The sequence below is a fragment of the Protopterus annectens genome, chromosome 2.part2, assembly GCF_019279795.1.
Source record: "Protopterus annectens isolate FY-2018-M chromosome 2.part2, PAN1.0, whole genome shotgun sequence".
Classification (NCBI taxonomy): Eukaryota; Metazoa; Chordata; order Ceratodontiformes; family Protopteridae; genus Protopterus; species Protopterus annectens.
This window is the reverse complement of record NC_056730.1, coordinates 463,411,950-463,556,128: the sequence shown is the minus strand read 5'-3', so window position 1 is coordinate 463,556,128 and position 144,179 is coordinate 463,411,950.

Sequence of the window (144,179 nt, the reverse complement as noted above, 5' to 3'; positions counted from 1 at the left end):
CCCTCTCCTCCTCCCACAAAACACAAATACATGCGAGAGATGCAACTATACGGCCAAACTGGAGGCTGAGCTCTCTCAACATAGGACTGGCAAGACCAGTCAGGAGGAGAAGGTTACCACACACACTATAGACTCAGTCTCACATAGTACCATCACAACCTCAAATCATACACATAAACACACAAAGACATACTCGGGGGCTCTGATCAAAAATCTACCAAAACAGCAGAGGCCACCAAAGCAGACACCCAAACAACCACCACCTCAGAACACAACACCTGCAACACATAGACCTCACAGTCAGAGTGTCAAACAGTCACAGCCCTTAAGGCCAAACACAATGCCAGACACACTAGTCATTGGTGACTCCATAGTCAGACACACTGACGTCCCGCACACCAGACTGAGTAAGGAGAAGGTCACAGTAAGCTGCCTGTCGGGCGCTAGAATCCGCCACATAACGCAAGCACTCAGGTCTCTCAACAGCAGGTACAAATATGACTCAGTCATTGTCCACGCTGGTGTAAACGACCTGAGACGTACCTCCTTGGACTACATGAAAAGAGACATTGAGGAGCTCTCTGATTATGTAGCCCAGGCAGGTATGACCCTGACCTTGAGCAGTATCCTACCTTCACCAAGAATGATGCCACAATACAGAGATAAGATGATCAGCTTTAACAATTGGCTTAAACTCTGGTGTCATTCAAAGGGGATCCAATGTCTGTCTGCCTGGGATGACATGCTGGACAAGCCACGCTGCTTCAAGAAGGGACGGCTTGCACCTGTCACCCTGGGATTCCGGATATTGGCAAAGGCTCTTGCCACCCCCATAGTGCCTTTTTAGGCAAGGCTCAAATTCTAAACCTACCACCATAGAACACAAAAAAGAAAAACTAAGGGTAATGCTGCTCAATGCCAGAAGTCTAAATCTCAAAATGCACGCACTCGAGGCCCTTCTCAGTATGGAGAACATCGATGTCTGTGCAGTGACAGAAACCTGGTTCAAGGCTCCTGAGAGCACCCCAGCACTATCAGGTTTTACCTCTTATCATGCTCCGCCCCAAAATCCGGACAATACCAAGAAAGGAGGGGGTATCCATATTCATCAAAGACACCCACACCTCAAGACTGGTGGCAACGCACGATGCATCGGAGACCATCCAGGTGCAATTAACCATAGGCAAGACTGCTCTGCAAATTGTAGCATGTTACAGGCCACCCTCACAAACTCAGGAACCTCACATGGCCTTCCTGAAAACACTAGAGGGGATAAATGTATCACCAAACACCATCATACTAGGTGACTTCAATTACCCTAATATAGACTGGGAACACTACTCAAGCCCAAACACCCTAGCCCAAAAGTTCCTGGAATTCATAAACTCAAATGCCATGGAACAACTAGTCACCATCCCCACAAGAGGAGAAAACATACTTGATCTCATCATCACGAACATGGGAGCACAATGTTCAACACCGGAAGTATACCCCTCACTGGTGAGATCAGATCACAAACTAATCTCGCTGGAGGTCCTCATCCCAACCCCACCTGAAATAAAAAAGACCACAGTAAAGAACTTCTCGAAGGCCGACGCCACACTACTAAAGACTAGTGTGGTCTCCTTTAAGGCCCCGAGCTGACGGAAAACAGTACTCAAGCCGCTGAATCACTTACAAATGCCTTCTACCAGCACCTGCAGGACTGCATGGATAAGGCAATCCCAAGCAAAACAAAGACTCTTTGTACCAAAGGCAAGCGTCCAGTCTGGTGGACCCCAGCCATAAACAAACTCTACAACAAAAGGAGGAAGCTACTACAAGATAGAGCAAAATCCTTAAAAGGTAAGACACCCTTGATCACTATAAGTAAAAACTAAGAGCTCTCATAAAATCATCCAAAGCAAATTTTGAGAGAAAAATAGCTAAAGACTCAAAAGACAATCATAAGGCCTTCTTTAGCTATGTTAGAAACCTGGGAGGAAACTCCCAGATATGCTCAGAACTAGTTCAAAATGATGTGAAGATTACTGATCCTACAGACATTGCCAACATACTGGCTGACAGGTTCAGTGCAAACTTCTCCCCTCCCCAAAAGGAGAGATATCTATACCAAGCGATTGCAGCCCCCAAACATCTCCAACGCCCAAGTGAGAACTGCTCTCTCCAAAGCAAAAACATAGCATCCATGGGACCTGATGGTGTCCCTGGCTGTGTGCTCCACGAACTCAACGAGGAATTAAACCCACAGCTAGGACAGCTGTTTAATCATAGTCTTACCTCTGGATACGCACTCCAGGAGTGGCACTGCAACTGTGGTCCCACTTCACAAAGGCGGTGCCTCCACCGACCCTGGAAATTACCGCCCATTAGCTTGACAAGCCTTATCTGCAAAGCCATGGAGAGGATCATAATGGACCTCATAAATAAAGACATAGGGAATTTTCAGACTTTGGATCCATCCCAGTTTGGCTTTGTCAAAGGCAGATCATGCCTTCTAAACTTGGTTGACTTTTTGAAACAGTCACCAAAGCCATTGATGAGGGAAAGGCAGTCCATACAGCCTACCTCGATCTGGCGAAGGCCTTTGATACAATACCCCACTTGGGTATCATTGAAAAACTCATCAGCTTAAATGTTAACCCATACATCACAAGATGGGTTGCAAACTGGCTGAGTGACAGAACCCACAGGGTCAGAGTTGCTGGCGCCATGTCAGACTCAAAGCCTGTCACAAGTGGTGTACCACAGGGCTCAGTCCTGGGCCCACTCTTGTTTGGCATCTACTTTTCCAAGTACAAGCAAACACAGGAGGGTTATGGCTGACAAAGTTTGCAGATGACTGCAAACTGGGCCATAGTAGAAAACACAGCTGACACAGATATCCTTCAGAAGGGTCTCACAGAAATGGATAACTGGTGCCAGAGCCATGGCCTAAAGTTAAATGCCGAAAAATGCATAGTCATACCCTTCGGGAAAAACAAGGTTACCCCTAGCTACCAAATAGGTGGCAATCCACTGAGTACAGAAGAAGTTATCAGGGACCTGGGGACCCAGGTTGATAGTAGTCTGTCATTCGACACCCATGTAGCTAAAGTAGTTAGGAAGACCTTCTACATTGCCCACCTTATCATGAAGGGATTCTCATCTAGATCAAGGGAGGTCATAGTCTCCCTATACTCATCACTCATCAGACCAATGATTGAGTACAATGCCCCATTCGGAATGTATCTGACCTGACACTTGCAGCAGCTGGAGAGGCCACAAAAGTTCCTCACCAAAAGGATAAAGGGTCTCAAACATCTGTCCTATGCTGCCCGACTGAAAGAACTCCAGCTCTATTCAGTCACCGCTTGCTCAGAGGTGACCTTTGCCTAACATACAAGGCCATGTCAAACCCAGATTTGATGAATATGCTTCACCTCAAAAATCTAGATCCGTCAGAGCCACAAGGGCGGAGACTTAAACCTCGACACGGCTATTAATAGGACGTGCTGGAGGGATAGATTCATCACCCAAAGACTCCCTATGCTGTGGAATAAAATCCCGGTATATGTGAGGCAGAGCACCTCGCTGGCCTTGTTCAAGAGAAATCTTGACCAATGGATGGGAGATCGCAGATATACCCCAGGGATTACCTCAGTGTCACTGCTCAACAGAGGCACAGCAAAATAATGGGTATAGTTCCCCATACTAAAGGGGTGGCGTAAGCCACAAAACTATGGGCTAGGCTTGTAAATGCCCTCGGGCAGATAGCCTAGTATGAACCTATGAACCTATGAACCTATATATATATATATATATATATATATATATATATATATATATATATATATATATATATGTATATATATATATATATATATAGGGAATATCACAGCAAAGAACAGGAACATCCAGAACTCCACAATGCAGAAGTTAGGAATAAAGAGTTATGTTCTGAAAATATACTCTAGAGCCATCCCAAGGATTAGGTAACAAACCAGTTTAAAACAACTTTCAAGAGTCTGCAGTACTTGCATAGCCAATACTGTAAATTTTCAAGAGTAGATGTGCAAAATCTTGATATGACATCAAGGAGAACAAAAACAGAGTATTTGTACTTTGGTGAACACCCTGGTAAAAACTGCCACAGTATTATACAAAGTCTGAAATCTGGCCTGAAATAGATTGTGGATATAGTCCATGGTTGGGAGGGTGGCCTAATGGTTAAGGTGTTTGCATTATAAACACAAAGTGCAGGGTTTGAGTCTCACAAAGGATAATTGGCTAGGCTTAAAATGGCTTGCAAGGGCAGTTAGCCTAGTACTACTCTATGAACCTATGAACCTATGAACTTTTTGTGGCCTTTGCTGATAACAGGAAAGGAGTAGCGGTTACCAAAAGAACTCTTTCTAAGTGGTTAACGGATTGTATAATCTATGTATATGATTCTTCAAATCAAACTCTTTTGTACAAACCCAAAGGACATTCCACAAGGTCAGTGTCTACATCCCTGGCTCATGCAGCCCGCCTACCATTAGACGCTGTTTGTGCGGCTGCTACTTGGTCTAAGCCACATACATTCATTTCTCATTATAAGGTAGACAAGGTTTCTAGGGACAGGGCAACCTTTGGTTCCACTGTGCTCAAGAACGTCCTTCCGTGAGTTCCTCAGGAACAAGGAGCTAGGGACGCTACCCATGTGTAGAACAACGGCGAGATTGAACACTATCACATATAGAAGTTATGTCCTTACCATAACGTTCCATGTGGAGTGTTCATCTCGCCTTTGTTCTTACATTCCCACCCTCCCGCCCTTAGGAAGAACGTTCAGTTTTGGTGCCTGGCCTGGGGCATTCTGCTTCTGCATTGCAGTTGTTGTGTATATAGTTGACATGTATAGATATGTGTATATGTGTATATATATATATATATAGACTCTTAGTTCTGTGCATATGTGATGTAAGCATGAGTGTGCTCTTTCTGGCTACTGGTTTGCTTGCAAACTAGATCTGAGGTAAAGGCAGAGGGGGATTGTGGGTATTAGATTGTCTCGAGCTTCTTCTCGATGCAGAGCTTGCAAGCGGCCGACACGGAGCCGAGGATCGGCTCCGAACCCATGTGTAAGAACAAAGGCGAGATGAACACTCCACATGGAACGTTATGGTAAGGACATAACTTCTATTTAGAGTAGTTTCAGCCTTGCTGAAGTGTTTCCTTTTTCATTTTAGATAATTATTTTTGAGAACTGGTTGGCCGTTGGCCTTGTTGTTCTCATTGGTATCCTGTGTGCCAGTTTGTTCTGTTTAATGGGCTTTTTGCCCCTTGTTGTTGCTTCCTGTGCTTATTAGCTTAGTGAGTTTGGTAGTTCATTAGTTTAATAGTTATTGCTTAAATAATTAGTGCTTGTTGTTAAGGTGCGTGTTTGCGCTCAATGTAACTGTTCCATGTACAGTGTTCTTTAGTGTGCGGTGTTTGTTAGTTTTAGCTAGTTAGCATTAGATTATTTCCTCCTAGTTTTTAGGCGAATATTTTGTTCTAGTTGACAAGGGTTCTTGAGATTTCCAACCCTTTTTGGTTCTATGTCTTAGAATTTGAGCAAAGTTCCTCTCAGATAGTTGGACAATTTCTGGCTCATTCTTGGCGTGTTTGTGTGTGCGCAGTATATTTGGTAGTTTCTGACCTTTAGTCTTCTTCTTTCTAGGTCAGTTTGAGTTAGAGGACCTAGTTTTCTCCCTCTTTTTCTCTTCCCAGGGCTAGGCCCGTTTGAGTTAGAGGACCTAGTCCTTGTGGTGGTGTGACTGTCTGTGCGGTAAGGGCTAGGCCCGTTTAAGTTAGAGGACCTAGTCCTCGTTGTGTTTGGCTTGTGTCTTTTTGCTGAATCTCCGTACAATGTCTAAAGAGGCAAAGGATCATAAACCCTCGGGGTTTAAGAAATGCGTGAAATGCTCTCAGAAGATGTCTATTAACGATGGCCACAGTAACTGTGTGTATTGCCTCGGAGCCATCCATCTGCAAGAAACATGTTTGTTTTCCCATTCTTTCAGTGCCAGGTCTTACAGGAGCAAAAGAACAAATTAATGTTAAAAGCTCTCCTTAAGCCTTCTTTCGAGGAGGACTTGTCCAGTTCGTCTTCTTCCTCTGGATCTCAGGCATCTAAAAAAGAAAAGGCTAAGCCTTCCAAGAGGCATTCTCCGGCTCCATCCGGTGCTTCAGAACCACATCCTAAACTGTCGAAACCAGACAAGACTTCTCACTCCTCGGCTCCACTGATTTCGGAACCGATCAAGGTCGTTGCTACCATGACTCCAGTGTTGGCCCCATGCACTTCGGAGCCGACTACTGATAGCAGACATCGGAGCCGGTCCAGAGATCCATTGCCGGTCTCCCCAACTTTAAGGTCCCCTATCTTAGAGGTCTAGATCTTCCACACTGTCTTCCAGATCTTCCAGGAGCCTATCAGAAGAAGATGTGGAGAGAGTAGTGCTGAGACTTCTGAAGTTGTCTGCCTTGCCAGAAATACTGTTGGCTCTGACCCAGTCAGTCCCGGAGCCACTTGAGTGCATTTCCCCTTCTGTAGTTCCTCCTCCGAGCCGTGGAGGGCTTTCGGAGCCGGAGTGCTCAGTACCGCTGGTTGTGGAACCCTCATTTCCAGCTCCCCCCGAGGCTGTCTTGGAGCCGAGTTCCACTCCGACACCTTCGGTGCCGTCCGGGGTGTCTAGCAGCCGAAGCTCTCCAGTTGGCCCTGACAGGGATGCTTGGACCTGGACCTCTTCGGTTCAGTCTCTCCCTCTCGGTGTGTCGGCTAGGGTGAGCTCAGACCCTACATCTATCTCAGAGCCAATGGCTCTGGAACCGATGACTTCCTCCATCTCCTCGGAGCCGGGGAGGTCTTCGGAGCCGGAGAGGTCGGCCTTCGAGATGATGCGGAGTGTGCTGTCCCAATCATCAGCTCTACCGACACTTTTCCCCCTCAGGCACCGACCTCCGTCTCAGCACCTACTCCCTCTGTAGACAGCAGAGACCCACAGCCTCAGGAGCCCCTGGCTGGTGGCCTCTACTCTTCCGAGACCTCCCCAGAATATCCTTCTGATTAGCCCCCTCTGAAGAGGACATGCAAGAGGAAACATGTAGACTCCCAGGATGAGTCTCTTACTCCGACACCGACCTCGAGGAGTCAGAAGGATCCCCCAAGTCGTCCTCTGATGATGTCTCCTTTGTTGACATCTTAGAGATCCTTAAGCAGAGGTGCGGTTGCCCCACTGTTACCCCTTCTGATGAGAAGTCGGTGTACCTGAAGGCTTTTGGGTCTCAGCCTTCAGCCTCTTGGGTGGCTCCACCTTTTGACGAACGTTTAGACCTTGTTAGTCGAAAGGTGTGGGAGACTCCTGATGCTGTGGAGCCAGACCCCGGGAGACCCAATAAATTTTTGTCAGCCCCCAAGGAGAAGGAATTTTTGTCTAAGGGCGTTCCTGTAGATGCCATGGTGGTGGCGCCGGCCACTAAGAAGGAACTAGAGGAGATTTCTTCATTTGTTCATCTGCCGAACAAGGATTCTCGAACAATGGACAGGTACGGGAAGCATATCTTTTCGTCAGTGACATTCACTCTCAGAATGCTGAACTACCTAACACATTTTACAAGGCTTCAGAGAGATCTCCTTAAGGAGTTGGGAGAGACTCTATAAGGTACATATACTGAAGGAGTCCCTGGTAAGGAATCTGCTCAGTTGTCCACCTTGAATTCCATTGTTAACTCCTCCATGAGGCTGATTTCTTATGCAGCCGATGGAATGAGCAGGGGTGGGTTCAGGAGTTTCCCTTAGGAGGCACTCCTGGGTGTGCTTGTGTAATTTTGTGGAGCCATTCAAGCCTACCTTTACCAACACCCCCTTTGACGGTTCTTCCTTGTTTGGACCTAAGGTAAAAGACACACTCACCAGGTGAGAGCAAGAAGGGAAAACGGTCTCTGCCATGGGAGTACATTTTACCATCCTCTCTAGACCATGCCCCAAGGGTCAGAGAGGTGGTAAAATTTGGTTCAAGAAGTCCCAGAGTTTTTTCCAGGATGCACAGGGTGACTCCTCTTTCAGAGGTAGAGGAGGAAGAGCAAATGGTAGACGTCGCCCTAGAGGCAGGAGCAGACCACAAACCAGGGAGGTTGTGATTCGTTTAGAGGCTGGCCCTATCAGCACTTCTGATGTGGGGCCCGGCTGTGCTTTTCTGGAGCCAGTTGGGGGTCACATTTCCTTGTATCCAGAAGCCTGGCTAAGCATCACCCGAGACAAATGGGTACAAAGAATTATCGCCAGAGTTTATTCCATACCCATTTCTCTTCCACGCCATGTTCCCAAGAGGATCCCGGATGTTCCACCCAATCACATGGATCAAGCTACTGTAAAAGTGAACAAGTTGCTCGCAAACAGAGTCATCCAAACCATCCTCGCAGACCAGGTAGGATTTGGAACTTACTCCAGGTTCTTTTTAGTGCCAAAACATACAGGGGACTGGAGGCCCATCTTGGACCTCAGCAAATTAAACGAATCCATAAAGAAGGACAAGTTCCGGATGGTGACACTGCAGTCTATACTCCCTCTATTAGGGAAAGACACTTGGATGTGCTCGATAGATCTCCAAGATGTGTACTACTACATAAAAATGGACAGAGTGTCAAGGAGCCATCTACACCCGGCTGGGAGCCAGTCACTACCAGATGTTAAGTTGTCAATCTCGCCTTCATTCTTGCTGGATGGGTTCAGAGCCGATCCTCGGCTCCGACTCGGCCACTTACTAAAGCTCGAGAGCTTATTTTACTGGCTCGAGGCAACCCTATATCCCCTGATGCTAGGCAATAACTCCCCAGATCTCGTTTGCCACTTTCGCTTGCAAGGTGCGTTTTTTTATCGGCTCCTGGTAAGTCTTAGATATAGAGTGTTCAGTCACCCTTTTTGAGTTAATTTTTCTACCTAGTTATTTCTTTCAATTGTTAAGTAACTACCCTTAACTTTGTTACTTTTTTATACCTTCCCTTTTTTATCCCTTATATCCCCCCCCCCCCACTTTTAGGTTAGGCCTTAAGCCTGCCCCTTTCCTGTTTTTTCTTAGGGATCCTGTGGAGTGTTTGGGTGTGTCAGTATCCCTATTAACATTCTATTGTTAATTTATATTTTTTCGAGAGCGTGTGTGTGCGTGTGTTTTCTGTTACTTTTGTGAACCCTCGACACTGTTATGTCGAAGGAACCTAAAGAAGCTAAGGTCTCAGACTTTAAGAAGTGTGACTCGTGCTGTCAGAAAATGTCTCTGACAGACGGTCACACTTCTTGTGTTTACTGCCTGGGACCCCTGCACCTGCAGGACTCTTGTTCAGTATGTCATGCATTCAGTCCAAGAGTCCTGCAGGAGCGCAGGAATAAACTGATACTTAGGGGCTTGTTAAAGCCCGAGGGCTCCCCGACTAAGTCTGCGTCGGGGAGGCCCTCGAAACCTGCAAAACTGTCGGCTCCAAGTACTAAGCCTTCGGCTGCTGGCTCCTTGTCTGTGCCTAGATCGGCTCTGGCTGGAGCCGATCCCTTTGAGTCACAAGTTCCGGTCTCGGCACCACTCGGTGCCGATACCTCTGAGCCCATGCTTGAGCTGTCGGCTCCGGCTGGAGCCGATGTGTCTTCGGCTCCGTTGGCTACATCTAAGAAGAGGTCAAGATCCCCTTCATTGGAGTCCATCCATTTGGCACCGAGGTCTCCCCTGCTCTCGGAGCGGAGCCATCGGAGCCGATCTTCTCGTCGTCCAGACTTTCAGATCATGACCTTGAGAGAGTGGTAAGTAGGCTGTTAAAGTCTCAGGCATTGGCCCAGATGATCTCTAGCCCGTCTCATCAGACGGTGGCTATTTCGACTACACCTATTTTTCCTCCTTCGACTCTTCCTCAGAGTTCGGAGCCGTGACCGTTGTGGCGTCAGAGCCGATACCTCCCCCTTCGGCTCCTTCGTCTTCCGCTCCGATCTCCTCTTTGATACCTTCATTGGAGGGATCCGGGCACCTGATCTCTCTCGTCGGCTCTGAGGGGGCGAGTGGCATCGGACCATTGTCCAACCCCGTTCTCCCTCTCGGAGCGTCGGCTCTGGTGAGCTCGGCCCCGACATCGGCCTCGGAGCCTTCCCTGTCGGTACGGCCTGGGGTTTCTACCTCTTCGGAGTGGGGGCCCTCTGGCCTTTCTGATAGGGGAGCCTTCGAGGGGATGAGGAGCATACTAGCCCCAGGGCTTAGTCAACGGTCAGCTCCATCAGCTCCTCCCACTACAGTGCCTGCTGATGTCTCTTCTCACTCTCTTGCTTCCGGACCCAGAGATCCAATGCCTCAGGTTTCCCCACTGGGAATTTCTTCCTCTTCCGAGGCTTCTCCTGACTTGTCAGTGGAGCCTCCACTTAAGAGGACATGTAAGAGGAAGCATGTGGACTCCCCTGAGTCTATTACATCTGACACCAACTTGGATGAGTCGGAGGGATCCCCAAAGTCCCCCTCTGAGGATGTCTCTTTCTCAGATATCCTGGAAATCCTGAAGCAGAGGGGGAACTGGTCTTCCCTTAATCCTTCCGAGGATGAGTCGGTGTACCTGGAAGCGTTCGGTTCTCGACCCTCCACCTCCTGGGTGTCTCCTCCTTTCTACCCCCTTATGGAAGTAGTGGCTTGGAAGGCGTGGTCAGCCCCAGATTCAGTGGAACCCACCCTTCGGAGGCCATCTAAATTCATTACAGCACCAGTCGACAAGCAATTCTTGACAAAAGGTGTACCGGCGGATGCCATGGTGGTGGCTGCAGCCACCAAGAAGGAACTAGCTGATCCTTCAGTACCTGTCCATCCTCCTATTAAGCCATACTCATGCCACACGAGTGGTCTCTCAAACAATCGGTAGCGGAAGAGATTTTTCAGAAGTGGGGTCTTCCTTGCTGCGATCTTTTTGCTACATCCCAAAACAGCAAATGCCCCGACTTCTTCACCCTCTTCCCCCTTCCAGGCCATCCCCTCAGAGACGCTCTAGTCCAAGATTGGCCTCGGGGACTTCTTTATGCCTTTCCACCCTTTCCTCTAATTCCACAAGTAATTCAGAAAGCAACCGCCTTGAGAGCCAAGTTGATTCTCATTGCCCCTTATTGTCCTCGACAGATATGGTTTCCGTTCCTACATCATTATCTTTTGGTACAGCCTTGGCATCTGGACCCAGCTCCAGATCTGTTGACCCATCAGTCGGGGCAGCTGCACCAATCCCTACATTCTCTCAACCTCACTGCTTGGTTGCTCCACTTCCATCCTTAGCCAGGCTTCCTATGATTTCTAATCCCGCCCGGGATATCATAGTAACTTCCCTTAAATCTTCCACCAGAAAGATTTACACTAGTAAATGGAAACGTTTCTCTTTCTGGGCAAAGGCAAGGAATATAGATCCTTTTACTGCCCCAATTCATTCGGTCTTAGACTTCCTAGCCGAAATTTTTCATTCAGGGTCTTCTGCCTCTACAGTAAAGGTTCAGTTGGCAGCCATATCGAATTTTCATACAGGCTTATCGGACCACAATATCATGTCCAATAAGCTTTGCAAAGCCTTCCTTAAAGGTGTATATTTACTTAGGCCTCCGATCAAAGATCCTCCACCTCAGTGGGATCTTAATTTAGTCTTAACATCCTTAATTCTCCCCCCTTTGAACCTGCGGTCTCCTGTTCATTGAAATTTCTTTCATGGAAGACACTTTTCCTAGTCGCCATTACTTCTGCTAGGAGAGTATCAGAGCTTCACGCCCTCTGCATTCGTCCTCCCTACTTAATCTTCCATAAAGACAGAGTTTCTCTAAGGACTAATCCATCCTTCTTACCCAAGGTGGCTTCGCAGACAAATTTGAATCAATCAATTGAGCTCCCAGTTTTTTTTCCCAAACTATACTAATAGAGCAGAGCAAAAGCTACATTATCTAGATGTTCACCGCCAGCTCCGGTACTATCTGGGTAGAAACAAACAAATAAGGAAATCTGATCAACTGTTTTTATCGTATGCAGAAAATAAGAAAGGCCTTCCTCTTTCCAAGGTAACCCTATCTAGATGGCTGTCTTCTGTGATTACATCTATTTATCAACTCAGAGGCAGGGAATTATCTTCTAAGCCAAAAGCCCATTCAACTAGAGCACTAGCTACATGTACAGCTTTTCAAGCTAGACTACTAATAGACACTATCTGTGTGGCAGCCACATGGGCCTCTCCTCATACCTTTGTTTCGCATTACAAATTGGACATGGCCTCCAGGGACAGAGCAACATTTGGTTCCACCATTCTTAAGAGTCTGTTCCAGTAAGCCACCCAGGATGAAGGTGCTAGGGACGCAGTCCCATCCAGCAAGAATGAAGGCGAGATTAACAACTTAACATTGAGAAGTTATGTACCTACCATAACGTTCCATGTTAGTTGTCTTCTCTCGCCTTCTTTCTTGCATCCCACCCACCATCCCCCTAGCCTGGACAGACCGAGAAGATCTTCCCTTTTTTGAAGGGTCCTTTTATTCCTTTGTTCACTATCTAGGTGTCCTAGGATATATATATAGTGTAAATAATTATCTTTGGAGGTTTTTATCCCTCTTCCTCCTCCTTCCAGTTGGAGGATTTTGTTTTATTGGCCTATGCTAGGTTTTTCAGCTTCCAAATGAGATCTGGGGAGTTATTGCCTAGCATCATGGCATATAGGGTTGCCTCGAGCCGGTAAAATAAGCTCTCGAGCTTTAGTAAGTGGCCGAGTCGGAGTCGAGGATCGGCTCCGAACCCATCCAGCAAGAAAGAAGGCGAGAGAAGACAACTAACATAGAACGTTATGGTAGGTACATAACTTCTCATTTCGTGCTCTGCCATTTGGTCTCACCACAGCCCCCAGGGTGTTCACCAAGTGTATGGCAGTATTGACAGCTCACCTGAGACGTCTAGGATTCCAAGTGTTTCCGTACTTGGACGACTGGCTCCTGACTGCCTCCACCAGGCATCTACTTCTTCAAACCAGAGACTCCACTATCCAACTTTGTGTCCAGTTGGGGATTACTATAAACTGGGAAAAGTCTGCCTTATCATCCTCTCAATTTGTAACTTTTATAGGCGTAGAAATAGACACAGTCACCATATTGGCTCGTCTTCCAGCAGAAAGAGCACACAACCTCATACAACAAGTCTTTCGTCTACTCACCCTTCGGAAAGTCAAGGCAGAGACAGTGCTGAAACTCATAAGGACCATGTCCTCCACCATATTGTTAGCGCCTCTTGCCAGATTACACATGCAGTGGTCATTCCAACAACTGCCTCTATCCCACCACATCTTCTTAACAGAGTCTTGCAAGAAGGATCTCCTTGGTGGATCCAACCCAACCAACTAACAACAGGCACTCCATTCCTTCCTCGCCAATCCACTGCTACTGTGACCACGGATGCCTCCCAGGTGGGGGGGGGGCATTATCTAGGCAGGACTGTCGAAGGCACATGGCAACATCACGAGGCTCACCTGCATATCAATGTCCTAGAGATGAGGGCAGTGCTTCTGGCGTTGCAAGTACTTCACAACCTTCTTTCCCTTGGGACGATACCAATATAGTCAGACAACATGTCGGTAGTATGGTATCTCAACAAACAAGGTGGAACCAGATCTTACCCCCTTTGTCGAGAGGCTATTCGTGTTTGGAAATGGGCGATATCTTCCCAGCGCTTTCTAGTGGCAACGCACATCCCGGGGACAACCAACGTGATAGCCGACAAACTCAGCCGGGCAATTTTGATGCCTCACGAGTGGTCTCTGAAGCAGGAAATAGCGGAACAGATTTTCCGCAGATAGGGATAGCCTTGCTGCGATCTTTTCGCCAGTCCGATCAACTCCAAATGCAGCAGCTACTTTTCTCTTATCCCCCCTCCAGGGGAGTCCCAAAGAGATGCACTTGTTCACGCTTGGCCCCTAGGTCTCCTTTATGCATTCCTGCCTTTTCCTCTCATATCCAAGATTCAGAAAGCAAAACTGTTGGGAAGCAAATTGATTCTCATCACTCCTTACTGGCCTTGTCAGGTTTGGTTCCCCTTTCTCGGGCCTCATCTTCTAGACGACCCATAGACTCTGGACCCAGTGCCAGATCTATTGACACACATGTCAGGCTCTCTTCATCCTAGCCTTCACACCCTCAATTTGACAGCTTGGCTGCTCCAGTTCCATCCCTAGTCAAGCTTCATGATTTTTCACCTGCTGTGACCCACATTCTCACATCTTCAACAAACCCACCACTAGAAAGTTATACACCAACAAATGGAGAAGATTTTCTATCTGGGCTGAGAAAAGGAATGTTGACCCTTGCACTGCATCCATTCCAGTGGTATTGGAGTTATTGTCTGAACTTTTTCACCAGGGTTCTGCTGTTGCCACAATTAGGGTGCAGTTGGCAGCAATATCAAATTTTCATTTGGGTCAACATGAGTCCAATCTGATGTCACACAGATTGTGTAAAACCTTCCTTTAAGGTGCTACTTTGTTGAGACCTCCCTTTCAGGAACCGGTAGCTTCATGGAATCTAAACTTTGTCCTGTCCTAATTAACGTATCCACCCTTTGAACCAGCTCATTCGTGTTCATTGAAGTTTCTGTCTTGGAAGACTTTGTTTCTGGTGGCAATCACATCTGCTAGACAAGTATCAGAGTTACAAGCACTCTGTTTATCAAGCCCCCTTATTTGATTTTCTACAAAGATAGAGTATCTCTTCATACAAATCCATCCTTTGTCCCCAAAGTGTGCTCTCATAATAACTTGAACCAAACTATAGAGCTTCCGGTGTTCTTCCCTAATCATTCCAATGCAGCAGAATACAGATTTCTTCAGTTGGACGTTCACAGACAATTAACGGTTCTAGCTACATAGTTTCATAGGTTCATAGATTAGTACTAGGCTAACTGCCCCTTTTTGGGCCATTTGAAGCCTAGCCAGTTACCCCATGTGAGAACCAAACCCTGCACCTTGTGTCTTTTAAGGTAAACACCTTAACCATTCTGTCATCCTCCCACCCTACACCGGACCAAGGAATTCAGGAAGTCAGACCAATTATTTGTTTTCTTCTCCGACTCCAGATTAGGTCTCCCGGTTTCCAAAGTGACCCTTTCAAATTGGATTTCCAGTTGTATATCCTACATTTACTCTTCCAATGGAAAGCCTTTACCTTTTAAAATTAAGGCTCATTCTACAAGGTCCCAGTCTACTTCTGTAGCCTTTCAAGCCAGGGTTCCAATTGATAATATTTGTGCAGCAGCAACCTGGGCTACCCCAAACACCTTTATTACTCATTACAAATTGGATTTGACCTCTAGAGGTAAAGCCTCCTTTGGTTCCATGGTACTCAGGAGGATTTTTCCATGAGCCACCCAAGAATAAGGTGCTAGGGACGCAGTCCCATGTGTAAGAATGAAGGTGAGATAGGACTACAGAACATAAAGAAGTTATGTACTCACCATAACGTTCCATGTTTGTAGTCCATCTCGCCCTTTATTCTTACGAACCCACCCCCTTCCTGGAAGGATCTGGAGACAGAAAAATGTTTCTTAACAGGAGGCGACCTTTTATTATTGTTGTTCTTTCTGGATAATTTTTGTTCTTTCTTTCTATAGTTTAGCAGCAAACAAGATTGGGGATTATACTGGTGCACCATGGGATACCTACCTAGTCACGAGCCAACTAGAAGACTTTGAGCTTGCTAATAGGCTGAGTCGGAGCCGAGGATCGGCTCCAAACCCATGTGTAAGAATGAAGGGCGAGATGGACTACAAACATGGAACGTTATGGTGAGTACATAACTTCTTTTTATTTAATAGCTTGTTGTGTTTTCTAGTTAGTGTAGCTTAGTCTTAGATCCGCTTTTATTGGGGCTATTTTTTGATTGTATATATTACTGTTGTTATTATACACTGTGTGCTGTGTGTTACACATTTATATTTGTTGTAGAGCTAAAAATTTTCTTCTTTGGATTTAACATGTTTGAAAAGGCTAAGTCTGGGTTTAAGAAATGTCCAAAATATGGACAGAAGATGTCGGTCACAGATGGGCACGCAAACTGTGTTTATTGTTTAGGTGAGCTTCACCTTCAGGAAAATTGTGCCATCTGTCACTCTTTTAGCTCTCGCATTTTTCATGAACGCAAGAGTAAATTAATGGCAAGAGGCCTCTTGAAATCTTCCTTCCAAGAAGCCTTAGAAAAGGACAAGTCCACTAAGTCTTCCAAAACCTTATCTACCAGCTCATCATCGGAGTCAGAGCCGAAAAAAGGCTCATTGACTTCTAAATCTATATCTAGCAAGACTGCCGCCTCTGCTCCTAAGCCTACAGAGCCGGAGGTAATTGTCAGGATAGCCGGTCCCCAGCATTGGAGCTGGTATCTCCCACTTAAAATCTCCGATTTTGCAGTTAGAGACCTCATTGATTGCTTCCCGGTCTTCAAGACTATCGGATAAGGATGTGGATCAAGTGGTGCAGAGGTTTCTGTAGTCACAGGTGCTAGCAAATATTCTGTCAGGTTCGACCCTTAGGGCTTCGGAACTGACTCATACCCAACCCGTTTCTTCAGTTGCTCCTCCGATTTGACCCGAAGTTTCAGAGCCAGAGTATTCGGAACCGATGACTGTGGACCATCACCCATAGGGCTTTTGGTTCCGACTACTCTGATCTCTTTTGGTACCTGCCTTAGAGTCTAGGAGCCGACACTCACCAGTCAGGTCCAGAGAAGATAGTCATACCGATCTTTCGGTGCAGACTCTGCCTCTTGGGGCCTCAGCTCAGGTGAGCTCAGCAAGTACCTCAAGCTTGGAGCCCGCAGCTTCGGTGCCGCAGAGACTGCCTGTTTCTATGGCTCCAGGTGTCTCTTCGGATCGGAGTCATGGGGCTTTCGATGCTCTGAGGAGAGTGCTGTCCCCTCAGGCACCCACGTCATTGGTATCAGCAATCTCCTCCCCTGAAGTTCCTGTGTTTGCCTCTGCTTCACAGATCCCTAAAAAGCGTAGAGACCCAGAGTCTCAGGTTCCCCCCATCGGGTGAGCCCTGTTCTTTCGGGACCTCCCCAGAAGCTTCCTTTGAGGAGGTTCCCAGGAAGAGAATTTGCAAGAGGAAGCATCTGGATTCCCCACAGGAATTCTTCAAGTCAGATACTGACTTTGATGAATCAGAAGGTTCCCCACGGTCCCCCTCTGAAGATATCTCTTTTAGTGATATCTTAGAAATCATAAAACAGAGGGGTGTCTGGAATCCCCTTAACCCTTCTGATGATGAGTCAGTACTCCTGAAGGCTTTCGGGTCTTAACCCTCCACCTCTTGGGTGACTCCGCCTTTTGATGAGTTGATGGACCTTCTCTCTCGAAAGGCATGGGAGTCCCCGGATACTATAGAACCAGTCTCTCAGAGGCCTAATAAATTTATAACGTCACCTCAGGACAAGGCTTTCCTTACCAAAGGAGTACCCGTTGATGCTATGGTGGTGGCGATGGCCACCAAAAAGGAGTTTTCGGAGACCTCCACATCTGTTCATCCTCCTAATAGAGATTCTAGGATCATGGACAGATACGGAAAGTGCATGTTTACTTCAGTGGCTTTTACTCTCCGATCCCTGAACTATCTCACACATTTTACCAGACTACACAGAGATCTCCTTAAGGAGTTACTCTACAGGGTGCAGTAGCTGCTGGGGTCTCAGATAAGGTAACCTCCCAGCTTACTATGCTGAAATCCTTTATAAACTCTTCCATGCATCTAATTTCATATGCAGCTGATGGAATGAGTAGGGCAGCGGGTACAGGAATTGCTCTTAGGAGACACTCCTGGATCCGCTTATGTTCCTTTGTGGAGCCCTACATGTCATCCTTTGTAAACACCCCCTTTGATGGTTCATCACTTTTAGGACCGAAAGTGAAGGAAACGCTTACCAGGTGTGAGCAAGATGGAAAGACTCTGTCTGCTGTAGGAGTCCATTTTTCCACCCCTACCAGACCTTATCCTAAATGTCGGAAGAGTGGGATAATGTGGTTCCACAAAGCCCAAGGAGCTTTCTTTGACACATGTGGTGAAACCCCCTCTAGAGGCAGAGGAGGGGGCAATAATGGGAGACACCATCCACGCGGTAGAGGGGTCCCACAAAATCAGGATGACAGATTTCACTCCAGATTTTTCATTTTAAAAAATTTTTATTTTTTATTTTTTATTTGTACCTTGTATATTGTCCTTTGTTGAATTCATTTTCTCATTTACTCATGCTTTAAAGTTCTTCTCAGTACCTCAACAATTGTGTTTAGTAGCTTTATCCACTTATTTATTTACATTCAATATTCCAGTTTCATTATATTGCATCGTGTTTACTTTGTTTATTCATTCATTTACCACATTTATAAAACTTGTTTCATTCATCCCTCATCAGTCTACATCCAACAATCTATTATTCATCTATTTATTTATCCACGAATGTTGAATCACATATATATATACTATTTTGATGATATACATTGCTTGGCTATATAATATATACAACTTACACTATTTTTAGTAACAGTTTTTGTACATATTATTTTATATGCCAAATTAATTTATTTCATAAATATTGAGTTTATATATATTTATATGTAATTTATATACACATTTTTACTACATTTTTACTACATTTGTACTGTAATTACATGTATATATGGGTATTTAAACCCACATATTCAACATGTAATATTTAATATTCAATTTTTAATAGTTAATATTATCAATATCTGTTCAGATATACAATACTGTTCCTCTATTACTTTATCTATTAACTACAACCTTTTTATATATACTATATTTTAAAAAATATGCTTTACAATAGATTAGACTCATCTATTTTCAATAAAGTTTTAAATATTGAACTTGTACTTTAAATATTTATGAATAATAACAAGTCTATGATCTGAATATATTAATTGAGTCTATTACTATATTTATGACTGTAAAACATCAGCAATACAAAATTTTATTGGTGCTATTAATATCATAGTTACACTTTGTTAAAGCTGATAGTTATTTATTTATTTACTTATTTATTTACTTACCTACTTATTTATTTAATCACTTATATACATATTTACATAAAAGAACAATTCCCATAGAGCAATGCTTGATATATATGCCATATATTGTTCTTGTATTAAATGTATTTTAAATGTGCTTTTCCACATTGAGATCAGGTTCTTTTAATCTAGTTACTATTTTTGAAATACTTATCGTCAGCATTGTCTTTTAGTGTCTATTTTAATACTGTTAACCAGCTGTGTGTGATATATTAACATTTTAGCCCTTTCAAAAACGTGGGCTCTCTTTAAATGAAATGTAGTAACCAGAAACTTTTTAATTATTTCTTAATTAGTTTCACTAGTTTTTATTAGCTTTTATTAACTTGTTAATTGAAAAATTGTATGATTAGTTTGTTTTAATTTAGCGCCTTTTCTTAGAGTTATCTGTATAAATAGATGGTTTGAATTTTACATGTATTGTCTGATGAAGCGTGGTGGTGACCACGCGAAAGCGCTTACAATAAACGTTTTTCGTGTTCGTATACTGGATTATTTACTTCTTACTGCAAGAAACTGAAGTCATTGCTCCTGATTCATTGATTTGTTGTTGCATTCTACATGCATTCTATATGCCTATCGCCTACTGACTAAGTGAGGCTCCTGCTCTTGACTTATTGATTTGCCGCTGCATTATATTTGGGCTTTTTGTCTGGCTTGGATACATCAGGACTTCATAGAATCTCGTGGTGAGAGAGCCTGGTTGTTTTCTTCATCAGGATGACAGGGATCAGTTCTTTGGCAAGCCCTACCAGCACTCCTGAAAGGAGGCCTGTCTGTCCATCTCTGGAGGTAGTCGAGGGACGCTTATCTGAGTACCAGACACCTGGCTAAAAATCACAAAAGATCAGTGGGTACAAAGCATAATATCCAGAGGCTACACCATTCCTTTTACTACCCCTCCATCCCCTGTGAAAAAAAATCCCAGACGTACCACCCACTCACAGGGAACAGGCAACCATAGAGCTTGCAAGGTTGCTAGAAAAAAAGAGTCATCCAATCAGTCCCAGCAGATCAGAAAGGATCCAGAACTTACTCAAGGTACTTTTTAGTTCCAAAGAAATCAGGGGACTGGAGACCAATTTTGGATCTCAGCAGATTGAACAAATCTGTCAAAAAAACAAAGTTTCGGATGGTCAGGCTACAGTCTACACTTCCTTTTCTTGGAAAAGGTGATAGGATGTGCTCAATAGAACTCAAGGATGCGTACTACCATATAAAAAATGGCCAGCCCATCCAGGGATCATCTGCGTTTTCGGCTGAGAGCCAGTCACTTTCAGTTTCGAGCTCTGCCCTTTGGTCTCACTACCGCCCCCAGAGTGTTCACCAAATGCATGGCAGTAGTCACGGCTCACCTGAAACGGTTAGGATACCAGGTGTTTCCATATTTAGACAACTGGCTCCTCACCGCCACCACCAAGCATCAACTCATAGACACAAGGGAGACAACCTTAGATCTTTGCAGTCGATTGGGGATTACTGTAAACTGAGACAAATCTGCTTTACAGCCATCCAGACGTACGGTCTTTTTAGGAGCAGATCTCGACACAGTTTCCACGACCATAAAACTTCCAGTGGAAAGAGTGGTGAGCCTTCGATAACAAGTTCTGGATCTTATCCCCAAGCAGAGAGCCCCAGTTTTAGTAGTGCTCAAATTAATAGGGACCATGACGGCAGCCATCATTACAATTCCATTAGGCCGAATGCACATGCAGATACTGCAATGGCTGGTTTTCACACACTGGTCTTATCAGGAACTTCCAATGTCTCTCCACATTATAACAACAAAGTCATGCAAGAGGGCTCTTCTTTGGTGGCTGACCTCTCCTGAAGTGACAATATGACGTCCCTTTGTTCTTCCAACCCTGGTTGCCACTGTGACCATGGACTCCTCCCTGATAAGGTGGGGGGGGTCATTTTCAGGGAAGGACAGCCCAAGGCACATGGGAGAATCACGAGGCTCATCTGCATATCAGTGTCCTAGAGATGAGAGGAGTACTTCTAGTGTTGCAGTCCTTTCAAAACTTTCTACCTCTAGGGACTATTGCAGTACAGATGAACATCATGTCAGTGGTGTGGTACATAAACAGGGAGGAACCAGATCATACCCCTTATGTTGAGAGGCCTTGAGAGTATGGCAGTTGGCAATATTCACCCAGCGCTTTCTGATAGCAACGCACATTCTGAGGAGATCCAATGTGATAGCGGGCAAGTTGAGCAGAGCAATACTGTCTCCTCATGAGTGGTCCCTGAAAGAAGTAGCAGTAGAAAGGATATTCTGCAGATGGGGCTATCCTTGCTGCAGTCTCTTTACAACCCCACCAACACCAAATGCTGCAACTATTTTGCCCTGATCCCCAACTCGAGAAATGTCCCAAGGGATACATTTGTACACAGTTGGCCCCTGGGACTTCTTTATGCTTTTCCCCCATTTCCTCTGATACCCAAATTCTTACAGAAAGCCAGGAAGGACCATTATTTTAATAGCCCCTTAGTGGCCTTGTCAAATTTGGTTCCCCATTTCTGCAGCCTCATCTACTGGAAGAACCATGAATTCTGGACCCAGTTCCAAATCTTCTGATGCATTCATCAGGGGTTCTTCACCCTGCAATTCATACCTTAAAATTGAAGGCTTGGCTGCTCCAGTTCCATGAATAGCCAGGTTCCACAATTTATCACCTGCAGCACTGAACATCCTAATTTCCTCTCATAAATCTTCTACAAGGAAACTATACCTTAGCAAGTGGAAACGATTTTCCGTATGGGTGTCAAATAATAATGTTGATCCATATATGGCTTTAATTTCTTCCATCCTATAGTTTCTGACTAAACTGTTTCATGAAGGAGCAGCTGCAGCAACCCTTAGAGTTCATTTGGCAGCAATCTCTAATTTTCATATTGGTGATCAACAGACTCCCATCATGTCACATAGACTTTCTAAAGCATTTCTTAAGGGAACTATTCACTTGAGACCACCTGTTAGAACCCCAGCTGCTCCATGGAATCTCAATTTTGTGCTTTCATGGATCATGTTACCCCCCCCCCCCCTTTGAGCCTGCATCATCCTGTGATTTGAAATACCTATCATGGAAGACCATTTTCCCAGTAGCTATTACTTCCCCTCAAAGAATTTCGGAACTACATGTCTTGTCCATCAAAACCCCATACTTGATTTTTCATAATAATAGAGTAACACTGAGAGCAAATCCTTCATTCCTACCTAAGGTTTGTTGCTGAAACCAATCTCAACCAGACTATAGAATTACCTGTGTTTTTTCCCAAATATACAAACAAAATCGAACATGTTGCACAAACTCGATGTCCATAGGCAACTTTGATTCTATTTAGACAGGAGTAAAGACTTCAGAAAGTCGGATCAACTTTTTGTCTCCTTTTCAGATTCAAAGAAGGGTACTGTGGTGGTCTTTTCTATGGTATTCTTATTTCAATGCCTATATTCTTTAGTTACCAGTATGATTGGGCAAACAAGATCTGAGGGAAGCTCTGTTGCATCATGGGATAGGGAGTAGGCCACGAGCTGTTTGAAGACCTCGAGCTTTATCATCTGGCCGAGTTGGAGCTGATGATCGTCTCTGAACCCATCAGTGAGAATGAAGGCGAGATGAACAACTCACATGGAACGTTATGGTAACTACATAACTTCTTTTTAGAGACACTAATGACTATATTAACAAGTCTGTTTACCCAGCACCTAGAGATGCAGCTTTTGTAAATGAAAATGACAATTTTGCTGGCAGTACTACTACTACTAGAAGTAGTAACAACAATAATAGCAACAGTAGAAGTAGTAATAATTTTTTAGTGACAGAGCCACCACTGAGGAGGTTGCAGACTATTCTGAACAGGAATCAGAATCAACTGGAACACCAGAATCAGGCCTACCAGTGGAACCTACCATAATATTCTCGGAGGAAGAACAATGCAGTACCTCCGAGGCAGGTCAGCTAATGTGCACATTGCCTAATGTATTTGATGAGATACAAACTGTCACTATGATAGACAAGAACAGCTTTTTTATATACAGTTTTTCTGACTCAAGTGTGGATGATGCTTTATTTACACTGTTGAAAAGGGGCTTTACTTTTTTTCCAAATTACAGATTGGATGTAGCAAAAGCACTAATAAATTTTAGGCTATACACAAGGCAGCTTAATCTGGCAGTGTATTTTCATAATAAAAACACTGAAGACATGACAGGTGAAATTCGAATTAAAAGGAAAAGCACTTTTTTGCCACCTATGAACAATATGGTGGACCAATTTGAAAAATTATCTGAGAGAGAAATATGTAAAGCTGTAAAGAACAATTTGGGTAGTGAGGACAATATATCTGTAAATGAAAGAGAATGTTTGAGGAAACTAAATGAATTAAAAGACTGTAGGTTTATGAAACCAGACAAAGGTGGGGGGTGGTGGTAATCATGAGCCAGGTGGACTATATGGGTAGAATGTTTGAACTGTTAAACGATAGCAGTACATATGAGGCAGCAACGCTAAATGAGATCAATAGGGCCTATGCGAAAATAGACTGGCTCTTATATGACTTAACACAAAGAGTCATTGATGAAATAGACTATGTGTTCTTGATAAATGAAAACCCGGTTATATTTGGTATACCTGAAGTCCACAAAAATTTACCCCCCCCCCCCACTACGTCCTATAGTAGCTGCAATGAATTCAAAAACTGAGCCTACAGCAGCATACATTGATGGTCAGTGTAAAAAAGTGCTACAGAGTAAGAAGCAAATTTTAAGAGACTCTTGGCACTGCTTAGAAGCTTTGAGAGACTTGACTCTTTACATAGATTTTTCATTTGTTACCATAGAAGTAATCACTCTATTCTCAGTAATCAGTAATAAGGAGGGAATATAATTATTTGGAGGAGCTCTCATAAGTGTAGAAAGTATGCACACTGTGAAACTTAACTTTCTCACAGAACTTATTGAATTGGTGTTAGATAATAACTTTCTTTACTTTGAGGGTGACTACTTTCATCAAATTACAGGAGTAGCAATAAGAGCCAAGTGTGCTCCTATTTATGCAAACCTAATCCTTGCTGAATGGGAGAGTAAATATGTATTCAGGTCAGCATTTATGGACAAGGTAATAGTATGGTACAAATGTTTGGATGATATACTACTTTTATGGAAGGGAAGTCAGGAAGAGATGAGTTTGTTCATCCAGTTTTTGAATAGTACTACAGGGTTTTCATGCAGGTAGGTGCGTGCGTGAGTGGGTGTGCCTTCTTTGAAGGTTGGGCGTCAGGCTGGCAACTCGGCACCGTAAAAAATCCACTGCCAATCATTAGCGGACCGGAGTTCTGCTGTGGCGACCCCTAACTGGGAAAAGTCGAAAGACTACAGGGTTTTTAAAATTTATCTGGACAATGAACCAATCAACTTTTTGGACATTATATAAAAATGATGTGACTGGTAGAATAGAATCAATATTATATAGAAATAATACCTACTCAAACTCTCTTTTGGATTATAATAGCAGGTCTATATTAGCTAGTCGAAGTGTCAAAAGAGTGAACGCTCTTTCATCGACTGCTAATATGCGAAAACACACAATGTCGACTGGCTGGAACAGCGATTTTTTTTTCCCAGGGAAAAAAATTGCTGGGCCATTGTCAGGACTTTGCCATTTCCTCCACTGTGATGCAATCTCTGGGTTGGTATATTTAAGTAGGGAGAGTGTTGGGACACAGCCCCCCACGTCGGGGTGTGTATGTGGGGGGCAAAGCCCCCCCCACTATATTTTGTTTGTGGATTTATTTGTTTGTTGTTTTTTTGGAGCAGCGATTTGTTTTCCCTGCAGAAAAGAATCACTGTTCCGTATGTCTGACTTTGTGCATTTTCGAATATTAGCAGTCGATGAAAGACTGTTCGCTTTTTTGACACTTTGACTAGCTAATATAGACCCATAATAATTGTCACCCACCACACCAAAAAAAGAGTGTGGTCAAAGGACAAATGGTGAGGGCTTCCAGGTTAGTGAGTGAGAACCTGAAATCGGAAAATGAACTATACAAATTGATTGGGATGTTTAGAGAAAGAGGATATCCCTTTAGACTGTTGTTAAAAGTTAGAAAGGAAGTCTTGGAAAAACGAAAAGATAGGTTTATGTCAATACTTAACACCTCATTGAGATCAGTTACAACCCAGAAAGCAGAAAATGAATATGAGAGGAATTTAGTGTTGTCCTTCAAGGATGCATCTGCAGTCCTTACAAATGGGTTGTCCTGTCGTCAGGCAGCCCTTCGGTCGGCCGGATTCCAAAGTCTGGGTCTGGCCTCGGCTGGTGTCGCACTTCACCCGACGTCATAGCGGCAGTTCTTCGGGTATAAAGGCATCAGCCGACGCCATTTTCCTCAGTCTTTCTTGCCGCGTGGCAAGTATAACCAGGCGACAGAGTGCATGAGGGAAATTTGGAGCAAGAACTGGGAACTATTTTTTGATAAAGACATAAAAAAGGTAGTGGGCCAAGGGCCTAAAATAACATATAGTAAAAGCCGAAATATTAAAAATTATTTGGAAAGCAACATGGAAGGAAATAGGAAAAGACATTATTCAAGGATGTCAAAATGTAACATGTGCAGGTATTGCAAATACATTAATGATGGCCCATATGTGGCCACGGAAAGCTACAGTCGTAGTATGTCATGTCTAGGCAATTGCAATTGTAACATGGCAATGGAGGTTTACATAGCTACATGCACTTCGTGCTCAGCTTTCTATATGGGTACAACCACTAGGAAGATGAAAGAAAGAATAGCTGAGCATGTAAGAGGCATCAAAAATAGAAAGAGCAATTATTTGTACACAGTCTGGCTTGTGAGAACTTTAAGAAGTTTATGTTTTTTTGATTGATTATATAGTTCCATCACATAGAGGAGGTGACATAAAAACACACCTAGAAAAACTAGAGCTGGAATGACAGCTGATGTTAAATGCCGCTGAAAAACCAGGGCTTAATGAGAATTGTTCCCTCAAGAAGGGGTGGCTAACTTCACAGCACCCATGCAAATGGAGAATAGTTGCATGACCACCGAACCATACACCAATGCACTGTACAAACACGTACACAAATGCATGGATCTCGTCATACCCAATAGAACCAAGACGCTCTCCTCCAAAAAAAGGAAAACAATCTGGTGGTCCCCTGCCATAAAACTCTACAACAGAAGGAGGAAACTGATGCAGAATAAGGTGAAATCCCAAGACTGGAAAAACTTCCTTATCGGCCTCAACAAAAAGTTGAGATCCCTCATCAAATCCTCTAAAGCTAGCTATGAAAACAGAATTGCAGCAGATAGTAAAGACAACCACAAGGCCTTCTACAGTGATGTAAAGAATCTCCATGGCAATACCCAGATTTGCTCTGAGCTACTGCACAAGGGTACCTCCTATACTGAGCCAGCAGATATTGCCAATATACTGGCTGACAGATTCAGTGCAAACTTTACCCCCCCCCCCAAAGGACCAATCACAATACCAGTAGATTGCCAGGCACCCAGTATTACTGTGCTGCACAGGTTAAAACAGCACTGTCCAAAGCCAAGAATACAGCTTTTATGGGACCTGACAACATCCCTGACTGTGTTCTACATGAACTACAGAGTGTGTGCCCTGTTCAGTCACAGCCTCACCTCAGGCTTTGTCCCTACCGAATGGCACACTGCTGCAGTCATCCCTCTCCATAAAGGAGGAGCGACTACAGATCCTGGGAACTATCGCCCCATTAGCCTGACAAGTCTGATATGCAAAGCTGTGGAACGCATCATCATGGACCTAATAAACAAGGATATAGGGAATCACCAAACTCTGGATCCCACACAGTTTGTTTTGTAAAGGGTAGATCATGCCTGCTCAACTTGGTCGACTTCTTTGAGTCAGTCACCAGAGTTGTGGATGAAGGCAAGGTGGTTCATACAGCCTACCTTGATCTGGCCAAGGCCTTTGATACTATTCCCCACTCAGGAATCATAGAAAAACTCACTAAGCTAGGCATCAACCCCTATATCACTCTGTGGGTTGCAAACTGGCTCACAGATAGAACCCACAGTGTGAAAGTAGCTGACTCCAAGTCAGACTGCTGACCAGTCATGAGTGGAGTCCCACAGGGTTCGGTCCTGGGTCCTCTCCTGTTTGGTATCTGCTTCTCTGAAGTCCAGGCCAACACAAAGGAACTTTGGCTGACAAAGTTCGCAGACAATTGCAAGTTGGGAGCTATTATAAACTCCCCAAGCGATGTTGACATCCTACAAAAAGGCCTCACTGAGACCAACGACTGGTGTCAGAACCATGGCCTTAAGCTTAATGCCAAAAATGTCATCATCCCCTTTGGGAAAACCCTGGTTCCCATGAATTACCACACCGATGGTAGTCCACTGAACACAGAAGGCATTATAAGAGATCTGGGAACACAAGTTGACAGCAGCCTCTCTTTTGACCACCACATTGCCACTGTGGTCAGAAAGTTCTTCTATGTGGCACATCTCATTACTAATGGTTTTTGCATCCAGGAAGAAAGAGGTCATTGTCTCCCTCTACTCTTCCCTAATTAGGCCAGTCATCGAGTACAATGCCCCATTTGGCATGTACCTCACTAGACATCTGCAACAATTGGAGAAGTACCTCACAAAGAGGATTCTAGGCCTTAAACACTTGTCCTATATGGACAGACTCAAAAAACTCCAAATATTCTGTCTCATATCACCTACTTAGAGACGATCTCTGCTTGACTTACAAAACCATGTCTGACCCAGCTCTGTTAGAAATGCTACAGCTAAAGAAATCCCAATCAACAGAACATGCTGGAGGGACAGGTTCATAACCCAGAGACTTCCCATGCTATGGACTAAACTTCCCATACATGTCAAACAGAGCACCTCACTGGTCGTCTTCAAGAGAAATCTTGAAGAGTGGATGGGAAATAGAAAATTCACCCCGGGGATCACTCCAGTGGCACTACTCGACAGAGGCACTGGGACTTTATAATTAGTTCACTCCCAATAGTAATTGCTGGAGAAGGGAGTTGTTTGTTTCATTTTATTTTGTTTTTGTGTTTAAATATGTTTTAATTTGTGATGAACTGTATATTATATTTTTAAATGTCTTTTTAAATGTCTGATTACAGGATATGATGTCATGGTTTTATATCACACTATATAAAAAGGCTTTGTAATTTGTTCATGTTTTTAAGGTCTGATGAAGCCACTTGGGTGAAAGCGCTAACCGTTGTTGTTTATACCAATAAATAGATCTTGAAATTTTACGTTTCAGCTCTCTGAACATTTATATTTGAATGTTTCACATTAAGTACTTTTAATAGAGCCAGCCTTGGTTACTTCCGTGCTGTGACTGATTGATTGGTGACTTATATATTATTTATCCATCACGGAAGAATTTGCCTCGTGGGAGAGCGGACTCATTTTTGCTATTTTTTGGATATTGCAGAACACTGTTTTACTCTGATGAAGCCCAGTGCAAAGTTGAATGAAAGCGCTTAGTTTTAATAAATACTTTCTTACTTGTACTTTCGGCGGTGGTCGTTTTTTCTTTTTTATTTTCTGAGTTTGTTTATACCCTTTAGGTGTTTTTTAAGTGTTTTAAGTGCATGGTTTCTCCAATTCCAATGATGGCCATTGACCCCGTCTTGTCTTCTAGAGTATTTCTTTTTTTATCTGCTTCTCAGAAACTTTCCAGTCAGACAGTCTAAAAAATTAAGTGGAAAAATGTTCAGTGTGGGCCATGGATAAAGGCCTGAATTTCTTTTCAGCTTCTCATTCATCTGTTCTGGATTTTTTAGGCTGGTCTTTTCCATTCCAGTGCAAGTTATTGTAGTACTAAGGTGAAGCTGGCTATAATTTCAGCCTTTCACCTTAATTCAAATACTTGTATTGCTTCCCTAAAGATTTAAAAGGCGCTCTTCAGAAGCACTTTTCTGTTGAGTCCACTGATTAAAAAACTGTTTCTCCTTGGGATTTTTCTCTGATGTTGCAAGCCCTCTTGCAAGCACCCTTTGAGCCAGCTTCCACTGTCAGTCCAAAATACCTTTCATGATAAACATTGTTCCTATTACAATACATTCTGCCAGACAAATATCTGAATTACTGGTATTATCTCACAAACAATTTTCATAAAGACGGTGTTACCCTGAAAGTTAATCCGGCCTTAGTGCCTAAAGTTACTACAGAGTCAGTTTTGTCAATGTATTCATCTGCCTGTATTCTTTCCTCCTCACTTTAAGTGGGGTGAATATGTTCTGCATCGTCGGCTGAGATTTTATTTGCAACACACAAAGTCTTCAGGTAAGGATGATCAACTGCTTGTATCTTTGTCCAAGGCTAAACTGTTCAAAATTTTCTGAAGTCACTTTGCCCAGATGGTTCTTAGATTGCATATACTTGTTTACATTTTAAAGGTTTTGTCACTTCCAAGTCAAACCAACAGCACATTCCACTAGAGCTGTTTCTACATCCACTGCCTTTTTCATAAGTTCATTATTAGACAATATTTGTAAAGCAGCTTCATGGTCTACATGCACATGTTTGTCAAACTTTACAAGCTAGATCTCATCTCCAGATGCAGAGCAGCTTTTAGTCCCACCATTCTCAGGGGGATTCTGCCATGAAGCCACTCTGTATTCATGGTAGCTGTAGACTCTGTCCCATAAGTCAAGGTGGACAGAGGGGACAACACAGGATATAAATGTTATGTACGTAACATTAGATCCTTGTTGTCCCTCTCCGGCCGTCTCGACAGCTCCCCCTCCAAATTGTCACATGTTCTTCAGCCCTAGAGGATTTTGATAGACCTGAACTGAAACCTTTCCAGTTCCCTAGTCTCTAATAGGTTTTTCTTTGAGGGAATCTTCTGTCTGATGCTGGGGTCGAAGTCCAAATAAGGAGGAGATTATGTGCTATGCATTATGGGAGAGGGAGAGCTCTGGAGAAGGTCTAAACATTTTTGCTTAGTAGGATTCACCTGTAAGTAGAAAACCTATAAGTTAAGACAAGATGGAGAGGGACAACAATAATCTGTCATTATGGGAAGCAGATAATTTTCATTTTTTAGTAAAACTATCTCTAAGTTTAGTCACTATCCTGTCAGAATTCTTCTGAGTCTCATAGCTAAGTGTATTATATTTAGTTAACTAGAATAATTTAAACATTTCTCAATAATTTAGAAAGTTATTATTTTTTCAAGTTCATGAATTAGTTGCTGTGACTTAGGAAGTGCATTGGTATTATACAACTGTATAATTGTTTAAAATTGAAGCTAAACCTTCCCACAACTTTTGATTAAAATGTCTTATCCAGTTTCATTAATCTTTGCTAATTCTTAAGAAAGTTCCCCAACTTTTCATCAACATTTACAAAATGAAGTCTCAAATATCTCTCAGGGGTCCAAATCCATTTGAAATTTGAGCAGTAATAAGGCATGATCTGATTTATGTATTGGATGGGTGAGTTGTGTACCAAGTAGTCATTCTGCTTTGCTTTTAACATTTTATTAGTATGGAAAGAGACCTGAAATCTGTATGAAAAACAGTTAAAACTTCTGTTAGGTAAAGATAGCATCTTTTGCACATCTATTATCCCTAGAGTGGGTAGGTATCTGTTAACACATGCTCTTGCAGATGGAACATTGTATGTTCAAGGCCAGTATTGACCTTTCATAAAGTGAATACCTATCCCAGTCCCTTCCTCATACACCAGTTCTTTCTTGACATACTGTCCAATTTCTTAACAGTTTTCTAAATGTGACAGAATGTATGCAGATTTACTATAGATAATGTTTTCCCTTCTAGGCACACCTTATAAACTTATATTATCTTTTTTTTTGTTCTTGTATTTTCACACCTCTCCACCTGCTTTCAGAATATGTAGAAAAGACTTCCCACATATAACCAAGTCATAACAACAGCTTCCATGTTTGGAATGTGTCAGATGAGTCTCCTTTTGTAATGCAAAATGAGTTTTCTATTTTAAGGTAAGTACTTTCTTCTTATTCTGGCAGTGGTGATCAAAATGATAATAAAGACCTCCATCATACGGTAGTAATTAAAACAAATGGGAGTATCTAGAAAATAATAACATTATAGTGGAGTGGTAAGTATCACAGAATGATACTCAGCTTGATACCTATTAGTTATTGCACAAGTACTGGCATTTCACCATCATGCCTGAGACAGGGCTGCTTAGTAAAACTTTGCAAGTCATGGTAAGAGCAATAACTGCACTGTTGAAATGGCTGTGCTGTCAGTAGCCATGAGACCTAAGGGAAGATATCAGACAGCTGTCATGGATGATGCAGTGCATTTTCACATGGGCAACAAACCACCCTGAGCTGCAACATGGCACTGACAGCAGTCCATATAAGGCCACCACAGCAAAGTGCCAAGTCATTTTTACCATATAAATGGGGAGGAAAGGGGGAAGATAATACAGGCAGAAATGTGGACGAGCAAGTAGAGTAACACATGGAAGGACAGCAGGAAAGGTAAATAGGTGGGAGAAGAGGGCTTTTTAAGGGACATGTGCCCGTTTCCTTTTATTTTTTTTAAGAAGGGGAGAGGTAGCAAAATTTGTGTGGGGAGGAAGGAGAGTATTGGGAATGAAGGTGGGGCAAATAAGCAAGCCTACAGTGGAGGCAAATAATGACAAAAGTTGTATGGACAAAGTAGGGGGCAACAGTGAATAGATGTAGAAGAGGGTGCTAGAGAGCTCAGTCAAGATGGCTGCCTAAGTCCAAAGCACTGGAGAGGGTCTGCAATAATTTGGTTAAAATGTGTTCCCAGGGAGAAAATGCAGTGCAGAAGGGGAAAAAATTACTGAACAGAAATAAAGGGAGGAATAGCTGGCTGCCTATAAAGCTGCAAATAAGGAGGAACAACTGTGAATTTGGTTTGAAAAGGTAACCACAGTAGGCTAATATGTGAGTTCCTTGAAACAAACACTAGAACAGCAACATACAGAAGTGGAAAGGCTTTTAAGGAGGGTTGCAGGATTTGGAGGAAGATAACATAGAAATTAAAATTGAGCTGCAGGAGTAGATCCACAGAGTACATGGACTAAAAGACATAATAAAAGGGCAAGCTGAAAGGATAGATAATATTGAAAATCACTCAAGAAGGAGTAGCATCAAAATAATTGTAATAAAGGACAGAGTGAGCAGCAGTGAACCAGAGCAGTTTATAATGCAGTATTTACATGAGAAGTTATTGACACCAGGAAATGAAGAAACACTAATAAGGAGGATACCTAGCCTAGTACCCTTGGGCCGATAGCCTAGTACCTACCTATGAACCTATAGGAAATACACCCCAGGGATCACTTCTGTGTCTCTGCTTGACAGTGGCACAGGAAAATAACTTTCTTGGGTGGCGTAAGCCAGGGAACCTTGTTGGCTAGGCTTACATAGGCCCTTGGGCCAATAGCTTAGTACCTACCTATGAACCTATGAATACACAGACTGGGGTGGCAATAAGTAGCCGCAAAAAGCAGATTCAGGTATGTTGTGGTATGTTTCCATTCCTTTGCTGTAAAAAAATAAATAAATAAAGTAATAAGGCAAGCAAAAAGACTTAATCCCATTTGCAGGAATATTCAAAAAGCTGTTTGAGGATTACTTGGAAACCCTCTGTAAGAGAAGGAAAGCTATGCTGGATATATTAAATTAACTAAGAATGAATAGAACAGCTGCATGGTTGAAATACCCTGCAGTTCTGGAAGTACAGCAAGAAGTAGAATAGTTCTGACTACACAATATGGAGAATGTTCAAAAGTTTAAACATAGTTATTACAGATAGCTAAACAACCCATGCAGTAAAAATATAAGAATTGTCTGGTAGACATTGTCTGGGAGAGCAACCTTGTATGTAGGAGCAGTGATGCAGAGACTCTGAAAGGACTTGCAATATCAGAAGTACAGATGGGTCAAATGCTGCTAAAACATGAATAGGAAATAAACAAATTACAAAGCCGAGAAGGATATGAGAAAGGAGACAAGGCAGTGCAAGGGAAACAAGTGGAAGAGACATATAAAAGGGACAGAAGAATGAGATGCCCCTTCCAAGGGAGATTTAGGCACAAAGCATGAGAAAGAAGCAGTAGAAGAGACACACAATGGAAAGCTAAATGGGAGGATGATGTGTTGGATGGTTTGGGAGACTCAGAAGTCAACTGCTAGACAAATGAGGGACTAAAAAAGATGGATAGAAGAATTTATGATGGATGACAGAGTTGAACATATAGAAGGCAGGACTACAGAAGGACTGAAAAGAGACCACTGAAAGAAAGAAAGAAATGGATGGAAGGGACACTGAAAGGCAGGTGACTGTACAGTGCAAGAAGAATGTATTAAGTGAAACAGATGCATACCTGCCCCAGAAATTACAGCATCAGAACTTTACAGTGAGATGAACTGAATTGATTCCTGCAACAATGATGGATAATGCAGTCAGTGGGGGTAAAGGGACAAGCTTCCAAGGTAAGTGATATATTTTCTTAACTATGTATTGATACATAATAAACTACAGTAAGTTTAAGTTTAATGAGTAAATCTTAGAAAAAAAAAGTTCTAATAGCTGATCTAACAACTGGAGGGCATGAAAAGGAATGTATGGGAATAAACAAAGTAAAAGCAAACAACAATCCAGAGATAAATAAGAAATAAAGGAACAGTGGCGTTTAAGCAGCATAATAACCTGCTGTAAAAAAACATGTTTCTCTGTCACTCAAATAAAGCTAGTGCACCAGATTGCTGAGCCACAAAAAATTGTGACATCAGTAGTGGCTTGGCATGTGATGTATTAGTGCAAGAGACACTGGAAGGGAACAAAAGGAAATCTTAAAAGGACCACGTCCAAGGCATTCCAATGCACATGGAATAATCAAAATGCAGCAATCCAGAGGCTGGGGATGGGGGGGCGGGATCTGAGTGTAGACAGCTGCTAAAGAACACAATGTTCAGCTTGGGGGGCAGGAAAAGGTTTATGGTGGATGTCAGCAACGAGGTAATAAGGGAGGGGTAAGCAAATAAAAGGAAAATGCAGTTAATAAGATGAAACACTGGGGGATTCATCATATCCTATCAAAGAAGGAGAATAGAGTAAAAGTTAAAATAGAAGATGGGGAGACATTATTCTAATAGAAGAAATAATATTGAAATTCAGAGCTAGGGAGAAAATAACTATGTTATGACTACCCAAAGGGAGAAATGGACAGCAATGCAGAGGGAGGAAAGAGGAGAGCAATTGTATTTCATAGAGGGCTTCAGACAGCCACAGGAAAAAAGTGATAAAAACTGAGACAGGTAGATGGATCACCTGCCAGGGAACAGTAGAGGGTGGATATAGGAAACACATATGCACCAAACAAAGAATGAAAAATTATTCTGCAAGAACATTTTTCTAACTGGATGGAATAGAGATAATGGGTGGACTGCTGTGTTGTCATGGAACCAGAAAAAGACGGGTTGTATAGAAGGAGGGAGTGTAACAGAAAGATGAAACATGAACTAGTCTAAGAACGAAAGAGGGGGAGGGTGACATATGGAGGAAAAAATATCTAAATGAGAGAGAATACACCTTCACAAGAAGCACTATGTTGCAGTCCTGTTGGTTAGGGGGGGGGGGGGGGAATGAAAGAAAATAGTGGAAGAGAGCCAAATACAGAAGAGTCGCATTTCAGTCATGTAGCAGTGAGACGTGTGCAGGGACAGAAAGCAATGAGGAAGGGGGTGGATTAGTTGTAAATGGAAGGAGATAGATGATAAAGAAACACTGCAAGGACTAGTAAATGAGACTGAACAGGAGAAAATGAAAGGTAGGGACAAACTGGAAGAACACCGATGGGATAGGATCAAGGTCACTTCAGGTTGGTCATACATTATGATATGCTTGAGCATCTCACATCCAGATTACTGTAGGCAAAGTCACATACCATATTCTTGTAAGCTGTAGGTCCCCGCAATGACCCAGGAAACCCATAACATACTTAAATGTACAGGAGCCACTCCCCTTTCACCCCAACACCATATTCATGGACAACTTGGAATCATTCATGATCCCAAAGATGCAGGCCCAGAGATTCCTAGACTTTGTAAAGACAAATACCCTAGAAAGGCTAGCCCTTGCACCCTTTTTCGGTGCTAATATCCTTGGCCTAGTCCACACAAACATGGGAGAACATTGCACCCCTCCTAGTATAATGTCTTCAGTGGTCAGTTTGGACCATAGAACTGTCTCCTTTGAAATAAAAATAAAACCCAGGACCCCAGCAGACTTCCTACTTTTAAATAGCACACTGGCAAAATGTCAAGCCCAAATAACTCTGCACTCAATGCAGTAATACAAACAATAGCTCAAAAGAGCTAACTTTGTTTCAGTCAAACAGGCTGACAAATATACTAGTTTTAGATGAAAGCCTTCTTTAGTATAATTAATATACTCTGGTCTGGACTAGTGTTTCCCTTTCAGGATCCAGGAATTGGATAAGCCACTGCACCAACCCACTAAACTCTCCTGTATGGTTTCCTGTAGGTCTTCAGGGTCCACGTGAAGCCTTAGGGAAGTCTACTTGGACAAGATGATGTGAACACTCTTGAAGGCACATATTGGCCTGGGGATCAGTCCCTCTCCCTTGGTTTCGAGGGTGGAGAGAGTTGGACCTTCCATCCCTTATCTGGTTACTCCTTCTCTGGTCCATCCTTTGGCACCAACTACTCTGGATCCAATGCCCATCTGTGTGGTTCCTCCATTGACACCTACAGTCTGGCTACCTTTGACACTGACTCCAGCCTTGATGTACTTGACTCAGGCTCTTTTGGAGCCATCTTCATCTCAGCACAGAGGATTTCGGGACTGGGGACTGAGGTTCAGAATGTACTGTGAGATTCCTGGAGCCATCCTTGCCCCTTGGCTTAGGCCGTAGAGAGCTCAACTCCAGTCTCTGCTTCGGATTTGTTCAGGTTGTCCATCAGGTCAGCTGTAACTTGTAGGTCTTATGATCAGGGAAGGCACTTTCCCAGTCTTCCCGTTTCTGAGTCAGTGTTTGAGGTAGTGCAAAGGATTTTGATCAGGGACTAGTGCATCAGACCAAGTGTCAGCTCCATCCTGGTCCTCTCATCTTTCTGCGGCATCTGTTTCCATCATCTTGCCCAGGAACAGCCTGCACTTAAAGGATGTGAGCAACCCCAGCTCCAGGGCTCCCCCAATGTTTCTTTGCCCCCTCTGACTTCTCCCCACATGGAGGAGCACAAGAAACATCAATGTATAAGGAGACAAATAGAGTCTCCTGACGAGTCTTTAACAGAGGATTCTGACCTCAATGATGGGAAAGGTCCCAAAAATCCCCCTGTGATGATGCTTCTTTCAGCAACCTCATTGAAGTGATGAGACAAGGGGGGGGGATTGGACCACCGAAGCCCCCCTTCCCCCTGAGGAGACAGTTTTTCTTGAGGCCTTTTGTGTGGGCCCATCCATATCTTGGGTAGTACCCACTCCTGACACACTTGTCAACCTCAGTTCTAGGAGGGCATGGAGAGAACCCAATGAGGTGGAACTGATCCTGTGCAAGTCTGAAAAACATTAATTTCTGCCCAAGCATAGGTGTTATTGGAGCATGGGTCCTGCAGTCAACATGACTGTTGTTGCTACAGCTACCAAATGAGAACTCTCAGACGAGAGTTTTCTGGTCCATCCTATGAATAGTGAGTCACAAACATTGGACAGAGTTGGGAAATACACATGTGCTTCAGCCACAGTCAACCTACATGTGCTGAACTACATAGCATACCTGACTAGGCTTCAGAATTATTTGATCAACAAAGTCTTTAAGTCAGTGGTGTCCCAACTGACAGGTAGGTCTCATAAGTCCTTGGAGAATTAGCTGGCCATAATATTGTCTATATCAAATGTATCTATGCATCTCATTTCCAAGGAAGCAGATGGTATGGCTTGGCTGGCAGGTACTAGCACCACATTTCGCCAGCATGCCTGAATGTGCCTGTATAGTTTTGCAGAGTGTTTCAAGGCATCCTTTCTTAATTCCCTGTTTGGTGGGTCCAGTTTATGTAGCCATAAAGTTAAGAACACACTGACTAGGAGCAAACAGGATAGCAGAATGTTGTTTGCCATGGGAGTTCACTTTTTCTCATAACCAGAAAGGAGGAAATGGCTGTTTATTTGAAAGTTGCAGCAGGTTATTCATGACACTCCAGGTAATATTGCTCCTTATAGCAGAGGGGGTACTTCAATGGATGGTGCCGCAGGACAAGGATGATCTGCAAAATCATGGTTTCAGTGGACCTCTTTTTGGCAAGCACTTCCAATGTACTTGAGGGTTTGGCTGGCTACTGCATTTTGGAGGCAGTCAGGGGAGGGGGGCTTGGCTTTCCAAAAGCAAGCTTTGGAAGACATCACATCAGATGCCTGGATGTTGGGATTTTTCTTTTTTCCGAAGCTAAATCATCCCCTTTCAATTTATTCCAGCTTTAAATCAAAAATCCCTTCTGGACATTCCACCCCGTTAGAGAAGGGAGCTGGCAGCCGAGATTCAAAAGCTGCTCACAGAGTAAGCCATCTTGGAGGTCCCACCAGATGAGGTGGGATCTGGTTTCTAGTCAAGATTCTCTTTGGTGCTCAAGGAAAACAAGCATCTCAAGCCTGTTTTGGACTTAAAAAAGTTAAACATGTTTGTCAAACAGACCAAGTTCCAGATGGTAACTGCGCAGTCCATTTTATCTGTACTGAGGAAGGATGATTAGATATGCTCAGTGGATTTCAAGGATGCTTACTACCATATAAAGATCACACGTTATACCAATATGGTCTTGCTCTTCCAGCTCAAAGCCAGTTACTACACATTTCAAACACTACCCTTTGGTCTCAACATAGCTTCCTGGGTGTTCACTGGGTGAGCTTAGCTCAGGCTGCAGAGACTCCAGGTCTTCCCATACCTGGACGTGTGGCTCCTGACAATGACTTTAAGGGCACCACTGATGTAGATGAGGGACTCCTTGCTCAATATGTGCCTCTCCTTGATTATTACAGTGAATTTCAACAAATGCAGGATGGAACTGTCCCAGTCTTGGAATCTATAGGATGCCATTTGAACATGACCAACGAGATTGCCAAACTTTCTTTCAAAGTCATCAATTCCCTTAGTGATGTGGACATCCTCCAAGAGGGTCTCACCCAAACAAATGACTGGTGCCAGAAACATGGCCTCAAACTGAATACCAAAAAAATGCATCATCATTCCCTTTAGGGAGAGTGATGTCCCCATAAATTATCACATTAATAATAAGGTCCTGAGCATGCAATCAGTCGTGAGGCACTTAGGCACCCAGGTTGATAGCAAACTGAATTTTGACCACCATATTACCTCCATTGTATGGAAAGCTTTCTACATGGCCCACCTCATTAGTAAGGATATCTCATCCAGGGACAAGGTGGTCATAACATCCCTGTATTCTTCCCTTACAAGACCCATTATTGAGTACAATGCCCTTTTCAGCATGTACCTGACAAAGCACATGCAGCAGCTGGAGAGACTACAGAGGTTCCAAACCAAGAGTATCCAGGGCCTCAAACATCTACTCTACAGAGATAGGCTAAAGGCCCTGTCCCTCTACTCAGTTTCCTACAGACTCCTCAGAGGTGATCTCTGTCTGAGATACAAAACAATCTCAGACCCCACCTTGATGGGACTGCTGCATATATGCAAGTCAAGCTCTACTCGAGTAACCTGCATGCATGACCTCAACCTGGTCTGTGACATCAATAGAGCTTGTTGGTGGGACAGGTTTGTGTCCCAGACTCCCCCTTTTGTGGAATAGACTCCCTCTCCACATCAAACCAAGTAGTTCATTAACCCTTTTTAAGCGCAACCTGGATAACTCGATGGGGAACAGAAAATACACCCCTGGGATTCTACCTGTGTCCCTGATAGACAGTGGCATAGGGTGCTGACTTGTTGGAACATGGGCTAAATTCTTTGCTAGAATTGTAAGTGCCTCAGGGCCAATACCCTACTAACTTCCTATGATCCTAACTAGTTGTCTCTGTTTCTTTAGGACCATCAAATCTTTTTTCTTCAGAGGGCACCAGCGCCATTGACTCTTCGCTGTCTTGGCCTAATGACCACTGCAGTATCTCTAGTCCCTTAGCCAGGCTCTGCATGAATGTTCTTTCAGTCCAGTGGTCTGTAACAACTCACCCAGTAAGTTTCTCCATACATCTAACCGAGGTCTGTCATTGTTATATATCATGGTGCCTGACGTTGGACTGTTTCCCCTCAGGGTGTCAATTGATTCTTCCCCAGCCCACAGCCATGGTGATTAAGGGTGCTTTCTTCCTGGGGGGGGCATTATGAGGAGAAGATGGTCTAAAGTTCCTGGTCCCAGTCAAAGGTTGGTCTGCACATCAGTGTTTTGGAGATGAGTGCTGTTGTCCTTACATTGCAAGCCTTTCTTGACTGCCTCCCCAATGGTGTGATCTCTGTCTAGACTGACAAAATAGCAGTGGTCTGGTACATACCAAACAAGGGGGGATCCCAATCCTATCCCTTCTGTTGAGGGGCCATTTGGGTATGGCAGTGGGTGATGTCCTCACATCAATTTCTTGTAGCAAAACACACCCCAGGGAAATCCAACATGCTAGCCAACAAGTTGAGCAGGAGAATTCTAATCCTTTACAACTGGTTCCTCAACCCCTCTGTGGTCATGCATATTTTCAGTTGCTGTGGCCAGCCATGCTGTAACATGCTTGCAGTCCCTCATAAGATGAAATGCAGTAGCTTTTTTGCCCCGATTCCCCAAAGGGACAGTCACTGAAGGACACTCTACTCCATATATGGCCCCTGAGGTCCTCTATACTTACCCACCAACACCCATGAAAATAAAGTTTCTACAGAAAGCAGCTTGTTGCAGTTTAGTCATAATTCTCATAGCCCCCTTCTGGGCCAAACAGGTTTGGTTATGTTTTCTGTAGCCTCATCTAGTGTAACCTCCTTGGGTTCTGGCTGAAGTTGGAGATCTGACTTCCCATCCTTTGGGACAGCCCACCCCATATCTAAAATCCCTCAGGGTTGACAGCTTGGCTGTTCCATTTACATAGAGTGGTGCATATCCTTTTTTCATCTCAAAACCCTCCAGCAAGAAAGTCTCCTTTAGATGCTAGCATGGATTTTTTAGCTGGCCTCTTTCAGTCTGGGGCTAGCTACTACACTATCAAGGTTCAGGTGGCAGCAGTTTCCATGTGGGTCAAGACCATCTGCTCACAGCTTCCTTAGTGTAATCCAAAGCCTTTTTGAAAGGTATATTCCTTCTTAATCCTGTTTTGAGGGCCCCAGTTCTAGCTTCTCTTCCTCTTCAAGTCTTATGTAGGGCTCACATTTGAGCCTCCTGCTGCTGTGGACCTAAAGTTTTTACTGAGGAACACACTTCTTAAGTGGAGTACCTTCCACATATTTATTATTTATTTATTTATTGACATTTGTTAACTGGGTTTGTCCAGCTGGGCTTGTGACCCATTTTCAGTGGAGACCCGAAGAGAAAGGCTCCATTTAGCACAGCAGTTTACATAAAAGTAGACAATTTCTTACAAGCTTTTTTTTTAAACACACAATTTACAAAAGAAATGTAATTACTTAAGAAAAAAATTAATACAATGTGATAAATAGATATAATAAACTGTTAAACATAGACAAGTTAAACACAAAGCAAGAGATGCAAAAAAGGCAGTGTACCTTTTACAGAGTAGCAATGAAATTACATATTTACAATAATGGTTTAATTTGTCAGAGCAAGTATCAGAGATTTGAAAAGCCACCGCAATTGGGACATATTAGTTGTATGGGGGGGGTAGATAAAAAGAGGGGGTGAGGAAAGTTATTTGGTCGGGGCTTGGCAAGGACAGATCTTGGAGTTTAGTAGGTGAGTCTTGAGTTTTTCTTTAAAGTGGGATGGGTGAATAATAGAACAAATGTCCCTGGGAAGTTTGTTCCAGGCTTGGGCAAGGGAATATTTGTAAAGGTGGTTGCCTATTCTGTTTTGGGGTTGATAGGTTTGTAATGGAAGTTGATTCTTGTACGAAGAGTATGAGAAGGAGAATAGATTGAGATAAGAGAAGAGCGAGCAGGGCAGGATGAAGGTTTGTGGAGAAGGGAGTGTAGCATTTGAAGTTGAGATAACAGCAATAAATGGGGGAATTCAAGCCAGTGGAGAGAATTTAGGGATAGGCAGTGGTATGCATTAAATGGAGAGTTTGTGACAAATCTAGCTATTTTATGGTAAGTTTGTTGGAGTTTGTTTGAGGTTGTAGTTTGAATGTAGGTGAAAAGTGGGGCATCATAAGTAAGGGGGAGGAGAGGAGAAAAGCTTGGCCAAGGGAGAGTCTAGCATTGGGAGTTAGAAATTGTTACGATAGAGAAGACCCAGTTTCTGCTGAGTCTTTTTTATACTTTGAAGTAAGTGCATATTGAATTTTAGTTCATCGTCAATGATGACCCCTAGGAGTTTCGTGTGAGCTTCAGGTTTGATAGTAGTGTTATTTGAGGAAGTGATAGTAAAGGTGGATTTGTGGTGAGAGAAAGAACGGGGAAGAAATAGTAAGAGTTTGGTCTTTTTGAGGTTGAGTATGAGTAAGTTACTGGTTAGCCAGTATTCGGTAGATAGGAAGGTCTGTTGGATAATAGTATGAAGTTCTTCTGCCTGGTGTCCAGTATGAAAAAAGAAGCAGAGAAGTAAGAGCCAGTGATATTGTCAGCTTGAGTAAAATTTATTTACTGGCCAGTAAGTATACTGCCTAGATGCCAGCAAACAAGAGATTTAAAGAACCTGAAAGACAATCAACCAAAAAAAGTGAAGAGAAGACACTGGCTGGGAAGAATCCTGTAGCTCTTCAGCAAAAAGCAGATGTGAAGTTGTTCTATATCGCCGTTCATTCTTTACTGATGGGTTCAGAGCTGATCCCTCGGCTCCAAATCGGCCAGTTGCAAAGCTTGAGTTCTTCAAATAGCTCGAGGCCAAGACCCTATCCCATGATGCACCTAGAATTACCTCAGATCTAGTTTGCCGCTGCAACACATCAAAGGTTCTGCATTAGCTTGGGCCAGTAAAACAGTTTTTTTCATTCTTACTTAAACATTTTTGCTAGTTAGATAGTTTAAGTTAGTTTAGTAGAGTTTTATAAAGCTCTTATAGCTTTTGAGTGTGCTTACCTACTTATATCCCTTCACATTAGTGTGCTTTAAAAATTTCTAGTTGGCTTCTTGTTTTAGGCCTAGTTTAAAACTTTTGCTATATATATATATATATATATATATATATATATAAATTAGTGTTTTATTCAGTGACTTTTTGTCACAAGTTATTCCTATTACTTAGATAGTTAGTTATTTGCTGTGTGTGTGTCTAGCCTTGGATTATTTTACATAAGGCTTAGTAGTTGATTACTGCTGAAGCTTGCAGTTGACAGTATCTTGTCATGTACTAGATAAGGTTTGTTGTGTCTCTTAGCAGCTGTCTTCTTTTATTGCATAGCCTGCTTAGAATTTCTTGTTGTGTGCTTTAGACTGACTTTTTCTGTCACTTTACATTTATATTAGTATTACTCTGTGTGTGTGTGTGTGTGTGGGGGGGGGGGGGGGACTTAGCCTGATTTTATTAAGGCGTGTGTGAATATTTACTGTTAATAATTTCTGTGGTGACAGTAATTTTTCTTTTGATTACTATGGCTGACCAAGAGAAACATCCTAAGTCTAGTTTTAAGAAGTGCCCCAAATGTGGCCAAAAGATGTCTGTTACAGACAACTAAGTAAATTGTGTGTACTGTCTAGGAGCCCTGCATTTGCAGGATAGCTGTGGTATGTGCCATTCCTGTTCCTCAAGGGTCCTACAGGAAAGGAAACGAAAACTTATTGACAGAGGGTTGTTGAAACCATTGTTTCAAGAAGCTTTGAGCGACGAAGATGGATCCAGCAAGTCCTCAAAGTCTTCTAAGACTTCGGACTCTAAGAAATCTTCGACTTCAGCTCCACTGCCATCGGAACTGACAGTCTTTACTTTTCAGAGCTGGTCCCCAGGCTTGGAACCAGTGTCCAAAGCTCCTAAGAGTCCTTTACTACAATCGGTACCACCTTCAGTGCGCTCTTCTCAGTCCTCTGTCAGCCTTTCAGATCTGGATGTGGATCGTGTGGTGCAGAAGCTGTTATCGGCACCAGCCTTGGCAAAACTTTTATCAGCTTCGACCCAGATGGCTTTGGAGCCGAAGATCCTTACACCAGCTCAGTCTATTCATCCTCCAAGCCATGCTGGTCCTGCAGAGCTGAAAGAGTGGGACCTGTTGATAGTGGAACCCTCAGAGCCAACACCTGTTCCAGTGTCTTCGGCTCCATGCACTCTGACATCCTTGGTGCCTATCGAGGACTCTAGGAGCCACCACTCTCTGGTCAGGTCCGGGGAGGATAGTCGGAAAAACTTGTCGGTTCCGACTCTATCTCTCAGGGCTTCGGCTCGCATGAGCTCAGCTCCTACATCTGGTTCGGAGCCCAGTCCCGGTGCCAAGGGTATCGACAGTTTCTTCAGATCCGTCGGTTCCCTCGCATCAGAGCAGGGGTGCTTTCGATGCCATGAGGAAAGTCATGTCTCCTAGGACATCCTCGACCTCAGGTCTGGCTTCCTTCTCCCCTAAAGTGCCTGTGTCTGCTTCTGCCTCACACATCCTGACCAAGCGTAGAGACCCAGAGCCGCAGGAAGCCCCATTGTGTGGCCATTGCTCTTCCGAGACCTCACCAGAAGCTCCCACTGATGGGGTTCCCAGGAAGAGATTGTGTAAGAAGAAACATCTAGACTCCCCTCAGGAGTGCCTAACATCAGATACTGATTTAGATGAGTCAGAAGGGTCCCCACGGCCCCCCTCTGAAGATATCTCTTTCTCTTAGATACTTGAAATCCTTAGGCAGAAGGGTGACTGGCAGTCCAAAAGCCCTACAGAGGATGAGTCAGTTCTCCTGAAGGCTTTTGGGTCTCAGCCCTCCACCTCTTGGGTGTCTCTGCCCTTCGATGAGCTAATGCAGCTGGTCTCACGAAGGGCATGAGAGTCTCTGGATACTATAGAGCCTGTCCCTAGGAGGCCTATTAAGTTCATTTCTGCCCCCCTTGACAAATCGTTCTTAACAAAAGGTGTTCCTGTTGATGCCATGGTGGTGGTGGCAGCCACCAAAAAGGAAATGTCTGAGACTTCCTCTTCTATCCATCCTCCTAACAGAGACTCCAGGATCATGGATAGATATGGAAAGCGCATGTTTAGTTCAGCGACTTTTGCTCTTCATTTGCACAACTATTTAACCCATTTTACCAGATTACAAATATATCTCCTTAAAGAGCTAGGAGATACTCTTCAGGGTACAGTAGCTGCAGGAGCTACCGACAAAGTTTCCGCCCAGCTTGCTACCCTCAATTCTATAGTAAACTCATCCATGTGCTTCATCTCATATGCAGGTGATGGAATGAGTAGGGCAGTGGGTACAGGAGTTGCTCTTAGGAGATACTCCTGGATGCGCTTGTGTTCCTTTGCGGAGCCCTTCAAGTCATCCTTCATGAATACCCCCTTTGATGGCTTGTCCCTTTTTGGGCCTAACGTGAAGGAAACCTTAACCAGGTGTGAACAGGACAGAAAGACTGTCTACCATCAGGGTTTGTTTTTCCACCCCACCTGACCCTACCCTAAGGGTCAACGGGGAGGAAAAATGTGGTTCCGAAAAGCCCATGGAGCCTTTCAGGACACACGTGGTGAACCCCCCCAGAGGCAGAGGAGGGGGGCAATAATGGAAGACGCCACCCTCTCGGCAGAGGGGGTCCGCAACACCAGGACGACAGAGATCACTTCTCTGGGAAGCCCTACCAGCGCTTCTGAGAGGAGGCCTGACTGTCCTGCTCTGGAGGCAGTTGAGGGTCGCTTATCTTTGTATCCAGATGCCTGGCTCAAAATAAAAGACAGCTGGGTACAAAGTATCATTTCCAGAGGATACTTCATCCCATTTGCCACACCACCCCCCACCCATAAGAAAAATCCCGGATGTTCCACCCAGTTACAGGGAACAGGCAACAATAGAGGTCCAAACATTGCTAAGAAAAAGAGTCATCCAACCAGTCCCAGCAGACCAGACGGGATCCGGAACTTACTCAATATTCTTTTTGGTTCCAAAGAAGACGGGGGACTGGAGACCCATATTGGACCTCAGCAGACTGAACCAATATGTAAAGAAAGAGAAGTTCCAGATGGTCACGCTTCAGTTTATACTTCCCTTCTTAGTAAAAGACAATTGGATGTGCTCAATAGATCTCAAGGATGGATACTATCATATAAAAATGGCCTGGCCATCCAGGGATCATCTGCACTTCCATCTGGGAACTGATCATTACAAGTTTCAAGCCCTGCCCTTTGGTCTCACTAGAGCCCCCAGAGTGTTCACCAAATGCATGGCAGTGGTCATGGCTCAACTGAGGCATCTAGGATTCCAGGTGTTTCTGTACCTAGACGATTGGCTCCTTACCGCCACCACCAGGCATCAACTCATTCAGTCCACTCTGTCACTCTGCAATCAACTGGGCATTACAATCAACTCAGAAAAATCTGCCTTGTCCCCATTGCAGCATATCGTTTTTTTCTGGGCAGAGCTGGACACCACCACCACACTAAGGCTTCCAATAGAAAGAGTCTTTTTCCTTCGTCAGCATGTCAGCGTTCTGATATCCAAAGATAGAGCACCAGCATCAGAAGTTCTGAAATTATTAGGCATGATGCCGGCAGTGATTTTAGCCATACCACTAGCTCGTATGCACATGCAAATACTACAATGGCTGTTGTTTACTCAATGGTCTTACCAAGAATTTCCCATGTCTCACAAAGTAATGATTACAAATTTCTGCAAAAAGGATCTTCAGTGGTGGTTGACCTCACTTCATGTCACGATAGGACGCCCATTTGTACTATCCCCTCCAGCTGCTACATTGACCACTGATGCTTCTCTGATAGGGTGGAGGGGCATTTTCAAGGAAAGACAGCCCAAGGCACATGGACCGATCAAAAGACATATCTGCATATCAGTGTACTGGAGATAAGAGCAGTACTTTTGGCGTTGCAGTACTTTCAGGACTCTCTTCCTCTGGGTACGATTGCGATTCAGACGGACATGTTGGTGATCTGGTATTTGAACAAACAAGGAGGAACCAGGTCCTACCCCCTTTGTCGCGAGGCTCTCAGAGTATGGCAGTGGGCTGTTGCCACCCAGTGCTTTCTGTTGGCAATGCACATCCAGGGGAAATCCAGCATGATAGCAGACAAGCTCACCAGGGCAATCTTGTTGCCCCACGAGTGGTCCCCTCAAGCAAGAAATAGTGGACAGGATTTTCCACAGGTGGGGCTAGCCTTGCTGTGGCCTCTTTGCCAGTCACATGAACATGAAATGCAGAAGCTACTTTGCCCTGATTCCCCCTCCGGGAGAAGACCCAAGGGACACACTCGTACACGATTGGCCTCCGGGTCTCCTCTATGCATTTCCACCGATCCCGTTGATGTCCAAGGTTCAACAGAAAGCAAAAACCCTGGGAAGAACCACCATTCTCATAGCCCCTTATTGGCCTCGTCAGATTTGGTTCCCCTTCCTTTGACTTCATCTTTTGGAGGACCCTTGTTTTCTGGATCCAGTTCCGGATCTTCTAATGCACTCGTCGGGGGAACTTCATCTCTCTCTGCAAGTCCCTGAAGCTTTCAGCCTGGCTGCTCCAATTCCCATCATAGCCACGTTCCATAACCTTTCCAATGAGACAAAACAAATCCTGTTATCCTCTCATAAATCTTCTACTAGGAAGCTATATCTTAGCAATTGGAAAGACTTTTTGATATGGGCCTCTAAGAACAATATTGATCCTTACCAAGCCCCTATGTCTTCCATTTTAGAGTTCTTGACGATGATTTTTAACAAAGGAGCTGCAGCAGCAACAGTTCATGTTCAACTGGCTGCTATTTGTAATTTTCATCTTGCATTTGAAGGATTGAATATTATGTCTCACAAGTTATCCAAAGCCTTTCTCAAAGGGACCTTTCATATTAGACCACCTGTGAAATCTCCCTATTCTCCATGGAATCTAAATTTTATGCTTTCCCGCATAATTCTCCTGCAATTTGAACCAGCTTCCTCCTGTGAACTCAGATTTTTGTCACTGAAAACCATCTTTTTAATAGCTATTACTTCTGCCTGCAGAGTGTCAGAGCTTCAGGCTTTATCCATCAAGCCTCCTTATTTTATATTCCATGCTGACAGAGTCTCACTTAGAACAAACCCCTCATTCTTGCCCAAAGTTTGTACTGAAACCAATCTCAACCAAATTATTGATTTGCCAGTCTTCTTCCCCAATCATTCAAACAATTTAGAGTATATGATGCTCAAACTTGATGTTCACAGAAAGCTCAGATTTTATTTGGATAGAACAAAAAAATTTCAGAAAATCAGACCAGCTTTTTGTTTCATTTTCAGACTCCAGGAAGGGTAGACCAGTGGCTAAAACAACTCTGTCTAAATGGTTATCTGATTGTATCACCTTTGCTTATTCAGCTGCCAATATGCTTTTGCAGCATAAAATTAAAGCTCAGTCAACTAGAGCAGTTTCTACATCATCTGCTTTTTCTGCCAGACTTCCCATTGATAACATTTGCGCAGCAGCCACTTGGTCAAAACCTCATAGCTTTATCACTCATTGCAAAGTTGACAAGGCCTCCGGGGACAGGGCCTCCTTTGGAGCCACGATCCTGAGAAATATACTCCCGTGAGCTACCCAAGATTGATGGTGCTTGGGACGCTACCCATCAGTTAAGAATGAATGGCAAAATAGAACAACTTCCCATAAAAAAGTTATGTACTTACCATAACGTTTCATGTGAGTTGTTCATCTCGCCTTCATTCATACATCCCTCCCTCCAACCCCCTCCTGGGCTGTTAGATGACCGAGATGCTGGATCCATCCTGGTTGCTCAATACTTCTATACCCTTTTTTAGGAGTGAAAGGATGTCATATGGTTTTATTATATGCAGCAGACAAGATCTGAGGTAACTCTAGGTGCATCATGGGATAGGGACTCAAGCTATTTAAAGACCTCGAGCTTTGCAATTGGCCAACTCAGAGCCAAGGGATCAGCTCTGAACCCATCAGTAAAGAATGAAAGCAAGATGAACAACTCACTTGGAACGTTATGGTAAGTACATAACTTCTTCTTTAGGTTTCAGCTTTGGTACAAGAGATGGCTGCCAGTAATTTAGAGAAAAAGATAAATCAGATGTGCTCAGAGGAATTTAGAGGAAACAGTAAATCAGATGTACTCACAGGTGGTTAAATGAAACATTAAATGAGTATTTCAACTCAAAGAACAAACATTTCGGAAAATAGAAGCTTTAAGTAGGTAGACAGATGAACTGATAAAACTGCAAAAATCAAAGGTTGAAATGAAGAAGAGTGGTTTCAAAAACAGTAGTGTTAGAAGACAGGGTGCACAAAGAAAACCTGGAATTTTCTGCTGTATTAGAGAAACTGTAAGGAACAGATTATATTTATTTATGAAAGCACAAATAAGCAATGGGAATGGTATTTTACAGCAGGATTTGTTAACTGAAAGAGCGCATAGAGGGCATGCTTCAAACCTGCCTATGAGAAAGCAGCAAAGACTTGTATTAGTAAAGATGCAGTCATATCAGCAGAAAGAGTTGATCCTGACAAAACTGTGGAAGAAGGGAAACATATTCAAAATTGGAGCAGCAGAGTGTTTGTGGAAAATGATTATTCACTGTATGCCAGGCAGAAGAAAAGCAAAGTTATCCCGATAATCAACGAATGTTGAGAGGCAGGTGTGAGATTCAAGCTGCTTTATCCAGCTGTTTTCAGAATTTTTTTTTCTTGGCAGATCAAAGACATTTTTTGATGCAAAGCAGGGCAATGAGGAAATACAAACATTTATCCAACAAAAAGTGAGCCATCAAATAGAAGGGAACTGTGCTTCTCATTCTTCTGACATTAACGCTCATTGAAAGACTTTGTCAGGGGAAACCTTTTCCAATGTTCCAAAGGGAAATGCTTGAGAGACAGAAAAAAAGAGCAGTAGCTGATTAGAAGAATCAGAGCACTACCCTGGAAATGAACCAGAATCTGGTGTTGGGAGATGGAGATAAACAGGAAGAAGGCCAGCAATGCTGAACTTAGTAAATTTGAGATTATAAAGCATCAATCATGTTTGTGAAGTATGGCTTTGCAAGAAAAAAGTGGCTGAAAAAGATTGAAGTTTTTGTTGCCTTTGTTAATCTTGTGGAAGGACTGTAAAGCATTTACCCCACTTTATGTTATTAATGTTTAGAATGACACTACAATGAAAAAAAGTAACTATAAGCAAAACAATTTGTGTTCTTAATAGTATTTGTATAAAACATTTCATGATATAAACTGCATGATGTTAAGTTGTCTATCTCTCCTTCATTCTTGCTGGCTGGGATCGGAGCCGATCCTTGGCTCTGACTCGGCCATCTTCTATAGCTCGAGAGCTGTTTACTGGCTCGAGGCTACCCCTTATCCCATGATACCTAGCGATAGCTACCCAGATCTCGTTTGCCGCTTCAGCTGCGAGGTGTCATTTTTCTGGCTCAGGCTCGTATAACGTTTTTATAGAAATTTATTACCATTAGAAATAGTCCTTTTTCTGGTTTATTGTTAATTTTTAGTCTTGTTTTTCTCTGTTAGCTAGTGTTTTATTGTAGCTTTCCTCCCCTTCCTTGTAGAACTCGTTTAACTTAGAGAGTCCCCCCTTCCCCCCTTATCCTCTTCTTGTCAGATTAGCCATTTAGGTTAGAGGCTTTTCTTCTACCTTTCTTTCTTAGGTTAGCCGTTTAAGTTAGAGGCTTTCCTATTATAAAAAAAAAAACCCTTAGTGTTAGTCTGCTAGTATAGTGTGTTTTTGTGTAGACTGTATTTGCTAGATAGTTTTTGTTGTTGTATTTCTAGTGTTCTTTTTGTCAGGGTGTCAAAAGAATCCAAAGTTTCTGGATTTAAGAAGTGTGACTCGTTGTCAGAAAATGTCTCTGACAGATGGGCACACTTCTTGCGTCTATTGTTTAGGTGCCGTGCACCTGCAGGACTCTTGTTCTATCTGCCATGCATTTAGCCCTAGAGTTCTGCAGGAGTGTAAAAATAAGCTTATTCTTAGGGGTCTTTTAAAGCCCCAGGATTCACTGGCCAAGACTCAGGCTGTGAAATCCCCTAAATCTTCCAAGCCGTCGGCTCCAAGTTTGGAGCCGTCCTTGGTTCAGATTCCAGCTTCTACTTCGGTTCCGGCTGGTACCGATAAGGCTATCTCCCCGCCGGCTCCATCAGGATCTTCGAAGCCGTCGCGGAGCCACAAGAGGCAAAGGTCCCCTTCCTTGGAATCAATTCATTCAGCTCCTTGGTCTCCCCTGCTTCAGAGCGAGCGCAGTCACAGATGTTCATCGTGTTTCACTGTTGCAGTCATGACTGTAGGGTTCTCCCCTGCCGGCAGGCAGTCCTCGGTCGGCCAGAATCCCAAAGTCTGGGTCCGGCGTCGGCTGTTCAACCATGCTCCCTGACGTCAGAGCGCCAGGAGTACAAAGCTGACAGCCGATGCCATCTTCTCCAGTCTTTCTTGCCGTGTGGTGATAGCAGTTCACAAGTGCCGGTCGGCTGACTCCTGGCGATTTTTTCTGATAAATTTCAGTCCGAAGACTTTCTTCTCCACTCAAAGCTAAGTACCCCATTGGGGAAACTTTTTCTTGCTTCAGTCCGATGTCAGAAAAAGTTAATAATTGTATTTCATGTGGGAAGCAAATACCTCATAAGGATTTTCATTCTTACTGTATTCCTTGCTTAGGCCCTGACCACGACGTAGCTAGTTGTCAGTTTTGTGCTAGATTCAATCAGTGTACAATTAAACGAAGGTACGATTTTGCTTTTCATTACTTCGGTAGGCGCTTTAACTACAAAATGTCGTCGGATACGGTTCCAGCTTCCGGAGTACACAAACGTCGCATGGATAAAGACAGGCCTCCGAGGTCCAAATCTGACGATATCGCACAAGCGGAGCAGCTTCAGGTTCGGCCGTCGTCAGTGAGGCGCTTTTGCAGCCCCTGTCGTCGGCCATTTCAGAGCAGATGGCCGAAATGGACTTTCACGAGGAGCCAACTAGGTCTTTGAATATTTCTATTGCAGGACCTTCGGACAATGCTCCTTCGGATGGGTTCGGAGCTGCTGTGCAGGTACTGGCTTCCGAAGGGGTTTTTAGGCCTACTCAGCTTCTAATAAAGGCAAAGACTCCTTCTAAATCAAAGACTGCAACACAGGCCTCTTCTGAACTGGCTCCCAAGTCACAGAAACAGTTACTCAAGATGGCGGAGGATTTACTTACTATGATTAGGGGTTCACATCCCCTTCCAGATAAAAGGCCAAGGCAGGAAGTTTATTATGATTCCTCTGATCAGGCTTCTGTTTCTTCAGTTTCTTCTTCTGACCAGGAATATTCTTTCCCTCCTTATGAGGATTCTGATGCTGAGGAATCCATTCCTTCAGCTTCTCCCCCTGAGGATTTCTCTTTTGGGGAAACTTTGCATGAAATGAGAGAACATTTCCACTGGGAAGGACAGGAGTATTCGGAATCTAAGAAAAGACTAAGGGATTTTCTTCTTCTCCCCCAACATAGACCCCCGGCTATTCCTCCTGTTTTGGATATTGTGGATGATGCTTTTTCGGAGGCTAACTTAACCCCTGACTCTTTTCCTCCTGCTCCTGTTAAGCCTGATAGATATTACAGGGTTCCTGATTCCCACCAGTTTTTGTACAAGAACCCTTCTGCTGACCCTGAAACCATTTCTCAGGGTCCTAAGGGAGTTAAGGCCGCTTCTGCCAAAAACCCCATTCCCACTGACAAGGATTCTAGATCTTTAGAAAGGTGGGGCAAAAAAGTGCACACTTCTGCTACTTTATCCATTAGGGCTTTAAACTGTCAGTTTCATATGCTGAAATACCAGTAATTTCTCTTGTCTGTTTTAAAACAAAAGCTTACTTCCATTTCTGCCTGTGCAGATGATAAGGAATTACATGACTTATTGCATGCCACTGAACAAGTTGGGAAGCATGGTTTACACTGTGGATTTGATGCCTTGGAGGCTTCTTGTAGGGCTGCTGCCTTCGGCACAGTAATTAGAAGGCATGTATGGCTAAAGGAACAAAATTTGCCAGAACAAGTAAAAGCTAAATTATTGGATGCTCCTGTTCAGCATAATGTTTTGTTTGGATCAAAAGCTGAAGAAGTGATTAAAAAGATGAAGGATAAGGCGAAATCCATGCAAACAGTTAAAGATTTCTTACAAGTACAGCCACCCAGATTTAGCAGGAATTGGCCTTCTAAAAATTGGTCCTTTCCCACTTCAGACAGGCCTCAGAGGGGTAGATATAGACGCTCCTGAGGAAGGCCTCAAACACAAGCTTCTTATAGACCAAGACAGTGGACTGCTTCCACCCCTAGGGGAGGAGAGGACAGGTCACAAGCTCATAGGAAACAGACTCAATGACTCCCTCTGTTGGGCTGCAGGAACCTCTTGCCTGGAAGCCCCTCTCGGAGGAAAACTCTCTCTTTTTTATCAAAATTGGACTCATATAACCCAAGAGAAGTGGGTTCTGGATGTGATTTAAGAGGTTACAAATTCCATTTTCATACCCTGCCAAGGCCAAAGCGGATGGCCAGACCTTCCAAAACATCAATGGACAGAGGCCTTAAACCAGGTGGAAGCTCTTTTGGCTATGAAAGCCATAGAACTAGTTCCACTTTCAGAGATGGGACAAGGTTTTTACTCAAGGCTCTTTCTAGTCCCCAGGAAGCAAAACTCATGGAGACCCATTCTGGATCTGTCAGCCTTGAACACCTTTCTCGAGATTCCTAAATTCAAGATGCTTACTCTACAGCAGCTACTTCCAATGCTGTCCAAAGATGCATGGATGGTAACTTTGGATTTAAAGGAGGCATATTTACACATTCCCATCAGGCAGGAACGCAGAAAATACCTCAGGTTCAAGGCCGGATCGAGGCACTTTCAATTCTCTGTGCTGCCCTTTGGATTGTCTACTGCGCCCAGGGTCTTCACCAAATGCCTGGCTCCAGTAGTAACTTACTGCAGACTCAAGGGAATTTAAATTTACCCTTATCTGGATGATTGTCTAATTCAGGCAGACAGCAAGGATGTCTTACTCCAGCATCTAGAATTTGTACAGAACCTCCTCAAGTTCCTGGGATTCTCTGTAAACATAAAAAGGTCAAATTTGACACCCTCACAACAGATAACCTTTCTGGGTGCTCTTCTAAACACCACAACCCAGATGGCATTTCTGACATCCGAAAAACAATTACAGCTGGCTTCAACTTTCAAAACCTTGGCAACTTTAACTCAGCTATCTGCAAGGAGATTCCTGCAGGCTTTGGGTTACATGGCCTCCTGCATCCTTCTCGTACCATATGCAAGACTACGCTTGAGAAAAATACTGTGGTACCTAAAAAGTGTATGGTCTCAGCATTGCCACAGTTTAGACATACTGATCTCCGTCCTGCCTTGTCTTCAAAAGGAATTCCTTTGGTGGTCCAGGGCATGTATTCTAAACAAAGGGAAACCCTTCTGTCTGCCTCCTGCCACTCAGATTCTAACCACGGACGCCTCGGATTATGCTTGGGGAGCTCATTTTCAGGGCAACTGTCTGCAGGGTCTTTGGACAAAGGATCAGAAGCACCTGCATATCAATTTAAAGGAAATGTTAGCCATTCAGAAAGCTCTATTGGCCTTCAGGAATCTTCTACAACCAGGACAACTACTAATACGGACAGACAACACCACAGTTATGTGGTACATAAACAAGCAAGGGGGATCTCATTCCTACCCCCTTTGCAGACTAGCCATGGATCTATGGAACACAGCTCTAGCTTGCAATCTGGACCTTCAAGCTCAGTTTCTACCAGGGAAGCAAAACTTCCTGGCAGAGAGTCTGAGCAGAAACCTTTCGGATCCACATGAATGGATGCTGGACACCGAAATATTCAGGATGATAACAGCAGTCTGGGGACGTCCTCACATAGACCTCTTTGCATCCCATCTCAATTATCAACTACAGAATTTTTGCACCAGGACTTTCCACAAACTAGCTTGGAAAGTGGATGCACTATCTTTCAGTTGGAGAAACCTCTCGGGATATGCCTTTCCGCCTCTTCCTCTTCTTCCACGGGTATTACTAAAGATCAAACAGGACAAGCCCAAGATGATTATCTTGTTGGCCCCAAATTGGCCTCGACAGTTTTGGTACCCCACTCTGAAAAACCTATGTCTGGAGCCCCCTTTGGTCTTACCACAAACTCCGAACCTTCTGTCCCAACATCAGGGTCAGGTTCTACACTCACATGTCAGCACTCTCAGCCTGGCGGCCTGGTTAATCCAGGGCCTTTGATTTCTTCTCTTCTACCCAAGCAGGTTATGTATGTCATTTTAGAAGTCAGACGTCCTAGCACTAGAAAATCTTATGCAGGAATATGGAAAAGATTTTGTTCCTGGATGCAGGCTCAGGATTCTGATCCTCTTCTTCCGAACATTTCTTTAATTTTACTTTACTTGACAGATCTCTTACATAAGGGTCTCTCTTTCTCTTCCATTAAGATACATGCCTCTGCTATTTCCGTTCATTTTAATAACAGAACCTCCAATCTTTTCGCACCAGCTCATGAGACAGTTTCTTAGAGGAGCTAAGAACTTAAGACCTTCTAGATCTCCTCCCATTCCTGCTTGGGATCGCAACTATGTTTTGGAAAAGCTCACCTTGCCTCCTTTTGAGCCTGCTGCCTCTTCTGACATCAAGTTTTTATCTTGGAAGACAGCTATCCTGTTAGCCCTAACCTCTGCCAGGAGAGTCTCAGAGTTACAAGCTCTTATGGCTGTGGAACCTTATATTATTTTTCATCAAGACAGGGTGTCTTTGAGGACTAATCCTACCTTCATGCCTAAGGTGGTTTCCAAAGTGGCTTTAAATCAAACTATCCACTTGCCTACTTTTTTACCCACTCCTCAAAATAAAGGGGAAAGGATCTTACATTCCTTGGATGTACACAGACAACTACGTTTTTACCTGGACAGAACCAAGGACATCAGAAAATCAGAACAATTGTTTGTTTCATATGCTTCAAGTTCCCTAGGTAAAGCCATTTCAAAACAGACCATTTCTAAATGGATTGCTCATGGAATCAGATTTCGTTATTCACACCATGGAAAGCAAATCCTAGGGAGTATACGGACTCACTCCACCAGAGCTGCTGCCACTTCTGCGGCCTTCCTCAGGGGAGTTCCTACCAAAGACATTTTGGAAGCTGCAACTTGGAGTTCAGTGCATACTTTTTCTAAGCACTACAATCTACCTCTTTACTCTAAATCTAGGGCAGGCTTTGCCTCTGCAGTCTTGCAGGGCCTTTTAGCCGCCCCTTCTACTTTATGACCACCTCCCTTTCATTCTGCTTTGGGATTCTACCCTACAGTCATGACTGCAACAGTGAAACACGATGAACATAGTACAGTTGTGTACACCTACCATAAATGTAGATGTTCGAGTGTCTTCACTGTTGCAGTCTGGGTTTCCCTCCTCCTGTCCCCTCTTATTTTTACTTTTGTGTGATTCCTTTTTTCACCATTCTTCTGAGGTGTATTTGCAAAGGATATGGGACCTTTCTCATTTTGGGACTCCTGACATCTGGGGCAAGAAAAACTGGAGAAGATGGCGTCGGCTGTCAGCTTTGTACTCCTGGCGCTCTGACGTCAGGGGGCATGGTTGAACAGCCGACGCTGGACCCAGACTTTGGGATTCTGGCCGACCGAGGACTGCCTGCCGGCAGGGGAGAACCCCACAGTCATGACTGCAACAGTGAAGACACTCGAACATCTACATTTATGGTAGGTGTACACAACTGTACTATCTTCTCACTCCTCTCGGTCCTCCAGACTGTCAGATCACAATGTGGAGAGAGTGGCCAGTAGGTTGCTGAAATCGCAGGCACTTGCCAAGATGTTGTCCAGCCCTCCTCAACAGGTGTCAGCTCTGTCCACTTCTATCGATGTTCCTCCTCTGACTCCATTGAGTTCAGAGCCGGAGTTCGTTGGGGTTCGAGTAGTGGAACCGTCTGCTCCGATAAAGCGATCTCCTTCGATTCTGTCGTCGGCTCCGATCCCCTCGATGGTGCCATCCGTCAAGGGATCTGGGCGCCGGGATTCCCTCGTCTGCTCCGAGGGGGCGAGTGGCATCGGACCCTTGTCCGACCCCGTACTCCCTCTTGGAGCTTCGGCGCAGGTGAGCTCGGCTCCTACATTGACCTCGGAGCCGTCTCCCTTGGTGCGGAGAAAGATTCTGATTTCTTTGGAACTGGAGCTTTCTCTGCATCATGACAGGGACACCTTCGATATCATGAGAAGTGTGCTGGCCACTGAGTCAGCTCCACTATCGGCCCCACTGGCTCCGTTCCTTGTAGTGCCTGTGCCAACCTCTGCTCCTCCTCCAGACCCCAAGCGTAGAGAACCGGCACTCCAGGACACCTCATTGGGTGTTTCCTCTTCTTCTGAGGCCTCCCCTGATCATTCAGAGTAGCCCCCTCGTAAGAAGAAGAAGTGCAAGAGGAAGCACATTGACTCCCCTGAGTCTGTCACCTCTGATACAGACTTAGATGATTCGGAAGGGTCCCTGAGATCCCCCTCTCAAGATGTTTCTTTCTCGGACATCCTAGAAATGCTTAAGCAGAGGGGGAACTGGAATCCCCTAGCCCCTACCGAGGATGAGTATGTATTTCTGGATGCGTTCGGTTCCTGACCTTCCACCTCCTGGGTTTCTCCACCTTTAGATCCACTTATGGCAGTGGTGGCTCAAAAGACTTGGTCAGCTATGGATACAGTGGAACCAACTCCGAGGAGACCTGGCAAGTTCATCTCAGCACCCCATGATAAGCAGTTCCTTACCAAAGGTGTCCCTGTTGATGCCATGGTGGTAGCAGCAGCCACCAAAAAAGAGTTAGCGGAAAACTCTTCATCTGTCCATCCTCTTAACAAGGGGTCTAGGACTATGGACAGATATGGGAAGCGAATGTTTGCTTCAGCTACCTTCTCTATGAGGTCACTGAACTACATATGCTATTTTACCCAGCTTCAGAGGGATCTCCTTAAAGAGCTAGGAGATACCCTTCAAGATCCATCGACTGAGGGGGCTCAAGCTAAAGTAGCTTCCCAGCTGGCGACTCTTAATTCTATAGTCAACTCCTCCATGAGGCTCATTTCTTATGCAGCCGATGGTGCGAGTAGAGCCGCAGGTACGGGTGTAGCCCTTAGGAGGCATGCATGGATGCGGCTGTGCAATTTTTACGGAACCCTTTCGACCGTCGTTCACAAATACCCCCTTTGATGGTTCCTTTCATTTTGGACCACATCTGAAAGACACTTTGATTAGGTGTGAGCAAGTAGGCAAGACTCTCTCTGCCGTGGGAGTCCAGTTTTCCACTCCTTCTAGACCATATCCCTAAGGTCAGAAGAGTGGAAAAATGTGGTTCCGAAAATCCCAAGGAGCCTTTCCTGACACACGTAGCGATTTTCCTCCAGGGGCAGAGGGAGAAACAACAACAACAGACGCCGCCCTCATGGCAGAGGGGGTCCGCAGAACCAGGGCAACAGAGAATCCTTCTCTGATAAGCCTTTTCAGCATCCCTGAAGGGTTGCCCGGCTGCTCACCTCTGGAGGCAGTCGGGGGAAGACTTTCACTGTACCCAGAAGCCTGGCAAAATTTAACGCAAGACAAATGGGTAAGGTCTATTATATCCGGAGGTTAAAAAATTCCCTTCTGTCAACCCCCCTTGCAGTCAAGGAAATCCCTTCCAGATGTTCCACCCAATCTGTAGGACCAAGCAGTCATAGAAGTTTCAAAACTGCTAGAAAAAAGAGTCATCCAGGATGTCCCGGCAGACCAGCACGGATCCGGAACTTACTCAAGATTCTTTTTGGTACCAAAAAAAACAGGGACTGGAGACCAATTCTGGATCTCAGCAGGCTAAACAGGTCTGTACAAAGAACAAAGTTTCAGATGGTCACGCTACAGTCCATTCTACCCTTTCTGGGTCAGGACAGTTGGATGTGCTCGATAGATCTTCAGGACACGTACTACCATATCAAGATGGACAGGCTCTCCAGGAGATTTCTTTGCTTCCAGCTGGGATGCAGTCATTACCAGTTCAGAGTTCTGCCCTTTGTTCTCACCACAGCCCCCAGGGTGTTCACCAAATGTATGGCAGTGGTCACGGCTCACCTGAGGCATCAAGGATTCCAGGTGTTTCCATACCTAGACAACTGGCTCCTCACTGCTACTACCAGGCATCAACTTCTACAGTCCAGGGACTACACAATCACAATCTGCTCAAAGCTATGCATTACAATAAATTTCAAAAAATCTGCCTTGTTGCCCTGTCAATCTATCACCTACATAGGAGCAGACTTAAATACAAGGAACATTTTCACAAGACTACCGCTAGACAGGGTGTCTACAATTCATCAGCAAGTACAAATTCTTATGCAGAGCAAAAGAATCCAAGTCAAGTTCGTCCTTCAAACTCTGGGTTCCATGGCAGCAGCGATTCTTTTAATCCCACTGGCCCGCTTTCACATGAGGATCCTTCAGTGGCTTCTGTTCACACAGTGGTCCTTCCAACAGCTGCCCATGTCTCACACGATTATGATTACGGAAGCATGCAAAAGGCACCTTTCCTGGTGGATGGTCTCCCCACTAGTGACTCAGGGCAGACCCTTCATTCAGCCCCCTCCGGTAGCCACAGTGACCACAGATGCCTCCCTGTCGGGGTGGGGTGGCATTATCAGGGCAGGACAGTCCAAGACACTTGGCAGCCTCACGAGTACCATCTGCACATTAACGTCCTAGAAATGAGAGCTGTGCTCCTAGCGTTGCAAGCCCTTCAAGGACTCTCTTCCTTCTGGGACCATTGCAATTCAAACAGACATGTCAGTGGTGTGGTACATCAATAAGCAGGGCGGAACCAGGTCCTACCCCCTGTATCAAGAAGCACTCAGACCGTGGCAGTGGGCAATTTCCTTCCAGCGTATTCTGATTGCGACGCACATCCCTGGGAGGTCCAACGTTATAGTGGACAGGCTCAGCGGAGCTATCCTCATGCCTCACTAGTGGTCTCTGAATCATGAAGTTGCGGATCTTATTTTCCACAAATGGGGACAGCCTTGCTGTGATCCTTTTGCCACCCCCTTCAACAGCAAATGCAGCAACTACTTCTCCCTTCTTCCGCTTCCAGGTCACTCACCCAGAGACGCCCTAGTCCACGATTGGCCTCAGGGACTTCTTTATGCCTTTCCTCCGTTTCCCCTGATTGCAAAACTCGTACAGAAAGCAATATCGTTGGGTTGCAAAATGATCCTCATTGCCCCCTACTGGCCTCGACAGGTATGGTTCCCGTTCCTGCACCATTACCTTCTTGATCAGCCCTGGACTCTGGATCCGATTCCAGACCTACTGATTCATCAGTCAGGCGGGTTGCGTCAATCCTTCCAAATACTCCAGCTCACAGCTTGGTTGCTCCACTTCCAACCTTAGCCAGGCTTCCCAGCATTTCCCCGGCTGTACGTGAGATTATTGTCTCCTCTCATAAGTTCGCAACCAGAAAAACTTATGCTAGTAAATGGAAACGTTTTTCTTGTTGGGCAGAGGCTAGGAATGTAGATCCCTTTTCAGCCCAAGTCCACAAAATTCTGAAGTTCCTAGCACAACTTTTTCATTCCGGGTCCGCTTCTGCTACAATCCGGGTTCAATTAGTGGCCATTTCTAACTTTCTAGTTGGTTTGTCAAATTCAAACATTATGTCTCATAAGCTCTGTAAAGCTTTTTTGAGAGGGACTACTCTCCTTAGGCCTCCAGCGAGAGATCCCCCTCCTCCTTGGGACCTTAATTTGGTACTAACTTCCTTAACTCTGCCCCCCTTTGAATCAGCAGCGTTCTGCTCCATTAAGTTTCTATCTTGGAAGACACTCTTTCTGGTAGCTATTACTTCAGCCAGATGCATGTCTGAACTTCAGGCACTATGCATTCATCCTCCATACTTGGTTTTTCATAAGGACAGGGTTGCTCTGAGGACTAATCCTTCGTTTCTTCCGAAAGTCTGCTCAGAAATAATTGAAACCAATCTATAGACCTTCCTGTGTTTTTCCCTAACCACACCAACAAGGCAGAGTACAAATTACACCAATTGGACGTTCATAGATAATTGCATTTTTATCTGCACAGGACTAAGGACTAAGGAAACAAGGAAGTCAGACCAACTATTCCTTTCCTATGCTCTAGGCAAACAAGGTCTCCCAGTTTCCAAGGTGACCTTATCCAGGTGGTTGTCTCACACTGTTACCTTCATCTATCAATTAAGGAACAAAGAGTTACCTATTAAACCGAAAGGTCATTCTACTAGGGCCTTGGCCACCTCTGTAGCCTTCCAATCTAGGTTGCCCATGGATGGTATCTGTGCAGCTGCTACGTGGGCAAATCCTCATACCTTTATTTCTCATTACAAGCTAGATATGGTCTCCAGGAGCAGAGATGACTTTGGTTCCACTGTTCTGAAGAGTCTGTTCCAATGAGCCACCCAGGATTGTAGGTGCTAGGGACGTTGTCCCAACCAGCAAGAATGAAGGCGAGATAGACAACATAAAGTACTTATGTACCTACCATAACGTTCCATGTTAGTTGTCTTCATCTCGCCTTTTTTCTTGCGTCCCACCCTCCGTCCCCCTGTCCTATTGGACCGAGAGGAGTTCTGGTTTCACTGACTGATTGTTCTCTGGTTTGTTTCCTGTACTGACTTAGAGAGTATGACAGGTATTCTCAACCTATTTGTTTGGACAGGTTTATTCTCTGGCTATGTCTGGGGTTAGCTATTTCAAACGAGATCTGGGTAGCTATTGCTAGGCATCATGGGATAAGGGGTAGCCTCGATCCAGTAAACAGCTCTCGAGCTATAGAAGATGGCCGAGCCCTATCCCAACCAGCAAGAAAGAAGGCGAGATGAAGACAACTAACATGGAACGTTATGGTAGGTACATAACGTATTTTTATATAGTAGTATATGGGGTGGCAGGGAATGTTGTCAGTGATTGTTGTATGTGGTAAATATATTAAAGTAAAGAAATACTTTTTAATTGTAAGAAATATAGGCTTTACAATGTAATAAGAGAAGAAAGGCTGGACAAAAACACGTTTAAGTGAATATGCTGTGCTGTTGGGCTGCCAAGGTTGGGTGTAGGGTGTAAAAGTGCACTGATTATATTACATATACAGTTTAGATGTTTTCTGTTATTTTACAAAGGTAAATGCCTGAATGCCTGTGGCTTAATCTGTAAACAAGTGTTTTGGTTAGTAAGTAGGCTTGAAAAATAAGACAGAATGATGAGAGCCATGAGAAGTGCTAAGTTTCTTGCACATACACTGATGTTAGCTTTTTCTTCATTACCAAAATTTCAGTAGGTGTCAAGAAGTCTGCAGCTGAAAGTGGATACACATTCTGTTCTATGCTGAGTGAAATTGATGGAGTCCTTCATACACCTGTAGAGCTTTAGCTGTTTTTTTCTTCTCATTGCTGACTACATTTTCATGGAGATGAGCTGTCTGCAGGTACAAGCAGTTATGCTTGAGTTCTGAGCATTCTTTGCTGAGGGAAATGCAACATTTAAAGGTACAAGGGCAAGCAGTTCAGAGAAGAATAAAGTTAGAAATTACTGGACATGAGTAAGAGATAGCAGCTTCCTAAACAGCCTTAATCTTTTAATGCATGTAATAGAACAGTGTATAATTTAATTTTATTTAAAGATAGCAAGTGCACTTTTTCTTAGAGCTAAAAGTTAATGTTTTCTAAAAGTATGCAAGTTGGTTTCCATATATTGGTGGAGAGATGGGAGAAGAAAAGAAAAACACCAGTCAGTGTAAGTGGGAGTACAGGTTATAACATGCATTTTAGCATGAGTAACTTTAATTTTACATTAAGTAATGCCTGTAGGTGCGGCTGTTGATTTGGGGCAATTTTTCTCTGGAGGCTTGAACTTCATTTTATGAAGATGTACATGGTTTTTGGTCTAAGCTAATAGGTTAATGGATATGCATAGTAAGATATAAGTAGTTAAAATGTTTTTAGTCCCTTTAGTTTTATACAGAGGTCAGGCATATTTTTATCAACCAGTGGCGAGGTTGTGGATAGCAATTAATAAAGAGCTGAAGGATTTTATCTGGGGGGAAGATGGCAAGAGTCAAGTGGGATTAGCTGATTCTTCCAATAGAGCAAGGCGGTTTGGGATTACCCGATTTGAAGGGGTATTTCAGAGCTACATATACTGATATACATAGCACAAAGAAACCTATAATTCAAAGTGGAAAGGGATGGTGATGAAATGGGGGGAAGCTCAAGAAACTAGGAAAGAATGGGATATAGGATCTTTGCTTGGAAGTGTTTGTATAGGTATTTTTATACCCCAGGTAGACTCCAAAGAATTTTTCCTTAGATAAATAGCAAATGTTGGAGGTGTGATGTGGAAGAAAGAGATAATTGGGAACATATTTTCTGGGAGTTTAATGATATGGCAAACTTTAGGAATTCCATGCAGACTACTATATCAGAAATATTGGGTGAGCAAATTGGTGTGACTTGGAAATGATTTTTTGAGCTATGCTACAGAACCGGAATTGCCTAGATATAGTAAGTACTCATTTGCCACCAGTGCTTACAGAAGCATTCCCCAGCACAGTTAAGTGAACTTTTGCTGTTCTTATTTTTCTAACTTTTTATTGTAGTTTAAAATATTCTGTCTTTAACTCCTCCCTTTCCTATTTAGTGTATGAGGGTATTAGATCTACTTGTTTCCCTATCTTTCCTATCCCTTCAAGCCTTGGCCCTTTCTTTAAAAAAAAAGAAAAAAATTTCTATCTTTGTATTTTTATATCTTGTAGCCATTCTACTGTAGGCATAGTTGCCTTAGGATATTTTCTATCTTATATAACAATTATGGATAAGCCAACTGGGTTCAAGAGGTGTGTGCAGTGCAGTAGAAAAGGCCTGCACTCAGATGTACATGAGAAATGTGTTTATTGTTTGGGGGCTGCTCACTTGGATTCCCCGTGCAAGATTTGCGAGAGTTTCAATCCTCGGGCAGACCAGGTACGTAAAAACAAACTCATTTTAAAAGGGTTTTTGCCCACTCAACTTTCTTCTCCAGGGGCTCAGTCCCCCTCTAAGAATTTACATGGCTTTGAGGCAAAAAAGTGCCAACATAAAGAGTCCAGGGCTTCCGCCGAGCCTCCTACTAAGAACACTAAATAGTCAGATCTGAAAATTTCAGTGCCTAGATCTATGTCGGCTTCTTTGGATCCAATAGACTTCATGGCTCTGAGTGAGCCTGCTTCTGCTCTGACTACCTCGTTGGGATCCAGCTAGTTCAAGTCTGACTTTTCAACCTCTCTCTCAGATCTGTAAGTCCCCAGATCCAGGATCTAGTATTCGTTCCCATGGGAGATCCATAAGATCAGTTTCTCATACGGTGCCGACCAAGATTTTACAGACACCCTGACATTCTACACCTTCCTCTGTGGCTTCTTCCAGATCTTCTAGGAGCCTATATGATGACATGGAAAAAAATGTTAGGTCCATTATTAAGCCTCAGATCCAGATGGGTGTACTTCCAGCTCCGTTCCCTCATGGATCTGAGAGAGTCCCTACTTCTTTTTCTCCTTCTGTGATCCAAGTAGTGGTTTTGCAGTCCCAGGACAGCAGTCTACAGAGGGATTCAGGGTTGGATCAGAAGACCTTTGCTTCCTCGATGCCAACCATGACCTTGACTACCTCTGTTCTGAGATCCTCGGATCAGACTGAGTCCCTTGTCTGTGATGTCATGGCCAGACCCGAGTGGCGAAGTTTGGCTCCAGTTTTATCAGATCTTTCCCTACCCCCTTGGAGCTACGGCCCTCAGCAGTGTGGGTCCAGTTATTTTGGAGAGCCGGGGATCTGGGGTTCCCCTTCCTTCTTCCTTGGTGGCTTCAGCTCCAAGGGAGTGGAGGAAGGTATCCCCCAGGCCTTCGGCTTTCCAAGTTTTAGAAAAGGCTTTTGACATCTGCCTCTCCCTGTATCCTTGCATTGGATCTGGGCCTTCCACCTTCCATTGTTGTCCAGGGTCAGCCTGCCTCTAAAGACCTCCAAACTCTTCCACCAGAGGTGGCCGCTTCCTCTTCTGACTCCTTGCCTGAATATCCCATGGAGGAGATCCCACAGAAGAGGATGTGCAAGAGGAGTCCCTCACTTAGGATATGGACTACAATGAGGGAGATCTCCGAAACCTCCACTAGATGATGTCTCCTTTGCAGACATCTTAGAAATCTTAAAGCAAAGAGGCGGCTGGTTGTCCAAAAATACATCTTCAGAGGAGTCCGTACTTTTGGAGGCCTTTGGGGTGGGACTATCTACATCTTGGTTAGTCCCCCCAGTGGATGCTCTTATAAATCTTGTCACCCATTGGGGTTGGAAGGAATTGAACACCATAGAGCCTGTGCCAAAACGCCCAGAGAAGATTCTGTCTCCCCCAGAGGACAGATCCTTTTGGGGCGAGGGCATTCCCATTGACGCTATGGTGGTGGCAGCTGCTACTAAGAAATAGCTCACACACCAGAGCTCAACTATTCACCTGCCGAACAGAGAGTTTAGAGAGCTGGACAGATTCAAGAAACATGCATTCACCTCCGTGACCTTTTTAATTAGCGCGCTTAATTACTTGGCACATTTTATTCAGCTTCAGAGAGACCTAGTAAAGGAGCTCTCTGAGTCCCTGCTGGAGTGTTTGCCTAAGGAGGAACTAGATAAAGTTTCTGCAAAGCTGACCACTCTTACTTCCCTGGAAAACTCTTCTGTGAGACTCGTTTCCTATTCAGTGGAAGGATCCTCAAGGGCAGCTGGCACTGGCTTTGTGATTTCGAGGAGCCGTTTAAGGTGTCTTTTGTCACCGCCACTTTTAATGAGTCCTGTTTATTTGACCTGTCATTGAAAGACACCCTGACCTGCAGTGAGCAAGAGGGTAAGACCTTGTCTGGCGTGGGGATCACGTTTTCCACCCCTCGATGAAACTATTCCAGAAATCAAAGAGGGTCTAAGAAAACTTGGTTTGAAAATCACAACGTTTCTTTCCTTTTCAAAGTGGAGAGTACTCTTCCAGAGGCAGAGGAGGAGGCTTTAATGGGAGATGCCGCCCTAAAGGCAGAGGATGCCCACAAAATCAGGGCTTCAGAAAACCCTTTTCTGACAAGCCCCTTCAGTGCTCCTGAAGTGCTGCCCGACTGTCTGACTCTGGAGGGATTCAGGGGCCATTTTTCCCTCACCCAGTCATCTGGGCCCAAATAACTTAAGATGCTTGTGTGCCAAGCATAATATCCAGACGCTACTGCATTCTTTTTTCTCTTCCCTCTCCAAAGGTTCAAAAGAAGATTCCTGATGTTCCACCCAGCCAGAAGGAGTTGGCAGTACCAGAGATCAGAAAGATACTGCAAAAGAGAGTCATCTAAGAGGTCCCAGCCAAACGGAGAGGATCCAGAACTTATTCCCAATTTATTTATTTTTTTTGGTGCCAGAGAAAACAGAGGACCTAAGGCCTATCCTAGACCGAAGCAAGCTCAATTTATACACAAGGAAGGAGAAGTTCCAGATGGTTACAGTTCAGTCCATCCTTCCGTTACTAAGGAAAGATGATTGGATGTGCTCTGTGGACTTAAAGGACACGAACCATCACATAAAAATAGACAAATGCTCCAGAAGTCACCTGCACTTCCACATAGGAGACAATCACTTCCAATTCAGAGCCCTGCCCTTTGGACTTACCACAGTAAACTGGGTGTTTACCAAATGCATGGCAGTGGTCGCAAGCTAATCTCCAACTTCAAGTGTTTCAGGTATTCCAATATCTGGATGATTGGCTCCTAACTCTCCCCACCCAACATCAACTGTCTCAGGCCAAAGATTATCTATATTGGATCTCCCATGAACAAGGTATCACCATAAACTCAGACAAGTCACAACCATTGCTTGTTCAAACATTGGAATTCATCGGGGCTCAACGGAACACAGTTACACAAGTAGCTTCCTTGCTCTAACATCGCATCAACACTTTGACTGTCCAGGTACAAGTTATATTATCTCATCCAGCTCCTCCTGTCAGATTGATTCTATGGGCCTTGGGATGGTTTACTATCAAAAGGTTGAAATTCATTTGGTCTAACGTTCATTTGGTCGACACATTTGGTTGACTAATTAATATTAAGTAGTTCATTTGGTCGACAGACAGTGCTGTCGAACTTCTGTCAACCTTATGTTGACAACAGGCAAGGATTTATCCTTGTCAGCACTGTTGTGCGATCCTGGAGTTGTAATGTATAAGTAGCAGGGGTTGAGGAGGGTGGGCGGGTCACAGCCCCCCTCTTGGGGGGGGTGCAGGGGGGAACAGCCCCCCTGCGAAAACACTAGTGTTAGTTTGAGGTGTGTGTCGATCATTTAAATGTAGACATTTTGGCATTGATATTACGACCTGTCGATATAATGATTTTGACCAAATGAACGTCGGCCAAACAAATTTCAACCTTTTGATAGTAAACCCCTTGGGATCTGTGGCAGCTGCCATAGTTCTAGTTCCTCTATTCTGCATCAGCTCCATCTGTTCCTATCCAACTGATCAATGTTTTCAGAAGCCATTTAGAGTGGTGGATTCATTCCGATATTTCAGTTGACAGGCCTTTCATTTTTCCTCTTCCAACAGTCACTGTTACCATGGACACTTCCCACCTAGTGTGGTGGGGCCTTTCAAGGGAAAGATGGTCCAAGGCACGTGAACTCCCCTAGAGACCAGATTGCATATAAATGTCCTGGAGATGAGGTCTGTCTTCCTATCATTGTAAGCCTTTCAGGACAGTCTGCCTCTGGGAACTATTGAGATTCACACTGAGAACATGTCACTTGTCTGGTATATCAACAAGCAAGGAGGAACCCGTTCATGCACACTCTGCAGAGAGGCCATGACAGTTTGGAAATGGGTGATTTCTTCGCACCGCTTTCTGCTTGCAACATATGTAGTGGAGAAATCAAACGTGTTGGCGGACAGGCTCAGCAGTTCCATTCTGATGCCACACGAGTGGTCCCTCATTCAGTCAGTAGAGAACAAGATAGTCGACTGTTGGGGGTCTTCCCTGCTGTGATCTCTTTGCATCCCCACACAAGTGCAGCAGGTATTTTGCTCTGATCCCTCCTTCAGGGAGTTCCTCGAGAGACACTCTAGTCCATAATTGCCCCCCCCCCAGTCTTCTTTATACTTATCCTCCTCTTCCAGTGATTCAAACATTTCTTCAGAAAGCCAAACCTTTGAAGAGTACCATGATCCTCATTGTCCTGTTTTGGCCTCATCAGATCTGGTTCTTCTTCCTCTGATCTCACCTGAGGTATCCTCCATGGATACTGGAACCCAAACTGGACCTTCTTTATTACCCTACACTAGGACTCCATCCTCAAGTTAACTGCTTGGTTTCTCAGGTTCTCTTGATTGCTAGAGGGTCCAGGTTTTCCTGACCTGTCAAAGCTATCATTCTAGTTTCCCAAAAAGTTTCCACCAAAAAGGTATACAAAAGGAAGTGGAAAAGATTCTCTCTTTGGCCTGCTAATCATCACACTGACCCTTTTTCAGTGCCTGTTGTTTCAATTGTTTCTTTCCTTGAGACCTTGTTTGAAGAAGGATCCAGTTTTGCGACTGTTAAGCTCCAGTTAGCAGCTATTTCTAATTTCCATTCAGGATTCACTTCGGGTTCTTTAGCTTCAGTTAGAATATGTAAAGCTTTTCTCAAAGGTGTCTTTCTAATTAGGCCTCCTATCAAAGATTACACTTCCCCTTGGGATCTAACTATAATCTTGTAAGAGTTGACCAAAAGCCCTTTGAACTGGCTAATGATTGTAACTTCAAATTTTTGTCCTGGAAGTCTGCCTTCCTCGTAGCCATTACTTCAGCAAGAAGAGTTTCTAAGTTGCAGGCACTGTCATCTAAACCTCCATACATAATCTTTCACAAGGATGGAGTTTCCCTATGTACTAATCCATCTTTTATGCCAAAAGTTGCCACAGAATCTAACATAAATCAAAGCATTCAGTTACCAATGTTCTTTCCAAATTATTCTAACAAAGGAGAATACGTATTGCTTGGATGTTCGCAGACAGTTATGTTTCTGTCTACATAGAACAAGGCAATTCAGAAAATCTGAACAGCTATTTCCTGTAACCGTAAGGGTCAAGCAGTTTCTAAAGCGACAGTAGCTAGATGGATAACCAGTTGCATAACTTTCATTTATGACAAAATGGTCTGAAATTGTGTAGTACTGCAAAAGCCCATTCAACAAGATCTGTAGCTGCCTCAACGACGTTTTCATCTGGAGTTCCAATTGATGATATTTGTGCTGCAGCAACTTGGTCTAAATCTCATAAATTTGTGACCCATTATAAGTTGGACATGAACTCCAGATGCAGGACATCTTTTGGCTCCTTGGTGCTCCTGCATTCTTTCTTGAGGCCACCCAAGAAATCATGTAGCTGGTGACTGACCCATCTGTGAATCAGAATGAGAGGGACAACATCAGATTTATTTATGTACTTAGCATAACTTGTTGTCTGTGCTGTCCTTTTATTCTGTTTCACCTTCACACCCAGCCATCCCCCTCCTAAATAAGTATGGTTCTTAGAGGATTTGATGAAACCTCTTTTGGAACCTGCGTTCCATCTTAAGCCCTTGGTTCCTTTTCTTTTTTCTGTCTACTCTTATTAGAGGCAGCAAACTTGATCTGAGGAGGTAGAGCTAGGGGCAGAGGATTGGGGGTAAAGGAGGAGCTCAAACATGGAAGCTAAAGTTTATTGAAGGCAGCCAAGTCAGATCCAACCAAGTTATGCTAAGTACATAACTAATAAGTTTACTATATGATACTATCCAGGTACTCTCCTTAAACAGAATACACTCAATGTTTCAATGAAATGACAAAATAATTTTTTATGCATAATTGCTGCCTGTACAATTCACTAAACTGCATGTAGGGTTTCTCTTTAGTAACTTCCACCTATGTAAAATCTTAGAATGTATAAATATAACTACGTTTTGCATATAAATGTAAATAGAAATGCAACTGCTCTGTGTTTAACTGGAAGTTAGTATAATGCAGTGTAAGCAAATGGAGTTTTTCTCTCCAGGCATCCTCTGAAAATGGGTGTTAGCCATTTGGGCTTTCCTGGTAAACAAAGACAAATAAATAAGTAAGTAAGTAAATGAAATGTTTTGAAAGCAGTTTTGCATTAGAAGCTTGCAAGAAAAGTAGTGGGATCCTTGGGATCTTAATTTTGTGTTAGAGGGGTTAATACTTGTTCCGTTTGACCCAGCTAACCTGCCTGACCCAAAGTTCTTAACATAGAAAACTCTTTTACTGTTTGCTGTGACCTGTGCAAGAAGGTATGAGTTGCAAGGTTTTATGGAATCAACCCTTACTCATTTTCCAGAGGAACAGGGTTTCTTTGGGAACTAATCCTTCTTCTAAACATAAAATTGTACCAGAGTTTACCTTAAGCCAAAATTATCCATCTCCCTGTTTTGTTTCCTGAACCCAAAAATGAGGACGAAAGGATAGTCCATACCTTGGATGTCCACAGACAACTCGGGTACTGGCTTGCAAAATTAAATCTTTCAGATCTTCAGATAAATTGTTTATTTCATGTGAAGGTAAGAAAAAGGTGCAACCTGTGTCAAAATAGATTATTCCAAATGATTGTTGAAGGCTACTGTCTTTTGTTATGCTTGTAGAAGGCTATTGCCTTTTGTTAAGCTTATCACAACAAGGCTATTCCAGGCAGGGTCAAGGCACACTCTACAAAGGCCTTGGCTTCATCTTGGGCTTTTTGGAAAAGGTTATATTCTAGAAGTATTCTAGAGACTGCAACTTGGCCCTCTCTGCATACTTTTACAAAGCAATATAAGCTTGATTCCTTCTCTAGATCTAGATGAGGATTTGCATTGACCATTCTCTAGGGGCTACTAAACTGTTCCCTCTTCCACCTCCCAAATGTACTAAGCTATGGAATTCTACCCATGTAGCTAAGGCTATTGCAGCAGTGTCCGAATGATCATTGTTGTAGTAGCTGTGTCCCTCCATCCCACTTTTTGCTTTTATGATATTGCCAGGGTGTGTATACATACATACATATATATATATATATACATATAAATATATATATATATATATATATATATATATATGTGTGTGTGTGTGTGTGTGTAAGTGCGCGCACATAGTATTTCTCCTAGATATATCCTATCATGGCTCAGCCTCTCTCTCTCTCTGTCTGACATGAAATGTCTGAAGGACATGGTGCTGAAACCTGAGCTTTTAACAAGCTCAGCTTGTGCTTGCTTAATGGTTTGACCATGTGGAATGTGCCTTGAAGCTTTTAAAGCTGGCTGGCTGTTATATTCTTGGCAGGATATAACTCGTATAGCTAAGGTAACTGCAGCAGTGGTCATTTAAATATCTACTGTTATGGTAAGTTTACTTACTCAACTGTACTTTCACTGTATGCCAGGCAGAAGAGAAACAAGGTCAGGGAGTGTCAAGAGGCAGGTGTGAGCTTCAAGATGCTATATCTAGCTGACTTTGGAATGTTTTGTTTCCTGGAGGATCAAAGACATTTTTAGATGTAGAACAGACTAAGGAGGAAAAAAAAGTTTGTCCTAGAAAAAGTGGGAAATCAAACAGAAGGGACTTGGCTTCTAATTCTTCTGACAGCAAAGCCCATAGAGAGATTTTATCTGTAGAGCATTTCCACTGTTTCAAAATGAAATGCTTGAGAGGCAGAAAAAAGCAGAAGACCTGACTAGAAAAATCTGGAGTACCTTGGACTGGAACCAGAGACTGAGAAAGGTCAAAAGAACAAGAAAGAGAAAAAGACAGAGACAAAACAAAGGATAAACCTAAGGGCAAATGATCAGAAAGGAAAGAAGAATGTTTGGGTAAACCATAGTGTAGATCAGAGTGTGTGTTGTGACTTTAAAAAGCATTTCAAAGTGAGGGCATGTGCAGGCAGAAATGCCATTTTGAGTGAACAGCCAGAGTATTAACTTGTATGAGTGCAGTAGTCAGTCTGTTTATAAGTTTATTCAAGTTTAAGTTACTAAGCCTCAATCCTGATGTTTTTGCATGTAGTAAAGCTGCTTGAACCAAACCCACAACCATTCATCTCTTTTATTGTGACCAGACAAGTGACATGGTGTCAGAAGTGGCTTGTCTGAATGACATGGTGTTAGAAGTGTCATGCCTGAATGACATGGAGTCGGAACTGGGATGTCTGAGCAATAAGAAGCCAGAAGTTGAGCCATGAGGTGCACAGTTAGAAATGGAGATATATAGAGGAATGACTTATCCCAACCTGCTCAAATGATTTAAAAAAGGTCAGAAACGAATTTTAGGTAATTAAAACTCATATAAATTATTTATTTAGTAAAGAAAACAATACAAAGCTTTCACAAAGCACAAAACACATTATTAATCAAACAAAAAGCACAAAACATTATTATTGATTAAGCAAAATGTTTGAAACTACAATATTTGATAGAATTATTTGAAATACTTATGAGAGCATTTAGAATTACTTCTGGTTTGCATAACGAGCATGGTAAACATAAAACGAGTGCAAGAAAAGTATAATGAGCATGATAGAAGTCAAACGAGCATAATGAATACAATAAAAGGGCAAAGTTAGCATGGAAAAGCAAAGCAACTGCATATTTTTAGTAAATGACCACATTTTTTGATGTCAGCTGCAATTTCACATTGACTAAAGCTATTCAAAGTATAACTAAGTATCTCAGAGTGTGCAAAGTGTTTGCAGTGTGTGCTTTATTACAGTACAATTATTTCAAAGAGTTTACTGTGTGCAAAGTGCAGTTGTCTCACGGAGTGCAGTCAAAGTACAGTCATTTCAAGAAGTTTCTTGTGCTGTGTACAGTTCATTTGCAAAGTGCAGTAATTTTGAAGTGTTTCTTACACTGATGCGTGGTTTCACAAAGTACAGTGATTTCAAAGTGTTGTCCTACGGAGACTTATTTCACAAAGTGCAGTTATTTTGAAAAGTCTGTTGTGCTGTTGAGCATAATTACAAGTTTCTCACATAAATGTCTGACATATATGTGAGTATGTTCATACATAATTCCAAGGGTCTTTATTACTGCATGTTGGTATGGAAGAGGCATTTCATAGACCCAGTCCACTTGTGTTTGATCATAATATTGCAGAGAATTGGAGAGTATTTGAGTTGGAATACAATATTTTCATACAGGCAGCTTTTTCTGATGAAGATGCACATACGAGGGCATTTATTCTGCTTAATCTAGCGGGGTCAGAAGCCATTGAAAGAGAGCGTTCATTTGTGTATCCACCAGCAGTATATGTAAGAGAAGGGGAAAATCATCACATTGTTGTACAAGCTGAAGCAAGTGAGGACCCTGAATGCTTGAAAAATACATTTAGAGAAACGTGTAGCCCCCAGACGAATGTTACATTGGAGAGGCACTTATTTTATACAAGAGACCAAAAGCCAAGAGAAACTTTTGCAGCTTATATTACTAACTTGAGAAACAAAGCTAAAATGTGCAGATATGGTGATTTGAAAGACGAGTTGATAAAGGACAGGCTTGTGTGTGGTGTTAATAATGCTGTAGTGAGAAAGATTTTGCTTTGAGGCAGTGATTTAAAATTGAGCAAAACCATAGAAATCTGTCAGATACACAAGCTTACAAAAAGGCACACAAGCAGCCTCTAGAGCAAGCGGAGACAGCATACAGCACATGGCAAACAGAAACAGGCCTAAGCACATGGCAGCACCAGCTCCTGTGGGATTTCCAGGGGGAGCCCGTACCTTGTCAGCAAGTTTATGACTAGCTCAGTAGAACAGACGTGCTCACTGCAGCACAAGGGTGAGTCAGCAAAACCCAATTCAAGTCTCATTGTTAACTGTCATAATTGTGGTGCCAACCACAAGTCCAAAAGAGAAAAGTGCTTAGCATTTGGTCAGCAATGCCACAAGTGTAAAAAATGGAACCACTTTCACAAGCTTTGTAAATCAAGCAAGCCTCATTCATTTATTAAGAAAGGTCACTCAAGAAAGCAAGTTGATTATATAGAAAGCTGCAACTCTACTTTCTATGTAGATGCTATATCAGTGGTTGGTGAAAAGGTTAATGCAGTAGATTTGTTGGTAAAAAGCAAAGTGTTTTGTACTGTCCTGATTAATGATAAACCCACAGAGCTCAAAGTGCAGTGTTATGCCGGCAGAAACATTTGCTAGAGTAAGATCTGGTGAACAAATTAATTTGGCCAGTTGTGTGAAGCTTGTTGCTACTGGAGGTGAAGAGTTTCAAACTGAAAGCTCAGTAGTGCTTTCATGCTATTCAGCTGGGACAGTTACAACTTGCAGTTTTATGTAATCAAGACCTGTACAGTCATTATTAGGTCTAAGAGACAGTTTAAAAATGAAACTGCTTTCTTTTACCAAAGAAGTCCATCATGTAAGCACATGTCCTAGTTCCAGTTTCACCGATGCTATTTTCTTATCGGGTATGCTGGTATTTTCGAAGGCAAGCTAGGTAAGCTTCCAGTTGTGTACTCCATGAAATTTGACCCAGAGTTTAGTCCATTGGTCAGACCAGCGAGAAGGGTTCCGATAGCTATGCAGGACAGAGTCAAAGTCCAGTTAGATAAAATGGTGCAGCAAGGTGTGATTCGCCCAGTTACAGAACTAATTGAGTGGGTGTCTTCCATGATCGTCGCTCATAAGAAAAGCTCAGATGAAATCAGAATATGTATTAACCCAAGAGACTTAAACACAGCATTAAAGAGACCCCACCTTCCTATGCGTACAGTCGAGGAAGTTGCTACCCTCATGCCAAATGCCACTCTTTTTTTCTGTCTTAGATGTGAAGAGTTCATTTTGGCAAGTAATGCTTGATTGCAAATCGTCACTACTGACTACATTCAGTACACCATTTGGTAGATACAGACTTCTTAGAATGCCTTTAGGAATAAATTCTGCCAGTGAAGTCTTTCAGCATGCAGTGGAGCAAATATTTTCAGGCTATCCTTATGCTATAATAGTAGATGATTTACTAGTTGGAGGCAATGGTGAAGCAGAGCATGACAGAAACCTCTGGAAAGTTCTGGAAAGAGCACATGGAGTGACTCTAAAGCTCATTCCTGTGATATGTAAATTCAGGGTACCAGAAGTTACTTATGTCGGTCCTTTATTTACCAGTTCAGGCTTAAAACCAGGTCCTTCCAAACAAACAGCCATTCATGAGATGCCAGCTTCAGACAATGTCCAAGCTTTCCAATGTTTCTTGGTATAGTTAACTATTTGGGCAAGTTTGTACCAGACTGCAGTTAATTATCAGTGCTCTTCAGAGAGCTGACCTGCAAAAATGTTGCCTAGTCCTGGTTGGAACAACACCAGAGAACATTTGATGACCTGAAACAGTTATTGCCAGTCCACCTACGTTACTTTATTATTATGTCCATATTCTTTCCTGTGGTGCTTCACAGTTCGGTCTTGGTGCAGTTATTCTTCAAGAGGGCAGACCAGTAGCCTATGTGTCTAGAACTCTTACACAAACTGAGATGCAGTTTGCTCAGATGAAAAGGAACTTTTGGCAATTTGTACATATGTTTGAAGTTCCATGATTATATTTATGGCCAAGCTATCTAGATTGAGACTGATCATTAACCTCTAGTCACTTTTTTAAAGAAGCCTGTGCATACACCTCCAGGAAGACTACAAAGAATGATCCTCAGATTACAAAAGTACAATGGCAAACGTCATCTGGCTGATTCCTTATCCAGATCGCCCAGAAATGCTAGAAAAGCTTGATGCAGAGAATTTTGACTTTGATGTCATGGAAGTGTGTACTTTTTCTACCACAAGACTTGATGAGCTAGGAGATAATACAAAGACTGATCCAATTTTGTAAGAGCTCAATCACTTCATCAATGTTGGATAGCCGTCAAAGCAATCTTGTGTACCAACAGAAGTGCAACCTTATTTTCCTTACGAGATGAGATGTTGATAGAAGATGGTATAATTTTCAAAGGTCTTAAAATTTTTGTTCCTACTTCCTTACAACATGAGTACATCCAAATTTTGCATTGTGGCCACACAGGTTTCGAAGCTACCAAAAGAAGTGCGAGAGGATTAATATTTTGGCCTTCTCTGTCAAAAGATATTGATAAAGTACTTTCATCTTGTTCAGTATGCAATAATACTAAACCGCATTTGCAATAATAGCCACTTCATCTAAACCGGATTCCTGAACTACCTTGCTCAACAGTAGCCACTGACCTATTCGAGTGGAATAATCAACATTACTTAGTGTTGGTAGACTCTTATTCGAATTGGCTCCAGATTGATCTGCTACCTAATTTAATGTTTAGTACTGTCATTACTAAGTTAAAACGTCATTTCTCAGTCCATGGTAATCCACACAAAGTTATTTCTGACAATGGTGCCCAGTTTACCAGTCAGCTATTTCAGAAATTTGCAAAAGAGTGGGACTTTATCCATGTTACCACTAGTCTTGAGTACCCACAGTCAAACGACCTAGCTGGACATGCACTACAAAGTGCAAAACAATTACTAGAGAAGTCAAAGCTTGACAATACTGATGTTTTCTTGAATTTGCTTAATCCCAGAAATATATCCCGTGACAATTTACTTGGCTCACCTGCTCAGAAACTTCTGTCTAGGCAAACCAGAACAACCTTGCCTATCAGTGCCAGTTTGTTGGTGTCTAATGCTAAAAAAAACAGAGCAATCAAAGCCCAACATTTCAAAAAGCAGTCATTCCAGAATTTCAACTATGATAAAATAAGCAGATTTCTTCATCCATTGAAAGAAGGAGATATACTGAGGATGCAAACGGTGAAAGGTTTTGATCTAATTGGTCAAGTGAAAGTATAGGGGCTGAGACAAGATCTTACTTAGTAGAATCTGAGGGTATAGAATACAGAAGAAATCGCAGGCATCTTATTCCAGTGCCTGAATCGATATTGCAGCATTGTACCTGTGATAGAGACTCTAGATCTCAGAGCAAGCTAGACAATGTTCCTGTTGAAGGACATGTCTCTGTACCTATTTCCATTCCTGATGATGTTTCAGATGTCTCTGAAGTTGAACATTCATTAAAGACAGTCCATGTTGCTAAACCCAGTCCTAATTTTTATGTCACACTGTCAGGTCGTATTTCCAGATCTAGTGTAAAATACACAGCAACCTGGACATAATTGTTTCACTTGTAATTAGTTCTGTATAATTACTTGTCAAAGGATTATTTCTATATAGTTGCATGTCAGTGATTATTGCCATTATTAATGTTTGCAACTTTTTTCTCAGAGGAAAGATATAGATCAGTGTGTGTGTTGTGACTTTAAGAAGCATTTCAAAGTGAGGGTACATGCGTATAAATATAGAGCACATGCAGGCAGCAGTGCCATTTTGAGTTAACAGCCAGAATGTTAACATGTATGAATGTAGTAGTCAGTCTGTTTATAAGTTTATTTAAGTTTAAGTCACTAAGTTTCAATCCTGATGTGTTTATGTGTAATAAAACTGCTTTAACCGAACCCACAACCGTTTGTCTGTTTTATCCTGTCTGGATGAGCATCACATAGAAAGGCTCTCTGGATCCCACGGCTATTGCAGGTGTAGCACCTAAGATAAAGAGGCAATGAGATCCTACTGCTTCCAGAATCCAGTCTCCCTCCCCAAGAATTTATTTTCCTCCAAGGCTGATTAGCCAGAATCTTCACTCTCCCATCCTTCAAAAGATCCAATCAAGGTGTACTTTGATAGCTTTATCTTTGAGAACTAGTCCCCTAAAAGTCTTACTGAACTAGATGTTGACCGAATGATGATGAAGTTTCTGGGAACACAGATCACAGATTCAGTTTGGAGCTTTCCTGGCTCCAACCCCGAGGAAAGGACAAGGATCAGACCCATCGATCACGGCCACACTACTTCCGATGCCGTCTCCACTTTTGGAGCCAGTGCACATGGGATCTACCCTCACTACTGTACCAATTTCTGAACTGATAGCCCTGGAGACTTCAACTTAAACTAATTTCCTCAGTTTCTTGGCACTGATGCAGTCGATTCGAGTAGTGTCTCGAGCCAGAGCATCAGCATCAGGGAAACAACAGTTGAGAATGCTTAGATTTTTGGAGCCATCTTCGCCGCTTGGAGCTTCAGCCCTGGATAGCTTGGATCTGAGGTCCTCCTCGGAGCCATTTGCCCTTAACGTTGGGAGGACTACTAATTCTGCTGTTATGGGTGGTTTTTCTTCAGCTCCAGTGGCTGAGTCAGCTTTTGAGGCTGTAGAGAGGGCCATGGTTGGACCAAGATGACTGGTGCATGCACAGAGCTTGGATCCATCCCAGCTCCTGCCAGAACTTGCTCCTTTTTCCTCTCATTCTGATTGACAGGGACGGATGGATCCAGTTAACTTTGAGACCATTCGACATTCCAGCTCCACATCTGACTCCAAAGTGTCTCCTTCAGAAGTCTCAAGGCACGTTCCCCAGAAGAGGAGCTGCAAACAGTAGCATATTGACTGGGTATGTTACCCAAACAGGGTAAATACCCTTTAGACTCAACGTCTGGTAGATCTGTTTCAGTTTTAAGCCATAATTATAATAAGTTTATGTCTATTCTAGCTAAGAGAATGGCTAATGCTTTGCCAAAATTGACAGGTATAGAGCAATGCGGTTTTGTGGCGGGGTGTAAATGTTTACAATATTATTAGAACAATGATGATGCAGAGAGAAGCATGTAAGCAAATGCTGTGCTTTTTCATGGATCTTGATGCAGAGAGCGAGCATTCAGTAGAAGCAGCAGGGATTGTATGAGTAGGGCAGTGGAACATTTGCATTCCCTGATAGAATAATAGGGTTACTTAGAAGAATGTATGAAGGGTTGGAGAAAAGAATTAAAGTTTAATCGTTCCTTTCCAAGAAGGTGTGTTTGAATAGAGGAACCAAGCAGAGATGTTTTCTTTACCCTTTGTTATTTGCATTATATTTAGAGCCACTGGCAAAGAAAATAGAGAGACCCACATATTCAAGGTGATTAAGTGGTATGGTATTCAAGAAAAGTTAGTTTTATTTGCAGATGATATTATTTTGTAATTGATAATTTCAGATAAGGACATTTTAGTGTCATTGAACTTTTGAGACAGTTTAAGTCTTTTCAGGACATAAAATTAATGAAGACAAAGCAAATGGTATAGCGGTAAACTGTGTACTCGCATATGAAGTGGTTCAGCATTACAAATATTTATGGGGACATGATAAGATGAAGTATTTAGGTATTCAGATTAAAAAGGGTTCTATTATTGAAGCTTACAACTGGCAAATCACTAGTGCCAAAGTCGTAGTCTAAACTTCAATGCCAAGAAATGCATTACAGTGCCTTTCGGGAAAACTGCCACCCCAGCTAATTACTCCATTGATAACACACCCCAGCTGTTGACCCGGTAGTCATGGATCTGGGGACTTATGTAGACTGCAGTGTAACGTTTGACCAATATGTGGCCAAGGTAATAAGAAAATCATTCTGTATTGTCTAACCTATAAGTCTGGGTATGGCATCCAGATCAAGGAAATTGTAGTGCCACTTAATGCAGCCCTTATCAGATTCATCAGTGAGTATAATGCCTCCTTTGGTATGTACCTGACCAGACATATGCAACAGTTGGACTGCCCACAAAGGTTTCTTACTAGGAAAATTCAGAGTATAAACACATTGTCCTGTACAGATTACCTTAAAGCCCTATTTCTGTACTCTGCCTCCTCTGGGTTATTGAGAGGCTATCTATGTCTGGCATATAAGGCATCCTCAGAGCCAGCTCTGATAGATGTTTTGCACATCCGCAAAATGAACAGCATCAGAACCAATAGATGTAAGGATTTAAATTTTGCTTATGATAGAAGTAAGACGTGTTGGTGAGACAGATATGAGTCTTAGAGGATTCCCGTGCTCTAGAACAGGCTTCCCAGCCATGTGAAGCAGAATCCATCCCTAACTCTAACCCTGTTTAAGCGTAACCTTGATCAATGGATGGAAAATCGAAAATTCATTTGGCCCCTATGTCTCTGACAGAGACCGACAGTAATGTCCAAATTAACATACCCCCTACATAACCCATAGAAACTTCCTAATTAACCTCCTAATAAACACGCATGATGTATAGAGACATAATTGGGATGGATTGCATGGCTAGGATTATAAAGGTCCTGGTGTTCATTAGGCTAGTATATATCTATGAACCTATAAGTGAGTAAGCAAAAGTTAAAAAAAAACTGAGCAACTGGAAGCTGTTGATAATGGATATGGATGGTAAGACACAAGCAGCGAAAAAGATTTTTCATCCCTTTAGTTTTATCAGCCAGCCAAGAATTTGTGGACAATATTTAATGAAGAGGTAAAGAAATGTATTTAGGAGGAGAAGAGGGCAAAAGTTAAGTGGTAAAAGGTGACCCTCCCCATAGAACAAGTTGGTTTAGGATTACCTGTTTTGAATGAATATTTTTAGAGGTACTGTATACAGTTATAGCTCTTATGCATAACACAAGTAGAAAGGTATAACTCAAAGTGGAAAGAGATGATTATGATGTATCATGGGAAGAGTTTGAGAAAGGAGAAAAAAGGATTTTGAATGCAGATCCTCAAGGAAAATAACCATACAGAATAGTATGCTCATAAAGTAGCAGAAAATATTCTAAGAACTTAGACAACATGAGGATGAAGAAAGGAGGTTTTGTTAATATGGGTGACTGCAAGTAAGGATGTAGAACATAGACATGAGGGGCTGTAACTTACTGAGTAAATTGACAAATGAACCAAACTATTGGGAGGAAATAACTAGAGAGGTAAAAATAATAGGGATGAGACCAAACAGAAGTTTAGACTGCAGGTTAGGGATTGCATTACTTACCACAGATTGGTTTCAGAGTATAGGCAATGAAAAAGGAATAGGGGAATGCTAAGTGAAAGACTAACTCTGATAGAGTTTTTAGTCCAGTGTAGTGCATAAGCTGATGTTAAAAATACATAAGTACAGCATATAAAACATTGCATGATAACTGTAATGACCCATGGGAGATTAGCAAAAGATTGGGAAAGTGAATGGAAAGCAGTTTACAAAGGAACAATAAGAGGAAACATGTATGGCTCAAAAGTGTGCAGCAAAGATAGCTCTCATTGGACTTCCAAGATGGCTACATGCTGATTAATACCATAACTTCAGCTCTCCCAGTGTGAAAACAGAAACTGAGAAAAAGGAGTGCAATTGAAAATGTTTTTTCTTTTGGTGAAATTCAGTTATTGGCTAGTAAATACACTACCTGGATGCCAGCAAAGAAGAAATTTGGAAATACTGAAAGAAAATTTACAAGAAAAGGTGAAGAGAAAACACTCTAGGAAGGATTCTTCAGCTGTCAATTAAAAAAATTGTTCAAGCTTCAGCTTTGGTTTAAGGGATAGCTTCCAGTAATTTAGAGGAACAAAATAAGTCAAATGTACTCAGAGTGATAAAAATAAATGAAACATTGAAGGAATGCAGCAGTTCAAATGACAAAAGGTTGGAATACTTAGAAGAAGCTTTAACTAGCCATTTTAGATGAACTGATAAAGCTGCAAAAATCGGAGGCTGACATTAAGAAAAAGCTGGCTGAGTATGAGGTTTCACAAGAAGAACTGCTTAAAAAATTGTAAAGTTAGAGGACAGAGCATGCAGAGAAAATGTGAGATTTTCTGCCGTACCAATGAAACTGGAAGGGACAGACTATATTAATTTTATGAAAGCACAAATTAGCAACTAGACTGGTGTTCCACAACAGAATTTAAGTGAAAGTGCACTTTGAGTTTATCCTCCAGACTTGGCCATGAGAACGCCACCAAGACCTATATTAGTAAAGATACAATCATACCAGCAGAAAGAGTTGCTGGTGACAAAACTGTGGCAGAAGGGAAAAGCAACGTGTTTGTAGAAAATTATTATTTACTGTACACTAGGCAAAAGAGAACATTTATCCCAGCAATCAGGAAATGTTGAGGCAGGTGTGAGATTCAAACTGCTGTATCCAGCTGTCTTCAAAGTGATTTTTCCAGGAAGAGCAAAATCATTTTTGTGATGTAGAACAGGCTGAGGAGGAAATAAAAAAGTTTATCTAGCAAAATATGAGTCAACAAGCAGAAGGGGTCTGTACTTCTCTTTCTTTTGAAGGCATGTTCATAGAGGACTTTGCGAGTGAAACCTTTTCTAATCTTACAAAGGAAAATTCTTCAGAGATAGAAAAAAAAAGCACAGGATTTGACTAGAAGAATCAGCAGTACCTTGAACTTGAACCAGAGTCTGGTGTTGAGAGACGGAGAACAACAAAAGGTAGGCCAGCAATTCTGAAATGAATGAATAAATGGAAGACTATAAAGCATCTTATCGCATCTGTGAAATATGTTTTTTCAAGAAAAAGTGGCTGAAAAACACTGGACTTTTGTTGAATTTGTTAAACTTGGGTGGACTGCAAAAACATATGCCCCACTTTATATTATTAATGATTAGAAGGACAGTAAAAGGGGAAACTAACTGTAAATAAAACAATTGTTGTTCTTAGTATTTGTATAAAACACTTCATGATATAAACTTAATATTTTATACAGTAAAACAGTTTTGTGTAGTGTGTAGTCAGGGGTATTTTAAATGTTGGGGGGTCTTTGCAGTGACTGTTCTATGTATTAAAGATATTAAAGTATACAAGTACTTTTTTATTTGTAAGAAATATAGATTTTTACAGTATAACAAAAAAGAAAAATGGCTGACCAAAAGCAATGTTAATGTTCATATGCTGTGATTTTTGGGCTGCTGGGGTGGGGGAGGGTGTAAAAGTCCACTGATTATATTACATGTAGAATTAGGATTTTTTCTCTTGTTATTTTACAAGGGTGAATGTATTAATTACTACCTTTGGCGTATTCTCTAAACAGGTGTTTTTGTAAAGCATGTAGGCTTTAAAAATAAAACAAAACTATGAAAGCCATGAAAATGCTAGTCTTCTTACAACTGCAAAGATATTAGCTTGTTTGTTTTCCATTGGCAAATGTTCACTGGAGTCAAGATGTCTGTAGCTGAGGGCAGATGTGCAATCTTTTCTGAGTGAAATGTACAAAAGACTCATTGCTAAATATATTTGCATGGAGACAAGCTTTCTACAGGTGCAAGCAGTTAATCCTGAGTATTCTGAGTATTTGTTGCTGAGGGAAATGCAGAATGTAAAGGTACCATGGCAAGCAGTTCAGTGAAAAAAATAAGTTTGAAATTAAATTATGGGAAGTGAATGGGAGGTAACAACTTCCCTACCAGCCCTAATACTTTAATACTTTAATGCAGTTTATAGAATCAGTGCACTATCTCTTAGGACTAGAAGTTAACATTTTCTGAAAGCGTAGAAGCTGTTTTCATATCTGGGAGAGGAAGAAAGATAAGAAAAGAAGTGACAGCAATCAGTGTAAGTGGAAACACAGGCTGTAGCATGTGTAACCATAATTTTAGGTTAGATATTGCCTGTAGGTTCAGCTGTCAATTTGAGGTAATTATTCCCTTCTGGATGGTTAAACTTCATGTTTTGAATATGTACATAGTTTAGTACACCTGTTTCATGTTATTAGGGGATAGAAATGTTTTCTATTTAGTTTTTGTTGTTTGAGGGTTTTCATTAAAATAAAAAAGTCATGAAAAATGTGACATATATTCAAATGGAGATGAGAAGAAACAACTGTATAAAAGATTAGCCAGCCAGACAATATATGCATATAATACAAAACCTGGTGATATACATTTAAAAAAACTGTCATGTATAGTAGGTAGGAGCAATAGCTTTTTATCATGATGGCTGTGCTGCCGATATTATCCTGGAATGTGAATGGACTTACTAGTATAGATAAAAAGGAAAGAGTATTGAATTATATTAAGAAATGCACTGTAAATAGAAGTGCAGCAGGAGATACATTGTAAAGAAATGAGTGTCTGAATTTGTCAAAGAGGATTTCATAATGGGTATTCAGCAGAATATCAGGAACAGAGGAAAAGGAGAGTAATTCTATTAATTGCTAGTGGGGTTCCAATAGTGATAGATGAGGGGGAAAAAAGACACAAATGGTAGATTTGTGATAGTAAGGGGCTGTTGATAAGAGAGGAGGATTACAAGAGCATGTATTTATATTCCACCAAAAACTGCTATTATGGAGCTTTGGAAGAGTTTTGGAGAAATAATGTGCTTTTGGGGATTATTATTTATAGGTGGGGACTGGAATTTGATTTGCACCTGATTTGTGTCAGGGGGACCTAGAGGGGGCAATGTAACAAAAGAGGGTATATTTTTGAAGAAATTTATGAAAATATTTGGTATGGAAGATGGGAGTTCCATAGTAGGAACCCAGACAGAATTTACATATTATTCCCCAAGATACAATAGCTGGGCTAGACTAGATATAAACTATATTTCACAGGAAGGTGTTCATTGTATTTAATGCTTTGACACATTTCCAGTAACAATTTTTGATCATGCACCAATAAAAATAAGACAAAAATGCAGGGTAATGAAGTGAAATAAAGATAGTGGCACTTTCCCACTTACCTGTTAAAAGAGAAAGTAATTTCAAGAATGGGTAGTGGTAGTTATTCAGCAGTTAGGGAAAATAGAAATATCTTCAGAAGTTAAACCTAGTGACTGGGATAAAATGGAAATAGAGTCTAAAATAGGGTCGAAGTAAAAGAGAAAGGGATATGGTTAAGCGGTAATAGAGATTTCTTGAAGGGTCTGACAAATTTTAAAGTATTGCTGAGTAAGGGAAATCTGACAGAACAAGAGGAGGAGCAAATGCCGAGTACTAAAGAGAAAGTAAGGCAGTATCTTGATAATATGCATGAACTTAGAAAGACTTTGGTTAACCAACTATTTGTTGATGACTGCAGAGCACAAAATCTTTTAGCATAACAACTTAAGCAACAAGTGCGGTGGTTTTGGCATAATGGACAAGAGCTTTGCCTCATAAACACAAGGTGCAAGGTTTGATTCTGACCTTTAGTTATTGGCTAACCTTAAAATGACCCTTGAGGCAGTTTACCTATTATTCACTTGTAAACTATGAACTATGAGCTAACAACATTGAAAGGACTCTCACAAATTTTGAGAACGTATTACAAGAATTATAACCGGAAATCCTGTAGTGATTCTAGAGATATTCCAGAAATTTTATGAAAATTTATATAAAGCAGAGTAGTATTGAAACCAAGAAAAGTACAAATGGAAGCCAACAACTAACAGATGAGATAGGAGGTGGTGAGATAAAAACAGTGATGTATAATCAATCTTAAGTAAAGTTTCCAGGAACAGATGGTATTCCTGTAGAAGTTTGGAAATTAGGAGGGAAGAAAGTGATAAAGATCTGGAAGATTTTGTGTAGCAGTATTATAAAAGAGGAAGCACAAACATCTTGGAAGAAAGCAGTGGTGGCTGTGTGTTACCTAAAGATGGCAAAGTAACTTCGGACCCAGCTTCATATAGCCCCATTTTGACTTTAAACCAGGATTTTAAAGAGTTTACGTCTATACTAGCTAAAAGAATAGTAAATGTGTTGTCAAAATTGATAGATAAGGATCAGTGTGGTTTTGTGGAGGGTAGGCAAACAATTGACAACATTAATAGAACAATGATGATCCAGAAGGAAGTAGAATGTAAGAAAATACCTCTGTTGTTGGTGGATCGTGATGCAGAGAAAGCATTTGACAGAGTAAGCTGGAAAGACTAGGCCATTGGAAACATTTGCATTCCGTGATACAATAATAAAGTTTAGTAGAAGGATATATAAAAAATTGGAGGCAATAATTAAAATGGGAGGGTTCCTCTCAGAAAAGCTGTGTTTGAACAGATGAACCAGGTAGGAATGTCACCTTTCTGCTTTGATATTTGCTTTATACTCAAGAACATTGGTAAAGGACATAAGAGACTCAGAAATACAAGGATATAATTGATGTGGTAATCAATAACATTTGGCTTTGTTTACAGATGATATTATTTTTCCCAATAAATCCAGAAAAGGACATCTCAATGTTGTGCAACATTTTGAGACAGTTTTGAGTCTTTTATATTAATGAATATATAACAAAGGCTGTAGCCATAAATTGTGCAGCCACACACAAATTGATTCAGCAGTGCCCATATTTATGGGATATGATAAGATGAAGTACGTAGGAGTATGGATTAAAAAAGGCTTCACCCCGGGGATCACGTCAGTCGCCCTGCTAGACAGGGGTCCAGGGAAGTAAATATTGTGGGAAGAAATATCCAGGGAATTGTTTTGGCTAGGCTTGTATAGGCCCTAGGGCCGATAGCCTAGTACCAGCCTATGAACCTATGTTATGGCAGCTAAGGATATGTGGGAAGAGACTAAGCAAAAGATAATACAAAACTAAGAAACTGAAAACTCTTATTTATGGATATGGATAGTAAGATACAAACAGTGAAAATGTTTTTAGTCCGTGTAGTGTTGTATATGGGTCAGGCATACTTTTATCAACCCTAGGAGAAGTCATGGACAGTAATTAATAATGAATTGAAGAAATTTATCTGGGAGTGAACAAGAGCAAGAATTAAGTAGGAGAAGTTGATCCTTCCAATAGAACAGGTCATTTAGGTTTACCTCATTTGAAGGGGTATTGTAGAGCTAAACAATTAATGCTCATGTACATAACACAAGTAGAAGATTATAATTCGAAGTGGAAAGGAATGATGGTGATGTAAATGGAAAGCTCAATAAATAGAGAGAGAGAGAATGTGGAATTTTGGATGCAGATCCTTATGGAGAATAGCAACAATCATGCAGAATATTATAGGTTCATAGGTAGGTACTAGGCTATCAGCCCAAGGGCCTATTTAAGCTTAGCCAACAAGGTTCCCTGGCTTATGCCACCCAAGAAAGTTATTTTCCTGTGCCACTGTCGAGCAGAGACACAGAAGTGATCCCTGGGGTGTATTTCCTATTTCTCATCCACTCATTAATATTTTTCTTGAAGAGTGATAATGAAGAACTTTGCTTGACATAGATGGGGTAGCCTGTTCCAGAGTATGGGAAGTCTCTGGGACAGGAATCTATCCCTCCGGCATGTCCTGTTTATTGTGGTGACAAGGTTTAGGTCCCTAGAGCATTTAGCTCGGCGAGATTGGGATTTCTTTAGGTGTAGCTTGTCCAACAGCTCTGGGTTTGACATAGCTTTATATGTTAGGCAGAGATCACCTCGGAGTAGGCGATATGCTACGGAGTAAAGCTGGAGTTTTTTGAGATGGTCAGTGTAGTTTGAGGCTGGTAATCCTCTTTGTGAGGTACTTCTGTGGCCTTTCCAGCTGCTGCAGATGTTTTGTGAGGCACATTCCAAAAGGGGCGTTGCACTCTATAATGGGTCTAATGAGTGTCGAGTAGAGGGGAACAATGACCTCTTTTTTCCTGAATGAGAACCCTTTTGTGATGAGGTGTGCCACATAGAAGGACTTCCTGACTACTGTGGCGATGTGACTATCAAAGGAGAGACTACTGTCCACCTGGATCCCAAGGTCTCTTATCACACATACGGTGTTAAGTAGATTGCTGCCTATGTGGTAGTTCATGGGTACAGAGTTTTTAGCAAAGGGGATGACACTGTACTTTTTGGCATTGAGCTTGAGGCCATGGCTCTGACACCAGGCATCTGTCTCAGCAAGGCCCTTCTGTAGGATGTCCACATCATTTGGGGATTTGACTATGGCTCTTCGTTTGCAGTCATCTGCGAATTTCGTTAGCCAGAGGCCTTCTGTGTTAGCCTGTACTTCAGAGAAGTAGATACCAAACAGGAGAGGTCCTAGGACTGAACCCTGTGGTACTCCACTTGTCACTGCTTTGAGGTTAGATTTGGAGTCTGCAACTTTTACAGTGTGGGTTCTGTCAGTGAGCCAGTTGGCAACCCATCTTGTGATGTAGGGATTTATACATAGTTTATTGAGTTTAGCTATAATTCCAGAATGGGGGATGGTGTTGAAAGTATTGTCGAGGTCAAGATAGGCTGTGTGAACCACCTTACTCTCATCTATGGCTTTGGTGATTGCCTCAAAGAAGTCGATCAGGTTCAGGAGGCATGATCTGCCTTTCTCAAACCTGAACTGGGTGGGATCTAGAGTTTGGAGGTTACCAATGTCTTTCTTTATGAGTTCCATGATGATACGTTCCATGGCCTTGCAGACCAGGCTCGTCAGGCTAATAGGGCGATATTTCCTAGGATCAGTGTTGGCTCCCCTATTGTGGAGTGAGATAATTGTTGGTGTGCGCCATTCAGTGGGCACAAAGCCTGATGCGAGGCTATTATTGAACATGGTGCTTAGGTGGGGAGCCAGTTCGTTCTGAAGTTCTTGTAAAATGCAGCCTGGGATGTTGTCCGGTCCCATTGATGCTGTGTTTTTGGCTTTAGAGAGTGCAGCTTTTACCTGCACAGTTGTGATTACAGGGATTCTGCATTCTTCCTGTATAGATATGGGCCCTTTAGGGGGTGAGGGGGGGGGGTAATGTTAGCACTGAACCTATCTGCCAGGATGTTGGCAATATCAGTTGGTTCTGTAATTGTCGTGCCGTTGTGCTGTAACTCAGAGCAGATCTGGGTGTTGCCATCGAGATTCTTGACATAACTATAGAATGCTTTGTATTGTCCTTAGAATTAGTGGCGATTTTGTTTTCGTATCTAGCTTTGTAGGATCTTATAAGAGATCTCAGCTTCTTACTGAGGCTGACCAGAGAGCTCCTCCACTCATGGGATTTTACTCTCTTTTGCAACAATTTCTTCTTTCTGTTGTAGAGTTTGTTTATGGCAGGGGACCACCAGATTGGCTTCTTTTTTTTGGAGGATAGCGTCTTGGTTCTGTTTGGGATAGCACGATCCATGCACTTGTGTAAGTGCTTATAGAGTGCATTTGTGTAGTATTCAGCAGTTGTAACTGTATTGTCCATCTGCATGGGTGTCATGAAGTTCACCACTTCTGTCTCAAGAAGCATGAAGTTGGTTTTGGCGAAATTTTTACTGTGGTTTCCTTAATGGGGGTGGGGGGGGTGGGGGGATGTGGATATCACAGGTGATTAGCTTATGGTCGGATCGGACCAACGAGGAGTTGACTTCAGGTGTGGAACACTGGTCACTCATGTTGGTAATGACTAGGTCTAGGATATTGTTGCCCCTGGTGGGGCATTATATTCAATTATATTCATAAAGTAGCAGAAACTATTCTAAGAACCAAGCCAGTTCCAGAATGGAGAAAGGAGATTTTACCAGTAGGGATGACTGCAAGTATGGTACAGAAAAGAAGCAAGAGGGGGCTGGAGAAACCTGCCAAAGGGACCAAGATATTGGGAGTAAGTAACTTAAGCAGGAAGGGTAACAGAGTGGGATGAGGACAATAACACATTTGGAGTGTAGGATACAGACTGCCTTCCCTGCCAGGGCCTGATCTCAGAGTACAGGCAAAGAGAAAGGGATATGGGAGTTTAAGTGAAAGACCAGCTCTTAGAGTTTATAGTTGAATGTAGAACAGAAACTACTGTTTAAAAATGATTATTAGAAGGGCATAAAAATATTGCAGGATAATTCTAAGAGTCACTCTGATGAGGTTAGAAAAGACTGAAGCAATTTACAAGAAAACAGTGGGAAAACAAATATATGACATTTTTATATCCCAAGCAGGCTTCAAAGAATTTTTTTATCAGGTATATATCAAATGCTGGAGGTGTTCATAGGTTCATAGGTTCATACTAGGCTATCTGCCCTAGGGCATTTATAAGCCTAGCCAGAGTGTGTTTGGCTTTCGCCACCCATTTTAAATTAATTTTGCTATGCCCTTTTTCGAGGTTAGTATACTGTGCCTCTGTCTAACAGTGACATAGAAGTGATACCCGGGGTAAACCTACGATCTCCCATCCACTCATCAAGATTCCTCTTGAAGAGAGTCAATGAGGGACTCTGCCCAACCTGGACTGGGATTTTATTCCAGAGTGAAGGGAGCCTCTGGGTTATGAATCTGTCCCTCCAGCATGTCCTATTTATTTCAGTGCTGAGGTTCAAGTCTCTCGAGCGTGTAGCTCGATAGGATTTGGATTTTCTGAGGTGCAGCATGTCCATTAATTCCGGGTTGGACATGGCTTTATACGTCAGGCACAGATCACCTCTGAGCAGGCGGTGTGCCACTGAGTAGAGCTGGAGTTTCTTTAACCGGGCAGCATATGGCATCTGTCTGAGCCCTTTGATCCTCTTGGTGAGGTACTTTTTGGGGTCTTTCCAGCTGCTGCAGGTGTCTGGTAAGGTACATCCCAAAAGGGGCATTGTACTCAATTATGGGCCTGATGAGGGATGAGTAAAGAGGCACAATGACCTCCCCTGATCTAGATGTGAATCCCTTCGTGATTAGGTGGGCTATATAAAATGTTTTTCTAACCACTTTGGCCACGTGGTTGTCAAATGAAAGATTGCTATCAACTTGGGTCCCCAGGTCCCTAATTACTTCTTCTGTACTTAATGGATTACCACCTATGTGGTAATTTGTGGGCACTTTGTTTTTGCCAAAGGGGATGACTATACACTTTTTGGCGTTTAGCTTGAGGCCATGGCTCTGGCACCAGTTGTCTGTTTCTGTGAGGCCCTTTTGGAGGATGCTTGTGTCGGCTGGAGAGTCGATTATGGCGCCCAGTTTGCAGTCATCTGCGAATTTGGTCAGCCACAGTCCTTCCGTGTTTGCCTGTACCTCCGAGAAATATATACCGAACAAGAGAGGTCCCAGGACTGAGCCTTGTGGGACGCCACTTGTGACTGGTTTGGAGTCTGACATGGCTCCAGCAATTCTAACCATGTGGGTTCTGTCCTTGAGCCAGTTTGCAACCCATCTAGTGACATAGGGGTTTATATTTAAGCTGGTGAGCTTATCTATAATGCCCGAGTGGTGTATTGTATCAAAGGCTTTTGTGAGCTCCAGGTAGGCTGTGTGGACCACCTTTCCCTCGTCAATGGCCTTGGTGACTGTTTCAAAGAAATCAGCCAGGTTTAAGAGGCAGGATCTGCCCTTAACAAAGCCGAACTGGGTAGGATCCAGGGTCTGTAGGTCCCCAATATCTTTATCTGTTATGGAGAAAATAGCTGTAGCTCGGAACGGGTCTATATTATCTTGCTGAAAGACGTGTTCAGCGAACATGTCTTCATCAGCAAATAAACAGCGAACGCTGAAATCAACGAAAGGCCACATCAGTGACTTTTTTCCAGGGGAAAAAAGCACTTGGCCATCAGGGATTTGCCGTTTTCCCCACTGTAGTGCGATCTCGGAGTTGGTATATTTATTTAGGGGGTGTGGGGGGCACAGCCCCCCCAGACTGGGGGTGTGAAGCCCTCCACTTTGTAGGGTTTGAAGATTTGTGTAGTGTTTAGTAGGCCAAGTGCTTTTTTTCCCATGGGAAAAAAGTCGCTGATGTGGCCTTTCGCTGATTTCAGCATTCGCTGTTTATTTGCCGATGAAGATGCTTTCGCTGAACACGACTTTCGGCAAGATAATATAGACTCGCTCGGAACATATGTTACGGGAGTGGGCAGATTCTAAAAAAATAGGGATTAATGAAACAGTAAGCATTTCTAGTGTTTTAAAATTAAAAAATATTTTAGGATAGAATTACAGGTTTAATATTTTTTGTATTGTATGTTTTTTATTGAAATATATTTAAAGGATTGTACTTATTTAGTTAATTGTTAATTAATTAGTCTAATTGGGAGTATTATTTAAGGGCTGGGTTAATTATTGTATGTTGTTCTGAGGAAGTCCCTGCATTGAGGGAAGAAAGCATTTAACCATGTTTTAATAAAGTCAAGTCTCTTCAACTGCTGTGTGGGTTTTTGGTTCTACAGATTCTAAAAATTCCTTACATAGTACTCTTTCAGAAATATTGATGGAGCAAATGGCTGTGGATAAGGAAATTATGCTTTGAAGCTGGAATACAGAATCTGAATTGCTTAGATATAGTAAGGCCTTATTAAGTTTAATTATGTTGCCTGCCAAAAAAGCAGTTATTAGAAAATGGAAATCAAAGTCTACACCAGCTGTATTTGAGGTTTTGAATATTATGAAAGAGATGAAAGAACTGGAAGAAGGATTTTTAGAAAAGGTAATGAGCAAATTACAGAGAAGTAAATGGACTTTATGTGAACAATACATGCATAATAATGTTCAGGAGGAGGAGTGATGTTTAAGGGAAGGCAGGAATTCAGTAATTTTTGTAATGCTGTACTGATGCTAGTAACATTTTATAATGTTGGACTGATGATAGTAGGAACGAAAATAATATGTGATGTATATTGTATTTGAATGGAAACATTAAAATGGTTTGTTTTATTTTCTGTTAATATAAGTTTGCCTATGTTTTAAGTGATAATTTAATAATAGTGTTTTAAAAAAAGAAAAAAAAAAGATTCCAGCTGGCAGTAAAAAGTATGCAGCAAATTTCAGAAGCTGTAAGATTTTTGCCTGGAAGTGTTTGCATAAGTATGTTTATTCCTTAGGCAGACTTCAGAGAATTTTTTCATCAGGTAGACAGCAATCTTGGAGGTGTGATGGGAAGGAGAGTGGTAATTAGGAAAATTTGGGGGAGAATGTAAAGAGCTGGGATGTTTTAAAAATTCCTGCAACACAGTGTATCAGAAATGTTTGAGGGGGAAATGGCTATAACTAAAGAAATTATTAATTTGAGCTGGGAATAGGATCTGAAGTGCCTAGATGCAGTATGGTATTGCGAAGGTTAATGCTGTTGGCTGCCCAAAAATCAATTACTAGAAAGTGGAAATCAAAAATCTAAACCAAGTGTAACTGAAATACTGAATATTGTAAAAGATATAAAAGACCTGCAGGTGGGATTTTAGAAAAGGGAATGAGCAAATTACATAAAAATAAATTAAATTTATGTGAAGAATACTTGCAGCATATTCAGGAGGAAGAGTGAGTTTTAAGGGAATGTGAGAATGGAGCAATTTATGTAATGTTGTTGTGAATGGCAATTATTAAAAGGAAAGAAAAAATATATAACAACCTGTAGCAATTGTTAGAGTGTATAGGTTACCAGAGTCTAGTGCTGATGACCTGGAAGGATTCATACATTTCTTGCATGAAAGACAGAAGTGAAGAATAATAGTGGCTGGGGACTTGCATTTGCCAGAAACAGACTGGAATAATATTGATTTCAGCAACATTAGCGAGGAAATTATTCACCATGTATGTTCAGGAACAGTTTGTAAAAAGCCTACCAGGCAACAGAACATACTGGACATCGTTTGTGTTCCTAATGAAATTACTGATCTGATGATGTCAGTTTTCATTCTGTCGTCAACTGATGGGTTTGGATCCAGTCCCACGGATCTGACTCGGCCATTGTTAAACTTCTGGCAACCTAGAACTCTCGAGCTTCTCCATTGTCCACAATGCACCAACCCCAATTACCTCAGATCTCCTTTGACACTTCCAGCGAAAGACGTGGTTCTTGGGTCTGTCAAGCTTGGGTTACAGTAAGTGCTTTAAAACTTTATTTATTTTTTAAATATTTTATAAAGGTCTGTTATCTTGTTAGCCTTTTACTTCCTTGCCCTATATCTTACCTTTCAGTAGTTGTTGATTCTATAATTAATAACGTTTTTCTCTTGTCCACTTTCTTATCTGTCTGGTAATCTTTGTTACTATCGTTAGTAACTCACCTTTCTTTCTACAATACTGTAGTCTTTTCATACCATTCTTGGTATTTCTTCTCTTCCCCCTTTTTTCTAAAAAAAAAAAAAAAACTTTTATACATTTCTGTTCTATTGTAGATTTACATTAGTTGTTACTGTTTTTGACCTGTCATTAGTGATCGTGTTTACAGTTAAGATAATGCTTGAGAAAGGAGTTGCTGGATTTAAGAAGTGTTCTAAATGTGGACATACAATTCCCCTTTCAGATGCGCAAAGGTTTTTTGTTTATTGCTTAGGACCTCTGCATCTGCAAGTACACTGTTCTATTTGCAAGCTGTTTATCCCAGGGCTCTTGTAGAATGAAAAACATAAATTGATATTAAAGGGATTACATCCCTCTTCTTTTGGAGAGGCCATTTCTGGAGACAGGATCCTAAAATCAAAAGAAAAGGTCACAGCAGCATCTCTGAAGGCTTCTTCATTGGCTTTGGAGTTGTCTAGAAAAAGGAAAAAGATGGATCCAACTTCAGTTTTGGATCCGATCAAACTAAAATTATTGGCTCCGATCCCCTCAGATCCAAAGAAACAAAAAGTAACTAATTTGACGACTTCAGATCAGAAGCAGTCATCCTCTGATCCAAATTTAGCCAGTCCAGCTAAATCTGTCTCTTTACCTAGACGAGGTATTCACCCTTTCTGTATCCAGTACCCTCTCGGGTACCCTCTCCTTTTTTGGAAAGACCAAAATCTCCTTCAGTCCTGTTGACTTGTTCTTCCAGAAGCCTTACTGAAGAAAATGTGGAAATAGTGGTAAGAAAATTTCTCTCGGCTCAGGGACAGATGGGTGTCAGTTAAGCTCCTACCCCTCTGGGTCAGGAGGTTATTTTCAGTACTACACCCCCTTGTCAATTTCCTCCTCTGACTTTCTCAGTGATTTCGGAGTCCTTGGATCCTAGCCATCCAGATCTGTCTACCTCGGATCTGAGGATCTCTGTACCCTTGGATCAGAAGCTCATTCCTGAGTGCTCTGACCTTGTCAGATCCAGAGAGCTCTGGGAGGCTAAGATTCCATGTTGGTTCCTAGGCATTACATTCGATGCCAAGATTTTTGGAGCTGTCCCTGCACCTTGGGGCATTGACACTGAATAGCTTGACTCCAGCTTCCACCTCAATGTTGCTATCCTTAGAGCCGGGGGGGGGGCCCAGATCCGGAACTTTACCTTCTCAGATTCAGGGCTTTCTCCTGGGCGCGCTCCTTTAACAGAACAGATGGATGTACCCCCCCCCCCCCAGATCCTAGATCACAGAGTCTCACCAGGTCTTTCCACGTGGACAGTCAGTACCAAGACCCCAGGCTTCCCCACAAGGAATTTTGATTTTTTCTTCTGATACCTCGCCAGAGCATCCCACTGAAGAGGTCCCTAAGAAGAAGACCTGCAAGAAGAAGAAGCATTTAGACTCCCCGGAGGAGTCCATCACTGAAAACCCAGATTTAGTTGGGGGTAAAGGGTCCCCATGGTCGCCTCGTGAAGATGTCTCCTTTGGACACATCCTAGAACCTTAGAGAGGTGGCTGGACACCCAGCAACCCAGCATCTGAGGAAGTTGTTCTTCTGGAGGCCTTTGGTACTGGACCCTCTAACTTCTGAGTTACTCCACCCACTGATAAGCTCATCGATTTGATCTCACGGCAAGGGTAGAAGGATCCAGACAATTCCTCAGAGACCATATAGGATAATGGCACCAGCCATGAACAGGTAGTTCTGGAGTAAAGGGGTCCCTGTTGATGGCATGGTCATTGCAGCTGCCACCAAGAAGGAACTAGCCTAAGAAAGTTCCACTGTCCATCCCCCCAACAGGGAGTCACAGGTGATGGACAGATTTGGGAAGCATGTATACGCCTCATGCTGAGGTCTCTCAAGTACTTGGCACATTTTACAAGATTACAGAGGGATTTGATTAAGGAGTTATCAAATACCCTCTTGGGTGCCGTTTCTGAACAAGTTCAGGCCTCTGTAACTTCCCAGCTGACTACCCTTCAGTCCATATCCAATTCATGCATGAGGTTGATCTCAAACATAGCAGAGGGAAGGGTAGTAAGTTCAGGCATTTCCTTAATGAGATATGCCTGGATGTGCCTCTGTGAATTTCCAGAGCCCTTCAAGTCCTCTTCCGTCAATGCCCCCTTTGCCGGAACATCCTTATTTGGCCTCACGTTGAAAGACACTCTATTCAGGTGTGAGAAGGATGGAAAGACTCATCTGCCATGGCTGTAAATTTTTTGACCCCTTAATGAACCTTTTCCAGGAAGCAGCAAGGTGGTCAGAAAACGTGGTTCAAAAAGTCTCAAGGACCTTTCCAGGACACACATGGAGGACGTTCCTCCAGAGGCAAAGGAGGGAACTCTAATAATGGAAGTTGCTGCCCACGCGGCAGAGGTGGAGTACAGAATCAGGGTTCTTTGACAAACCCTACCAGCACTCCTGAAAGGAGGCTCGATTGCCCACTTGTGGAGGCAGTCAGAGGACGATTATCCCTGCACCAGAGAGCCTGCCTAGAAATAACAAAAAGATACTTGGGTGCAGAGAGGATTATTTCCAGAGGATATATAATACCCTTTTCCCTTCTACCTCCAATCTCAAGAAAAATCCCTGATGTTCCACCCAGTCATAGAGAACAAGTAGAGATTCAAATACATAAACTGTAAGAAAAAAGAGTCATCCAAGAGGTCCTGCCAGACCAGATAGAATCTGGAACTTACTCAAGGTCCTTTTAGTGCCAGAGAAAACATGGGACTGGAGATCAGTTCTGGATCTCACCAGACTAAACAAGACAGTTCAAAGAACCAAGTTTCGGATGGTCATGCCTTTTTTTGGGCAAGGACGACTGAATGTGCTCAGTAGACCTTCAGGATGCCTACTATCATATAAAGATGAACAGACAATCCAGAAGGTATTTATGTTTCTGGCTTGGAGCCAGTCGTTACCAATTCAGAGTACTGCCCTTTGGACTCACCACAGCTCCCAGGGTATTTACCAAATGAATGGCAGTAGTAGTAGTTCAACTCAGACTACAGGGATTCAGAGTGTTTCCATACCTAGACAACTGACTCATATCCGCTCTGACCAGGCATCAACTCATATTGGCAAAGGACGAAGTTCTCCAGACTTGTTCTTTTCTGGGAATAACCATAAACTGCAAGAAATCACATCTACAACCTACCCAGAGCCTGGATTTTATAGGAGGAATTCTCCGTATGAAAACTACCATTGCAAGAGGGTTTCAGGATGGCTGTACACTGAGAAACAGCTTGTTTCTAGCACCCCCAGTGTGAAAACAGGAACTCAGCAGAAAAGGCCAGTAGACTTGTGTTTATGGGTGAATTTCAGTAACTGGCTAGCAAGTACACTGCCTGGATGCCAGGAGTAAAGAAATACAGGATATCTGGAAAAAAATCAACTACAAAAAGTGAGGAAGAAACACTGACTAGGGAGAGTTCTGCAGCTGTTCAGCAAAAAGTAATGCAACCTTCAGACATGACTTCCAGTAACCTGCAAGATCATATAAGACAACTACATACAGACCTAGCTAAAATAAACAAAACATTAGTAGAGTATATCAACACAAACAACAAAAAGCTGGAACAAATGGAAGAAGCTTTAAACAGATATTCAGATGACATGATAAAGCTGCAAAAATCGGAGATTGAAATGAAAAAAAGGCTGGCTGAATATCAGACTGCTCAGGAAGAGATGTTTAAAAAAATAATAGAATTAGAGGATAGAGCATGTAGAGAAAACTTGAGATTTTCAGCTATACCAGAGATACTGGAAGGAACAGACTGCATTCAATTTATAAAAGCACAAATAAGCAACTGGACTGGTATTCCACAGCAGGAATTATTAGTTGAATGGGCACATTGTGTGTATGCTCCAAACAGGGTTGCCAGATGTCCCTATTTGGGCGGGACTGTCCCGAGATCAGCAGCCTGATCCCGAGTCCCACACTGCTGGTTTAAATCCCAGGCAGCCTCCGCTTTGTGTTTTTTTTTTTTTTTTTTTTGATTGGCCCGTATACAGGCATACGGGCCAATCAAAAATCGCTAAACACGGAGCTTCTTATGTTTAATGCGGAACATCGCAGTTCCGCATTAAACAGAAGTAGCTCCGTGTTTAGCGATTTTTGATTGGCCCGTATACCGGTATACAGGCCAATCAAAAAAATTGAAAACAGAGCTTCTTCTGTTTAATGCGGAACTGCGATGTTCCGTATTAAACAGAAGTAGCTCCAAGTTCAGCAATTTTTGATTGGCCCATGTACTGGTATATGGGCCAATCAAAAAATCGCAAAAACAGAGCTACTTCTGTTTAATGTGGAACTGCGATGATCCGAGTTAAACAGAAGTAGCTCCGTGTTTAGCAATTTTTGATTGCGGGCCAATCAAAAAATCGCAAAACAGAGCTACTTCTGTTTAATGCGGAACTGCGATGTTTCGCATTAAACAGAAGTAGCTCCGTGTTTATTTATTTTTGATTGGCCCGGGCCAATCAAAAAAAAAAATAAATAAACACAGAGCTACTTTTGTTTAATGTGGAACTCTGATGAAAGACCTAGCGTGGAAGACCTTTTTTTTTTAGTCTTCACTTTGTCCCTACCTGGCCAGTTGGAAATCTGGCAACCATGGCTCCACATCTAGCTATAAGAAAGCAACCTAGACCTTTAATAGTAAGGATGCAGTCCTACCAGCAGAAAGCATTGCTTTTGTCAAAACTGTGGCAGAAGGACAAAATACTAAAAGTAGGAGACAGCAGAATGTTTGTGGAGAATGATTACTCATTGTACACCAGGCAAAAAGGAAGTAAATTCATTCCTGTATTCAGAGAATGTCGAGATACTGGTGTGAGATTCAAACTGCTGTATCTAGCTGTCTTCAAGGTATTCTTCTTTGGAGGGACAAAATAATGTTTTGATAAAGTGCATGCTAAAGAGGAAATACAAGTTTGTCCAACAAAAACTGAGCTGAGAAACAGAAGGAGATTCGGCTTCTTGTTTCTCTTGTAATAAAGACCACAGAGAGACTGCACCTGTGAAACCTTTTCCAGTATTTCAATGGAAAATGTTGCAGAGAAGGAAGGGAGCATGAGGGTTGACCAGAAGAACCAAGAGTACATTGAAATTGAAGCAGAGACTAAATTTGGATGATGGCGAAGAACAGTAAAAAAATCTGTAACTTAAGTTGGGATTACAATGCAATAATTATATTTATGAACTATAACAGCACAAGAAAATCTAGAAATATTGGACTTCTTCAAAATTTGTTTGCCGAGTTGGGGACTCTAAAATATATGCCCTACTTCATGTCATTAATATTTTGAAAAATGCTTTGGGAAGGGGAAGAGAGGGGAGAACGCTAACTTTAAGTAAAGAAAACACTTTATTTTCTTAATAGTACTGTATCTGTGTTGCATGGTTTTCTTTGCATGCTATTTTTGGGTGCAATGGGGATTGTAAACAGGTGTTTTTATTTTTTTCCCCTTTTCTCTTTTTCTTCTTGGGCAGTTTTGGGAGACATAGCCAATGTAATGATTAATAAAAAAAGAAAAAGGGAACCTGGTTAAGGGTAATTGAGACATGACAGAGTTCAAGTTAATGTGCTTTTTTCCATTCTTGCATGGGGAAATGACCGATTAAGGACCTTTGCTTTAAGACAGAGAACAAGTAAATGAAAAAGAATAATGAATATTATAAGGCTTTTTTTTCTATCACTTGCATATATATATATATATATATATATATATATATATATATATATATATATATATACACACACACACACACACACACACACACACACACACACACACAGTAAGCTGCATTTCTGCAGCTGGTCTTCATGCCACCTTGGAGACAATCTGATAAAGAGAAACTGGAAATAGTCTGGTAGAAGGGGATTGGCTGAGGGAAAATAATAAAAAAGAACAGAGAAATTGACTAGGACACAATGTTCCGTGAAAACAATTGGGTTTCCCCAAGTGTGACAGTTGTAAAGATAATACATTACTAGCTAGACTTAAAGTAAAGTTTTCTCATTTTTTTTTTAAATGCAGTGGTGATACTAATATAAATAGGTGCTTTTGCTTTTTCTTATTCACCCTTCTTCTCTTGTTCTTTGTTCAGTCTTGAGAAGTGTAGGCACTGCAATAATAAAAATGAGGAGGGGAGAAGATGGGTAGAGGGGAAGGGTCTGGTTAAGAGAGTATGACAAAAGAAAAAACAGTGTTCTTTTTCCCATGCTTGCATAGGAAAATGACTGGGTAAAAACCCTAAGTGTTATCCAGTAAAAAGCATGTAAATGAAAAAGAATATTGAATATTGCAAGTTTTTTTTTCTGATAAACAAGGTACTCTTAGCAGTTTTGTGTCTGGTTGCATGTCACTAGAAGACAGTTTAATAAAGAGAAATGGCTTGGAGAAAGTGTTTACTGAAAGCATTCAAGTGTTTTCTCAACTGGGAGAGTTATAAAGATATACAAAATCAAATAGCACATACTAATAGCACATGCTGTACCATGGGTCTTAGCGTGACTAACTTTTTTTTTTGGATAACTTTACCCCGTCTGTGTAGCTATCAACTTAGAACTTATGTTCTTATTAAGAAGCAAAAATGTCAATATTTGAAGATGTACATAGTTTTGTGTGTTGTTGTTAAGTTTGTAGGTTTTGGGAGGGTTTTTTGGCTGGGGTTTGTTCTGTTTCAGGGCTTTCAAAAAACCAAAATGTTATGTAAGATGTGACATAGGCACAGATGGATATGACACGAAACAGCTGTATAAAAGACCAACCTGCCAAACAGTATATACATGTAATATAAAAGTTGGAACTAGACATTTAGCAAAAGAGCAGTTATATGTAAACTGTGGTAATAATTACTATATACGAAAATGATGGTTTCTGTAATGTCTTTCAGTTTGAATAGTCTTAAAGATAAAAATAAAAAAGAAAGAGTATTGAACTGTATTAAAATGTAGAGTGCAAATAGCTATGCAGCAGGCGACACACCTGGAAATAACTGAACATGTGAATTTGATAAAGAAAGGTTATCAGGATGGTTATTCAGCGGAATATCAGGGGCAAAGGAAAAGAGGAGTACTTATATTAATTGTAAGAGGAGCTCCAATAGAGATAGAAGAGAAAAAAAGCTAATAATGGAAGATACATAGTACTAAGGGGCTACTGGCTAGGGAGGAGGATTATACTGGCTTGCATTTACATCCTCCCTAAAACTGCTATAATGTAGCTTAAGAAAATTCTGGTAGAAATAATCAACCTTCAGCAAGGAATATTACTTGTAGGTGGAGACGGGAATTTGATTTGCAACAGTGAAGATGTGTCTGGGGGGGCCTAAAAGGGAAAATATAACAAAGGAGGGTAGATTTTTTAGACATTTTATGAAAATGTTTGGCATGGAAGATGTGGATTTAGTACTAGGAGTTTGTAGTGTATTTACATATTACTCACTGAGATAAAAAAACTAGGCTAGGCTAGATAGATTTTATATCTCACAGGAACATGTGCATTTAATTGAAGGTCTTGAAACACACCCAATTACTATTTCAGATCATGCCCCAATAATAACTAAAAAAAAAAAAAAAACTCAAGGTAATGAAATAAAAATGAGATACTGGCACTTTCCCACTTATCGTCTGAAAAGAGAGGAATTTAAGGAATGGGTTGTGGAATTAATTCAGGAGCTACTAGAGAAGATAGAATTATCTTCTGAAAACATAGCTAAGGAGTGGGATAAAATTAAAATGGAGTTTAAAACTAAGTTGGAAATAAAAGAAAGGGAGATATGGTTAAATAGTAACAAGAATTATTTAAAGGGATTGACATGTTAAAAGTATTGCAAAATAGGGGATATCTCTTAGAACAAGAAAAGGAGCAACTGCGGAATGCTAAACAGAAAATAAGGGATTACCTCAATAATGTGCACGAGTTTAGAAAGATTGCTGTTAAGCAACAGTTTTTTTTATAGTAATTCTAGAGCACAAAAACTTTTAGCACAGCAACTCAGACAACAGAAAATGAAAAGTGCAGTCACCAAGCTTAGGCAGCCTATAACAAGGAAGATCATGTGCAATATGAACATCAGTATATATCATACTACATCTGATGAAGTGCGCTATTCTAAGCAATCACAATGTGAAGTCATATTTTTGCAATACCTACTAATATAATACTGTCTAATGTCTTCTTGTCCAGTTGTGGTAAGTTATTGTGTTGCTAATATTTTAATTATTACTGTATGTACATTAGTCTTACTTGTCATTCAAACTATGTGTTCATTGTTATATCTTGCGCAGGGACCAAATCAACGTAATTTCGTTCAGCTTGCACTGCTGTGTATATCTGATCGACACTAAAGTTTACTTTGACTTTGATAACAGGAGACCCTGTAAAAGTACAAGAAAGATTTTGGAAATTTTATGAAAATTTGTACAAAGCAGAGAAATATGGAAATCAAGAAAGGTACAAATGGAAATGTTTATGGAACAGTTAAATATGCCAAAGTTAAAGGTAGATGAGGCTCCATTACTAACAGGAGAGGAAGGGATGAGATGAAAATGGCTATGTATAACCAATCTACAGGAAAGTCCCCAGGAATAGATGGCATTCCTGTGGAAGATAGGAGGGAAAAAACTGGAAGATTTTGTTTAACAGTATTTTAGGTGGAGGAGAAGTACCAGCATCCTGGAAGAAGGCGCTAGTAACAGTAATGACTAAAGAAGGTAAAGATCCATCGGATCCAGTTTCATACAGGCCCGTTTCAATACAAAACCATGATTATAAAGTGTTTGACTATAATGGCTAAAAGAATGGCAAAAGTGATACCAAGATTTATAGATATGGATCAGTGTGGTTTTGTGGAGTGGAGGCAAACATTTGACAATATTAACAGAAGATTGATGATCTAGAGGGAAGCAGAGTGTAAGAAAATACCTCTTTTATTGGTGGGTCTTGATGCAGAGAAAACTTTTGACAGAGTAGACAGGGACTTCATGAGCAGGGCAATGGGAGCATTTGCTTTCCCTGATACAATTATAAGGTTGATTAGAAGAATATATGAGGAATCGGAGGCATAAATTAAAGTGGATTGGCTCCTCTCCGATAATTTCTGCTTGAGTAGAGAAAACAGAAGAAACAACAAAATTCTTGCTGTAAGAAGGAAAATCCAACGTCAAGAGAAAAAACCTTTAATAAAGAATTAAAGCTTTCGGGTCCACACCCTTCCTCAATACTGAAACACATTACATCAACAATTAAGACTTTAAATAGGAACACAAAATCCATCACATGATTACAGCCAGCCAAGCATGTGATAGAGCAACAATTAAAACATTAAAAAGTTACTTAAAGTAGATAAAAGTTAAAAATCAAAGTTTATTCTGTTGCATTTTAACTAAAATAGATTTTAGAGATACAGCACTGTTTAGACCGGGGGGGGGGGGGGGGGCTCAGCCATCAAACGTAAAATCCACTCATATTCTTTAATTTCAAGCACATTGTTTAGGTCCACTCTCCTAATGGATTTATATACTATATCTATTGCCCTGAACTTAAATTTATAGGAAATATCAGTGCACAGTATGTGCTTACATAATGGATTATTCTCATTTCCCCTACTTATATCTGATTTGTGTTCTGTAATGCGCTCCTTCAATTTTCTAGTGGTTTTACCCACATAAAATGAGGGACATGACACACAGGTAGCTAAATAGACCACATTGACAGTGGTGCAGCTTGCTGTCAGCTTGAAATTATAATTTACCTTAGTGATGGGATGTTCAAAAGTCTCACTTCTCTAATAGCTTGTACACCATCTTCGTTGGAGATTACCGTAAACAATGAGGTTATACCCAACATTACAAACAAATAATAATTGCACTGTGGGAGTACGTTTTTCCGTCCCTTCTAGACTATACCCGAAAGGTTAGAGAGGCGGGAAAATGTGGTTCAAGAAATCTCAGAGATTTTTCCCAGACGCACAAGGTGATTCCTCCTTCAGAGGCAGAGGAGGAGGAAGTGATGGTAGACATCACCCTAGAGGCAAAGGGTGGTCTGCAAAATCAGGGTGGCTGTGTTTCCTTTCGTGGACGTCCCTATCAGCACTCCTGAAGTGGGGCCTGACTGTGCTTCTCTGGAGCGTGTCGCGGGTGGCTTATCTTTGTATCCAGAAGCCTGGCACGACATCACCCAAGACAAGTGGGTACAAAGAATAATTTCCAGAGGATACTCCATACCCTTCTCTTTTCCACCTCATCCCACCAAGAAAATCCCAGATGTTCCACCCAATCATAGGGATCAAGCAACTATAGAAGTCCAAAAGTTGCTTCATAAGAGAATCATCCAAACCATCCCCGCAGACCAGATAGGATTCGGAACTTACTCCAGATTCTTTTTAGTGCCAAAACAAAGGGGACTGGAGAGCCATTTTGGATCTCAGCAAATTAAACAAATCAGTGAAGAAGTCCAAGTTCCGAATGGTAACACTGCAGTCTATACTCCCTCTGTTAGGGAAAGACAGTTGGATGTGCTCCATAGACCTCCAAGATATGTACTACCACATAAAAATGGACTGAGCATCAAGGAGTCATTTACGCTTCCTGCTGGGAGACAGTCATTACCAATTTCATGCTCTGCCCTTTGTTCTCACCTCAGCCCCCAGGGTGTTCACCAAATGCATGGCGGTAGTAACAACTCACTTGGGATGTCTTGGATTCCAAGTGTTTCCGTACCTGGATGACTGGCTCCTGACTGCCACCACCAGGCACCTTCTTCTAAAAGCCAGGGATTCAACCATCCAAGTCTGCACTCAGCTAGGGACTACTATAAATTGGGAAAAGTATGCCTTGTCACCCTTTCAATATGTGACTTTTATAGGTGCAGAAATAGACACAGTTGCCATGATGACTCGCCTTCCTGCAGACAGAATACAAAATCTAAGACAACAGATAAACAGTCTACTTCCTCAACACAAAGTCAAAGCCAAGACAGGGCTCAAACTTCTAGGAACCATGGCCTCTACTATAACTCTAGTTCCACTAGCCAGACTACATATGAGAATCCTTCAGTGGCTACTCTTTTCCAAGTGGTGTCTTCAACAACTGCCTCTGTCTCATCCTATTTTGATAATGGAATCTTGCAGAAAGGACCTTCGTTGGTGGTTCCAGTCCAATCAACTAACGGTAGGGACACCATTTATTCCTCGCCAGCCCGTTGCTACTGCAACCACGGATGCCTCCCAGATAGGGTGGGGGGGGGCATTATCTAGGCAGGAACAGTCCAAGGCACATGGCAAGAAGACGAGGCTCACTTGCATATCATTATCCTAGAAATGCGAGCAGTGCTAATAGCATTGCAAGCACTTCATGACTCTCTTCCTCTAGGGACAATAGCAATCCAACAGACAATATGTCAGTGGTATGGTATATAAACAAACAAGGAGGAACCAGATCCTACCTCCCTATGTTGAGAGGCTGTTTATGTTTGGCAGTGGGCGATATCTTCCCAACGCTTTCTATTGCAACGCATATCCCGGGGACAGCCAATGTGATAGCTGACAAGCTCAGCAGGACAATATTGATGCCTCACGAGTGGTTTCTGAATCAGAAAGTCGCGGAACAGATTTTCCGCAAATGGGGACAGCCTTGCTACGATCTGTTTGCCAGCCCAATCAATGCCAAATGCAGCAGCTACTTCTCCCTTACCCCCCCCCCAGGGGAGACACTGAGAGACACACTTGTCCACAATTGGCCCTCGGGACTTCTTTATGCCTTTCCTCCCTTTCCGCTAATATCGAAAGTGATCCAGAAAGCAAAGACCTTGGGAAGCAGAATGATTCTTATCACTCCTTACTGGCTTCATCAGATTTGGTTCCCCTTTCTCGGGCCTTACCTTCTGGATAATCCATGGACTCTGGACCCAGTACCAGACCTTCTGACACACACATCAGGCACCTTCCACCCCTTTCTCCACACCCTCAACTTGACAGCGTGGCTGCTCCACTTCCATCCCTTGTCAGGCTTCATGATTTCTTCCCTGCAGTTACACGTATCCTCATGTCTTTTCACAAGCCTTCTACGAGAAAATTATACGGTAGCAAATGGAAAAGATTTTCTATCTGGGCACGAGAAAAAAGCATAGAACCTTACACAGCCTCCATTCCCTTGGTGTTAGAATTCCTAACCGAACTTTTTCATCAGGGATAAGCTGCTGCTACAATCAAAGTTCAATTGGCAGCCATCTCCAATTTTCATTTGGGACAACACAAACCTAATCTTATGGCTCACAGATTGTGTAAATCGTTTTTAAAAGGCACTACCTTGCTGAGACCTCCCTTTCAGGAAACTGTATCTCCCTGAGATCTAAATTTTGTTCTGTCCAAACTTACATCTCCACCTTTTGAACCTGCACATACTTGTGAATTAAAGTTCCTTTCATGGAAGACCATTTTTCTAGTAGCCATTACATCCGCCAGAAGAGTGTCAGAGTTACAAGCACTGTCAGTCAAACCTCCTTATTTGACCTTTCATAGAGAGAGAGTTTCCATTCGTACAAATCCGTCCATCATCCCCAAGGTTTGCTCTCAATCTAATTTGAATCAAAATATTGAACTGCCAGTCTTTTTTCCTAATCATTCAAACAGAGCAAAATATAAGTTTCATCAACTTGATGTTTACAGACAGTTAAGGTTCTATATACATAGAACCAAGGAGCTTAGGAGATCAGACCAGTTGTTTGTATCTTTTTCTGAGAAAAGAAGAGGTATGCCAGTCTCTAAGATAACTATCAAATTGGATTTCAAATTGTATATCTTTTTTTTTTTACTCTTCCAATGGTGAAGAACTCCCATTTAAAATTAAAGCACATTCTACCAGATCCATATCTACATCTGCTGCCTTTCAAGCTAGAGTCCCAATTGACATTATATGTGCAGCAGCAACCTGGGCTACCCCTCATACTTTTATTACTCATTACAGGTTGGATTTGGCCTCCAGGGGTAGAGCCTCCTTTGGTTCCATGGTTCTTAGGAGTATATTCCTGTGAGCCACCTGGGAAAAAGGTGCTAGGGGCACTGTCCCATATGTAAGAATGAAGGCGAGATAGGACTACAGAACATAAAGAAGTTATGTACTCACCATAACGTTCCATGTTTGTAGTCCATCTTGCCCTTCATTCTTACGAACCCACCCACCTACCCCCATCCATGTATCCTTGGAGGACCTGGAGACAAGATAGTATCTATCTTCTGTAGGGTGGAGACTTTTCATCTTTGTTGTTCCTTGTGGAAATACCTTCTATCATTTTTTAGACAGCAGCAAACAAGATCTTGGGATTTTTACTAGTGCACTATGGGATACCTAGCTTGCCACGAGCCAACTGAGAGACTTCGAGCTTTGTAATCGGCTGAGTCGGAGCCGAGGATCGGCTCTCAACCCATATGTAAGAATGAAGGGCGAGATGGACTACAAACATGGAACGTTATGGTGAGTACATGACTTCTTTATCTGTGTTGTCCATTTTCATTCTTCCTCAACTACCCGCCCACCAGTCCCCATCCTTTAAAACTTCTGGAAGAATGAATATGTATAGGACAAGTGTGTCCTAAACATTTACGTGTATAACTCTGGACATAGTCTTCTTCATTATCATTTCTGTCTTTACCTTTCACTAAGGCAGCAAAAAGCTCTGAGGTAATTGGGGTTGGTGCATTGCGGGTAAGGGAGAAGCTTGAGAGTTCTAGGCTGCCACGAGCTTTAGCAATGGCCTAGTTGGATCTGAACCCATCAGTTGAAGAAGAATGAAAATAGACAACACAGATGGAATGTTATGGTGAGTACATAACTTCTTTTTACTTCATATAAAGTTTTTCCACCGTTGAGGTGCAGTGACCATGGGGTTATAAAGGTTAATTTGTTGCTAGATAATTCTGCCAAACTGAAATCTATACCAATACACATAAGATTAATAAGAGTTTATATGAAAGCGAAACAGTCACTATGTAAAACTAACTGGAGTGTTGTGTTCAGCAGGAAAAACGCAGCAGTAAGGTGTAAGATTTTAAAGAGAAATTGTTTGAATGGAAAAAAAAATAAAAATAAATGTTTAACATCAGGATCTAGGCATACTTGATTAAGGTGAGAGAAAAAAAGTAAGAAATGGAAAACAGGTTGAACTTCAACTTTAAAAACTGAAATAAACAAGCTGGGCAGGCAAATTAAACAAGATCAAGAAAATTTTGAAGAAAATTTATCTAAAGATATGGTGCATAACAGAAAACCATTTTTTAGATACATAGCATATGGAAGGAGTAAAGACATGCCAAGTGATAAACAGTGTCTAGATTCTGAAATTTATTTTCAGACACAGCAAATTGTAGATATATTTAAAAACATTATACAGAACAGTTTGGCTCCACAAAAGGGGTGAAGAGTTGTCATAGTCACATCCAGTTAACCACAGATACTGAAATCAGATTATATTGAAAAAGAACTATGCAAAATGGATCCAAACAAAGCACAGGGAAGGGGCAGAATTAGTATAAATGATGTGAGAAGACTTCAGCAAGAACTTACAGTACCATTATATATGTTATTCACTAGGTTGTGTAAATGTGGGAAAATTCCTCATGATTGGAAACAGGCAGACTTCCAGGATGGCTGCACATTGATCAGCAGCTTGACTTCAGGTCTTCTAGTGTGAAAACAGAAACTGAGAAACTGCAGCCAGAGATACTGTCAATTTGAGTAAAATTCAGTTACTGGTTAGTAAGTACACTGCCAGGATGCCTAGAAAGGAAGAGAGTCTGAAAGAAAATCGGCTAGAAAAGGTGAAGAAAAAACACTGACTGAGAAGAATCTTGCAGCTGTTCAGGTAAAAGCAGCTCAAGCTCTACCTTTTGTGCAAGACATGGCTTCTGGTAATCTAGGGGAAAAATAACTGAAATGTGCTTAGAGATGATTAAAATAAAACACTGAAGGAGTATAGTGACTTGAATAACAACAAGCTGGAAAAATGGAAGAAGCTTAGATGAGCTGATAAAATTCCAAAAATCAGAGGTGGAAATGAAGAAAAGGGTGGAAGGGTATGATACTGCTGAAGAAGAGATGTTTCAAAAAATGGCAGAATTAGAGGACAGGGCATGTAGGTAAACTCTTGAGATTTTCTGGTTCATAGGTTCATACTAGGCTATCTGCCCTAGGGCATTTATAAGCCTAGCCAGAGTGTGTGTGGCTTTCACCACCCCTTAGGATGAGAATACTATACCCATTAGTTTGCTGTGCCTCTGTCCAGCAGTGACACAGAGATGACTCCTGAGGTAAACCTACGATCTCCCATCCACTCGTCAAGATTTCTCTTGAGCAGAGTCAGTGAGGGGCTCTGCCTCACATGGACTGGGATTCTGTTCCATAGTGTAGGGAGTCTCTGGGTGATGAATCTGTCCCTCCAGCACGTCCTATTTATATCCGTGTTGAGGTTTAAGTCTCTTGCTCTCGTGGCTCTGGTGGATTTGGATTTTTTGAGGTGGAGCATGTCCATTAATTCCGGGTTGGACATGGCCTTATATGTCAGGCACAGATCACCTCTGAGCAGACGGTATGCGACTGAATAGATCTGCAGTTTCTTCAGTCGGGCATCGTATGACATATGTTTGAGCCCCTTTATCCTTTTGGTGAGGAACTTTTGGGGTCTTTCCAACTGCTGCTGGTGTCGGGTAAGGTACATTCCGAATGGGGCGTTGTACTCAATCATTGGTCTGATAAGTGAAGAGTACAGGAGTACAATGACCTCTCCTGATCTGGATGTGAATCCCTTCATGATCAGGTGGGCAATGTAGAAGGTCTTCCTAACCACTTTGGCAATGTGAGTGTCAAAAGAGAGGTTACTGTCAACTTGGGTCCCCAGGTCCCTGATAACTTCTTCCGTGTTTAATGGATTACCACCTATGTGGTAATTAGGGGTTACCTTGTTTTTCCCAAAGGGTATGACTATACATTTTTGGCATTTAGCTTAAGGCCATGGCTCTGGCACCAGTTATCCATTTCTATGAGACCTCTCTGGAGGATGTCTGTGTCTGATGGAGTGTCAATTATGGTGCCCAGTTTGCAGTCATCTGCAAATTTTGTCAGCCACAATCCCCTATGTTTGCCTGCACTTCAGAAAAATAAATGCCGAACAAGAGGGGCCCAGGACTGAGCCCTGTGGGACACCGCTCGTGACCGGCTTAGAGTCTGACATGGCACCAGCAACTCTAACCCTGTGTGTTCTGTCCTTGAGCCAGTTTGCAACCCATCTTGTGACATATGGGTTTACATCTAAGCTGGTGAGCTTTTCTATGATGCCCGAGTGGGGTATTGTGTCGAATGCTTTTGCTAGGTCAAGGTAGGCTGTGTGAACTGCCTTACCCTCATCAATGGCCTTAGTGACTGTTTGAAAAAGTCGACCAAGTTCAAGAGGCAGGATCTGCCCTTGACAAAGCCAAATTGGGTAGGATCCAGTGTCTGTAGGTCCCCAATGTCTTTATTTATGAGTTCCATTATGATCCTCTCCATAGCTTTGCAGACAAGGCTCGTCAAGCTTATGGGGCGGTAATTTCAGGGTCCGTAGAAGCACCGCCTTTGTGGAGTGGGACCGCAGTTGCCGTCACGCCATTCTTTGGAGTGCGTATCCTGTAGTAAGGCTAAGATTAAACAGCAGCCTTATGTGTGGGTTTAGTTCCTCATTGAGTTCGTGTAGCACACAGCCGGGGACACCGTCCGGTCCCATTGATGCTGTGTTTTTGCTTTAGAGAGAGCAGCTCTCACCTGGGCATCTGAGATGTTTGGGAGGCTAGACTCTGGTGGGATAGATATTTCTCCTTTTGGGGGAGGGAGGGGAGAAATTTGCACTGAACCTGTCTGCCAGTATGTTGGCAATGTCTGTGGGTTCAGTGATTTTTTTATCATTTTGGACTAATTCTGAGCATATCTGGGAGTTTCCACCCAGGTTTCTAACATAGCTAAAGAAGGCCTTATGATTGTCTTTTGTGTCATTAGCGATTTTCTCTCAAAGTTGGCCTTGGATGATTTTATGAGTGATCGTAGTTTTTTGCTAGTATTGATCAGAGATGCCTTCCCTTTTAGGGATTTTGCTCTGTCATGTAGTAGCTTTCTCCTCTTGTTGTAGAGTTTGTTTATGGCTGGGGTCCACCAGACCGGCGCCTGCCTTTGGTGGAAAGGGTCTTGATTTTATTAGGGATTGCTTGATCCATACATTCCTGGAGGTGCTCGTAGAAGGCATTTGTAAGGGTTTCAGCAGCGTGGGTTGTGGTTTCCACTGGCTCGGGGCCTTGAAGGATACCACTCCAGTCTTAAGAAGTGTGAAGTTTGCTTTTGAGAAGTTCTTCACTGTGGTCTTTTGCTGGGGGTGGGGCGGGATGTGGATCTCCAATGAGATTAATTTATGGTCTGATCTCACCAATGAGGGATATACTTCGGTGTGGAGCATTTTGTCCCCATGTTTGTGATGATCAGGTCTAGTATATTTTCTCCTCTTGTGGGAATGGTGACTAGTTGTTCCATAGCATTTGAGTTTATGAACTCCAGGAACCTTTGGGCTAGGGTGTTGGGGCTTGAGTAATGTTCCCAGTCTATGTTTGGGTAGTTGAAGTCACCCAATATGATGGTGTTTGGAGAGACATTCATACTCTCCAGTGTCTTCAGGAAGGCTGTGTGGGTTTCCTGAGTTTGAGAAGGTGGTCTGTAGCATGCTACAAACTGTAGGGCAGTTTTACCTATGGTTAATTGCACCTGGATGGTCTCCGATGCTTCGTGCGTTGCCACTAACCTGGAGGTGTGGGTATCCTTTATGAATATGGATACTCCCCCTCCTTTTGTGGTTCGGTCCGGATTTTGGGGCTGGAACGCATGACATGAGGTATAACCTGATAGTGCTGGGGTGCTCTAGAAGGAACAGACTGTATTAATTTTTATAAAGGCACAAATAAGCATCTGGACTGGTATTCCATAGCAGGACCTGTTACCTGAAAGGGTACACCATGTGTATGTTCCAAATATGGACATGAGAAAGCAGCCAAGACCTTTATTAGTAAAGATCCAAACCTAAAAGCAGATAGAGTTGATTCTGCTAAAACTGTGGCAAAAGGGCAAAGTATTAAAAGTTGGAGACAGTAGAGTGTTTGTGGAAAATGAGTATTAACTTTACACCAGGCAAAAGAGAAACAAATTTATTCCAGTAATCAAGGAATGTTGGGAGGCAGGTGTGAGATTCAAGCTGTTGTATCCAGCTGTTTTCAGAATATTTTTTTTCCTGGAGGATCAAAGTCATTCTTTGCTGCAGAACAAACTAAGGAGGAAATGCAAAAGTTTGTTCAATGAGAAATGAGGCATCATACAGAAGGGGACTCTGCTTCTCATTCTTCTGATAATAAAACACATTGAGTGTCTTTGCCAGTGAAACATTTTCCACTGTTCAAAGAAAAATGCGTGACAGAGAGAGAGAGAGAGAGAGAGAGAGAGAGAGAGACAAGCACAGGAGCTGACCAGAAATATTGGAGCACTGTAGAATTGAACCATAGTCTGGAGTTGGGAGATGGAGATGAACAGGAAGAAGACCAACAACATGGAAATTAGTGAGTAAATGTGAGACTGCAAAGCAAATAATTGTGAAATATGGCTGTATAAGAATTAGTGTAAGAGTGGACTTTTGTTGACTTTGTTAAAATTGTCTTAAACTGAAAGGTACTTGCCTCACTTCATGCCATTAATGTTTTGAAGGAATCTGAGAGGAAGGAAGGAAAAAGGTAACTGTAAGTAAGCATGTTTTTCTTGACTGTTTGTATGAAACTTTTCACCATATCAATTGCATATTTTAAAGTAAAGTATTTTAGTTGGTCTTATATGTGATATAAACTGATTTTTTTCTTCCTCTTTTTCTTTCTTTCTTGTTTTTTCATATTAAGAAATGTAGGCATTACAGTGCAACAAGAGAAAAAAAGTTAAACAAAAGCATGTTGAAGTTAATAGGCTGTAATCTTGATTTGTTGACATCGGTGTAAAAGTACACAGATCATAATATACGTAGAGCTGATATGTTTTCTCTTACTTCTGCATAGGTGAATGTTTAAGGTCACTGGGTTAGTCTTAAATTTTAAGTGGAAACAAGTACATTTGAAGACACTGAAAGTAATGTTTTCCTTTACCAATTAATGTTTCAGCTTGTCTTTCAGGCTGCAGCAGAGGACTTCTTTTATTTTTTTTCTCTCACTTTTCCATGGAAGCAAACTGATAACAGGGCAATAAAAAGCAGAAAACTAGATCTGATATTGTCAATTTTTCATCTCGTCCTCACATATGGGTTCAGATCCAGTCCATCGGATCTGACTCTGTCATTACTAAGCTTGTGGTAACAAAAAGTTCTTGGATACATCCTCTTACCCACAGTGCATCTCTCCCTGTTACCTCAGGTCTCATTTGCCGCTTTGTGAAGTTGTGGTCCGACCAGCTAGCTCTTGGATTTTCAGGTTATATTATTATATGTTATTTCTGTCCTCTTATTTCTTTATAGTTTTTGCCTTTTTGTATCTCCCCCTTGTCTCTGAAACCCTTTTTCAACAGGAACTGCTTTTTTATTCGGTCACTTTCACTTTCTCTCCATCTCTCTCCCTTTTTTCCTGCTAGTAACTGTTTTTTATAGGTTACTTCCCCACACCACTCTCCTTTACCTTTAAATGTATTCTTAACTACTATTGTTAGTAGTTTGTTCGTTTTCCCTGTATGGATATATATGGATATATATATATATATATATATATATATATATATATATATATATATATATATATATATATATGTGTGTGTGTGTATATCTATATATATATATATATATATATATATATATATATATATATATATATATATATATATATATACAGTGGATATAAAAAGTGTACAGACCCCTGTTAAAATGTCGGGTTTTTGTGATATAAAAAATGAGACCAAAGTAAATCATTTCAAAACTTTTCCCATGTTTAATGTGACCTGTAACTGTACAGTACAATTAAAAATACAAACAAATCTGTTAGGGGAAAAAATATAAACAATAAAAAACGTAAATAAGCTGGTTGCATGAGTGTGCACACCCTTAAACTAATACTTTGTTGAAGCACCTTTTGATTTAATTACAACATTCAGTCTTCTTGGGTAGGAGTCTATCAGCATGGCACATCTTGACTTGGCAATATTTGCCCAGTCTTTCTTGCAAAAGTACTCCAAATCTGTCAGATTGCAAGGGCATCACTTGTGCACAGTCATCTTCAGGTCTCCCCCACAGATTTTCTATTGGATTTAGGTCTGGCTGTGGCTGGGCCATTCCAAAACTTAAATTTTCTTCTGGTGAAGCCATTCTTTTGTTGATTTGGATGTATGTTTGGGGTCATTGTAGTGTTGATAGGTGAAATTCCTCTTCATCTTCATCTTTCTAGCAGATGCCTGAAGGTTTTTGGCCAAAACTGACTGGTATTTGGAACTGTTCATAATTTCCTCCACCTTGACTAAAGCCCCAGTTCCAACTGAAGAAAAGCAACCCCAAAGCATGATACTGCCACCACCATGCTTCACCCTGGGGATGGTATTCTTTTGGTGATGCAAAGTGTTGCTTTTGCGCCAAACGTACCTTTTGGAATTGTGGCCAAAAAGTTCAACCTTGGTCTCATCAGACCATAACACATTTTCCCACATGCTTTTGAGAGACTTGATGTATTGTTTTTGCAAATTTTAGCCAGGGCTGGATGTTTTTCTGTTGAAGAAAAGGCTTATGTCTTGCAACCCTACCCCAAAGTCCAGACATATGGAGAGTACGGAAGATTGTTGTCACATGTAGTACACAACCAGTACTTGCCAGAGATTCCTGCAGTGCCTTCAGTGTTGCTGAAGGTCTCTTGGCAGCCTCCCTGACCAATTTTCATCTTGTCTTTTCATCAGTTTTGGAGGCAGATCCAGTTTTTTGCAAAATCACTGTTGTCCCATATTTTCTCCACTTTTTGATGACCATCCTCATTATGTTCCATGGTATATCCAATGCTGTGGAAATTTTTTTGTACTCTTCTCCGGACTGATACCTTTCAACGATGAGATCCCTTTGATGCTTTGTAAGCTCTCTGCGAACCATGGCTTTTGCTGTAGCAGGTAACTGAGTAAATGTCAGGAAAATCCTTCTGGGACAGCTGAACTTTAATTGGGATTAATCAGAGTTGCTTTAATTGATGGCAGGTGTGTGTACCCAAGAAGACTGAATGTTGTAATTAAATCAAAAGGTGCTTCAACAAAGTATTAGTTTAAGGGTGTGCACACTTATGCAACCAGCTTATTGTACATTTTTTATTTTTATATATTTTTCCCCTAACAGATTTGTTTATTTTTCAAATGAATTGTACAGGTTGTAGATCACATTAAAGGTGGGAAAAGTTTTGAAATGATTTATTGTGATCTCATTTTTTATATCACAAAAACCTGGCATTTTAACAGGGGTGTGTACACTTTTTATATCCACTGTGTGTGTGTGTGTGTGTGTGTGTGTCTGTGTGTGTGTGTGTGTGTGTGTGTGTGTGTGTGTGTGTGTGTGTGTGTGTGTGTGTGTGTGCGTGTGTGTGTGTGTGTGTGTGTGTGTGTGTGTGTGTGCGTGTGTGTGTGCGTGTGTATGTATATATATATATATATATATATATATATATATATATATATATATATATTTAAAACTTTCCTTTCTCTGTCTTTTGGTGTGCCCTTTAACGTGTCCGTGTGTATTTGTGTGTATGTGAGTGTCTTTTTCAGCCTTATATTTTCTTATGGCGGAGAAGCAAGATAAACCAGCAGGATTCAAGAAGTGGACAAAGTGCAGTCATAAAATTCCCTTCAGTGACTCACACTCCATGTGTGTTTAATGTCTAGGGCCCCACCATCTACTAGAAGATTGTGCTCCATCTACAAGAAGATTGTACTATCTGCCATTCCTTCAATCACAGAGCTTTGTTTGTAAGGAAGAATAAGCTCCTTTTGAGGGGCATGCTGCCATATGCGTTTGAGGAGGCTATTTTTGGTGGTCACCCCAAACTGGTGACATCCCGTAAATCACAACTGGTTAATTCGGGCCCAGCTTCTTCCCTTTCCTCCAAGAGTGGTGACAGAGGAAAGAAGAGGCCTCCCTCGGCTCCAGCAGACCCTTCAGAGCAGACAACTAAAACTCCAAAACCTTCTGAATCTCTGACTCGGCCGGAGCCTTCGGCTCTGAGCATTTCTAAACTGGATACAGCTTCTTCGGCTCCAGGTCTGTCAGATAAGGATAGATCAGGTCTGTTGATGTTGAATCCAGCAACAAGTCCCTTTAAGCCAATCATGACACTTCCAAGGACACAGTACTCTCCATCATCGATCCTTTTCCTTCGAGTATACCATCCCTGTTTTTAAGTAAACCTAAATTCCCATCAACATCCTCTTCCCATTCAACCAGGAGCCTTACTGAAGAAGACGTGGAACGAGTGGCACAGAAGATCTTGTGGGCGCAGGGCATCACTAAGCCTCCCTCAGCTTCGATCCAGATGGTTCTAGGTCTCTCCAAGTTGTATAATCCGCCACTTACTCCTCCTCCAGTTTCAGAAAAAGCTTCAGAGTCATTGGATCCGATACACCCAGTGCCTTTCAGTTCGTGTCTGAAGATGCCTCTTTCCTCGAATCAGACTGCTGCTTGGAGATCCTCTGCCTTTTCAGAGCTGAAGAGTTCCTGGAGCCAAAGCCAACTTCTCGGACCATGAGTGCTCTCAGCTTCTGGGGCTTCAGAGCAGTCGATGCTTCTCGGGTCTTCTGAGCAGGTGAGCTCATCTCCAGCTCCTACCCTGGGTGAATTTGTCTTCTGGGCTGAAGAGAACCATGTCCCACAAGCATGGCTTGTTGGAGCCGGGGTCCTCCTTCACTCAGGAGTGGTCAGTCTTTGGGGCTTTGGAGAGGGCTGTAGCTGCCACCGCATCTAGAAAGCCACCTGCTTCCTCAGATCCTCAAGCCCTCCAATGTTCCCTGCACACATTTTCTGACCAGGACGTTCCACAGGGACCACAGGACCTCAGGTGCAAGGATACCCATCTGGGTACCCCTGCCTCTTCCGATACCTCCCCAGAGCACCCCACTGAGGAGGTCCCTCAGAAGAAACTTTGCAAGAGAAAGCATTTAGACTCCATGGAGGAGATAGCCACAGAGGACTCCAACCTCGATGTGGGAGAAGGAGCCCCACGGTCACCTTATTTCCATTGGGGAGATTCTAAAGCAGAAAGGTGTCTTGCAGTCCAGATAATCCTTCACCTGAGGAGTCAGTGTACCTGTCGGCCTTTGGTTCCCGAACATCTACCTCCTGGGAGACTCCTCCCACTGATGAGCTCATAGGTTTGATCTCCCAGCAGGCATGGGAGACCCCAGATTCCATCGAATCTATCCTCAGGAGACCGAACAAAATAATTACCGCTCCAGCTGACAAGGCCATCTGGAGAAAAGGGGTTGCAGTAGATCCCATGGTCATGGGAGTGGTGACCAAGAAGGAACTTTCAGAGGAGAGTTCCACTATTTATCCTCTTAATAAGGATTCCAGGACAATGGATAGATGCAGGAAGTGTTTTCTTCAGTGACCTTTGCCTTGCGATCGCTGAATTACCTTTCCCATTTCACCAGATTGCAAAAGGATTTGATCAAAGAACTGTCAGATACCATTGAAGGAGCAGTAGCTGAGAGATCAAGAGAAAAGGTGCTTTCCCAGTTAACGACCCTACACTCTGTAGCTAACTCTTCCACAAGGCTCATCGCTCATGCAGTTGAAAGAACAAGTAGAGAGGCGGGTTCCGGCATTTCTAATATAAGGCATGCCTGGATGCGCCTATGCGATTTTGTGGAGCCTTTTAAGTCTTCATCTGTCAATGCCCCATTTGATGGCTCATCTCTTTTTGGTCCCAAGGTCAATGATATGCTATCCAGGTGTGAAAAAGAAGGTAAGACTCTTTCTGCCATGGGCATACGCTATTCTGCTTTTCAGAGATCTTACCCTAAAGGTTAGAGAGGTAGTGGGAAAATGTGGTTCAAAAAGTCTCCGTGGCCTTCCCAGGACACACATGGAGAGTTTTCCCCCAGAGGCAGAAGGGGAGCAATAATGGAAGACGCCACCCTCGTGGCAGAGGAGGCTCGTAGAACCACGGGTCCCAGAAGTCTTTCTTTGTGAAACCCTTTCAGTGCTCCTGAAAAGAGGCCCAATTGTCCACCTCCGGAGGCAATCAGGGGTTGACTGTCCCTGCACTGGAGAGCCTGGCAAAAGATAACTTCCAATATGTGGGTGCAGAGAATAATATCCAGTGGTTACCAAATTCCCTTCTGTCAACAAGCCCCCCAACAGAAAAATCCCAGACATTCCACCCAGTCAAAGGGATCAAGCAGTCATTCAGATTCAGAAACTGCTGGAAAAAGAGTCATCCAAGAGGTCCTCAGAAACCAGAGAGGATTTGGACCTTACTGAAGGTTCTTTTTGGTTCCAAAGAAAACAGAGAACTGGAGACCAGTTCTGGATCTCAACAGATTAAACAAGTCAGTTTGATGTTGAAAGTTCCGAATGGTCACTGTGCAGTCCATACTTTCTTTCCTGGAACAGGACGATAGGGTGTGCTCTATACATCTTCATGATGCATACTATCATATAAAAATGGACAGATGTTCCAGAATGTACCTATGCTTCCAGCTGGGAGCCAGTCATTACCAGTTCAGAGTGCTGCCCTTTGGTCTCACTACCACTCCAAGAGTGTTCAGCAAATGAATGGCAGTGGTTACAGCTCACCTGAAATGACAAGGATTCCGGATGTTTCCTTATTTAGATTACTGGCTCCTATCTGCCCGGACCAGGCATCTACTTATCCATGCAAGAGACTGTGTTCTTCAAATCTGTACAGAACTAGTCATAACCATAAATTAACAAATATCTCACCTGGACTATTCTCAAACACTAGAGTTCATAGGAGCACTTCTGGACACCACTCAGATGATAGCAACCCCCCCCCCAAGGTTGGACTTTGTTCCCCCTCAGCCACAGGCCACGGTGACTACGTATGCTTCTTACATAGGGTGAGTGGGGGCTGTTATCTGGGGAAGACAGTCCAAGGAACCTGGCCTGAAGATGAGGCCAATCTGCACATAAACTTCCTGGAGATGAGGAGAGTGCTTCTAGCGTTGGAGGCATTTCAGACAGCTCTTCCTCTGGGAACAGTGGTGACTCAATCAGACAACATGTTGGTGGTCTGGTACATAAACAAGCAAGGAGGAACCAGATCATACCCTCTGTGTCAAGAAGCACTCAGAGTGTGGCAATGGGTGATCTCATCCAACCACTTTCTTATAGCAATGCACATTCCAGGAAAGTCCATTGTGATAGTGGACAAGTTGAGCAGATCCATTCTCATGCCTCACAAATGGTCCCTCAACCAGGCAGTAGCAGAGGACATTTTCTGAAGATGAGGCCAGCCTTGCTGTGACCTCTTTGCATCTCCCCTAAACAACAAATGCACCAGCTACTTCACCCTAATCCCCCCACCTGGGGAGTCCCCGAGGGATGCTCTCATACACGATTAGCCTCCCAATTTATTGTATGCCTTTCCCCCATTCCCTTGATTCCCAAATTCCTTCATATAGACAACAGTTTTAATAGAAAATTAAATCCTCATTACCCCATAATGGCCTTGACAAATCTGATTTCCCTTCCGTTGGCCTCATCTACAGAAGGAGCCCTGGATTCTGGAACCTGTTCCATACCTTCTGTCACACCCGACAGAATGATTCACCCCAACCTTCACAACCGCAAACTGATGGCTTGGTTCCTCCAGTTCAGTTGATTGCCATACAATCTATGCTCTCCTCACCGGTCTGTCTTATTTTGATGTCCTCTCATAATTCATCCACTCAAACACTTTATAGGAGTAAATGGAAGAGGTTTGTAATTTGGCTTCAACAGCATAATGTACATCCCCTCACAGCACCTATTCACTATGTTCTAGAATTCTTAGCCCGCCTTTTCAATAATGGAGCAGCTGCCTCTACAATTAAGGTATAATTATAATTAAGGTATAACCAGCTGTTTCAGATTTTCACATTGGGAAGGATAACTTTGCAAAGCCTTCTTAAAAGGGACTGTATTGTTAAGACATCCTCACAAGGATCCCTCTTCCCCATGGGAACTTAATTTGCGTAGTACGTCTAATTGTTCAGCCCCCATTTGAACCTGCAGCAACTTGTGATATTAAGTTTCTATCTTGGAAGACTAAACTATCTTTCTAGTGGCTATTAAATCTGCAAGATGAATATCAGAAATTCAGGCACTGTCTTCCTAGTCTTATTTTTCATAAAGACAGATTCTCTGTGCATGCCATCCCCTCTTTTCTGCCCAAAGTTGTTTCACAAACAAATATTAATCAGACCATACATTTGCCTATTTTCTTTCCTAACTTCAGCAACAAAGGCAAATATGTTCTACATTTTTTGGATGTCCATAGACAGTTACGTTCCTGTTTGCATAGGACTAAAGAGTTTTGGAAAGCAAGTCATTTGTTTATTGCCTTTGCAGGCACTAGGAAAGCCTACCGGTATTGAAAAAGTTACTTTATCAAAAATGGCTCTCTGACTGCATTTATTTTATTCACACCACAAAAGGTGTAAATCCTTCCAAACCTGTTCAAGCTCACTCAACCAGGGCCGTGGCCACATCCACAGTCTTTCAGACTAATGCATCCGTAGATGTGATTTGTTCAGCGGCCACATGGGCAAATCATCATATCTTTATCACTCATTACAAGTTGGATTTGGTCTCTAGGGGCAGAGCCTCTTTGGCTCAATGGTTCTGAGAAACATACTCCCATGAGTCCGCCCGGGATAAAGATAGCTGGGGACTGGGTTCCATATATGAGGACAAGATGGAAAGTTGACAGTATCAGATAAAGAAGTAATGTACTCTCCATAAAGTTCCATCTGTATTGTCAATTTTTTCATCTCTCCTCACATTCCCTCCATCCAGCCCCCTTCCTTTGTTTTTTCTGGTTGAATGGGAAGGAAAATTCTGACCATTTTCATTATCTCCAGTACTGCAGAAGTGGTCTCCTTTTTTTTTTTTTTTTTTTTTTTCAACCTTAAAGTTCAGTTATTTTTTTATGAGGATAATTCTAGCAAACAAGATCTGAGGTAACAGGACGAGACGGATTGTAGGTAAGGGGAGGTATCCAAGAACTTTTTGGTTGCCACGAGCTTAGTAATGGTTGAGTTGGATCCTATGGATCAGATCTGGACCCATATATGACAAGAGATGAAAAATCAACAATAAGACGGAACGTTATGCTGAGTACATAACTTCTTTTTTCTTCATGGCTAAAGTATGCAAGCAATTTTCACATCTGGGGAAGGAGGAATAAAGATAAAGAAAGAACAGACAGCAACTAGTGTAAATAGAAGCACAAGCAATAACATATGATCTGAAGTAGTTAACTTCATTTGTGCAGCAACCTATGGGATTCGGATCCGACCTCGGATCCGAGCCGGCAGTTTTCAACAGCTTTAAATCTGAGCTCCAAGCTCCACCCTCTACCCATAATCCCCTGCCAACCCTGACTGGCCTCAGATCTAGTTTGCCGCGGTTATCCAACAGCAGCTTGATCTACAGCTCCAAGCCTTCGAGACTTTTGTGAGGAAAAAAAATTACCTTTTTTTCTCTCCTTTCTTCTGTTTTTTGGTTGTGTGTGTTTACAGGTCCCTTTTTGTAAAAACCCTCTCTAGTTTAACTAGCTGGATCTAGCAGTGTATCCTTTTAGCATATGAAAGTTCTGGCAGGCCCGCACCTCAGGGAGTCCATGCCCACTCTACTCGGTCTATGTCTACCTCTGCAGCTTTTAGAGCTAGAGTCCCTTTGGATGATATTTGTTCAGCAGCCACTTGGGCTTCATCTCATACCTTTATCCATCACTATAAATTGGACATTATCTCCAGAGGGAGAGCATCCTTTGGCTCTGCAGTGCTCCGTAACATCCTTCCATGAAGGCCGCCCAAGGTTCGGGTAGCTGGGGACTCTGTCCCATAGGTTGCTGCACAAATTAAGTTAACTACTTCAGATTAAGAAGTTATGTACTCACCATAACATTCCATTTGAGTAGGTAAGCTTCATTTGTCAGCAACCATCCCTCCCTCCTGCCCCCTCACTTATGAATGTTTTCATACTCAGGTCCATGGGTGTTACCCTCTTATCTTGAAAGTATTAGTCTTCGGGCAGTATCTGCTTTTGGGCAAACTTGATCTGAGGTCAGTCAGGGTTGGCAGGGGATTATGGGTAGGGGGAGGAGCTTGGAGCTCGGATCTAAAGCTGTTGAAAACTGCTGGCTCGGATCCGAAGTCGGATCCGAATCCCATAGGTTACTGACAAATGAAGTTTACCTACTCAGATGGAACGTTATGGTGAGTACATAACTTCTTATTTTAGCATGGATAACCTCAATTTGAAGTTAACTAGGCCCTGTATTAGCATCTCTCTGTTTGGCACGGTTGTCCCTTTTAGGAGGGTTAAACTTCATTATTTGAAGGTGGAAGTAGTTATGCGTGTTTGTATTAAGTTAAAAGGTTCTGGGAAGTGTTTGTTTTTTTCTTTGAAGGTTTTTATTAAAACAAAAAGTCTTGTAAAATGTGGTATGGGTTCCAGTCTTGATGATAAGGAAATAAATGTATAAAGTATTAACCTGTCCAACATTAATGGGTGCATGTATCATGAAAGTTGGAATTTGAAAATGTTGAAAAAACTGCCATGCATAATAGGTGGAAAAAATGATGTCTTACCATAATGGTGACTTTTTCTGTATTATATGTTTATAGGTTCATACATTAGTACTAGGCTAAATGCCCTTGTGGGCCATTTTAAGCCCAGCCAATTATCCCATGTCAGAATCAAACCCTGTACCTTGTGTGTGTAAGGTAAACACCTTAACCATTATGTCAACCTCCCAGTCTCACAGTGCCACCCTACCAAATATTAATGGTTTTACAGGTATAAATAAAAAGGAAAGAATATTTAATTACATCAAGAAAAGCAGAGTGCAAATAGTAATACTACATGAGACACATTTGGAAAGAAACAAGCTTGTGAATTTGATAAAGAAAGGATTTCAGGATGGATATTCTGCAGAGTATCAGAGGTAAAGGAAAAGAGGACTACTTATATTATTTGCCAGAGGAGCTCCATCAGTTATAGAAGATGGAAAAAAATAATAATGGCAGATTTGTAGGAGTAATGGGCAACTGCCAAGGGATGAGAAGGATTACACTGGCATGTACTCATGTTCCACATACAACTCCTATCTTGGAGCTTAAAGAAATTTTAGGAGAAATAATCAGCTTTCAGCAGGGAATATTACTTCTAGGTGAAGACTGGAATTTGATTAGCAACATTAAAGATGTGTCTGGGGGCTTAGAAGGGAAAAACATAACAAAAGAGGGTAGATTTGTCAAGAAATTTATGAAAATATTTGATATGAAAGATGTGAATTCGGTAACAGGAACTCTGACAGAATTTACATATTACTCCCCACGTTACGATATCTAGGCTAGAGTTGAACGTGTCCATTTAATTGAGAACTTTGATACACATTCAGTAAGTATTTCAGATCATGCGTCAATACTAAGATAAAAATTCAGGGTAATGAAGTAAAGATGAGACAGTGGTGCTTCCCTACCTTCTTGTTAAAAAGAGGGAAATTTAAGGTATGGGTAGTGAAAACTATTCTGGAGTTATTAGGGAAGATAGAAAGTACTCCAGAAGTTATAGCTAGTGAGTGGGATAAAATTAAAGTGGAGTTTAAAAAATAGGTAGAAATAAAATAAAAAGATATCCAGTTAAAAATAAGAATTATTTGGAGGGCTAACAAAAGTTAAAGTACTGCAAAATAAGAGGAATCTCACAGAACAAGAGGAGGTGCAATTGCAGAGTACTGAATATAAAATAAAGGAGTAGATGGATAATATGCATGAGTTTAGAAAAATTGCTGTTAAGCAACTGTTTTTTGATAATAACTCTGCCGCACAAAAACTTTTGGCATGACGACTTAGGCAGCAGAAAGTAGAAGAGGTTGTTGCCATACTTTGGGAGCCTATAATGAGAAAAATAACCAGACATCCTGTAGAGGTATTTGAGATATTTTGGAAATTTATGAGAATTTGTATAAAGCAGAGCTTTGGGGGAATCAAGAAAATGCCCAAATGGAAATATTTATGGAATATTTAAATATTTCAAATTTAAAGGTAGATGAGACTCAACACTAACAGCTAAGATAGGAGGAGATAAGATAAAATATTGATGTATACCCAATCTACAGGCAGGTCTACAGGATCATATGGTGTCCCATGGAAGTTTTGAAGTTAGGAGGATAGAGAGTAACAAAAATCTGGAAGGCTTTGTTTAACAGTATTTTAAAAAGAGTTTAGGCACCAGCATCCTTGGAAAAAAAGCTGTGGTGGCTGTAAAACCTAATGCAGTAAAACCCATCTGATTCAGCTACATATAAGCCCCACTCACTTCTAAACCATGATTGTAAAGTGTTTATATTGGCTAAAAAAGGCAAACATGATGCCAAAATCGATAGATATGGAACCAGTGTGGCTTTGTGGAGATGAGGCAAACACAGAACAATGATGATCCAGAGGGAAGCAGAATGTAAGAAAATACCACTGATGTGTTGTTGTCAATCTTGCCGTTATTCTCAACATATGAGTCAGATCTGTCTCGGCCTTATGCAGAAGCTCTTGGCCTCCAACTAAGCTCTTGGGCATTCTGCCCTTCCCAGAATGCATTTCCCCATTACCTCACATCTTGTTTGCCCAATAAGGAAGCCTGTAGTTATATAAAGAAGACAGAAAGTAATACTATTCAGAGTACTAAAAGAAACATTTCAAATAACAAGGAGCCCTGGAAAGGCCTTATTTTATATCACCTGTTCTTCCAGTAGTCTAGGGAGGGGGTAGGTGAGAGGGTTGTTAGAATAAAGGCAGAGATGGACAACACACGTGGAACATTATGGTAAGTACATAACTTCTTTTATGTGTTGTCAATCTCACCTTTATTCTCACTTATGGGACAGCATCCCTAGCAACCCTGAATCTTGAGTGGCTCATGGAAGAATATTCCTCAGAACAATCGATCCAAAAGAAGCTGTACCCTTGGAGGTCAAATCTGCTTTGTAATGAGTAGTAAAAGTATGGGGGGTTGACCATGTGGCTGCTGCGCAAATATTGTCTAGAGATTCTGTGGCCAGAAAAGCTGAAGAAGTAGCCACAGCTCTGGTAGAATGTGCTTTGAGTGGTTTAGGCAACTGTTTAGTTTGCATTTTATAAATGAAAGTGATACAATTGATACAATCAGAAAGCCATTTTGACAAGGTAACTTTGGAAACTGGCAAGCCTTTTCTTGTTTCAGAAAAGGTAACAAACAACTGATCTGTTTTTGTTTAAAACCTTTGTTTTGCATAGGTAAAAACACAATTGTCTGTGAACATCTAATAAATAGGTTCATACCAGGCTATCTGCCCTAGGGCATTTGTTAATAACAAATATTTTCCTTTATTTTGGAAACTCAGGAAGAAATTGGAAGTTCAATGGATTGATTGAGATTACTCTCAGAGACTACTTTGGCAGGAAGGAAGGCTTAGTTCCTCTTTCCCCTTTGTTATTTGTATTTCATTTAGAACCACTGGTAAAGAAAGTAAGGAACTCAGAAATTCAAGGACATAATTGGTACTGTGTTCAAGAAACGTTGATATTATATGCTGATGATATTATTATATATCTGATGGAACCAGAAAAAGACAACTCAGTGTTTATACAATTAAGTGTTTAGGAGTATGGCTTAAAAAGGATTTGGTTATGGCAGCTAAAGATATGTGTTAAGAGGTTAAACAAAATACAATACAAAAACTGAGAAACTGGACACTTTTGCTTATAGATATGGATAGCAAGATACAAGCAGTAAAAATGTTTTTAGTCCATTTAGTTTTATACACAGGCCAGGCATATTTTTATTAACCAGAGGAGAAGTTGTAGATAGTAATTAATAAAGAGTTGAAGGATTTTATTTTGGCATGGAAGAGGGCAGGAATGAAGTGGAATAAGTTGATCTTTCCAGCAGAACAAGGAGGTTTAGTATTAGCCGATTTAAAGGAATATTTCGGAGCTACACAGCTGAGGCTCTTAAATGTAACATAAGCAGAATGCTACAAATCAAAGTGGAAAGGGAAAATGATGGAAATGGGGTAATTCAAGAAATAAGGAAAGAATGGGATTCTGGATGCAGATCCTTAAGAATAATAGCAACAGTCGACAGGTCCAAGTCAAGATGATAAGTCAGCAAATAAAGGAGTGTAGTATTGCTGGAATTTATTTCATCCTCAAGTCTTGGTGAGTACCTTCACAAGGTGGACCCTGTTTTCACAAAAATCTCACCAAGATGACACTGATATGTAGACTGTATTTTGGGTCTATATTATATACTTGAAAAGGGTTTCCATCAAACGCCTTTTCATCGACCCTTAAATAGCGAAGTGCCATTACAGCGAATGCCCACATCAGTGATTTTTTTCCCCTGGGAAAAAAATCACTTGCCCCATAAAAAACGACACATCACTTCGAACATTACAAAGTGGAGGGCTTCTCTCCCCCCCCCCCCGTAACTAAATATAACAATTCCGAGATCGCACTACAGTGGGGAAAAGGGCAAACTCAATAGGATGGTTAAGCAATGTTTTTCCCCAGGGGAAAAAATCGCTGATGTGGCCGTTCGCTGAAATGGCACTTCGCGATTTAAGGGTCGATGAAAAGGTGTTTGATGGAAAGACTTTTCAGCAACATAATGTAGACCCCTATATTTTATATAGCATATATCATGGATCGAAGTAGGTTAAAAAATAAAAAAGATAGCTAGGTGCATAAGACCCAAGATACAAAGTGCCCAATCCTGGTAGGTGCACTGGTGCCAGGACTGGAAAAAATGACAGTGTAGAATCCTCAAGACAGGGAAACATTCCCACAATGGAGCTAGGCCAGGCCTAGGGAGAGGATGGCCCCTATGTTGTAGAAGGAAGTAGCAGCCCACAAAAATCACAAATACTGATAGGCCAAGAGACTTCAATGATGGCTGCACATTGAATAACAGTTTAATTATGGCTCTCCCAGTCTGAAAACAGAATATTAGCAGAGAAAGACAGTGGACCAAGATTTCTGGGTACATTTCAGTAAATGGCTAACAAGTCCACTGCCTGGATGCCAGGAAGAAATAAATATAAAGGACCTGGAGGAAAATCAGCTGCAAAAAGTAAGGAAAAAACACAGACTGGGAGAATACTGCAACTGCTCAGCAAGAAGCAGTGCAAGTTCCAGACATGACTTCCTGTAACCTAGCGGAAAGTATAAGGCAGCTCTACACAGACCTGGTTAAAATAAACAAACCACTGATGGAATATATCAACACAAACAATAAAATGCTCGAAAAAATGGAAGAAACTTTAAACAGATATTCAGATAAGGTAACAGAACTGAAAAACTCAGAGGGTGAAATGAAGAAAAGGCTGGCTGAATATGAGACTGCACAAGAAGAGATGTTTCAAAAATAATAGAATTGGAGGATAGAGCACATAAGGAAAACATGAGATTTTATGCTATACCAGAGAGTCTGGAAGGAACAGATTATATTAATTTTATGAAAGCAGAAATAAGCAACTGGACTGGTATTCCACAAGAGAAATTGTTAAATGAAGGGGCACACTGTGTATATGCACCAAATCTGGTTATTAGAAAACAACCTAGACCTTTAATAGTAAAGATGCAGTCTTATCGGCAGAATGAGTTGATTCTGACAAAACTGTGGCAGAAGGACAAAATACTGAAAGTGGGAGACAGCAGAGTGTTTGTGGAGAATGACTACTCGTTGTACACCAGGCAGAAGAGGAGTAAATATATTCCATTATTTAATGTCAAGAAGCAGGTGTGAGATTCAAACTGCTGAACCCAGCCATCTTCAAAATATTTTTCCCTGGAGGGACAAAAATATTTTTTGATAAAGCACATGCTAAAGAGGAAATTCAAAGGTTGTCCAACAAAGGGTGAGCTGTGAAACAGAAGGGGGGGGGGGGGGCTCTGCTTTGTATTCTTTTGATAAGGACTAAAGAGAGATTGAGCCCTTGAAATCTTTTCCACTGTTTAAATGCAAAATGCTTGAGAAAAAGAGTAAAACATAAAAGTCGACTAAAAGAATTGAGAATACATTGGAAATAAAAGACAGGATTTGGGAGATGGTGATGAACAGGAATAAAGGTAGCAACTTGGAAATTGACAAATGTGGAGTGATAAAGCAATTGACAGAACAAGAAAATCTGAAAATATGGGCACTTCCTTGGACTTGTTAAACATGTAGGTAACCTTAAAGCATATGCCTTGCTTCATAATATTAATTTTTGGGGAATAAAATCAGTAACGTGGAAAATGACAAGTGTGAGATTACAAAGCAATAATTATATTTGTGAAACCCGGCAGAACAAAAGGATCCAGAAATACTGGATTCTTGTAGGCTTTGTTAAGGAACTCTAAAGCATATGCCCGATTTCAGGTCATCACTCTTCAGAAAAATACTTGGAAGAGGGGAAGAAGAGGCAGAAAGTTAACTGTAGGTAAAACATTTTTTTCTTGATGGTACTGTTTAATGGTGCATGACTTTCTTTGCAAGCTACAAATTAAGTTTTCCCAGTTATTTTTAAATGTAATGGGGATACTAAAATAACAGGTGCTTATGTTTTTTTTCCGTTTTTCTCCTTCTCTCTTTTTCCTTGTTCAGTTTTGTGTGGGCACTGCAATGTAAAAAAAAAGAGAGGAGAAAGGTCTGATTAAGGGAGCATGACAAAAGAAAATTTAGTGTGCTTTTTCTCATGCTTGCATAGGGGAATGACTGGGTTGGGGCCCTTGGTTTTATCCAACAACAAGTCTTATTTGAAAGCATGTAAATGAAGAAGAATATTGAATATTATAAGTCTTTTTTCTGGTAAAGAATGTATCCTTAGTAGTTTTGTATCTGGTTTGCATATCCCTAGAAGACAGTCTGATAAAGAAAAGTGGCTTGGAGAAAGTGTTTACTGAAAGCATACAAGTGTTTTCTCAGCTGGGAGAGATATAAAGATGAGACAAAACCAGACAGCACTTACTAAAAGCACAGGCTGTACCATGCATCTTAGCATGACTAACCTTTCTTTTTAGTTAATGCTAGCCTGTCTGTGTGACTATCAGTTTAGAACTTTTGTTATTATTAGGAAGATAAAACTTCATATTTTGAAGATGTGCATCGTTGTGCGTGTTATTAAGTTAATAGATTTTAGGGGAGTAATGGGGGTGTTGGTTTTTTTGTTTGAGGGCTTTCAATAAAACAAAATATTTTTTAAGATGTGACTCAGGCCCAAATGGATATAACAAGAAACAACTGGATAAAAGACCACGCTGCCAGACAATATTTGCATGTAACATAAAAGTTGGAACTGACATTTAACAAAAAAAGCAGTTATACATAAAAGGTGGGAACAATAACTATATAAGAAAATGATGCTTTCTGCAATGTCTTTAAATCTGAATGGTCTCACAGATAAATATGTGTAGTGAACTATACTAAAAATGCAAAAATAAGCAGGAAACCCAGTACTGATGTAAGCACTAATCCAAAACAAAGAAACGAACACCAGCAGTGTAACAAACTCAGGACTTTAATAACAGAACAAAATCTCGGAGGTAAAAACAGTCACCATTTAGCGCTTTCATCTTATAAAAGACATCATCAGAACCATGAAACAGGACGTAAAAACAATTTTTAAAAGGAAATTCATAAACACCCCCCAAAAACATCTAGTCAGGTGACAGGAATCACTAAAGCCCAGGAAAATATTAGTGTCAGTAAATACAGAATGAATAACACTATTTACAACTTGGAAGCTCTCATTTTTAAGTTCATTGATAATAGAAATGTCATCATTAATTCCTGACAAATGTGTGGCATCTAGTCTGAGTTGGTGCAACATTTCACAGTGTAGGAATTGCTTGTACTTGTTCCAAAATAAAAAAAAAAACTTGAATCTTTTAAAATCTAGACAGGCTAGAGAATGCCTAGCAAGGGCTGTCTTGCTATCAGCCTTCTATATACTGTAGACATGTTGATAAATTATTTTGTTGAAGGCATTGTTTGTTTTGCCTACATAAAGCACTTGACATTGGTTCCAAACTGCAATGTTTGCCACCCTTACTGAAGGTTTCATGATAATGTCCACTAGGGGACCTGTATAATTGTTCTCAATTTAACAGCATTTAGGACATCTCCCACAGTTCAGAGTCAGCGAAAGTCTAGAAGGGAAGTCAAGACAATGTCTCTCCAATAAATTTTTAATGTTGGGCTTCCTTTTGTATGTAGATGTGGGCTGGCTATTAACCAACTGCTGGGTCCTTTCGTCAGAGGAAAGTACATGCCAGTTCTTACAAATAACATATTCTTAACATCCAGGGAATATTGAACGATCATGTGCTTTTGATCAGTGAATTTTTTAATGTCCTTCTGGTTAAATCTGGTAGAATTCACCAAGCCACCGTTTATAATAGCAGCATACCTGTCCATTCTCCCTTCCCATACCTCAGCTTGAACACTATCCAAAAGGTAGATGGGATATCCTCGGTCTAAAAACATGTTCTTCAGGACTCAAAATTCATCTAGACAAGTGGGATCATTAGAAGACAATCTTGAAACTCTGATGAAGTGACTTTTCACAGTTCCTTTCCTTTGGTGGAAAGGATGGCAACTTGTGAAGGATAAAAATGAATTGTAATAAGTAGGCTTCCTACATATGTGGGTGTCTAAACAAACAAAACTTGTCCTTTGGATATCAGTATCCAAAAAGTTGCTCCTCTGCACAGCCAAATGGCAAGTAAACTTAGAAAATTAGTACTAGACCCCATCACCTCCACTAATGCCAAAAAATCATTGGTGGTGTCCCCTTCTACACAAATAGTAAGTTGTTCAAACAGCTGAAATAACACAGCCAAACAATAAATAATGGCACTTTAAAAAGAATGTCAAGTTCCCACTTAAGGAAGATGGCATTTGTAAAGATGGGGGCACATGCAGACCCATCACTACTCCTGTAAGTTGCTTATAATATTCACCACCAAAGACCATGAAGTTGTTATTTAATACAATCTCCATAAAATCCTGCACAAGTACTTGATCTTGCTCTGAAAGGCCCCCAACTCTGTGAACAATTTCTCCAAATCATTCCTACCCATCGTCATGGAGGATAACTGAAAATATGCTTTGTATGTCACAGGTAGAAAATAATGAAATACTATCAACATTGATGTGACGAAATTTGTTCAATAGGTCCCAGGAATCCCTAATAACATGCAGAAATGAGTGAAACATGCTTCAGTTTCTGATCTATAAACTTCAATAGGGATTCTGTAATAGAGTCACCTACGGCCGTAAAGGAGGGTCCTCAACATTCAGATTCACTTTTGGGATTCTAAAAATTTTAGGAATCGCTGGATTGGCTAGAGAAAGAAGCTTGTACATTTCATGTGTAATGTTGTCAGACTCCAGCAATTCATCAAGTGCGATCTTGATACTTCTATATGCAATAGATATTTTGTTAAGGGAGACCACACTATATAAGTTTGGGTGTCTTCTAGTAGATTGCACATGCATCCCTCATAATCCAGGTATCCCATGATCACTAAGCCACCACCTTTGTCAGCCTTCATACATCTTATTTCTTTATTAATAGTGATGCCTTAGGGTTTCCCAGTCTGATGAAGAGATATTTTAGAATTGTGTGTTACAGTTGGAAATGAGAAGCTCTTGAATTCCTTTTTGACAAATATTTTCAAATATATTGATAGTGGGGTGTAAAGGGAACTTTTCCTTTGAAAAGACTAGCCTCACTTTGTAATGCACCCTTGTCACCAAACACCAACTGGAAATTCAAATTCTGAGTGAAGAGCCTCAGATCCAATAAAGTGTGCTCCAGATTTGCTCTACTGGTTTAGCAGCTCAAGAAATTCAAAAGCTGCGAGACAAAAAAGTCATCCAGCAGGTCCCACAAGACCAGAAAGGATTTGGAGCTTACTCAAGATCTGTTTTGGTGGCAAAAAAAATTGGAACCCAAGACCAATTCTGAACCTAAGCTAAGTGAATCAGTTTCTAAAAAAGTCAAAGTTCCGAATGGTCACAGTTCAGTCCATTCTGACATTTCTGTGCAAGGATAGTTGGATGTGCTTCGTCGATCTTCAAGATGTGTACTATCACATCAAGATGAACAGACAATCCCGAAGATATATGTGGTTTCGTGTGGAGGCCAGTCACTGCTAGTTCAGAGCCCTGCTGTTTGAGCTCACCACAGCCCCCAAGGTTTTTCCAAATGTATGACAGTGGTAGCAGCTCACTTGAGACTGCTGGGATTCCTAGTGTTTCCATACCTAGAAGACTGGCTCCTGACTGCCTCAACCAAGCATCTTCTAGAGAAATCCAGGGACTACTTGCTCTAGTTATGTCATTCTCTAGACATCTAAGTCAACATCTGAAAGTCTCACCTTCAGCCTGTTCAGAGCATGGGGTTCACATGTGCTCAGTTGAACACAGTCAGTCAGATAGCCTCTCTTCCACCACCTCAAGTATGTCCATCAGGTGTCAGGTGGAGCAAATTATCGCAGACCCTTTTCCTCTAGCCAGACTTATTCTTCAGGCCCTAGGGTCAGTGGCAGCAGATATAACTTTAGTTACTATGGACCATTTTTATATGCACCGTTTTATATGCACATTCTTCAATGGACTGTAGCTGTTCAGTGGTCAATTTTTGCCATCCCTTGTACTTACTGATCAAAGTCACTGGAGTATGCAAAGACCATCTACACTGGTGGATTCAGTTGGATGAAGTTTCTCAAGGCCACCCTCTTGTATTTCTGCCACCAGTAGCTTTGGTAACCATGGACACCTCCCAACTGGGGTGGGGGAGGCATTTTTTCAGATGGACGGTCCAAGGCACGTGGTCTCGTGAAGAGACCAATTCGCACATCAATGTCCTAGAGATGAGAGCAGTCCTCCTAGGAATGCAGGCCTTCCAGGATGCCCTTCCTCTTGGAACAATTACAATTCAAACTGACAAACATGTCTGTGGTTTGATACATCAGCAAACAGTGTGGAGGGGGGCTCGATCTTATCCTCTTTGTGTGAGAGGTAATGAGAATGTGGCAGTGGATGATCTCCTCCAACTGCTTTCTAATGGCTACATACATACCGGGGTAATCAGTAGTGAAGAGGATTTTACGTCAATGAGGTCAACCTTGCTGTGATCTCTTTGCATCTCCCCACAACAGGTGCAGCAGATTCTTTGCTCTAGTCCACATTTGGCCCTCCAGTCTCCTTTTTGCTTATCTGCTAATACCACGAATTCAAAAATTCTTACAGAAGACACTTTGATTGAAGAGCACAATTATCCACATTGCCCCCTTTTTTTTTGCCTCATCAGGTGTGGTTCCTGATAGTTAGACAGCCCAGGCTTTCTTCTCCAGTCCAACTGATACTGCTATCTTCCCACAAGGCCTCTACGAAGAAGATCTACAAAAGTAAATGGAAAAGATTTTCTGTTTGGGCTCTACAGAGAGAATTGGACCCCTTTATTACTCCTACTTTTGCTTTTCTAGAGTTTTTCACATCTATTTTTCAAGAAGGGGCTAGTTTCTTTACCATCAAAGTGCAGTTGGCAGCCATATCTAATTTTCATTCAGGTGAAAATGCTTCATTAGCTTCTTCAAAATTGTGCAAGGCTTTTCTCAAAGCTTCTTTTTTGCTTAGGCCCCGAATGAAGAAACCCACCCATGCCTGGGATTTGACAGCTGTACTGCCAGTAGAGAAATAAAATCCAAAGGTGACACTACGGACAAAGCAGCAAAGTCCTTTAATGAAACAAACAAATTCAAGAAATGTTAGCGCTTTCGCGTTCTCTTACTGAATGCTTCATCAGACATATAAAATCAACAATTCCATCATCCATTCCATTTGCATATAAATAGTAAAATATATCCAATTACATTCCTCCTTCAATTAACTCACTCTAATACTTAAAGTGACATTGTAATACATACTCAAAAATAAAGCACATTGGTGTAATATCCTATTATGTGACATCTCTCCACATATAATAACCTTGTATTTGCATCACCGTCTTATGAAAACTGATTATATGGGGATATATATATATATATATATATGTATATATATATATATATATATATATATATATATATATATATATGGTTCCACTTGAAAACATCGAAATTCTAAACCATCGAAATTTATATGGTCGAGACCATATCATCGAGTGTTTAGAACATCGATGTTGTCAAGGGGAAGAAAAAGGTAAGCAAAAAAGGAAAAAAGCTAGTGTTTCTGCAGGGCAGCAATGTGCCCTGCACACTGTGTCTATGAATGTGCCATTTCTGTGATGGCACTGCAGACAGGATATGGGAAATCTCCTGTTTAGTGCTTCTGCATATAGCGCTACAATAGAGATTTCCCTTTACCCCACTGTAATGCAATCTCGGAGTTGGTATATTAAAGTTGTGGAGGCACAGCCCTCCACATGGGGGGTGCAGGGGGGGAATGATGGCCCCCTGCATAAAATAGTTTTTAGAGGTTTTTTTCTTATTTTTGTGTTCCCTTTGAATCTTCGATGGTTTGAAACTCGATGTTCTGGTCTCGATGATCAGAATTTCGATGTTTCAATCTTTCGATGATTCAAAGTGGAACTATATATATATATATATATATATATATATATATATATATATATATATATTACCATGTAGAAAACATATATATAAAAAAATACATGTATAAAAAATACATAAAAACAAAACTAAAAACATCTGTCAATGCTTGAAAAGTTTAGCAATCAAAAATGGTTTGAGAGAAATTTTGTTATTAAGCCCATACCCCTTGTCTGCTTGCAACCTGATGATCCATTTTATCTCTGCTTGTTCCATTTGATTCTTAAGGTTGCCTAATCTGAGACTTTTACCCATCCATTCTAGCACCAAGAATTTAAACTGATGAGAAAGATCGCTACTCAAAACATGACATGCTAGAGCATTGGTCTCATCCTCCTTATTTAATGCATAAAGATGTTCCCTTACCCTCTCTCGCAAAGTTCTATTTGTTTTCCCTACATAGAAGCATGGACATCTGCTGCAAATAGCTAAATACACTAAAATCACATGACTTTCAATCAGCATAGTGGTCAAACCTATATATCTTATGAGTAATTGGATGCTCAAAGATGTTACCATTCAGCATATGTCTACAATGATTGCAGTTCCTACACGAAACAGTCCCTTTTCGACTTGATTGCAATTTATCTTGATTGTTCCTTTCGTAGCATAATAGTCTTTTTAAAGACTTGGTATTTTTATATGTGTATTTAGGTTTAGCACCAACAACAGCTCTAATTCTCTCATCAGCAGTTAAAATCCCCCAATTTTTAGTAATAATGTCATGTATTTTTGTATTATTATTCGAATAAGGAATAACCATCCTAACACCGTGCCATGTAGACTCTACTAATTCATACGGGGGGTTTTAGTTCATTCGTATCTCTCTTAAAGAAAGGTTTCCCCTTACCACATCTATTATTAACTCTTACATCTCTCAAGAAGGTATTCTCTTTACCTCTGTAACCTCTCTGAGAGAATTCACTTTCCAGCTTCTGTAGGACCTCATCACATATGTCATCTGAGGTGGTTAGCCTAGAGACTTGGAGTCCTTGACCATATACAATATTCTTGTAGACATGGGCAGGATGCATACTGTCACGATGTAGCAGATTATTCTTCCCATACTCTTTCCTGAACATCCTAGTCTTTATACTTTGCCCTTCTTTCCAAATGCTTACATCTAAAAAATTAATTTTGTCATATGATCTGTTGGCAACAAACTCCAAGAAATCCGTTGTCCCATTAATATAATCTAAGAAAGTCTCAAAAACATCCAGTGGTCCATCCCAAACCATAAACACATCATCTACAAATGTTGTATAGTATGGGATGAACTTAGCATACTCAGTATTATGTATGTACTCAGCCTTCCAGTGTGCCATGACTACATTTGCTACCCCTTTCATTTGTAAAAAAATATTTATCTTCAAAAAAGAATACATTATTACTCAATACCAAGTCTAACAAAAGGGTAACCCTTAGTATGCTATCATTGGAAGTCCCTTCCTTAGCCAAAAGCAATCTAATATAATCAAGACCCTCTTTATTAGGAATGGCTATGAAGAGGGTTTTAACATCTAAAGTGACTAACAAAACATTAGGGTTATATTTATCTGAATGTACATATGCTAAAAATTTTTCCAAAAAATATTGTGCATCTTGAGTGATGGTCGCAGTCTTGTTAACAATCACCTTTAAATTTTTTTCAATGTAAATAGAAAGGAATTTGGTTAACCACCCTTTGCTGGAGACAGTGGGTCTAAACTGAGGGTCACTGATAATTTTATGTATCTTGGTAAACCTCTGATCATGTGGACTGTGAATATTGGGGAAAGATGGGCGAATGCTGCCAGCCTAGTCAAATAGAATTTGATACATAATTCTATCATTTGTATATATAAATGTAAAATACAGGCTTGTGTTCTTAAATGAAAGAAAGCACTGTAAAATGTGAACTTTAAGATTGTTGCAACATTGCCATCTGTTATAAGGAAAAACAAGCCAAGCATTTCAAATGTTTTTTGAAGTTACAATTATGTAAATGGTGGTGCCGAAGTGACTGGCTGAACACATTCTTTCTATTGTCTTACTTAAGGAATAATTGTTAGAGTGTACATGCGAAATGTCTTTTATTGTTGTAGTTTCCTGAGCAGGTGTTAGATTGCTAAATAATGCAGTTTGTTGGCCTGGGAACTCCAGACTAAGTGTCAAAATGATGTAATGTGTATACTGGGAAAACCTAAGTGTCAAAATTATGTAATCTGGGAGGGCCTTAGCAGAGCTGTTTGTTAGTGAATTTAAAAAACTATTGTTCAGTGAGAGACTGTAAGCATTTTGTCTTGGACCATCAACCCCAGCACTGCTTATGCTCTTTATGTATGTAAGTAGGATTGTAGCACTGTGTTTTCTCTTAAGAATAGCTAAAGATTAGAAAGTTAGATTGTGTTTTTCTTGATATCAAACCTCTCCTACTGTATTATTTTAAGTTTTTGTGTGATCTCTGAACTCTTAGATATCTCTGTGGTGTAGTAGTATTGTCTTGTGTTTTAATTATTTATTATTAAATATTTCAAAAACCTTTACCTGTGGCTGGTTTGTGTAGAGATAAGTAGGCTCTAGAGTACATTGCATATTTATAGAGTTTATTGTAATAAGCCACTCTAATAAGCCTTAGACTGAATAGTCACATTACCAATTGGATAATAATATTGCACAGTAATAATTGGACACCCTTTTAAGGACCTTTGGGTAGCTGATAATTATTAGCTGGTGGTGGCAGTAATTACTACCATATAGTCTGGGTAAAGGAGAATCTGTGTCAGCCTTTTCCAGGAGTGTCTGTGAAGTTGTATAAATACTTATCTCAAAGTGTGTGTGGTGTGTCAGCTACCTGGGCAGGGGCACGAAGCACTGGTGGGACAGAGAGGGTACTGGAGGTTAGCTTGCCAGCAAGGCTGAGATCTGGACCTTATAGCTGTGCCAGTGTGGAGTCTTATTGGGGACCTGGAGAGCAAGGGAGCAACCATCCCCAGACTGACTGTGATCTCTGTATGCTCTTAAGGGAAATTGTACTTTACTGTGTGTATTTGTTATCCTTTCTTCTTCTATGAGACGACCTCCCTGGTGTTAGTGGTGAGAATTGAGGCTCCTTGATTGCTCGGCCAAGGCACGGTCGTCACATGGACACATGGATTTTCTATCAAAAAATATCTATGCAAACCTGCATCAATAACATTACACATGAGCAGATCATATAATTCACTGTGAACATTTTGTATTAGCTTATTAAGTTGTTCATGTGTTAAACAATAATTATTACAATGTCACTTTAAGTATTAGAGTGAGTTAATTGAAGGAGGAGTGTAATTGGTTATATTGTATTATTTATATGCAAATGGAATGGTTGATTTTATATGTCTGATGAAGCGTTCAGTAAGAGAACGTGAAAGCGCTAACATTTTTTGAATTTGTTTGTTTCATTAAAGGACTTTGCTGCTTTGTCCGTGGTATCACTGTTGGATTTTATTTCTCTACATTTTGGACTGTTTTTCCAGAGGTGCTTTATCCTTTAGCTGATACTACTCTTTACGAGTTGTATTGCAAGGGTTAACTCAGAAACCCTTTGAGCCATCCGCTAAATCTGATTTAAAGTTTTATCCAGGGAAACTGCCTTTCTAGTGGCCATTACATCTGTGAGATGAGTTTTTCAACTCTTGGTTCTCTTTTTCAAATCTCCATAGTTCATCTTCCACAGACAGGTTTACTGTATGGACTAGGCCATCCTTTTTGCCTGAAGTAGTCTCTGAAATAAATATTAATCAAGGCATTAATTTGCATGTTTTCCTTCCCAACTTTGCTAACAGATGAGAATACATGCTTCATCTTTTGGATGTACATAGACAACTCCATTTTTATCTCCATAGAATGAAAATTTTCAGAAAGTCAAAGCAATTGTTTGTCTCTTTCTCCCCAAACAAATTGGGCTGACCAGTTTCTAAAATTTCTCAGTCCAAATGGCTCTCTGATTTTATTTCCTTTTTTCACAGTCAGTGAGGTATATCCCTACCCAGGCATCCTAAAGTACACTCCACTAGGTCCATGGCTACAAAATCCGCTTTTTGGTCTAGAATATCTATTGACATTTGTGCAGCAGCTACCTGGTCAAATGCTCATACCTTTATTGCTCATTACAAATTGGATTCGACTTCCAGGTGCAGGACTCCCTTTCGTTCTGCTGTACTCCAAAATATCCTTCCATGAGGGCCACCCAAGGTCCACATAGCTGTGGACTTTGTCCCAGTAGTTGAGGAACAAATGTAAAGGACAACATCAGATATTAAAGTTATATAGTCACCATAACAATGCATCTGTGTTGTTCATTTTCATTCTTCCTCAACTCCCCCTCCACCCCCCTTCCTATTAGCTCCTGGAGTTTATTTATGGTCATTGTGAAACCTCTGTTCCAGGTTTGAGCCCCATTCTGCTATTACTAGCCTTACTTTTGTGTTAACCTAGGGTTAGTTCTTCCTATGGCTTATAAGGCAGCAAACTTGATCTGAGGTATTGCAGGTTGACCGGCGCATTATGGTTTGAGGGAAGAGCTCGAGAGTTGGATCCGAGGATCTAGTAAATGCATTCGAGTCAAATTCAAGGTCAAATCCGATATTCAATAGTTGAGAAAAAATTAAAATGGACAACAGAGATGCATAGTTACATTGAGTACATAATTTATAGAACTGTAGGTTGTTTAAAAAGATTTATAAAGTCTAGGAAATCAGAAATGATGAAGTCATTATTTGTTACTTACATTGGGTCCAAACTTGATTATGGAATAACAGCATGGAAACGTTATAAGAAAACAAGCATGAGTAAACTGGAAAGAGTACAGCAAAAATATACCAAGGGCATCCTTGATGTGAAAATTTAAGTTATTATGAAAGACTAAAATATTTGAACTTGTACAGGGTCTCATAAATATTTAAGAGAAGGCCTTATTCATGTATAGAGGGCATTTTGAGACTTATACCTCTGGCAGTGTTTGAGGTCATCAAAAAGTTGTAGAGACTCATCAACTTATGAAGAAGATTCTATAGGAATGAGAAGTGTACTGACTGGTTCTCTGCAAGAGCAGCCGATGCATGGAATAGACTACCAAATTACATTAAAGCAAGCACTAGTTTAGATATTTTTAAGAACAGCATAGACACTTATTATGGGAACAGCTGTTATCGACAATAATATGAAATTTGACAAACACATAGCTCATACAATAAACAAAATCAACAAAAAAACTACAGTAGGTACTCTTTACAGATGTAAAAACTTCCTAACCAGTAACAGTAAAGTTACCCAAGCTTGTACCCATCTTCTCTGTACCTTACTGTATGCTCCTCCTGTCCTAATTTTTCTAAACGAGCAATTTAAACAAGCTATCAATATGCTACAACAAAATAGTGAAATTCGCCACAAATTCCTCCTACCACACCCACCACTGTCAAGCCTTAAAACAGCTTTTCCTGGCTGAAACTCCCTAATACCTTAGCTCTAAACCAACTTCTTCTAGCTCACCAAATACTGTACCAACCTGACAAAACTCCAGCCTTACAAGACCTGATCACCCTCTACTCCAGTAACTGAGAACTTAGATCCACTAACAAGGCACTAATCGCAATATTCAAAAGCCATTACAGCTCTGGTGACTCCCTGTATTCTAGCAACATCGCCAAGACAAATCAGGGTACAGCCTAACAAAACCATCCTCAAAAAACAACGTATTTCCCACATAAACAACTCCTGGACATGCAACTGCTTAGCACCTGGCTGACATATTCTAACACCTTTCCCCTACCCACTGTCCAATCTCTTCTTTAAAACTCCCACAGATGCACTATATTTATTATCATGTTACTTACCAATTTACTGCTTCCTACTCCCCTCTGTCCCATACCAGTTCACTGCTTCGTACTCCCCACTGTCCCATCTATACCCACTAACTCTCCCCAAGACTAAGTTGAAAAGCTTTCCCTTAAAATAAAATGTCAATGAACCTCGTATCAAATTGTCTATATTCACCTTCTTTGACAAACTGGCGAGTATTTTTAGCCTTTTCTTTCATAGGTTAGTACTAGGCTAACTGCCCTTATGAGCCATTTTAAGCCTAGCCAGTTATCCCCTGGGAGACTTGAACCTTGCACCTTGTGTTTGTAAGGCAAACACCTTAACCATTAGGCCACCCTCCAAACCATTCTTCTCTATCTTCACTACAAAACATACTGTATGTACAACAGTCATATGTTACTACCTACTATACTTTTAATTGTATGTCTAAACCACTATGCTTATGTAAATATCTTATGCAATTATGTTATTATCTGCTATATTTTATAACTGTATGTGTAAACCACAATGCTCATGTAAATATCTTATGTATATTATGTTAGCAATTGTTTCTGGAGCTTTTCTCCTCAGACCTCCACTGAAAATGGACAGCTTTGTCCAGTTGGACTTCCCCAGTAAACAAATGTAAAATAAATAAATGAATACTCATGCTTGAAATATTGTATGCATATATATAGGTGTGTGTGTGTGTGTGTGTGTGTGTGTGTGTGTGTGTGTGTGTGTATGTGTGTGTGTGTATGTGTATGTGTACATATATATATATGTATGTATCTATGTAATTCATGTACACTGCATGCAAATGAAAAAGTTTAATATGGTTTGTTTTCTTTTCTGTTAATGTTTGTGTGCCTGTGTCTTAAGTGAATATTTAATAAAGGTGTTAAAAAATCTGATGTCTGATTTTTACACCATTCCAGTGCAGAAAATCTTCTCTGTACATTCATTATATTATTAACATTTAATGACAGTCTTCTAGTGGTGTGAACATTGACTCTAGGTGATTGTCACTGTAGATGGGGACACCCAACCGGATGCGAAAAATGAGGGAAAAAAGGGTTGTGGATAGGATTTTTTTTTTAATCTTGCCGACCTGTTTGTTTTCCCTATGTATATTCTAACATGGTATTCCATTAAAAGGTGGTCATTAATAGCTTCCCCTTCTTACTTTTCATTTTTTAATTGTTGAAGCTTGTTTCCTGTGCATTCCTTTTAATTTTTTTCATTCCAAAAAATACATATTTCAAATTGTCTGTCAGTATTTTGCCTGTTCCTCATAATCCATCCACCATTGTCCCTCTTTACTACACCTAGTACACATTTATTTTCATTCTTTTTGCAGCATGACCCTGTTCACCATGTTTGTTGCATCTTATTTTATCACCACAAAAAAGAAACTGATTTTTGTCTGACCATAGTAGCAAACATTTTCTCATAACCCATCTGTGTTCACAGTAGATGTTAAGTTCTTCATTTAGTTCTCAGTTTCCTTCAAGGTTACTCACATCTCCCAAGTCCCATAAATTCTTTCCATCATAAAGTTTTTTTACACTGTCAATGGCGTTAAATGAATTAACAAAATATTTAGGAATGCTGTGATGATCCAGAGGGGAAGTAGGATGTAAGAAAATATCACTGTTGCTGGTGGGTCTTGATGCAGAGAAAGCATTTGACAGAGTAATCTGGGGTATTATGAGCAGAGCAATGAAAGCGTTTGCATTCCCTGATAAAATTGTAAGGTTGGTTAGGAGGATATTTGAAGGATTGGAGGCAAACATTTATTTTAATCTGATAATCTCTGCTTGTGCAGAGGAACTAGGCAAGGGTGTCCTCTCTCCCATTTGTTATTTGCATCATATTTAGACACATTGGCAAAGAAAATAAGGGACTCAGAAATTCAAGGATATAATTGGTATGGTAGTCAAGAAAAGCTGGCTCAATTTGCAGACGACATTAGTTTATACCTGACAAAATCAGAAAGGGACATTACAGTGTTGTGGAACATATTGAGACAGTTTCAGACCTGTTCAGGATACACAATTAATGAAGCTAAAACAAAAGCTATAGTGGTAAATTATGTACACACATACAAATTAGTTCGGCAATATCCATATTTATAGGAACATGATAAAATGCAGTATCTAGGAGTATGGATTAAAAATGATAATTTAATTTAATAAAGATGTTTCTTTTTAAAAAAAAAAATTAAGGAATGCCTTTTTCTGACAGTGCGTATTCTAAACTGTGGTAATACACTTTCTTTCAGTAACTAGCAAATGCCAAACACATGCGGATTCCAATAATGAATGTTGCTTGTTTTCTTAAATGTTGAAAATCTTATGCAGCCTTTCTCTTTATTCTGGTATGACATGATGGCTTCCCACTATTCAAATCCAATTTGCTGGATATTGTGTTGTTTCATTTTAGTGTTATTTCCTACTTGCAAACTTTGGCTCTCTACTGACCTATGAGGGCAGTACTTCCTGTAAGCACATCATTATGTTGTCACTTTTATGATGTAAAGTTAGATCTGTCCTGCACTTCCTGTTTTTTTTATAAGTAAATACCACCTTAATGCTGCACATGGGATGAGTGCACTATGTCCATTTATTACAGGAATAGGTTTTGCATCAGCATGCATTTTCTGGACAAAACGAGTTATAAACTAAGGCTATTTATTAGAGTTTTATTGAGTTTGACTGTAATCCTCAATGATTTACTAGAAAATCTAAAATATTATGAGGGACGAACAGGTTAAATGTCAGCCAAAATCAGGGGCATTCTGGAAAAATCATGGACAAATAAAAGGTAATATAGGCAGAAGCCGCGGTGGTACAGCGGTAGCGTTGTTGCCTCACAGCAAGAGGTTCTCCTGTTCGATTCACGGCTGGAGTGCCTTCTGTGTAAAGTCTGCATGTCCTCCCCGTGGTCGAGTAGCCTCCGAAAGACATGCGTGAATGGGTGTGCCTTCGCTGAAGGTTGGGCGTCGGGCTGGCAACTCGGCACCATAAAAAATCTACTGCCAATCATTAGCAGACCGGAGTTCCGCTGTGGTGACCCCTAACCGGGAAAAGCCAAAAAGACAAACAAAATTCAGTGACATTAGGCAAAATTAGAGACAATTAAGAGTTATGGACTTTCTACATCTGCAAAAAGAATTTCTGAACTCCAGGCTCTTTCATTGAAACCCCCTTATATTATTTTTTCACAAAGATAGATGTTAAGTTGTCAATCTCACCTTCATTCTTGCTGGATGGGTTCGGAGCCAAACCTCGGCTCCGACTCTGCCGAATACTAAAGCTTGAGAGCTATTTTTACCGGCTCGAGGCTATCCTATGTCCCATAATGCTAGGCGAAATATACCTAGATCTCGTTTGCTGCTTAGCTACGAGGTTGCGTTTTCACTGGCTCCAGGTCGTATATTTTTATTAATAAATTTTGAGGTAGTTTTTAGTCACTATTTTATCCTCTTTTGTTCATTTAGTATCAGTATAGTTAGTGACTCGTCTTCCCCCCCCCCCCCTTAAGTTGCTAATCTCCCTTTTTCTCCACCCTTAAGGTGGTTGGGCCTCTGACCCTCCCCTTATAGTACAGTTTTTCCCCTGGTTGTTCTGTGTGTGTGGAATTCTGTCCTTCTACTTAGTGGTAGTTCCCTATTTTATAGTAATTGTTATTATAGTTTAGGGTATTGTGTGCTGTTTTTTGTACAGTATGTCTAAGGATACTAAGGTATCGGGTTTCAAGAAGTGTGACTCGTGCTGTCAGAAGATGTCTCTGACAGACGGTCACACTTCTTGTGTGTATTGTTTGGGCCCTCTGCACCTGCAGGACTCGTGTTCCATCTGCCATGCTTTTAGCCCTAGAGTCCTGGAGGAGCGCAGAAACAAACTTATACTTAGAGGCTTGTTAAAGCCTGAAGATTCCCCGGCCAAGACTATGGCTGGGAAACCTTCAAAGCCCACCAAATCGTCGGCTCCATGTTCGGAGCCGGCGCCGAGCGGTGCTCTTGCTGCCTCGTCGGTTCCGGACAGAACCGAGGCATCTAGACCTCAGTCGGCTCCGACTTTAGTGTCGGAGCCGTCCCCGAGCAGAAAGCGCTCTAGGTCTCCGTCTCTCGAGTCAGTTAGATCGGCTCCAAAGTCTCCACTCTTGTCAGAGTGGAGC